General features: G+C 32.9%; 45 non-coding genes across 45 annotated transcripts; all 45 read right to left on the bottom strand.

Annotated features, from left to right (window-relative positions):
• Positions 1-18,623: 18,623 nt before the first annotated feature.
• TRNAL-UAG (transfer RNA leucine (anticodon UAG)) lies at positions 18,624-18,703 on the bottom strand. Its single transcript has one exon. It is a non-coding gene; the product is annotated as a tRNA-Leu (tRNA).
• A 3,228-nt stretch (positions 18,704-21,931) lies between these two features.
• Positions 21,932-22,011, bottom strand: TRNAL-UAG (transfer RNA leucine (anticodon UAG)). Its single transcript has one exon. It is a non-coding gene; the product is annotated as a tRNA-Leu (tRNA).
• Positions 22,012-23,199: 1,188 nt separating this feature from the next.
• TRNAL-UAG (transfer RNA leucine (anticodon UAG)) lies at positions 23,200-23,279 on the bottom strand. The gene has a single exon. It is a non-coding gene; the product is annotated as a tRNA-Leu (tRNA).
• A 1,188-nt stretch (positions 23,280-24,467) lies between these two features.
• Positions 24,468-24,547, bottom strand: TRNAL-UAG (transfer RNA leucine (anticodon UAG)). The gene has a single exon. It is a non-coding gene; the product is annotated as a tRNA-Leu (tRNA).
• A 1,882-nt stretch (positions 24,548-26,429) lies between these two features.
• TRNAL-UAG (transfer RNA leucine (anticodon UAG)) lies at positions 26,430-26,509 on the bottom strand. Its single transcript has one exon. It is a non-coding gene; the product is annotated as a tRNA-Leu (tRNA).
• Positions 26,510-27,248: 739 nt separating this feature from the next.
• Positions 27,249-27,328, bottom strand: TRNAL-UAG (transfer RNA leucine (anticodon UAG)). The gene has a single exon. It is a non-coding gene; the product is annotated as a tRNA-Leu (tRNA).
• A 1,323-nt stretch (positions 27,329-28,651) lies between these two features.
• On the bottom strand, positions 28,652-28,730 carry TRNAL-UAG (transfer RNA leucine (anticodon UAG)). Its single transcript has one exon. It is a non-coding gene; the product is annotated as a tRNA-Leu (tRNA).
• Positions 28,731-30,055: 1,325 nt separating this feature from the next.
• On the bottom strand, positions 30,056-30,135 carry TRNAL-UAG (transfer RNA leucine (anticodon UAG)). The gene has a single exon. It is a non-coding gene; the product is annotated as a tRNA-Leu (tRNA).
• A 1,326-nt stretch (positions 30,136-31,461) lies between these two features.
• Positions 31,462-31,541, bottom strand: TRNAL-UAG (transfer RNA leucine (anticodon UAG)). Its single transcript has one exon. It is a non-coding gene; the product is annotated as a tRNA-Leu (tRNA).
• A 1,326-nt stretch (positions 31,542-32,867) lies between these two features.
• Positions 32,868-32,947, bottom strand: TRNAL-UAG (transfer RNA leucine (anticodon UAG)). The gene has a single exon. It is a non-coding gene; the product is annotated as a tRNA-Leu (tRNA).
• A 1,326-nt stretch (positions 32,948-34,273) lies between these two features.
• Positions 34,274-34,353, bottom strand: TRNAL-UAG (transfer RNA leucine (anticodon UAG)). Its single transcript has one exon. It is a non-coding gene; the product is annotated as a tRNA-Leu (tRNA).
• Positions 34,354-36,981: 2,628 nt separating this feature from the next.
• On the bottom strand, positions 36,982-37,061 carry TRNAL-UAG (transfer RNA leucine (anticodon UAG)). Its single transcript has one exon. It is a non-coding gene; the product is annotated as a tRNA-Leu (tRNA).
• A 1,326-nt stretch (positions 37,062-38,387) lies between these two features.
• TRNAL-UAG (transfer RNA leucine (anticodon UAG)) lies at positions 38,388-38,467 on the bottom strand. The gene has a single exon. It is a non-coding gene; the product is annotated as a tRNA-Leu (tRNA).
• A 1,312-nt stretch (positions 38,468-39,779) lies between these two features.
• On the bottom strand, positions 39,780-39,859 carry TRNAL-UAG (transfer RNA leucine (anticodon UAG)). Its single transcript has one exon. It is a non-coding gene; the product is annotated as a tRNA-Leu (tRNA).
• Positions 39,860-42,445: 2,586 nt separating this feature from the next.
• TRNAL-UAG (transfer RNA leucine (anticodon UAG)) lies at positions 42,446-42,525 on the bottom strand. Its single transcript has one exon. It is a non-coding gene; the product is annotated as a tRNA-Leu (tRNA).
• A 2,629-nt stretch (positions 42,526-45,154) lies between these two features.
• Positions 45,155-45,234, bottom strand: TRNAL-UAG (transfer RNA leucine (anticodon UAG)). Its single transcript has one exon. It is a non-coding gene; the product is annotated as a tRNA-Leu (tRNA).
• A 1,326-nt stretch (positions 45,235-46,560) lies between these two features.
• TRNAL-UAG (transfer RNA leucine (anticodon UAG)) lies at positions 46,561-46,640 on the bottom strand. Its single transcript has one exon. It is a non-coding gene; the product is annotated as a tRNA-Leu (tRNA).
• A 1,303-nt stretch (positions 46,641-47,943) lies between these two features.
• Positions 47,944-48,023, bottom strand: TRNAL-UAG (transfer RNA leucine (anticodon UAG)). Its single transcript has one exon. It is a non-coding gene; the product is annotated as a tRNA-Leu (tRNA).
• A 1,326-nt stretch (positions 48,024-49,349) lies between these two features.
• TRNAL-UAG (transfer RNA leucine (anticodon UAG)) lies at positions 49,350-49,429 on the bottom strand. The gene has a single exon. It is a non-coding gene; the product is annotated as a tRNA-Leu (tRNA).
• Positions 49,430-50,755: 1,326 nt separating this feature from the next.
• Positions 50,756-50,835, bottom strand: TRNAL-UAG (transfer RNA leucine (anticodon UAG)). The gene has a single exon. It is a non-coding gene; the product is annotated as a tRNA-Leu (tRNA).
• A 1,326-nt stretch (positions 50,836-52,161) lies between these two features.
• TRNAL-UAG (transfer RNA leucine (anticodon UAG)) lies at positions 52,162-52,241 on the bottom strand. Its single transcript has one exon. It is a non-coding gene; the product is annotated as a tRNA-Leu (tRNA).
• Positions 52,242-53,908: 1,667 nt separating this feature from the next.
• TRNAL-UAG (transfer RNA leucine (anticodon UAG)) lies at positions 53,909-53,988 on the bottom strand. Its single transcript has one exon. It is a non-coding gene; the product is annotated as a tRNA-Leu (tRNA).
• Positions 53,989-55,314: 1,326 nt separating this feature from the next.
• Positions 55,315-55,394, bottom strand: TRNAL-UAG (transfer RNA leucine (anticodon UAG)). The gene has a single exon. It is a non-coding gene; the product is annotated as a tRNA-Leu (tRNA).
• Positions 55,395-56,777: 1,383 nt separating this feature from the next.
• TRNAL-UAG (transfer RNA leucine (anticodon UAG)) lies at positions 56,778-56,857 on the bottom strand. The gene has a single exon. It is a non-coding gene; the product is annotated as a tRNA-Leu (tRNA).
• A 755-nt stretch (positions 56,858-57,612) lies between these two features.
• Positions 57,613-57,692, bottom strand: TRNAL-UAG (transfer RNA leucine (anticodon UAG)). The gene has a single exon. It is a non-coding gene; the product is annotated as a tRNA-Leu (tRNA).
• A 1,326-nt stretch (positions 57,693-59,018) lies between these two features.
• On the bottom strand, positions 59,019-59,098 carry TRNAL-UAG (transfer RNA leucine (anticodon UAG)). Its single transcript has one exon. It is a non-coding gene; the product is annotated as a tRNA-Leu (tRNA).
• Positions 59,099-60,424: 1,326 nt separating this feature from the next.
• On the bottom strand, positions 60,425-60,504 carry TRNAL-UAG (transfer RNA leucine (anticodon UAG)). The gene has a single exon. It is a non-coding gene; the product is annotated as a tRNA-Leu (tRNA).
• A 1,324-nt stretch (positions 60,505-61,828) lies between these two features.
• On the bottom strand, positions 61,829-61,908 carry TRNAL-UAG (transfer RNA leucine (anticodon UAG)). The gene has a single exon. It is a non-coding gene; the product is annotated as a tRNA-Leu (tRNA).
• A 1,324-nt stretch (positions 61,909-63,232) lies between these two features.
• On the bottom strand, positions 63,233-63,312 carry TRNAL-UAG (transfer RNA leucine (anticodon UAG)). Its single transcript has one exon. It is a non-coding gene; the product is annotated as a tRNA-Leu (tRNA).
• Positions 63,313-64,638: 1,326 nt separating this feature from the next.
• On the bottom strand, positions 64,639-64,718 carry TRNAL-UAG (transfer RNA leucine (anticodon UAG)). Its single transcript has one exon. It is a non-coding gene; the product is annotated as a tRNA-Leu (tRNA).
• Positions 64,719-66,040: 1,322 nt separating this feature from the next.
• On the bottom strand, positions 66,041-66,120 carry TRNAL-UAG (transfer RNA leucine (anticodon UAG)). Its single transcript has one exon. It is a non-coding gene; the product is annotated as a tRNA-Leu (tRNA).
• Positions 66,121-67,814: 1,694 nt separating this feature from the next.
• TRNAL-UAG (transfer RNA leucine (anticodon UAG)) lies at positions 67,815-67,894 on the bottom strand. The gene has a single exon. It is a non-coding gene; the product is annotated as a tRNA-Leu (tRNA).
• Positions 67,895-69,220: 1,326 nt separating this feature from the next.
• Positions 69,221-69,300, bottom strand: TRNAL-UAG (transfer RNA leucine (anticodon UAG)). Its single transcript has one exon. It is a non-coding gene; the product is annotated as a tRNA-Leu (tRNA).
• A 1,382-nt stretch (positions 69,301-70,682) lies between these two features.
• On the bottom strand, positions 70,683-70,762 carry TRNAL-UAG (transfer RNA leucine (anticodon UAG)). Its single transcript has one exon. It is a non-coding gene; the product is annotated as a tRNA-Leu (tRNA).
• Positions 70,763-72,088: 1,326 nt separating this feature from the next.
• TRNAL-UAG (transfer RNA leucine (anticodon UAG)) lies at positions 72,089-72,168 on the bottom strand. The gene has a single exon. It is a non-coding gene; the product is annotated as a tRNA-Leu (tRNA).
• A 1,322-nt stretch (positions 72,169-73,490) lies between these two features.
• On the bottom strand, positions 73,491-73,570 carry TRNAL-UAG (transfer RNA leucine (anticodon UAG)). Its single transcript has one exon. It is a non-coding gene; the product is annotated as a tRNA-Leu (tRNA).
• Positions 73,571-74,885: 1,315 nt separating this feature from the next.
• On the bottom strand, positions 74,886-74,965 carry TRNAL-UAG (transfer RNA leucine (anticodon UAG)). The gene has a single exon. It is a non-coding gene; the product is annotated as a tRNA-Leu (tRNA).
• A 4,907-nt stretch (positions 74,966-79,872) lies between these two features.
• On the bottom strand, positions 79,873-79,952 carry TRNAL-UAG (transfer RNA leucine (anticodon UAG)). Its single transcript has one exon. It is a non-coding gene; the product is annotated as a tRNA-Leu (tRNA).
• A 1,558-nt stretch (positions 79,953-81,510) lies between these two features.
• TRNAL-UAG (transfer RNA leucine (anticodon UAG)) lies at positions 81,511-81,590 on the bottom strand. The gene has a single exon. It is a non-coding gene; the product is annotated as a tRNA-Leu (tRNA).
• Positions 81,591-82,731: 1,141 nt separating this feature from the next.
• Positions 82,732-82,811, bottom strand: TRNAL-UAG (transfer RNA leucine (anticodon UAG)). The gene has a single exon. It is a non-coding gene; the product is annotated as a tRNA-Leu (tRNA).
• A 1,692-nt stretch (positions 82,812-84,503) lies between these two features.
• TRNAL-UAG (transfer RNA leucine (anticodon UAG)) lies at positions 84,504-84,583 on the bottom strand. The gene has a single exon. It is a non-coding gene; the product is annotated as a tRNA-Leu (tRNA).
• Positions 84,584-91,590: 7,007 nt separating this feature from the next.
• Positions 91,591-91,670, bottom strand: TRNAL-UAG (transfer RNA leucine (anticodon UAG)). The gene has a single exon. It is a non-coding gene; the product is annotated as a tRNA-Leu (tRNA).
• Positions 91,671-124,515: 32,845 nt separating this feature from the next.
• On the bottom strand, positions 124,516-124,595 carry TRNAL-UAG (transfer RNA leucine (anticodon UAG)). The gene has a single exon. It is a non-coding gene; the product is annotated as a tRNA-Leu (tRNA).
• Positions 124,596-140,875: 16,280 nt separating this feature from the next.
• Positions 140,876-140,955, bottom strand: TRNAL-UAG (transfer RNA leucine (anticodon UAG)). Its single transcript has one exon. It is a non-coding gene; the product is annotated as a tRNA-Leu (tRNA).
• Positions 140,956-142,613: 1,658 nt separating this feature from the next.
• Positions 142,614-142,693, bottom strand: TRNAL-UAG (transfer RNA leucine (anticodon UAG)). Its single transcript has one exon. It is a non-coding gene; the product is annotated as a tRNA-Leu (tRNA).
• Positions 142,694-144,179: the final 1,486 nt, after the last annotated feature.

The raw sequence follows: 144,179 nt of genomic DNA on the forward strand, positions 1-144,179 counted from the left end.
ATTCGTACCTCCCTTGTATAATTCAATATTATGTTTCTTGATGCCCGAGTGTACTTAGTATTAACAAATAAGCTCAATATCGCAAATTCATTTATTTCAGCATGATAATGCATTTTAAAATCATACTTAATTAAGGAGTATGTAGATATTACTCATGCATATGTAGAATGAGAAAAATCCTTCCAAGCCGCTCATGTCCATCCACATGACTCATTGAATACCTAGTTAACTGACTTTATAATCGTCTTATGACAAACAATGTTTGACGCTACTAAAATGATTAACTCCTCAATGAGCTTTTGTATGGAGTTAATGGTTTCCAGTCAAATGGTAGCATACACCACTGTGATTATAAAAATAACTTATGAGACTTACATAACAAACTATGTAGTATTCTTATCGCGGGTCATTCCAATATAAATATTACTTATAACATTCTCTATGCATTGGCGTTGCTATATTCGATTCTAAGACTTACATATAGATACTTTTAGAGTGATATCTTTATATTTAATGATGTGTCACATTTAAGTCACACTTAATGTTCCATGAAACCAATTAAATACTATAAAAAACTAATTACTTTGAAAATAAACATAATAAAAATGTATTTTTATTATAAATAATCAACTTGATACAAGTCTTAAATACATTAATCATAAATATGTTGGCATATGAGTCTTACACCAATAGGTTATGGATAAATTTGGACTAATCTCACGCCTTATAGAAATTTGGTGGAATAACTTATTTACCTCACTAACACAAGACTATCTAGACATTTCATACACAGTCCAACAACTCAGTCAATTCCGGAACCAACCAACAACTGCTAACTTGGAAGTAGTTTTGAGAATCAAGACTTTTTATTATTATGATTGGGCCATTAGCTAAGATATAAGGAAGTCCATCACTGATTTTTGAAAATTTTTAGACAACTCCTTCATTTTTTAGAAGTCCAAGCAACAAACGTGTGTGAAAATCATCTTATGAGATCGAGTACCAGGACGGTAATGACCACAACTAAGAGTGTTCATAGTTAATTATGTCAAATTTTGAATTGAATCGAATTATTATAGCATAAGAAGGATTAAAAAAAAACAAATTGAACCGGTATAGTTTTATAAAATCATATCGACCGAAATAAATTGTTTGGGGAATCAAATTTTTATTTATAACTAAAGTGAATCATTATTAAGAAAATTTTCCCAACCTAGTCTATTTAAAACAGTAAATCAAACAGTTAAGTCATACATTTTTAGGTAAATTTTGGGTGAACTGATAATTTGGAACGAAATGACAGAACCAAGCAAAAGTTGACAGCTAGGGGATTTGAACCCACGCCCTTCCGGACCAAAGCCTAAATCTGGCACCTTAGACCACTCGGCCAAACTGTCTCAATGCTGTAATATTTTATTATGTTTTAACACGTATAGAATACTCACGCTATGCTAGCTTCCCGTGGGCCGTATTTTCCTAATCAACATTAGTGTATCGTAACAATGTACCACAAAATCATAAATGTATCTTATTAATTTATTTTATCTCTCGTTTATTTATCCTTATGTGTGCGACCTTTTACGTTCTCGTAACATTGACAATAATGTTAAATAATTTACTTAATATTATAAATAGAGAGAGGGTGTCTAGCCAGACATCATTGCTTTCCAATTAATGATAATTTCATGTGATCTCATATAACCTTTATATGATAATGATCATATGTATAATTATTCTTTTGCCCTTATATGTATACCTAACACAAGACATAATTCGTACCTCTCTTGTATAATTCAATATTATGTTTCTTGATGCCCGAGTGTACTTAGTATTAACAAATAAGCTCAATATCGCATATTCATTTATTTCAGCATGATAATGCATTTTAAAATCATACTTAATTAAGGAGTATGTAGATATTACTCATGCATATGTAGAATGAGAAAAATCCTTCCAAGCCGCTCATGTCCATCCACATGACTCATTGAATACCTAGTTAACTGACTTTATAATCGTCTTATGACAAACAATGTTTGACGCTACTAAAATGATTAACTCCTCAATGAGCTTTTGTATGGAGTTAATGGTTTCCAGTCAAATGGTAGCATACACCACTGTGATTATAAAAATAACTTATGAGACTTACATAACAAACTATGTAGTATTCTTATCGCGGGTCATTCCAATATAAATATTACTTATAACATTCTCTATGCATTGGCGTTGCTATATTCGATTCTAAGACTTACATATAGATACTTTTAGAGTGATATCTTTATATTTAATGATGTGTCACATTTAAGTCACACTTAATGTTCCATGAAACCAATTAAATACTATAAAAAACTAATTACTTTGAAAATAAACATAATAAAAATGTATTTTTGTTATAAATAATCAACTTGATACAAGTCTTAAATACATTAATCATAAATATGTTGGCATATGAGTCTTACACCAATAGGTTATGGATAAATTTGGACTAATCTCACGCCTTATAGAAATTTGGTGGAATAACTTATTTACCTCACTAACACAAGACTATCTAGACATTTCATACACAGTCCAACAACTCAGTCAATTCCGGAACCAACCAACAACTGCTAACTTGGAAGTAGTTTTGAGAATCAAGACTTTTTATATTTATGATTGGGCCATTAGCTAAGATATAAGGAAGTCCATCACTGATTTTTGAATATTTTTAGACAACTCCTTCATTTTTTAGAAGTCCAAGCAACAAACGTGTGTGAAAATCATCTTATGAGATCGAGTACCAGGACGGTAATGACCACAACTAAGAGTGTTCATAGTTAATTATGTCAAATTTTGAATTGAATCGAATTATTATAGCATAAGAAGGATTAAAAAAAAACAAATTGAACCGGTATAGTTTTATAAAATCATATCGACCGAAATAAATTGTTTGGTGAATCAAATTTTTATTTATAACTAAAGTGAATCAATATTAAGAAAATTTTCCCAACCTAGTCTATTTAAAACAGTAAATCAAACAGTTAAGTCATACATTTTTAGGTAAATTTTGGGTGAACTGATAATTTGGAACGAAATGACAGAAACAAGCAAAAGTTGACAGCTAGGGGATTTGAACCCACGCCCTTTCGGACCAAGGCCTAAATCTGGCACCTTAGACCACTCGGCCGAACTGTCTCAATGTTGTAATATTTTATTATGTTTTAACACGTATAGAATACTCACGCTATGCTAGCTTCCCGTGGGCCGTATTTTCCTAATCAACATTAGTGTATCGTAACAATGTACCACAAAATCATAAATGTATCTTATTAATTTATTTTATCTCTCGTTTATTTATCCTTATGTGTGCGACCTTTTACGTTCTCGTAACATTGACAATAATGTTAAATAATTTACTTAATATTATAAATAGAGAGAGGGTGTCTAGCCAGACATCATTGCTTTCCAATTAATGATAATTTCATGTGATCTCATATAACCTTTATATGATAATGATCATATGTATAATTATTCTTTTGCCCTTATATGTATACCTAACACAAGACATAATTCGTACCTCTCTTGTATAATTCAATATTATGTTTCTTGATGCCCGAGTGTACTTAGTATTAACAAATAAGCTCAATATCGCATATTCATTTATTTCAGCATGATAATGCATTTTAAAATCATACTTAATTAAGGAGTATGTAGATATTACTCATGCATATGTAGAATGAGAAAAATCCTTCCAAGCCGCTCATGTCCATCCACATGACTCATTGAATACCTAGTTAACTGACTTTATAATCGTCTTATGACAAACAATGTTTGACGCTACTAAAATGATTAACTCCTCAATGAGCTTTTGTATGGAGTTAATGGTTTCCAGTCAAATGGTAGCATACACCACTGTGATTATAAAAATAACTTATGAGACTTACATAACAAACTATGTAGTATTTTTATCGCGGGTCATTCCAATATAAATATTACTTATAACATTCTCTATGCATTGGCGTTGCTATATTCGATTCTAAGACTTACATATAGATACTTTTAGAGTGATATCTTTATATTAATGATGTGTCACATTTAAGTCACACTTAATGTTCCATGAAACCAATTAAATACTATAAAAAACTAATTACTTTGAAAATAAACATAATAAAAATGTATTTTTATTATAAATAATCAACTTGATACAAGTCTTAAATACATTAATCATAAATATGTTGGCATATGAGTCTTACACCAATAGGTTATGGATAAATTTGGACTAATCTCACGCCTTATAGAAATTGGTGGAATAACTTATTTACCTCACTAACACAAGACTATCTAGACATTTCATACACAGTCCAACAACTCAGTCAATTCCGGAACCAACCAACAACTGCTAACTTGGAAGTAGTTTTGAGAATCAAGACTTTTTATATTTATGATTGGGCCATTAGCTAAGATATAAGGAAGTCCATCACTGATTTTGAATATTTTAGACAACTCCTTCATTTTTTAGAAGTCCAAGCAACAAACGTGTGTGAAAATCATCTTATGAGATCGAGTACCAGAACGGTAATGACCACAACTAAGAGTGTTCATAGTTAATTATGTCAAATTTTGAATTGAATCGAATTATTATAGCATAAGAAGGATTCAAAAAAAAACAAATTGAACCGGTATAGTTTTATAAAATCATATCGACCGAAATAAATTGTTTGGTGAATCAAATTTTTATTTATAACTAAAGTGAATCAATATTAAGAAAATTTTCCCAACCTAGTCTATTTAAAACAGTAAATCAAACAGTTAAGTCATACATTTTTAGGTAAATTTTGGGTGAACTGATAATTTGGAACGAAATGACAGAAACAAGCAAAAGTTGACAGCTAGGGGATTTGAACCCACGCCCTTTCGGACCAAGGCCTAAATCTGGCACCTTAGACCACTCGGCCGAACTGTCTCAATGTTGTAATATTTTATTATGTTTTAACACGTATAGAATACTCACGCTATGCTAGCTTCCCGTGGGCCGTATTTTCCTAATCAACATTAGTGTATCGTAACAATGTACCACAAAATCATAAATGTATCTTATTAATTTATTTTATCTCTCGTTTATTTATCCTTATGTGTGCGACCTTTTACGTTCTCGTAACATTGACAATAATGTTAAATAATTTACTTAATATTATAAATAGAGAGAGGGTGTCTAGCCAGACATCATTGCTTTCCAATTAATGATAATTTCATGTGATCTCATATAACCTTTATATGATAATGATCATATGTATAATTATTCTTTTGCCCTTATATGTATACCTAACACAAGACATAATTCGTACCTCTCTTGTATAATTCAATATTATGTTTCTTGATGCCCGAGTGTACTTAGTATTAACAAATAAGCTCAATATCGCATATTCATTTATTTCAGCATGATAATGCATTTTAAAATCATACTTAATTAAGGAGTATGTAGATATTACTCATGCATATGTAGAATGAGAAAAATCCTTCCAAGCCGCTCATGTCCATCCACATGACTCATTGAATACCTAGTTAACTGACTTTATAATCGTCTTATGACAAACAATGTTTGACGCTACTAAAATGATTAACTCCTCAATGAGCTTTTGTATGGAGTTAATGGTTTCCAGTCAAATGGTAGCATACACCACTGTGATTATAAAAATAACTTATGAGACTTACATAACAAACTATGTAGTATTCTTATCGCGGGTCATTCCAATATAAATATTACTTATAACATTCTCTATGCATTGGCGTTGCTATATTCGATTCTAAGACTTACATATAGATACTTTTAGAGTGATATCTTTATATTTAATGATGTGTCACATTTAAGTCACACTTAATGTTCCATGAAACCAATTAAATACTATAAAAAACTAATTACTTTGAAAATAAACATAATAAAAATGTATTTTTATTATAAATAATCAACTTGATACAAGTCTTAAATACATTAATCATAAATATGTTGGCATATGAGTCTTACACCAATAGGTTATGGATAAATTTGGACTAATCTCACGCCTTATAGAAATTTGGTGGAATAACTTATTTACCTCACTAACACAAGACTATCTAGACATTTCATACACAGTCCAACAACTCAGTCAATTCCGGAACCAACCAACAACTGCTAACTTGGAAGTAGTTTTGAGAATCAAGACTTTTTATATTTATGATTGGGCCATTAGCTAAGATATAAGGAAGTCCATCACTGATTTTTGAATATTTTTAGACAACTCCTTCATTTTTTAGAAGTCCAAGCAACAAACGTGTGTGAAAATCATCTTATGAGATCGAGTACCAGGACGGTAATGACCACAACTAAGAGTGTTCATAGTTAATTATGTCAAATTTTGAATTGAATCGAATTATTATAGCATAAGAAGGATTCAAAAAAAAACAAATTGAACCGGTATAGTTTTATAAAATCATATCGACCGAAATAAATTGTTTGGTGAATCAAATTTTATTTATAACTAAAGTGAATCAATATTAAGAAAATTTCCCAACCTAGTCTATTTAAAACAGTAAATCAAACAGTTAAGTCATACATTTTTAGGTAAATTTTGGGTGAACTGATAATTTGGAACGAAATGACAGAAACAAGCAAAAGTTGACAGCTAGGGGATTTGAACCCACGCCCTTTCGGACCAAGGCCTAAATCTGGCACCTTAGACCACTCGGCCGAACTGTCTCAATGTTGTAATATTTTATTATGTTTTAACACGTATAGAATACTCACGCTATGCTAGCTTCCCGTGGGCCGTATTTTCCTAATCAACATTAGTGTATCGTAACAATGTACCACAAAATCATAAATGTATCTTATTAATTTATTTTATCTCTCGTTTATTTATCCTTATGTGTGCGACCTTTTACGTTCTCGTAACATTGACAATAATGTTAAATAATTTACTTAATATTATAAATAGAGAGAGGGTGTCTAGCCAGACATCATTGCTTTCCAATTAATGATAATTTCATGTGATCTCATATAACCTTTATATGATAATGATCATATGTATAATTATTCTTTTGCCCTTATATGTATACCTAACACAAGACATAATTCGTACCTCTCTTGTATAATTCAATATTATGTTTCTTGATGCCCGAGTGTACTTAGTATTAACAAATAAGCTCAATATCGCATATTCATTTATTTCAGCATGATAATGCATTTTAAAATCATACTTAATTAAGGAGTATGTAGATATTACTCATGCATATGTAGAATGAGAAAAATCCTTCCAAGCCGCTCATGTCCATCCACATGACTCATTGAATACCTAGTTAACTGACTTTATAATCGTCTTATGACAAACAATGTTTGACGCTACTAAAATGATTAACTCCTCAATGAGCTTTTGTATGGAGTTAATGGTTTCCAGTCAAATGGTAGCATACACCACTGTGATTATAAAAATAACTTATGAGACTTACATAACAAACTATGTAGTATTCTTATCGCGGGTCATTCCAATATAAATATTACTTATAACATTCTCTATGCATTGGCGTTGCTATATTCGATTCTAAGACTTACATATAGATACTTTTAGAGTGATATCTTTATATTTAATGATGTGTCACATTTAAGTCACACTTAATGTTCCATGAAACCAATTAAATACTATAAAAAACTAATTACTTTGAAAATAAACATAATAAAAATGTATTTTTGTTATAAATAATCAACTTGATACAAGTCTTAAATACATTAATCATAAATATGTTGGCATATGAGTCTTACACCAATAGGTTATGGATAAATTTGGACTAATCTCACGCCTTATAGAAATTTGGTGGAATAACTTATTTACCTCACTAACAAAAGACTATCTAGACATTTCATACACAGTCCAACAACTCAGTCAATTCCGGAACCAACCAACAACTGCTAACTTGGAAGTAGTTTTGAGAATCAAGACTTTTTATATTTATGATTGGGCCATTAGCTAAGATATAAGGAAGTCCATCACTGATTTTTGAATATTTTTAGACAACTCCTTCATTTTTTAGAAGTCCAAGCAACAAACGTGTGTGAAAATCATCTTATGAGATCGAGTACCAGGACGGTAATGACCACAACTAAGAGTGTTCATAGTTAATTATGTCAAATTTTGAATTGAATCGAATTATTATAGCATAAGAAGGATTCAAAAAAAACAAATTGAACCGGTATAGTTTTATAAAATCATATCGACCGAAATAAATTGTTTGGTGAATCAAATTTTTATTTATAACTAAAGTGAATCAATATTAAGAAAATTTTCCCAACCTAGTCTATTTAAAACAGTAAATCAAACAGTTAAGTCATACATTTTTAGGTAAATTTTGGGTGAACTGATAATTTGGAACGAAATGACAGAAACAAGCAAAAGTTGACAGCTAGGGGATTTGAACCCACGCCCTTTCGGACCAAGGCCTAAATCTGGCACCTTAGACCACTCGGCCAAACTGTCTCAATGTTGTAATATTTTACTATGTTTTAACACGTATAGAATACTCACGCTATGCTAGCTTCCCGTGGGCCGTATTTTCCTAATCAACATTAGTGTATCGTAACAATGTACCACAAAATCATAAATGTATCTTATTAATTTATTTTATCTCTCGTTTATTTATCCTTATGTGTGCGACCTTTTACGTTCTCGTAACATTGACAATAATGTTAAATAATTTACTTAATATTATAAATAGAGAGAGGGTGTCTAGCCAGACATCATTGCTTTCCAATTAATGATAATTTCATGTGATCTCATATAACCTTTATATGATAATGATCATATGTATAATTATTCTTTTGCCCTTATATGTATACCTAACCCAAGACATAATTCGTACCTCTCTTGTATAATTCAATATTATGTTTCTTGATGCCCGAGTGTACTTAGTATTAACAAATAAGCTCAATATCGCATATTCATTTATTTCAGCATGATAATGCATTTTAAAATCATACTTAATTAAGGAGTATGTAGATATTACTCATGCATATGTAGAATGAGAAAAATCCTTCCAAGCCGCTCATGTCCATCCACATGACTCATTGAATACCTAGTTAACTGACTTTATAATCGTCTTATGACAAACAATGTTTGACGCTACTAAAATGATTAACTCCTCAATGAGCTTTTGTATGGAGTTAATGGTTTCCAGTCAAATGGTAGCATACACCACTGTGATTATAAAAATAACTTATGAGACTTACATAACAAACTATGTAGTATTCTTATCGCGGGTCATTCCAATATAAATATTACTTATAACATTCTCTATGCATTGGCGTTGCTATATTCGATTCTAAGACTTACATATAGATACTTTTAGAGTGATATCTTTATATTTAATGATGTGTCACATTTAAGTCACACTTAATGTTCCATGAAACCAATTAAATACTATAAAAAACTAATTACTTTGAAAATAAACATAATAAAAATGTATTTTTGTTATAAATAATCAACTTGATACAAGTCTTAAATACATTAATCATAAATATGTTGGCATATGAGTCTTACACCAATAGGTTATGGATAAATTTGGACTAATCTCACGCCTTATAGAAATTTGGTGGAATAACTTATTTACCTCACTAACACAAGACTATCTAGACATTTCATACACAGTCCAACAACTCAGTCAATTCCGGAACCAACCAACAACTGCTAACTTGGAAGTAGTTTTGAGAATCAAGACTTTTTATATTTATGATTGGGCCATTAGCTAAGATATAAGGAAGTCCATCACTGATTTTTGAATATTTTTAGACAACTCCTTCATTTTTTAGAAGTCCAAGCAACAAACGTGTGTGAAAATCATCTTATGAGATCGAGTACCAGGACGGTAATGACCACAACTAAGAGTGTTCATAGTTAATTATGTCAAATTTTGAATTGAATCGAATTATTATAGCATAAGAAGGATTCAAAAAAAACAAATTGAACCGGTATAGTTTTATAAAATCATATCGACCGAAATAAATTGTTTGGTGAATCAAATTTTTATTTATAACTAAAGTGAATCAATATTAAGAAAATTTTCCCAACCTAGTCTATTTAAAACAGTAAATCAAACAGTTAAGTCATACATTTTTAGGTAAATTTTGGGTGAACTGATAATTTGGAACGAAATGACAGAAACAAGCAAAAGTTGACAGCTAGGGGATTTGAACCCACGCCCTTTCGGACCAAGGCCTAAATCTGGCACCTTAGACCACTCGGCCAAACTGTCTCAATGTTGTAATATTTTACTATGTTTTAACACGTATAGAATACTCACGCTATGCTAGCTTCCCGTGGGCCGTATTTTCCTAATCAACATTAGTGTATCGTAACAATGTACCACAAAATCATAAATGTATCTTATTAATTTATTTTATCTCTCGTTTATTTATCCTTATGTGTGCGACCTTTTACGTTCTCGTAACATTGACAATAATGTTAAATAATTTACTTAATATTATAAATAGAGAGAGGGTGTCTAGCCAGACATCATTGCTTTCCAATTAATGATAATTTCATGTGATCTCATATAACCTTTATATGATAATGATCATATGTATAATTATTCTTTTGCCCTTATATGTATACCTAACACAAGACATAATTCGTACCTCTCTTGTATAATTCAATATTATGTTTCTTGATGCCCGAGTGTACTTAGTATTAACAAATAAGCTCAATATCGCATATTCATTTATTTCAGCATGATAATGCATTTTAAATCATACTTAATTAAGGAGTATGTAGATATTACTCATGCATATGTAGAATGAGAAAAATCCTTCCAAGCCGCTCATGTCCATCCACATGACTCATTGAATACCTAGTTAACTGACTTTATAATCGTCTTATGACAAACAATGTTTGACGCTACTAAAATGATTAACTCCTCAATGAGCTTTTGTATGGAGTTAATGGTTTCCAGTCAAATGGTAGCATACACCACTGTGATTATAAAAATAACTTATGAGACTTACATAACAAACTATGTAGTATTCTTATCGCGGGTCATTCCAATATAAATATTACTTATAACATTCTCTATGCATTGGCGTTGCTATATTCGATTCTAAGACTTACATATAGATACTTTTAGAGTGATATCTTTATATTTAATGATGTGTCACATTTAAGTCACACTTAATGTTCCATGAAACCAATTAAATACTATAAAAAACTAATTACTTTGAAAATAAACATAATAAAAATGTATTTTTATTATAAATAATCAACTTGATACAAGTCTTAAATACATTAATCATAAATATGTTGGCATATGAGTCTTACACCAATAGGTTATGGATAAATTTGGACTAATCTCACGCCTTATAGAAATTTGGTGGAATAACTTATTTACCTCACTAACACAAGACTATCTAGACATTTCATACACAGTCCAACAACTCAGTCAATTCCGGAACCAACCAACAACTGCTAACTTGGAAGTAGTTTTGAGAATCAAGACTTTTTATATTTATGATTGGGCCATTAGCTAAGATATAAGGAAGTCCATCACTGATTTTTGAATATTTTTAGACAACTCCTTCATTTTTTAGAAGTCCAAGCAACAACGTGTGTGAAAATCATCTTATGAGATCGAGTACCAGGACGGTAATGACCACAACTAAGAGTGTTCATAGTTAATTATGTCAAATTTTGAATTGAATCGAATTATTATAGCATAAGAAGGATTCAAAAAAAACAAATTGAACCGGTATAGTTTTATAAAATCATATCGACCGAAATAAATTGTTTGGTGAATCAAATTTTTATTTATAACTAAAGTGAATCAATATTAAGAAAATTTTCCCAACCTAGTCTATTTAAAACAGTAAATCAAACAGTTAAGTCATACATTTTTAGGTAAATTTTGGGTGAACTGATAATTTGGAACGAAATGACAGAAACAAGCAAAAGTTGACAGCTAGGGGATTTGAACCCACGCCCTTTCGGACCAAGGCCTAAATCTGGCACCTTAGACCACTCGGCCAAACTGTCTCAATGTTGTAATATTTTACTATGTTTTAACACGTATAGAATACTCACGCTATGCTAGCTTCCCGTGGGCCGTATTTTCCTAATCAACATTAGTGTATCGTAACAATGTACCACAAAATCATAAATGTATCTTATTAATTTATTTATCTCTCGTTTATTTATCCTTATGTGTGCGACCTTTTACGTTCTCGTAACATTGACAATAATGTTAAATAATTTACTTAATATTATAAATAGAGAGAGGGTGTCTAGCCAGACATCATTGCTTTCCAATTAATGATAATTTCATGTGATCTCATATAACCTTTATATGATAATGATCATATGTATAATATTCTTTTGCCCTTATATGTATACCTAACACAAGACATAATTCGTACCTCTCTTGTATAATTCAATATTATGTTTCTTGATGCCCGAGTGTACTTAGTATTAACAAATAAGCTCAATATCGCATATTCATTTATTTCAGCATGATAATGCATTTTAAAATCATACTTAATTAAGGAGTATGTAGATATTACTCATGCATATGTAGAATGAGAAAAATCCTTCCAAGCCGCTCATGTCCATCCACATGACTCATTGAATACCTAGTTAACTGACTTTATAATCGTCTTATGACAAACAATGTTTGACGCTACTAAAATGATTAACTCCTCAATGAGCTTTTGTATGGAGTTAATGGTTTCCAGTCAAATGGTAGCATACACCACTGTGATTATAAAAATAACTTATGAGACTTACATAACAAACTATGTAGTATTCTTATCGCGGGTCATTCCAATATAAATATTACTTATAACATTCTCTATGCATTGGCGTTGCTATATTCGATTCTAAGACTTACATATAGATACTTTTAGAGTGATATCTTTATATTTAATGATGTGTCACATTTAAGTCACACTTAATGTTCCATGAAACCAATTAAATACTATAAAAAACTAATTACTTTGAAAATAAACATAATAAAAATGTATTTTTGTTATAAATAATCAACTTGATACAAGTCTTAAATACATTAATCATAAATATGTTGGCATATGAGTCTTACACCAATAGGTTATGGATAAATTTGGACTAATCTCACGCCTTATAGAAATTTGGTGGAATAACTTATTTACCTCACTAACACAAGACTATCTAGACATTTCATACACAGTCCAACAACTCAGTCAATTCCGGAACCAACCAACAACTGCTAACTTGGAAGTAGTTTTGAGAATCAAGACTTTTTATATTTATGATTGGGCCATTAGCTAAGATATAAGGAAGTCCATCACTGATTTTTGAATATTTTTAGACAACTCCTTCATTTTTTAGAAGTCCAAGCAACAAACGTGTGTGAAAATCATCTTATGAGAACGAGTACCAGGACGGTAATGACCACAACTAAGAGTGTTCATAGTTAATTATGTCAAATTTTGAATTGAATCGAATTATTATAGCATAAGAAGGATTCAAAAAAAAACAAATTGAACCGGTATAGTTTTATAAAATCATATCGACCGAAATAAATTGTTTGGTGAATCAAATTTTTATTTATAACTAAAGTGAATCAATATTAAGAAAATTTTCCCAACCTAGTCTATTTAAAATAGTAAATCAAACAGTTAAGTCATACATTTTTAGGTAAATTTTGGGTGAACTGATAATTTGGAACGAAATGACAGAAACAAGCAAAAGTTGACAGCTAGGGGATTTGAACCCACGCCCTTTCAGACCAAGGCCTAAATCTGGCACCTTAGACCACTTGGCCAAACTGTTTCAATGTTGTAATATTTTATTATGTTTTAATACGTATAGAATACTCACGCTATGCTAGCTTCCCGTGGGCCGTATTTTCCTAATCAACATTAGTGTATCGTAACAATGTACCACAGAATCATAAATGTATCTTATTAATTTATTTTATCTCTCGTTTATTTATCCTTATGTGTGCGACCTTTTACGTTCTCGTAACATTGACAATAATGTTAAATAATTTACTTAATATTATAAATAGAGAGAGGGTGTCTAGCCAGACATCATTGCTTTCCAATTAATGATAATTTCATGTGATCTCATATAACCTTTATATGATAATGATCATATGTATAATTATTCTTTTGCCCTTATATGTATACCTAACACAAGACATAATTCGTACCTCTCTTGTATAATTCAATATTATGTTTCTTGATGCCCGAGTGTACTTAGTATTAACAAATAAGCTCAATATCGCATATTCATTTATTTCAGCATGATAATGCATTTTAAAATCATACTTAATTAAGGAGTATGTAGATATTACTCATGCATATGTAGAATGAGAAAAATCCTTCCAAGCCGCTCATGTCCATCCACATGACTCATTGAATACCTAGTTAACTGACTTTTTAATCGTCTTATGACAAACAATGTTTGACGCTACTAAAATGATTAACTCCTCAATGAGCTTTTGTATGGAGTTAATGGTTTCCAGTCAAATGGTAGCATACACCACTGTGATTATAAAAATAACTTATGAGACTTACATAACAAACTATGTAGTATTCTTATCGCGGGTCATTCCAATATAAATATTACTTATAACATTCTCTATGCATTGGCGTTGCTATATTCGATTCTAAGACTTACATATAGATACTTTTAGAGTGATATCTTTATATTTAATGATGTCTCACATTTAAGTCACACTTAATGTTCCATGAAACCCATTAAATACTATAAAAAACTAATTACTTTGAAAATAAACATATTAAAAATGTATTTTTATTATAAATAATCAACTTGATACAAGTCTTAAATACATTAATCATAAATATGTTGGCATATGAGTCTTACCACAATAGTTTATGGATAAATTTGGACTAATCTCACACCTTATAGAAATTTGGTGGAATAACTTATTTACCTCACTAACACAAGACTATCTAGACCTTTCATACACAGTCCAACAACTCAGTCAATTCCCGAACCAACCAACTGAAGGAGAATTGCGGTCCAAAACGCAGCGGAAATTAAAATTTTCTCCTTTAGAGATCCTTACGAATGGTCATGATCAGTGATAGAATATTTACCTCTTGTGACGACTGGAACCTTTGGTGCAGATCTCTTGTGACGATCAAAACCTTTGATGCAGATCCACGGAGCGATCACGAACGTTGAACGATGACAACGTCTCTACTCAGTCCACACGAACGGATTCCTTCAATCTCAGTGCTAGCTGGTACGAGTGAAGACTTTGAGTGAGAGAGAGAGAGTGAGAAAACGAAAATAATGCAACCGCAATCAATGCTTCTTCACAAGAGTTCTATTTATAGAACCACTTGTGTGGGCTTCAAGCTAAAAGCCCACTTAAGTGTATTTTGGCCCATATCTTATAATATGCCCAAAATCACTTAAGCCCATGGTACCTTACCATATTTCGTATTCTACTCAAGTACACCGTACCTTACGATGTTCTATAATTCACTTAAGGGCACCGTACCTTACGGTATTCCTTAGTTGCTCTATCTCTCATCAATCCGTCCTTTGTGTGTGACCCTGTAGGTTTTCGTGACGTTGGCAATTATATTAAATGACGCATTTAACATAATAAACAGTGAGCGGTATCTAGCAACACATCACTGCTACCCAAGACACGAAAATGTCATGTGATCTGACAAAACCTTCTGTGATAATAATTATGTGTATAATTACCCTTTTGCCCTTATGTCTATATTGAACACAAGGTATAGACCGTGTCACCCTTGTCCAGTTCAATATTGGGCCCATAGACATTTATCCTGTTACGCAGGATGGGCAAATTCCATCTAGGACACTCATGTCCCTCAGCATGCTTTGTGAAGTACCCATCAACTGTCTTTATGGTTATCAAGTTACGGACAACGTTGGATCAGCAATAAAGCACTCGACTCTACATCTAGGATCCATAATGGTTTCAGGTCGAAGAGTGGTATACACTATTATCACCATGAGAATAACTTATGACACTTTGCATAACTTTCTATATAGTATTCTCATAGCGGGTCAATCCGGTATAAATATTACTCCTAATATTCATACCTATGTTTAAGACTTGATAACTCTTTATCCATGATCCATGAGATGTGATCATCAGTCTACAAACATAATAGTCTTAATGCTTTAATGTTATCCCACTTCACACTAAAGCTCGACTTCGGATACTTTAAGAATAGTGTCCTTATGTTTAATGTGTTCTCATGATTAAGTCACACTTAATACATTAAACAGACTATCTATTCTAGGGACTTTATTAATCAACCATAATAAAGAAAATGCCTTTTATTATTAATAAATAATTCGATACAAGTACCAAAAAGTATTAATCATAAATATGTTGGCATATGAGTCTTACACCAATAGTTTATGGATAAATTTGGACTAATCTCACACCTTATAGAAATTTGGTGGAATAACTTATTTACCTCACTAACACAAGACTATCTAGACCTTTCATACACAGTCCAACAACTCAGTCAATTCCCGAACCAACCAACAACTACTAACTTGGAAGTAGTTGTGAGAATCAAGACTTTGTGCATTTATGATTGAGCCATTAGCTAAGATATAAGGAAGTCCATCACTGATTATTGAATATTTTTAGACTACTCCTTCATTTTTTATAAGTCCAAGCAACAAACGTGTGTGAAAATCATCTTATGAGATCGAGAACCAGGACGGTAATAGCCACAACTAAGATTGTTCATAGTTAATCATGTCAAAATTTTGAATTGAATCGAATTATTATAGCATAAGAAGGATTCAAAAGAAACAAATTGAACCGGTATAGTTTTATAAAATCATATCGACCCAAATAAATGGTTTGGTGAACCATTTATTTAAATTTTGGGTGAACTGATAATTTGGAACGAAATGACAGAAACAAGCAAAAGTTGACAGCTGTGGGATTTGAACCCACACCCTTTCGGATAAGAGCCTAAATCTGGCGCCTTAGACCACTCGGCCAAAGTGTCTCAATGTTGAAAGATTTTGTTAAATTTAAACACGTGTACAATACTCACCCTATGCTAGCTTCCCGTGGGCAGTATTTTCCTAATTAACATTAGTGTATCGTAACAATGTACCAAAAAATCATAAATGTATCTTATTAATTTATTTTATCTCTCGTTTATTTATCCTTATGTGTGCGACCTTTTACGTTCTCGTAACATTGACAATAATGTTAAATAATTTACTTAATATTATAAATAGAGAGAGGGTGTCTAGCCAGACATCATTGCTTTCCAATTAACGATAATTTCATGTGATCTCATATAACCTTTATATGATAATGATCATATGTATAACTATTCTTTTTCCCCATTATATGTATACCTAACACAAGACATAATTCGTACCTCTCCTGTATAATTCAATATTATGTTTCTTGATGCCCGAGTGTACTTAGTATTAACAAATAAGCTCAATATCGCATATTCATTTATTTCAGCATGATAATGCATTTTAAAATCATAATTAATTAAGGATTATGTAGATATTACTCATGCATATGTAGAATGAGAAAAATCCTTCCAGGCCGCTCATGTCCATCCACATGACTCATTGAATACCTAGTTAACTGACTTTATAATCGTCTTATGACAAACAATGTTTGACGCTACTAAAATGATTAACTCCTCAATGACCTTTTGTATGGAGTTAATGGTTTCCAGTCAAATGGTAGCATACACCACTGTGATTATAAAAATAACTTATGAGACTTACATAACAAACTATGTAGTATTCTTATCGCGGGTCATTCCAATATAAATATTACTTATAACATTCTCTATGCATTGGGGTTGCTATATTCGATTGTAAGACTTACATACAGATACTTTTAGAGTGATATCTTTATATTTAATGATGTCTCACATTTAAGTCACACTTAATGTTCCATGAAACCAATTAAATACTATAAAAAACTAATTACTTTGAAAATAAACATAATAAAAATGTATTTTTATTATAAATAATCAACTTGATACAAGTCTTAAATACATTAATCATAAATATGTTGGCATATGAGTCTTACACCAATAGTTTATGGATAAATTTGGACTAATCTCACACCTTATAGAAATTTGGTAGAATAACTTATTTACCTCACTAACACAAGACTATCTAGACCTTTCATACACAGTCCAACAACTCAGTCAATTCCGGAACCAACCAACAACTGCTAACTTGGAAGTAGTTTTGAGAATCAAGACTTTTTATATTTATGATTGGGCCATTAGCTAAGATATAAGGAAGTCCATCACTGATTATTGAATGTTTTTAGACAACTCCTTCATTTTTTCTAAGTCCAAGCAACAAACGTGTGTGAAAATCATCTTATGAGATCGAGAACCAGGACGGTAATGACCACAACTAAGATTGTTCATAGTTAATTATGTCAAAATTTTGAATTGAATCGAATTATTATAGCATAAGAAGGATTCAAAAGAAACAAATTGAACCGGTATAGTTTTATAAAATCATATCGACTCAAATAAATGGTTTGGTGAACCAAATTTTTATTTATAACTAAAGTGAATCAATATTAAGAAAACTTTCCCAACCTAGTCTATTTAATACAGTAAATCAAACAGTTAACAGCTGTGGGATTTGAACCCACGCCCTTTCGGACCAGAGCCTAAATCTGGCGCCTTAGACCACTCGGCCAAACTGTCTCAATGTTGAAAGATTTTGTTAAATTTAAACACGTGTACAATACTCACCCTATGCTAGCTTCCCGTGGGCAGTATTTTCCTAATTAACATTAGTGTATCGTAACAATGTACCAAAAAATCATAAACGTATCTTATTAATTTATTTTATCTCTCGTTTATTTATCCTTATCTGTGCGACCTTTTACGTTCTCGTAACATTGACAATAATGTTAAATAATTTACTTAATATTATAAATAGAGAGAGGGTGTCTAGCCAGACATCATTGCTTTCCAATTAACGATAATTTTATGTGATCTCATATAACCTTTATATGATAATGATCATATGTATAATTATTCTTTTGCCCTTAAATGTATACCTAACACAAGACATAATTCGTACCTCCCTTGTATAATTCAATATTATGTTTCTTGATGCCCGAGTGTACTTAGTATTAACAAATAAGCTCAATATCGCATATTCATTTATTTCAGCATGATAATGCATTTTAAAATCATACTTAATTAAGGATTATGTAGATATTACTCATGCATATGTAGAATGAGAAAAATCCTTCCAGGCCGCTCATGTCCATCCACATGACTCTTTGAATACCTAGTTAACTGACTTTATAATCGTCTTATGACAAACAATGTTTGACGCTACTAAAATGATTAACTCCTCAATGACCTTTTGTATGGAGTTAATGGTTTCCAGTCAAATGGTAGCATACACCACTGTGATTATAAAAATAACTTATGAGACTTACATAACAAACTATGTAGTATTCTTATCGCGGGTCATTCCAATATAAATATTACTTATAACATTCTCTATGCATTGGCGTTGCTATATTCGATTGTAAGACTTACATATAGATACTTTTAGAGTGATATCTTTATATTTAATGATGTCTCACATTTAAGTCACACTTAATGTTCCATGAAACGAGTTAAATACTATAAAAAACTAATTACTTTGAAAATAAACATAATAAAAATGTATTTTTATTATAAATAATCAACTTGATACAAGTCTTAAATACATTAATCATAAATATGTTGGCATATGAGTCTTACACCAATAGTTTATGGATAAATTTGGACTAATCTCACACCTTATAGAAATTTGGTGGAATAACTTATTTACCTCACTAACACAAGACTATCTAGACCTTTCATACACAGTCCAACAACTCAGTCAATTCACGAACCAACCAACAACTACTAACTTGGAAGTAGTTCTGAGAATCAAGACTTTGTGCATTTATGATTGAGCCATTAGCTAAGATATAAGGAAGTCCATCACTGATTATTGAATATTTTTAGACAACTCCTTCATTTTTTATAAGTCCAAGCAACAAACGTGTGTGAAAAGCATCTTATGATTCAAAATTTTGAATTGAATCGAATTATTATAGCATAAGAAGGATTCAAAAGAAACAAATTGAACCGGTATAGTTTTATAAAATCATATCGACCCAAATAAATGGTTTGGTGAACCAAATATTTATTCGGACCAGAGCCTAAATCTGGCACCTTAGACCACTCGGCCAAACTGTCTCAATGTTGAAAGATTTTGTTAAATTTAAACACGTGTACAATACTCACCTTATGCTAGCTTCCCGTGGGCAGTATTTTCCTAATTAACATTAGTGTATCGTAAAAATGTACCAAAAAATCATAAACGTATCTTATTAATTTATTTTATCTCTCGTTTATTTATCCTTATGTGTGCGACCTTTTACGTTCTCGTAACATTGACAATAATGTTAAATAATTTACTTAATATTATAAATAGAGAGAGGGTGTCTAGCCAGACATCATTGCTTTCCAATTAACGATAATTTTATGTGATCTCATATAACCTTTATATGATAATGATCATATGTATAATTATTCTTTTGCCCTTAAATGTATACCTAACACAAGACATAATTCGTACCTCCCTTGTATAATTCAATATTATGTTTCTTGATGCCCGAGTGTACTTAGTATTAACAAATAAGCTCAATATCGCATATTCATTTATTTCAGCATGATAATGCATTTTAAAATCATACTTAATTAAGGATTATGTAGATATTACTCATGCATATGTAGAATGAGAAAAATCCTTCCAGGCCGCTCATGTCCATCCACATGACTCTTTGAATACCTAGTTAACTGACTTTATAATCGTCTTATGACAAACAATGTTTGACGCTACTAAAATGATTAACTCCTCAATGACCTTTTGTATGGAGTTAATGGTTTCCAGTCAAATGGTAGCATACACCACTGTGATTATAAAAATAACTTATGAGACTTACATAACAAACTATGTAGTATTCTTATCGCGGGTCATTCCAATATAAATATTACTTATAACATTCTCTATGCATTGGCGTTGCTATATTCGATTGTAAGACTTACATACAGATACTTTTAGAGTGATATCTTTATATTTAATGATGTCTCACATTAAGTCACACTTAATGTTCCATGAAACCAATTAAATACTATAAAAAACTAATTACTTTGAAAATAAACATAATAAAATGTATTTTATTATAAATAATCAACTTGATACAAGTCTTAAATACATTAATCATAAATATGTTGGCATATGAGTCTTACACCAATAGTTTATGGATAAATTTGGACTAATCTCACACCTTATAGAAATTTGGTGGAATAACTTATTTACCTCACTAACACAAGACTATCTAGACCTTTCATACACAGTCCAACAACTCAGTCAATTCCCGAACCAACCAACAACTACTAACTTGGAAGTAGTTCTGAGAATCAAGACTTTGTGTATTTATGATTGAGCCATTAGCTAAGATATAAAGAAGTCCATCACTGATTATTGAATATTTTTAGACAACTCCTTCATTTTTTATAAGTCCAAGCAACAAACAACAAACGTGTGTGAAAATCATCTTATGAGATCGAGAACCAAGACGGTAATGACCACAACTAAGATTGTTCATAGTTAATCATGTCAAAATTTTGAATTGAATCGAATTATTATAGCATAAGAAGGATTCAAAAGAAACAAATTGAAGCGGTATAGTTTTATAAAATCATATCGACCCAAATAAATGGTTTGGTGAACCAAATTTTTATTTATAACTAAAGTGAATCAATATTAAGAAAACTTTCCCAACCTAGTCTATTTAATACAGTAAATCAAACAGTTAAGTTATTTAAATTTTGGGTGAACTGATAATTTGGAACGAAATGACAGAAACAAGCAAAAGTTGACAGCTGTGGGATTTGAACCCACGCCCTTTTGGACCAGATCCTAAATCTGGCGCCTTAGACCACTCGGCCAAACTGTCTCAATGTTGAAAGATTTTGTTAAATTTAAACACGTGTACAATACTCACCCTGTGCTAGCTTCCCGTGGGCAGTATTTTCCTAATTAACATTAGTGTATCGTAACAATGTACCAAAAAATCATAAATGTATCTTATTAATTTATTTTATCTCTCGTTTATTTATCCTTATGTGTGCGACCTTTTACGTTCTCGTAACATTGACAATAATGTTAAATAATTTACTTAATATTATAAATAGAGAGATGGTGTCTAGCCAGACATCATTGCTTTCCAATTAACGATAATGTCATGTGATCTCATATAACCTTTATATGATAATGATCATATGTATAATTATTCTTTTGCCCTTATATGTATACCTAACACAAGACATAATTCGTACCTCCCTTGTATAATTCAATATTATGTTTCTTGATGCCCGAGTGTACTTAGTATTAACAAATAAGCTCAATATCGCATATTCATTTATTTAAGCATGATAATGCATTTTAAAATCATACTTAATTAAGGAGTATGTAGATATTACTCATGCATATGTAGAATGAGAAAAATCCTTCCAGGCCGCTCATGTCCATCCACATGACTCATTGAATACCTAGTTAACTGACTTTATAATCGTCTTATGACAAACAATGTTTGACGCTACTAAAATGATTAACTCCTCAATGACCTTTTGTATGGAGATAATGGTTTCCAGTCAAATGGTAGCATACACCACTGTGATTATAAAAATAACTTATGAGACTTACATAACAAACTATGTAGTATTCTTATCGCGGGTCATTCCAATATAAATATTACTTATAACATTCTCTATGCATTGGCGTTGCTATATTCGATTGTAAGACTTACATATAGATACTTTTAGAGTGATATCTTTATATTTAATGATGTCTCACATTTAAGTCACACTTAATGTTCCATGAAACCAATTAAATACTATAAAAAACTAATTACTTTATAAGTCCAAGCAACAAACGTGTGTGAAAGTCATCTTATGAGATCGAGAACCAGGACGGTAATGACCACAACTAAGATTGTTCATAGTTAATTATGTCAAAATTTTGAATTGAATCGAATTGTTTTCTCCCAACCTAGTCTATTTAATACAGTAAATCAAACAGTTAAGTTATTTAAATTTTGGGTGAACTGATAATTTGGAACGAAATGACAGAAACAAGCAAAAGTTGACAGCTGTGGGATTTGAACCCACGCCCTTTCGGACCAGAGCCTAAATCTGGCGCCTTAGACCACTCGGCCAAACTGTCTCAATGTTGAAAGATTTTGTTAAATTTAAACACGTGTACAATACTCACCCTATGCTAGCTTCCCGTGGGCAGTATTTTCCTAATTAACATTAGTGTATCGTAACAATGTACCAAAAAATCATAAATGTATCTTATTAATTTATTTTATCTCTCGTTTATTTATCCTTATGTGTGCGACCTTTTACGTTCTCGTAACATTGACAATAATGTTAAATAATTTACTTAATATTATAAATAGAGAGAGGGTGTCTAGCCAGACATCATTGCTTTCCAATTAACGATAATTTCATGTGATCTCATATAACCTTTATATGATAATGATCATATGTATAATTATTCTTTTGCCCTTATATGTATACCTAACACAAGACATAATTCGTACCTCCCTTGTATAATTCAATATTATGTTTCTTGATGCCCGAGTGTACTTAGTATTAACAAATAAGCTCAATATCGCATATTCATTTATTTAAGCATGATAATGCATTTTAAAATCATACTTAATTAAGGAGTATGTAGATATTACTCATGCATATGTAGAATGAGAAAAATCCTTCCAGGCCGCTCATGTCCATCCACATGACTCATTGAATACCTAGTTAACTGACTTTATAATCGTCTTATGACAAACAATGTTTGACGCTACTAAAATGATTAACTCCTCAATGACCTTTTGTATGGAGATAATGGTTTCCAGTCAAATGGTAGCATACACCACTGTGATTATAAAAATAACTTATGAGACTTACATAACAAACTATGTAGTATTCTTATCGCGGGTCATTCCAATATAAATATTACTTATAACATTCTCTATGCATTGGCGTTGCTATATTCGATTGTAAGACTTACATATAGATACTTTTAGAGTGATATCTTTATATTTAATGATGTCTCACATTTAAGTCACACTTAATGTTCCATGAAACCAATTAAATACTATAAAAAACTAATTACTTTATAAGTCCAAGCAACAAACGTGTGTGAAAGTCATCTTATGAGATCGAGAACCAGGACGGTAATGACCACAACTAAGATTGTTCATAGTTAATTATGTCAAAATTTTGAATTGAATCGAATTGTTTTCTCCCAACCTAGTCTATTTAATACAGTAAATCAAACAGTTAAGTTATTTAAATTTTGGGTGAACTGATAATTTGGAACAAAATGACAGAAACAAGCAAAAGTTAACAGCTGTGGGATTTGAACCCACGCCCTTTCGGACCAGAGCCTAAATCTGGCGCCTTAGACCACTCGGCCAAACTGTCTCAATGTTGAAAGATTTTGTTAAATTTAAACACGTGTACAATACTCACCCTATGCTAGCTTCCCGTGGGCAGTATTTTCCTAATTAACATTAGTGTATCGTAACAATGTACCAAAAAATCATAAATGTATCTTATTAATTTATTTTATCTCTCGTTTATTTATCCTTATGTGTGCGACCTTTTACGTTCTCGTAACATTGACAATAATGTTAAATAATTTACTTAATATTATAAATAGAGAGAGGGTGTCTAGCCAGACATCATTGCTTTCCAATTAACGATAATTTCATGTGATCTCATATAACCTTTATATGATAATGATCATATGTATAATTATTCTTTTGCCCTTATATGTATACCTAACACAAGACATAATTCGTACCTCCCTTGTATAATTCAATATTATGTTTCTTGATGCCCGAGTGTACTTAGTATTAACAAATAAGCTCAATATCGCATATTCATTTATTTAAGCATGATAATGCATTTTAAAATCATACTTAATTAAGGAGTATGTAGATATTACTCATGCATATGTAGAATGAGAAAAATCCTTCCAGGCCGCTCATGTCCATCCACATGACTCATTGAATACCTAGTTAACTGACTTTATAATCGTCTTATGACAAAGAATGTTTGACGCTACTAAAATGATTAACTCCTCAATGACCTTTTGTATGGAGTTAATGGTTTCCAGTCAAATGGTAGCATACACCACTGTGATTATAAAAATAACTTATGAGACTTACATAACAAACTATGTAGTATTCTTATCGCGGGTCATTCCAATATAAATATTACTTATAACATTCTCTATGCATTGGCGTTGCTATATTCGATTGTAAGACTTACATATAGATACTTTTAGAGTGATATCTTTATATTTAATGATGTCTCACATTTAAGTCACACTTAATGTTCCATGAAACCAATTAAATACTATAAAAAACTAATTACTTTATAAGTCCAAGCAACAAACGTGTGTGAAAGTCATCTTATGAGATCGAGAACCAGGACGGTAATGACCACAACTAAGATTGTTCATAGTTAATTATGTCAAAATTTTGAATTGAATCGAATTATTATAGCATAAGAAGGATTCAAAAGAAACAAATTGAACCGGTATAGTTTTATAAAATCATATCGACCCAAATAAATGGTTTGGTGAACCAAATTTTTATTTATAACTAAAGTGAATCAATATTAAGAAAACTTTCCCATGCTGAGCTTGCCGTTAAAGAGTAAGATGCTGATTATATAGCTGCTCTGATTCCTTCACCGAGAATGAGAAGGAAGTCTTTTATTACGAACAAGTGCTAAAGAAGGGGGGTGGGATCTCTCCTAAAAGAAAGAATTGACCTCGAGCCTGTCCTACTTATTCTTCTTTTCCCGTTCCTGACCCTCGGATCAGTTGGCAAATCGAATCCCACGGGTACTTTACTAAAAAAAGGATCCGACTTGATAAGGCTTCTCGAACCAGACCAGAATCTTTGAAGCTCTATGGGAAGACTTACTCTAGGTACACAGAAAGACCAAGCAAGCTAAGCCAATCTCACGTCGAAACAGGGAAATTATAGCCCTTGAAAGCAGCCCACTTCGGAGTCTCTCACAGGAGAAGGACTGACCTTTTCTCTCATTCCTATCGAGAAGACTAAGTCAGGGCGAGCTCTTACTTAGAGAGAGTTAGTTGGGTAGGGTCACTCTAAGATCAAGAAATCCTGAGTCACGAGAGAGATTCTCCACACGAACGACCCGTCAGGTTATAACTTACATTGGTGAATCGGACTTTAATACAGTAAATCAAACAGTTAAGTCATACATTTTTATTTAAATTTTGGGTGAACTGATAATTTGGAACGAAATGACAGAAACAAGCAAAAGTTGACAGCTGTGGGATTTGAACCAACGCCCTTTCGGACCAGAGCCTAAATCTGGCGCCTTAGACCACTCGGCCAAATTGTCTCAATGTTGAAAGATTTTGTTAGATTTAAACACGTGTACAATACTCACCCTATGCTAGCTTCCCGTGGGCAGTATTTTCCTAATTAACATTAGTGTATCGTAACAATGTACCAAAAAATCATAAATATATCTTATTAATTTATTTTATCTCTCGTTTATTTATCCTTATGTGTGCGACCTTTTACATTCTCGTAACATTGACAAAAATGTTAAATAATTTACTTAATATTATAAATAGAGAGAGGGTGTCTAGCCAAACATCATTGCTTTCCAATTAACGATAATTTCATGTGATCTCATATAACCTTTATATGATAATGATCATATGTATAATTATTCTTTTGCCCTTATATGTATACCTAACACAAGACATAATTCGTACCTCCCTTGTATAATTCAATATTATGTTTCTTGATGCCCGAGTGTACTTAGTATTAACAAATAAGCTCAATATCGCATATTCATTTATTTCAGCATGATAATGCATTTTAAAATCATACTTAATTAAGGATTATATAGATATTACTCATGCATATGTAGAATGAGAAAAACCCTTCCAGGCCGCTCATGTCCATCCACATGACTCATTGAATACCTAGTTAACTGACTTTATAATCGTCTTATGACAAACAATGTTTGACGCTACTAAAATGATTAACTCCTCAATGACCTTTTGTATGGAGTTAATGGTTTCTAGTCAAATGGTAGCATACACCACTGTGATTATAAAAATAAAAGTTGACAGTTGTGGGATTTGAACCCACGCCCTTTCGGACCAGAGCCTAAATCTGGCGCCTTAGACCACTCGGCCAAACTGTCTCAATGTTGAAAGGTTTTGTTGAATTTAAACACGTGTACAATACTCACCCTATGCTAGCTTCCCGGGCAGTATTTTCCTAATTAACATTAGTGTATCGTAACAATGTACCAAAAAATCATAAATGTATCTTATTAATTTATTTTATCTCTCGTTTATTTATCCTTATGTGTGCGACCTTTTACGTTCTCGTAACATTGACAATAATGTTAAATAATTTACTTAATATTATAAATAGAGAGAGGGTGTCTAGCCAGACATCATTGCTTTCCAATTAACGATAATTTCTTGTGATCTCATATAACCTTTATATGATAATGATCATATGTATAATTATTCTTTTGCCCTTATATGTATACCTAACACAAGACATAATTCGTACCTCCCTTGTATAATTCAATATTATGTTTCTTGATGCCCGAGTGTACTTAGTATTAACAAATAAGCTCAATATCGCATATTCATTTATTTCAGCATGATAATGCATTTTAAAATCATACTTAATTAAGGAGTATGTAGATATTACTCATGCATATGTAGAATGAGAAAAATCCTTCCAGGCCGCTCATGTCCATCCACATGACGCATTGAATACCTAGTTAACTGACTTTATAATCGTCTTATGACAAACAATGTTTGACGCTACTAAAATGATTAACTCCTCAATGACCTTTTGTATGGAGTTAATGGTTTCCAGTCAAATGGTAGCATACACCACTGTGATTATAAAAATAACTTATGAGACTTACATAACAAACTATGTAGTATTCTTATCGCGGGTCATTCCAATATAAATATTACTTATAACATTCTCTATGCATTGGCGTTGCTATATTCGATTGTAAGACTTACATATAGATACTTTTAGAGTGATATCTTTATATTTAATGATGTCTCACATTTAAGTCACACTTAATGTTCCATGAAACCAATTAAATACTATAAAAAACTAATTACTTTATAAGTGCAAGCAACAAACGTGTGTGAAAGTCATCTTATGAGATCGAGAACCAGGACGGTAATGACCACAACTAAGATTGTTCATAGTTAATTATGTCAAAATTTTGAATTGAATCGAATTATTATAGCATAAGAAGGATTCAAAAGAAACAAATTGAACCGGTATAGTTTTATAAAATCATATCGACCCAAATAAATGGTTTGGTGAACCAAATTTTATTTAGAACTAAAGTGAATCAATATTAAGAAAACTTTCCCAACCTAGTCTATTTAATACAGTAAATCAAACAGTTAAGTCATACATTTTTATTTAAATTTTGGGTGAACTGATAATTTGGAACGAAATGACAGAAACAAGCAAAAGTTGACAGCTGTGGGATTTGAACCCACGCCCTTTCGACCAGAGCCTAAATCTGGCGCCTTAGACCACTCGGCCAAACTGTCTCAATGTTGAAAGACTTTGTTAAATTTAAACACGTGTACAATACTCACCCTATGCTAGCTTCCCGTGGGCAGTATTTTCCTAATTAACATTAGTGTATCGTAACAATGTACCAAAAAATCATAAATGTATCTTATTAATTTATTTTATCTCTCGTTTATTTATCCTTATGTGTGCGACCTTTTACGTTCTCGTAACATTGACAAAATGTTAAATAATTTACTTAATATTATAAATAGAGAGAGGGTGTCTAGCCAGACATCATTGCTTTCCAATTAACGATAATTTCATGTGATCTCATATAACCTTTATATGATAATGATCATATGTATAATTATTCTTTTGCCCTGATATGTATACCTAACACAAGACATAATTCGTACCTCCCTTGTATAATTCAATATTATGTTTCTTGATGCCCGAGTGTACTTAGTATTAACAAATAAGCTCAATATCGCATATTCATTTATTTCAGCATGATAATGCATTTTAAAATCATACTTAATTAAGGATTATGTAGATATTACTCATGCATATGTAGAATGAGAAAAATCCTTCCAGGCCGCTCATGTCCATCCACATGACTCATTGAATACCTAGTTAACTGACTTTATAATCGTCTTATGACAAACAATGTTTGACGCTACTAAAATGATTAACTCCTCAATGACCTTTTGTATGGAGTTAATGGTTTCCAGTCAAATGGTAGCATACACCACTGTGATTATAAAAATAACTTATGAGACTTACATAACAAACTATGTAGTATTCTTATCGCGGGTCATTCCAATATAAATATTACTTATAACATTCTCTATGCATTGGCGTTGCTATATTCGATTGTAAGACTTACATATAGATACTTTTAGAGTGATATCTTTATATTTAATGATGTCTCACATTTAAGTCACACTTAATGTTCCATGAAACCAATTAAATACTATAAAAAACTAATTACTTTATAAGTGCAAGCAACAAACGTGTGTGAAAGTCATCTTATGAGATCGAGAACCAGGACGGTAATGACCACAACTAAGATTGTTCATAGTTAATTATGTCAAAATTTTGAATTGAATCGAATTATTATAGCATAAGAAGGATTCAAAAGAAACAAATTGAACCGGTATAGTTTTATAAAATCATATCGACCCAAATAAATGGTTTGGTGAACCAAATTTTTATTTAGAACTAAAGTGAATCAATATTAAGAAAACTTTCCCAACCTAGTCTATTTAATACAGTAAATCAAACAGTTAAGTCATACATTTTTATTTAAATTTTGGGTGAACAGATAATTTGGAACGAAATGACAGAAACAAGCAAAAGTTGACAGCTGTGGGATTTGAACCCACGCCCTTTCGGACCAGAGCCTAAATCTGGCGCCTTAGACCACTCGGCCAAACTATCTCAATGTTGAAAGACTTTGTTAAATTTAAACACGTGTACAATACTCACCCTATGCTAGCTTCCCGTGGGCAGTATTTTCCTAATTAACATTAGTGTATCGTAACAATGTACCAAAAAATCATAAATGTATCTTATTAATTTATTTTATCTCTCGTTTATTTATCCTTATGTGTGCGACCTTTTACGTTCTCGTAACATTGACAAAAATGTTAAATAATTTACTTAATATTATAAATAGAGAGAGGGTGTCTAGCCAGACATCATTGCTTTCCAATTAACGATAATTTCATGTGATCTCATATAACCTTTATATGATAATGATCATATGTATAATTATTCTTTTGCCCTTATATGTATACCTAACACAAGACATAATTCGTACCTCCCTTGTATAATTCAATATTATGTTTCTTGATGCCCGAGTGTACTTAGTATTAACAAATAAGCTCAATATCGCATATTCATTTATTTCAGCATGATAATGCATTTTAAAATCATACTTAATTAAGGAGTATGTAGATATTACTCATGCATATGTAGAATGAGAAAAATCCTTCCAGGCCGCTCATGTCCATCCACATGACTCATTGAATACCTAGTTAACTGACTTTATAATCGTCTTATGACAAACAATGTTTGACGCTACTAAAATGATTAACTCCTCAATGACCTTTTGTATGGAGTTAATGGTTTCCAGTCAAATGGTAGCATACACCACTGTGATTATAAAAATAACTTATGAGACTTACATAACAAACTATGTAGTATTCTTATCGCGGGTCATTCCAATATAAATATTACTTATAACATTCTCTATGCATTGGCGTTGCTATATTCGATTGTAAGACTTACATATAGATACTTTTAGAGTGATATCTTTATATTTAATGATGTCTCACATTTAAGTCACACTTAATGTTCCATGAAACCAATTAAATACTATAAAAAACTAATTACTTTATAAGTCCAAGCAACAAACGTGTGTGAAAGTCATCTTATGAGATCGAGAACCAGGACGGTAATGACCTTAACTAAGATTGTTCATAGTTAATCATGTCAAAATTTTGAATTGAATCGAATTATTATAGCATAAGAAGGATTCAAAAGAAACAAATTGAACCGGTATAGTTTTATAAAATCATATCGACCCAAATAAATGGTTTGGTGAACCAAATTTTTATTTATAACTAAAGTGAATCAATATTAAGAAAATTTTCCCAACCTAGTCTATTTAATACAGTAAATCAAACAGTTAAGTCATACATTTTTATTTAAATTTTGGGTGAACTGATAATTTGGAACGAAATGACAGAAACAAGCAAAAGTTGACAGCTGTGGGATTTGAACCCACGCCCTTTCGGACCAGAGCCTAAATCTGGCGCCTTAGACCACTCGGCCAAACTGTCTCAATGTTGAAAGATTTTGTTAAAATTAAACACGTGTACAATACTCACCCTATGCTAGCTTCCCGTGGGCAGTATTTTCCTAATTAACATTAGTGTATCGTAACAATGTACCAAAAAATCATAAATGTATCTTATTAATTTATTTTATCTCTCGTTTATTTATCCTTATGTGTGCGACCTTTTACGTTCTCGTAACATTGACAATAATGTTAAATAATTTACTTAATATTATAAATAGAGAGAGGGTGTCTAGCCAGACATCATTGCTTTCCAATTAACGATAATTTCATGTGATCTCATATAACCTTTATATGATAATGATCATATGTATAATTATTCTTTTGCCCTTATATGTATACCTAACACAAGACATAATTCGTACCTCCCTTGTATAATTCAATATTATGTTTCTTGATGCCCGAGTGTACTTAGTATTAACAAATAAGCTCAATATCGCATATTCATTTATTTCAGCATGATAATGCATTTTAAAATCATACTTAATTAAGGAGTATGTAGATATTACTCATGCATATGTAGAATGAGAAAAATCCTTCCAGGCCGCTCATGTCCATCCACATGACGCATTGAATACCTAGTTAACTGACTTTATAATCGTCTTATGACAAACAATGTTTGACGCTACTAAAATGATTAACTCCTCAATGACCTTTTGTATGGAGTTAATGGTTTCCAGTCAAATGGTAGCATACACCACTGTGATTATAAAAATAACTTATGAGACTTACATAACAAACTATGTAGTATTCTTATCGCGGGTCATTCCAATATAAATATTACTTATAACATTCTCTATGCATTGGCGTTGCTATATTCGATTGTAAGACTTACATATAGATACTTTTAGAGTGATATCTTTATATTTAATGATGTCTCACATTTAAGTCACACTTAATGTTCCATGAAACCAATTAAATACTATAAAAAACTAATTACTTTATAAGTCCAAGCAACAAACGTGTGTGAAAGTCATCTTATGAGATCGAGAACCAGGACGGTAATGACCACAACTAAGATTGTTCATAGTTAATCATGTCAAAATTTTGAATTGAATCGAATTATTATAGCATAAGAAGGATTCAAAAGAAACAAATTGAACCGGTATAGTTTTATAAAATCATATCGACCCAAATAAATGGTTTGGTGAACCAAATTTTTATTTATAACTAAAGTGAATCAATATTAAGAAAATTTTCCCAACCTAGTCTATTTAATACAGTAAATCAAACAGTTAAGTCATACATTTTTATTTAAATTTTGGGTGAACTGATAATTTGGAACGAAATGACAGAAACAAGCAAAAGTTGACAGCTGTGGGATTTGAACCCACGCCCTTTCGGACCAGAGCCTAAATCTGGCGCCTTAGACCACTCGGCCAAACTGTCTCAATGTTGAAAGATTTTGTTAAAATTAAACACGTGTACAATACTCACCCTATGCTAGCTTCCCGTGGGCAGTATTTTCCTAATTAACATTAGTGTATCGTAACAATGTACCAAAAAATCATAAATGTATCTTATTAATTTATTTTATCTCTCGTTTATTTATCCTTATGTGTGCGACCTTTTACGTTCTCGTAACATTGACAATAATGTTAAATAATTTACTTAATATTATAAATAGAGAGAGGGTGTCTAGCCAGACATCATTGCTTTCCAATTAACGATAATTTCATGTGATCTCATATAACCTTTATATGATAATGATCATATGTATAATTATTCTTTTGCCCTTATATGTATACCTAACACAAGACATAATTCGTACCTCCCTTGTATAATTCAATATTATGTTTCTTGATGCCCGAGTGTACTTAGTATTAACAAATAAGCTCAATATCGCATATTCATTTATTTCAGCATGATAATGCATTTTAAAATCATACTTAATTAAGGAGTATGTAGATATTACTCATGCATATGTAGAATGAGAAAAATCCTTCCAGGCCGCTCATGTCCATCCACATGACGCATTGAATACCTAGTTAACTGACTTTATAATCGTCTTATGACAAACAATGTTTGACGCTACTAAAATGATTAACTCCTCAATGACCTTTTGTATGGAGTTAATGGTTTCCAGTCAAATGGTAGCATACACCACTGTGATTATAAAAATAACTTATGAGACTTACATAACAAACTATGTAGTATTCTTATCGCGGGTCATTCCAATATAAATATTACTTATAACATTCTCTATGCATTGGCGTTGCTATATTCGATTGTAAGACTTACATATAGATACTTTTAGAGTGATATCTTTATATTTAATGATGTCTCACATTTAAGTCACACTTAATGTTCCATGAAACCAATTAAATACTATAAAAAACTAATTACTTTATAAGTCCAAGCAACAAACGTGTGTGAAAGTCATCTTATGAGATCGAGAACCAGGACGGTAATGACCACAACTAAGATTGTTCATAGTTAATTATGTCAAAATTTTGAATTGAATCGAATTATTATAGCATAAGAAGGATTCAAAAGAAACAAATTGAACCGGTATAGTTTTATAAAATCATATCGACCCAAATAAATGGTTTGGTGAACCAAATTTTTATTTATAACTAAAGTGAATCAATATTAAGAAAACTTTCCCAACCTAGTCTATTTAATACAGTAAATCAAACAGTTAAGTCATACATTTTTATTTAAATTTTGGGTGAACTGATAATTTGGAACGAAATGACAGAAACAAGCAAAAGTTGACAGCTGTGGGATTTGAACCCACGCCCTTTCGGACCAGAGCCTAAATCTGGCGCCTTAGACCACTCGGCCAAACTGTCTCAATGTTGAAAGATTTTGTTAAATTTAAACACGTGTACAATACTCACCCTATGCTAGCTTCCCGTGGGCAGTATTTTCCTAATTAACATTAGTGTATCGTAACAATGTACCAAAAAATCATAAATGTATCTTATTAATTTATTTTATCTCTCGTTTATTTATCCTTATGTGTGCGACCTTTTACGTTCTCGTAACATTGACAAAAATGTTAAATAATTTACTTAATATTATAAATAGAGAGAGGGTGTCTAGCCAGACATCATTGCTTTCCAATTAACGATAATTTCATGTGATCTCATATAACCTTTATATGATAATGATCATATGTATAATTATTCTTTTGCCCTTATATGTATACCTAACACAAGACATAATTCGTACCTCCCTTGTATAATTCAATATTATGTTTCTTGATGCCCGAGTGTACTTAGTATTAACAAATAAGCTCAATATCGCATATTCATTTATTTCAGCATGATAATGCATTTTAAAATCATACTTAATTAAGGAGTATGTAGATATTACTCATGCATATGTAGAATGAGAAAAATCCTTCCAGGCCGCTCATGTCCATCCACATGACGCATTGAATACCTAGTTAACTGACTTTATAATCGTCTTATGACAAACAATGTTTGACGCTACTAAAATGATTAACTCCTCAATGACCTTTTGTATGGAGTTAATGGTTTCCAGTCAAATGGTAGCATACACCACTGTGATTATAAAAATAACTTATGAGACTTACATAACAAACTATGTAGTATTCTTATCGCGGGTCATTCCAATATAAATATTACTTATAACATTCTCTATGCATTGGCGTTGCTATATTCGATTGTAAGACTTACATATAGATACTTTTAGAGTGATATCTTTATATTTAATGATGTCTCACATTTAAGTCACACTTAATGTTCCATGAAACCAATTAAATACTATAAAAAACTAATTACTTTATAAGTCCAAGCAACAAACGTGTGTGAAAGTCATCTTATGAGATCGAGAACCAGGACGGTAATGACCACAACTAAGATTGTTCATAGTTAATCATGTCAAAATTTTGAATTGAATCGAATTATTATAGCATAAGAAGGATTCAAAAGAAACAAATTGAACCGGTATAGTTTTATAAAATCATATCGACCCAAATAAATGGTTTGGTGAACCAAATTTTTATTTATAACTAAAGTGAATCAATATTAAGAAAATTTTCCCAACCTAGTCTATTTAATACAGTAACCCACGCCCTTTCGGACCAGAGCCTAAATCTGGCGCCTTAGACCACTCGGCCAAACTGTCTCAATGTTGAAAGATTTTGTTAAATTAAACACGTGTACAATACTCACCCTATGCTAGCTTCCCGTGGGCAGTATTTTCCTAATTAACATTAGTGTATCGTAACAATGTACCAAAAAATCATAAATGTATCTTATTAATTTATTTTATCTCTCGTTTATTTATCCTTATGTGTGCGACCTTTTACGTTCTCGTAACATTGACAATAATGTTAAATAATTTACTTAATATTATAAATAGAGAGAGGGTGTCTAGCCAGACATCATTGCTTTCCAATTAACGATAATTTCATGTGATCTCATATAACCTTTATATGATAATGATCATATGTATAATTATTCTTTTGCCCTTATATGTATACCTAACACAAGACATAATTCGTACCTCCCTTGTATAATTCAATATTATGTTTCTTGATGCCCGAGTGTACTTAGTATTAACAAATAAGCTCAATATCGCATATTCATTTATTTCAGCATGATAATGCATTTTAAAATCATACTTAATTAAGGAGTATGTAGATATTACTCATGCATATGTAGAATGAGAAAAATCCTTCCAGGCCGCTCATGTCCATCCACATGACGCATTGAATACCTAGTTAACTGACTTTATAATCGTCTTATGACAAACAATGTTTGACGCTACTAAAATGATTAACTCCTCAATGACCTTTTGTATGGAGTTAATGGTTTCCAGTCAAATGGTAGCATACACCACTGTGATTATAAAAATAACTTATGAGACTTACATAACAAACTATGTAGTATTCTTATCGCGGGTCATTCCAATATAAATATTACTTATAACATTCTCTATGCATTGGCGTTGCTATATTCGATTGTAAGACTTACATATAGATACTTTTAGAGTGATATCTTTATATTTAATGATGTCTCACATTTAAGTCACACTTAATGTTCCATGAAACCAATTAAATACTATAAAAAACTAATTACTTTATAAGTCCAAGCAACAAACGTGTGTGAAAGTCATCTTATGAGATCGAGAACCAGGACGGTAATGACCACAACTAAGATTGTTCATAGTTAATTATGTCAAAATTTTGAATTGAATCGAATTATTATAGCATAAGAAGGATTCAAAAGAAACAAATTGAACCGGTATAGTTTTATAAAATCATATCGACCCAAATAAATGGTTTGGTGAACCAAATTTTTATTTATAACTAAAGTGAATCAATATTAAGAAAACTTTCCCAACCTAGTCTATTTAATACAGTAAATCAAACAGTTAAGTCATACATTTTTATTTAAATTTTGGGTGAACTGATAATTTGGAACGAAATGACAGAAACAAGCAAAAGTTGACAGCTGTGGGATTTGAACCCACGCCCTTTCGGACCAGAGCCTAAATCTGGCGCCTTAGACCACTCGGCCAAACTGTCTCAATGTTGAAAGATTTTGTTAAATTTAAACACGTGTACAATACTCACCCTATGCTAGCTTCCCGTGGGCAGTATTTTCCTAATTAACATTAGTGTATCGTAACAATGTACCAAAAAATCATAAATGTATCTTATTAATTTATTTTATCTCTCGTTTATTTATCCTTATGTGTGCGACCTTTTACGTTCTCGTAACATTGACAATAATGTTAAATAATTTACTTAATATTATAAATAGAGAGAGGGTGTCTAGCCAGACATCATTGCTTTCCAATTAACGATAATTTCATGTGATCTCATATAACCTTTATATGATAATGATCATATGTATAATTATTCTTTTGCCCTTATATGTATACCTAACACAAGACATAATTCGTACCTCCCTTGTATAATTCAATATTATGTTTCTTGATGCCCGAGTGTACTTAGTATTAACAAATAAGCTCAATATCGCATATTCATTTATTTCAGCATGATAATGCATTTTAAAATCATACTTAATTAAGGAGTATGTAGATATTACTCATGCATATGTAGAATGAGAAAAATCCTTCCAGGCCGCTCATGTCCATCCACATGACGCATTGAATACCTAGTTAACTGACTTTATAATCGTCTTATGACAAACAATGTTTGACGCTACTAAAATGATTAACTCCTCAATGACCTTTTGTATGGAGTTAATGGTTTCCAGTCAAATGGTAGCATACACCACTGTGATTATAAAAATAACTTATGAGACTTACATAACAAACTATGTAGTATTCTTATCGCGGGTCATTCCAATATAAATATTACTTATAACATTCTCTATGCATTGGCGTTGCTATATTCGATTGTAAGACTTACATATAGATACTTTTAGAGTGATATCTTTATATTTAATGATGTCTCACATTTAAGTCACACTTAATGTTCCATGAAACCAATTAAATACTATAAAAAACTAATTACTTTATAAGTCCAAGCAACAAACGTGTGTGAAAGTCATCTTATGAGATCGAGAACCAGGACGGTAATGACCACAACTAAGATTGTTCATAGTTAATCATGTCAAAATTTTGAATTGAATCGAATTATTATAGCATAAGAAGGATTCAAAAGAAACAAATTGAACCGGTATAGTTTTATAAAATCATATCGACCCAAATAAATGGTTTGGTGAACCAAATTTTTATTTATAACTAAAGTGAATCAATATTAAGAAAACTTTCCCAACCTAGTCTATTTAATACAGTAAATCAAACAGTTAAGTCATACATTTTTATTTAAATTTTGGGTGAACTGATAATTTGGAACGAAATGACAGAAACAAGCAAAAGTTGACAGCTGTGGGATTTGAACCCACGCCCTTTCGGACCAGAGCCTAAATCTGGCGCCTTAGACCACTCGGCCAAACTGTCTCAATGTTGAAAGATTTTGTTAAATTTAAACACGTGTACAATACTCACCCTATGCTAGCTTCCCGTGGGCAGTATTTTCCTAATTAACATTAGTGTATCGTAACAATGTACCAAAAAATCATAAATGTATCTTATTAATTTATTTTATCTCTCGTTTATTTATCCTTATGTGTGCGACCTTTTACGTTCTCGTAACATTGACAATAATGTTAAATAATTTACTTAATATTATAAATAGAGAGAGGGTGTCTAGCCAGACATCATTGCTTTCCAATTAACGATAATTTCATGTGATCTCATATAACCTTTATATGATAATGATCATATGTATAATTATTCTTTTGCCCTTATATGTATACCTAACACAAGACATAATTCGTACCTCCCTTGTATAATTCAATATTATGTTTCTTGATGCCCGAGTGTACTTAGTATTAACAAATAAGCTCAATATCGCATATTCATTTATTTCAGCATGATAATGCATTTTAAAATCATACTTAATTAAGGAGTATGTAGATATTACTCATGCATATGTAGAATGAGAAAAATCCTTCCAGGCCGCTCATGTCCATCCACATGACGCATTGAATACCTAGTTAACTGACTTTATAATCGTCTTATGACAAACAATGTTTGACGCTACTAAAATGATTAACTCCTCAATGACCTTTTGTATGGAGTTAATGGTTTCCAGTCAAATGGTAGCATACACCACTGTGATTATAAAAATAACTTATGAGACTTACATAACAAACTATGTAGTATTCTTATCGCGGGTCATTCCAATATAAATATTACTTATAACATTCTCTATGCATTGGCGTTGCTATATTCGATTGTAAGACTTACATATAGATACTTTTAGAGTGATATCTTTATATTTAATGATGTCTCACATTTAAGTCACACTTAATGTTCCATGAAACCAATTAAATACTATAAAAAACTAATTACTTTATAAGTCCAAGCAACAAACGTGTGTGAAAGTCATCTTATGAGATCGAGAACCAGGACGGTAATGACCACAACTAAGATTGTTCATAGTTAATTATGTCAAAATTTTGAATTGAATCGAATTATTATAGCATAAGAAGGATTCAAAAGAAACAAATTGAACCGGTATAGTTTTATAAAATCATATCGACCCAAATAAATGGTTTGGTGAACCAAATTTTTATTTATAACTAAAGTGAATCAATATTAAGAAAACTTTCCCAACCTAGTCTATTTAATACAGTAAATCAAACAGTTAAGTCATACATTGGGTGAACTGATAATTTGGAACGAAATGACAGAAACAAGCAAAAGTTGACAGCTGTGGGATTTGAACCCACGCCCTTTCGGACCAGAGCCTAAATCTGGCGCCTTAGACCACTCGGCCAAACTGTCTCAATGTTGAAAGATTTTGTTAAATTTAAACACGTGTACAATACTCACCCTATGCTAGCTTCCCGTGGGCAGTATTTTCCTAATTAACATTAGTGTATCGTAACAATGTACCAAAAAATCATAAATGTATCTTATTAATTTATTTTATCTCTCGTTTATTTATCCTTATGTGTGCGACCTTTTACGTTCTCGTAACATTGACAATAATGTTAAATAATTTACTTAATATTATAAATAGAGAGAGGGTGTCTAGCCAGACATCATTGCTTTCCAATTAACGATAATTTCATGTGATCTCATATAACCTTTATATGATAATGATCATATGTATAATTATTCTTTTGCCCTTATATGTATACCTAACACAAGACATAATTCGTACCTCCCTTGTATAATTCAATATTATGTTTCTTGATGCCCGAGTGTACTTAGTATTAACAAATAAGCTCAATATCGCATATTCATTTATTTCAGCATGATAATGCATTTTAAAATCATACTTAATTAAGGAGTATGTAGATATTACTCATGCATATGTAGAATGAGAAAAATCCTTCCAGGCCGCTCATGTCCATCCACATGACGCATTGAATACCTAGTTAACTGACTTTATAATCGTCTTATGACAAACAATGTTTGACGCTACTAAAATGATTAACTCCTCAATGACCTTTTGTATGGAGTTAATGGTTTCCAGTCAAATGGTAGCATACACCACTGTGATTATAAAAATAACTTATGAGACTTACATAACAAACTATGTAGTATTCTTATCGCGGGTCATTCCAATATAAATATTACTTATAACATTCTCTATGCATTGGCGTTGCTATATTCGATTGTAAGACTTACATATAGATACTTTTAGAGTGATATCTTTATATTTAATGATGTCTCACATTTAAGTCACACTTAATGTTCCATGAAACCAATTAAATACTATAAAAAACTAATTACTTTATAAGTCCAAGCAACAAACGTGTGTGAAAGTCATCTTATGAGATCGAGAACCAGGACGGTAATGACCACAACTAAGATTGTTCATAGTTAATTATGTCAAAATTTTGAATTGAATCGAATTATTATAGCATAAGAAGGATTCAAAAGAAACAAATTGAACCGGTATAGTTTTATAAAATCATATCGACCCAAATAAATGGTTTGGTGAACCAAATTTTTATTTATAACTAAAGTGAATCAATATTAAGAAAACTTTCCCAACCTAGTCTATTTAATACAGTAACCCACGCCCTTTCGGACCAGAGCCTAAATCTGGCGCCTTAGACCACTCGGCCAAACTGTCTCAATGTTGAAAGATTTTGTTAAATTTAAACACGTGTACAATACTCACCCTATGCTAGCTTCCCGTGGGCAGTATTTTCCTAATTAACATTAGTGTATCGTAACAATGTACCAAAAAATCATAAATGTATCTTATTAATTTATTTTATCTCTCGTTTATTTATCCTTATGTGTGCGACCTTTTACGTTCTCGTAACATTGACAATAATGTTAAATAATTTACTTAATATTATAAATAGAGAGAGGGTGTCTAGCCAGACATCATTGCTTTCCAATTAACGATAATTTCATGTGATCTCATATAACCTTTATATGATAATGATCATATGTATAATTATTCTTTTGCCCTTATATGTATACCTAACACAAGACATAATTCGTACCTCCCTTGTATAATTCAATATTATGTTTCTTGATGCCCGAGTGTACTTAGTATTAACAAATAAGCTCAATATCGCATATTCATTTATTTCAGCATGATAATGCATTTTAAAATCATACTTAATTAAGGAGTATGTAGATATTACTCATGCATATGTAGAATGAGAAAAATCCTTCCAGGCCGCTCATGTCCATCCACATGACGCATTGAATACCTAGTTAACTGACTTTATAATCGTCTTATGACAAACAATGTTTGACGCTACTAAAATGATTAACTCCTCAATGACCTTTTGTATGGAGTTAATGGTTTCCAGTCAAATGGTAGCATACACCACTGTGATTATAAAAATAACTTATGAGACTTACATAACAAACTATGTAGTATTCTTATCGCGGGTCATTCCAATATAAATATTACTTATAACATTCTCTATGCATTGGCGTTGCTATATTCGATTGTAAGACTTACATATAGATACTTTTAGAGTGATATCTTTATATTTAATGATGTCTCACATTTAAGTCACACTTAATGTTCCATGAAACCAATTAAATACTATAAAAAACTAATTACTTTATAAGTCCAAGCAACAAACGTGTGTGAAAGTCATCTTATGAGATCGAGAACCAGGACGGTAATGACCACAACTAAGATTGTTCATAGTTAATCATGTCAAAATTTTGAATTGAATCGAATTATTATAGCATAAGAAGGATTCAAAAGAAACAAATTGAACCGGTATAGTTTTATAAAATCATATCGACCCAAATAAATGGTTTGGTGAACCAAATTTTTATTTATAACTAAAGTGAATCAATATTAAGAAAACTTTCCCAACCTAGTCTATTTAATACAGTAAATCCAGTTAAGTCATACGGGTGAACTTTCGGACCAAAAGTTGACAGCTGTGGGATTTGAACCCACGCCCTTTCGGACCAGAGCCTAAATCTGGCGCCTTAGACCACTCGGCCAAACTGTCTCAATGTTGAAAGATTTTGTTAAAATTAAACACGTGTACAATACTCACCCTATGCTAGCTTCCCGTGGGCAGTATTTTCCTAATTAACATTAGTGTATCGTAACAATGTACCAAAAAATCATAAATGTATCTTATTAATTTATTTTATCTCTCGTTTATTTATCCTTATGTGTGCGACCTTTTACGTTCTCGTAACATTGACAATAATGTTAAATAATTTACTTAATATTATAAATAGAGAGAGGGTGTCTAGCCAGACATCATTGCTTTCCAATTAACGATAATTTCATGTGATCTCATATAACCTTTATATGATAATGATCATATGTATAATTATTCTTTTGCCCTTATATGTATACCTAACACAAGACATAATTCGTACCTCCCTTGTATAATTCAATATTATGTTTCTTGATGCCCGAGTGTACTTAGTATTAACAAATAAGCTCAATATCGCATATTCATTTATTTCAGCATGATAATGCATTTTAAAATCATACTTAATTAAGGAGTATGTAGATATTACTCATGCATATGTAGAATGAGAAAAATCCTTCCAGGCCGCTCATGTCCATCCACATGACGCATTGAATACCTAGTTAACTGACTTTATAATCGTCTTATGACAAACAATGTTTGACGCTACTAAAATGATTAACCCCTCAATGACCTTTTGTATGGAGTTAATGGTTTCCAGTCAAATGGTAGCATTCACCACTGTGATTATAAAAATAACTTATAAGACTTACATAACAAACTATGTAGTATTCTTATCGCGGGTCATTCCAATATAAATATTACTTATAACATTCTCTATGCATTGGCGTTGCTATATTCAATTGTAAGACTTACATATAGATACTTTTAGAGTGATATCTTTATATTTAATGATGTCTCACATTTAAGTCACACTTAATGTTCCATGAAACCAATTAAATACTATAAAAAACTAATTACTTTATAAGTCCAAGCAACAAACGTGTGTGAAAGTCATCTTATGAGATCGAGAACCAGGACGGTAATGACCACAACTAAGATTGTTCATAGTTAATTATGTCAAAATTTTGAATTGAATCGAATTATTATAGCATAAGAAGGATTCAAAAGAAACAAATTGAACCGGTATAGTTTTATAAAATCATATCGACCCAAATAAATGGTTTGGTGAACCAAATTTTTATTTATAACTAAAGTGAATCAATATTAAGAAAACTTTCCCAACCTAGTCTATTTAATACAGTAACCCACGCCCTTTCGGACCAGAGCCTAAATCTGGCGCCTTAGACCACTCGGCCAAACTGTCTCAATGCTGAAAGATTTTGTTAAAATTAAACACGTGTACAATACTCACCCTATGCTAGCTTCCCGTGGGCAGTATTTTCCTAATTAACATTAGTGTATCGTAACAATGTACCAAAAAATCATAAATGTATCTTATTAATTTATTTTATCTCTCGTTTATTTATCCTTATGTGTGCGACCTTTTACGTTCTCGTAACATTGACAATAATGTTAAATAATTTACTTAATATTATAAATAGAGAGAGGGTGTCTAGCCAGACATCATTGCTTTCCAATTAACGATAATTTCATGTGATCTCATATAACCTTTATATGATAATGATCATATGTATAATTATTCTTTTGCCCTTATATGTATACCTAACACAAGACATAATTCGTACCTCCCTTGTATAATTCAATATTATGTTTCTTGATGCCCGAGTGTACTTAGTATTAACAAATAAGCTCAATATCGCATATTCATTTATTTAAGCATGATAATGCATTTTAAAATCATACTTAATTAAGGAGTATGTAGATATTACTCATGCATATGTAGAATGAGAAAAATCCTTCCAGGCCGCTCATGTCCATCCACATGACGCATTGAATACCTAGTTAACTGACTTTATAATCGTCTTATGACAAACAATGTTTGACGCTACTAAAATGATTAACTCCTCAATGACCTTTTGTATGGAGTTAATGGTTTCCAGTCAAATGGTAGCATACACCACTGTGATTATAAAAATAACTTATGAGACTTACATAACAAACTATGTAGTATTCTTATCGCGGGTCATTCCAATATAAATATTACTTATAACATTCTCTATGCATTGGCGTTGCTATATTCGATTGTAAGACTTACATATAGATACTTTTAGAGTGATATCTTTATATTTAATGATGTCTCACATTTAAGTCACACTTAATGTTCCATGAAACCAATTAAATACTATAAAAAACTAATTACTTTATAAGTCCAAGCAACAAACGTGTGTGAAAGTCATCTTATGAGATCGAGAACCAGGACGGTAATGACCACAACTAAGATTGTTCATAGTTAATCATGTCAAAATTTTGAATTGAATCGAATTATTATAGCATAAGAAGGATTCAAAAGAAACAAATTGAACCGGTATAGTTTTATAAAATCATATCGACCCAAATAAATGGTTTGGTGAACCAAATTTTTATTTATAACTAAAGTGAATCAATATTAAGAAAATTTTCCCAACCTAGTCTATTTAATACAGTAAATCAAACAGTTAAGTCATACATTTTTATTTAAATTTTGGGTGAACTGATAATTTGGAACGAAATGACAGAAACAAGCAAAAGTTGACAGCTGTGGGATTTGAACCCACGCCCTTTCGGACCAGAGCCTAAATCTGGCGCCTTAGACCACTCGGCCAAACTGTCTCAATGTTGAAAGATTTTGTTAAAATTAAACACGTGTACAATACTCACCCTATGCTAGCTTCCCGTGGGCAGTATTTTCCTAATTAACATTAGTGTATCGTAACAATGTACCAAAAAATCATAAATGTATCTTATTAATTTATTTTATCTCTCGTTTATTTATCCTTATGTGTGCGACCTTTTACGTTCTCGTAACATTGACAATAATGTTAAATAATTTACTTAATATTATAAATAGAGAGAGGGTGTCTAGCCAGACATCATTGCTTTCCAATTAACGATAATTTCATGTGATCTCATATAACCTTTATATGATAATGATCATATGTATAATTATTCTTTTGCCCTTATATGTATACCTAACACAAGACATAATTCGTACCTCCCTTGTATAATTCAATATTATGTTTCTTGATGCCCGAGTGTACTTAGTATTAACAAATAAGCTCAATATCGCATATTCATTTATTTAAGCATGATAATGCATTTTAAAATCATACTTAATTAAGGAGTATGTAGATATTACTCATGCATATGTAGAATGAGAAAAATCCTTCCAGGCCGCTCATGTCCATCCACATGACGCATTGAATACCTAGTTAACTGACTTTATAATCGTCTTATGACAAACAATGTTTGACGCTACTAAAATGATTAACTCCTCAATGACCTTTTGTATGGAGTTAATGGTTTCCAGTCAAATGGTAGCATACACCACTGTGATTATAAAAATAACTTATGAGACTTACATAACAAACTATGTAGTATTCTTATCGCGGGTCATTCCAATATAAATATTACTTATAACATTCTCTATGCATTGGCGTTGCTATATTCGATTGTAAGACTTACATATAGATACTTTTAGAGTGATATCTTTATATTTAATGATGTCTCACATTTAAGTCACACTTAATGTTCCATGAAACCAATTAAATACTATAAAAAACTAATTACTTTATAAGTCCAAGCAACAAACGTGTGTGAAAGTCATCTTATGAGATCGAGAACCAGGACGGTAATGACCACAACTAAGATTGTTCATAGTTAATCATGTCAAAATTTTGAATTGAATCGAATTATTATAGCATAAGAAGGATTCAAAAGAAACAAATTGAACCGGTATAGTTTTATAAAATCATATCGACCCAAATAAATGGTTTGGTGAACCAAATTTTTATTTATAACTAAAGTGAATCAATATTAAGAAAACTTTCCCAACCTAGTCTATTTAATACAGTAAATCAAACAGTTAAGTCATACATTTTTATTTAAATTTTGGGTGAACTGATAATTTGGAACGAAATGACAGAAACAAGCAAAAGTTGACAGCTGTGGGATTTGAACCCACGCCCTTTCGGACCAGAGCCTAAATCTGGCGCCTTAGACCACTCGGCCAAACTGTCTCAATGTTGAAAGATTTTGTTAAATTTAAACACGTGTACAATACTCACCCTATGCTAGCTTCCCGTGGGCAGTATTTTCCTAATTAACATTAGTGTATCGTAACAATGTACCAAAAAATCATAAATGTATCTTATTAATTTATTTTATCTCTCGTTTATTTATCCTTATGTGTGCGACCTTTTACGTTCTCGTAACATTGACAATAATGTTAAATAATTTACTTAATATTATAAATAGAGAGAGGGTGTCTAGCCAGACATCATTGCTTTCCAATTAACGATAATTTCATGTGATCTCATATAACCTTTATATGATAATGATCATATGTATAATTATTCTTTTGCCCTTATATGTATACCTAACACAAGACATAATTCGTACCTCCCTTGTATAATTCAATATTATGTTTCTTGATGCCCGAGTGTACTTAGTATTAACAAATAAGCTCAATATCGCATATTCATTTATTTAAGCATGATAATGCATTTTAAAATCATACTTAATTAAGGAGTATGTAGATATTACTCATGCATATGTAGAATGAGAAAAATCCTTCCAGGCCGCTCATGTCCATCCACATGACGCATTGAATACCTAGTTAACTGACTTTATAATCGTCTTATGACAAACAATGTTTGACGCTACTAAAATGATTAACTCCTCAATGACCTTTTGTATGGAGTTAATGGTTTCCAGTCAAATGGTAGCATACACCACTGTGATTATAAAAATAACTTATGAGACTTACATAACAAACTATGTAGTATTCTTATCGCGGGTCATTCCAATATAAATATTACTTATAACATTCTCTATGCATTGGCGTTGCTATATTCGATTGTAAGACTTACATATAGATACTTTTAGAGTGATATCTTTATATTTAATGATGTCTCACATTTAAGTCACACTTAATGTTCCATGAAACCAATTAAATACTATAAAAAACTAATTACTTTATAAGTCCAAGCAACAAACGTGTGTGAAAGTCATCTTATGAGATCGAGAACCAGGACGGTAATGACCACAACTAAGATTGTTCATAGTTAATTATGTCAAAATTTTGAATTGAATCGAATTATTATAGCATAAGAAGGATTCAAAAGAAACAAATTGAACCGGTATAGTTTTATAAAATCATATCGACCCAAATAAATGGTTTGGTGAACCAAATTTTTATTTATAACTAAAGTGAATCAATATTAAGAAAACTTTCCCAACCTAGTCTATTTAATACAGTAAATCAAACAGTTAAGTCATACACTGATAATTTGGAACGAAATGACAGAAACAAGCAAAAGTTGACAGCTGTGGGATTTGAACCCACGCCCTTTCGGACCAGAGCCTAAATCTGGCGCCTTAGACCACTCGGCCAAACTGTCTCAATGTTGAAAGATTTTGTTAAATTTAAACACGTGTACAATACTCACCCTATGCTAGCTTCCCGTGGGCAGTATTTTCCTAATTAACATTAGTGTATCGTAACAATGTACCAAAAAATCATAAATGTATCTTATTGATTTATTTTATCTCTCGTTTATTTATCCTTATGTGTGCGACCTTTTACGTTCTCGTAACATTGACAATAATGTTAAATAATTTACTTAATATTATAAATAGAGAGAGGGTGTCTAGCCAGACATCATTGCTTTCCAATTAACGATAATTTCATGTGATCTCATATAACCTTTATATGATAATGATCATATGTATAATTATTCTTTTGCCCTTATATGTATACCTAACACAAGACATAATTCGTACCTCCCTTGTATAATTCAATATTATGTTTCTTGATGCCCGAGTGTACTTAGTATTAACAAATAAGCTCAATATCGCATATTCATTTATTTAAGCATGATAATGCATTTTAAAATCATACTTAATTAAGGAGTATGTAGATATTACTCATGCATATGTAGAATGAGAAAAATCCTTCCAGGCCGCTCATGTCCATCCACATGACGCATTGAATACCTAGTTAACTGACTTTATAATCGTCTTATGACAAACAATGTTTGACGCTACTAAAATGATTAACTCCTCAATGACCTTTTGTATGGAGTTAATGGTTTCCAGTCAAATGGTAGCATACACCACTGTGATTATAAAAATAACTTATGAGACTTACATAACAAACTATGTAGTATTCTTATCGCGGGTCATTCCAATATAAATATTACTTATAACATTCTCTATGCATTGGCGTTGCTATATTCGATTGTAAGACTTACATATAGATACTTTTAGAGTGATATCTTTATATTTAATGATGTCTCACATTTAAGTCACACTTAATGTTCCATGAAACCAATTAAATACTATAAAAAACTAATTACTTTATAAGTCCAAGCAACAAACGTGTGTGAAAGTCATCTTATGAGATCGAGAACCAGGACGGTAATGACCACAACTAAGATTGTTCATAGTTAATCATGTCAAAATTTTGAATTGAATCGAATTATTATAGCATAAGAAGGATTCAAAAGAAACAAATTGAACCGGTATAGTTTTATAAAATCATATCGACCCAAATAAATGGTTTGGTGAACCAAATTTTTATTTATAACTAAAGTGAATCAATATTAAGAAAATTTTCCTAACCTAGTCTATTTAATACAGTAAATCAAACAGTTAAGTCATACATTTTTATTTAAATTTTGGGTGAACTGATAATTTGGAACGAAATGACAGAAACAAGCAAAAGTTGACAGCTGTGGGATTTGAACCCACGCCCTTTCGGACCAGAGCCTAAATCTGGCGCCTTAGACCACTCGGCCAAACTGTCTCAATGTTGAAAGATTTTGTTAAATTTAAACACGTGTACAATACTCACCCTATGCTAGCTTCCCGTGGGCAGTATTTTCCTAATTAACATTAGTGTATCGTAACAATGTACCAAAAAATCATAAATGTATCTTATTAATTTATTTTATCTCTCGTTTATTTATCCTTATGTGTGCGACCTTTTACGTTCTCGTAACATTGACAATAATGTTAAATAATTTACTTAATATTATAAATAGAGAGAGGGTGTCTAGCCAGACATCATTGCTTTCCAATTAACGATAATTTCATGTGATCTCATATAACCTTTATATGATAATGATCATATGTATAATTATTCTTTTGCCCTTATATGTATACCTAACACAAGACATAATTCGTACCTCCCTTGTATAATTCAATATTATGTTTCTTGATGCCCGAGTGTACTTAGTATTAACAAATAAGCTCAATATCGCATATTCATTTATTTCAGCATGATAATGCATTTTAAAATCATACTTAATTAAGGAGTATGTAGATATTACTCATGCATATGTAGAATGAGAAAAATCCTTCCAGGCCGCTCATGTCCATCCACATGACTCATTGAATACCTAGTTAACTGACTTTATAATCGTCTTATGACAAACAATGTTTGACGCTACTAAAATGATTAACTCCTCAATGACCTTTTGTATGGAGTTAATGGTTTCCAGTCAAATGGTAGCATACACCACTGTGATTATAAAAATAACTTATGAGACTTACATAACAAACTATGTAGTATTCTTATCGCGGGTCATTCCAATATAAATATTACTTATAACATTCTCTATGCATTGGCGTTGCTATATTCGATTGTAAGACTTACATATAGATACTTTTAGAGTGATATCTTTATATTTAATGATGTCTCACATTTAAGTCACACTTAATGTTCCATGAAACCAATTAAATACTATAAAAAACTAATTACTTTATAAGTCCAAGCAACAAACGTGTGTGAAAGTCATCTTATGAGATCGAGAACCAGGACGGTAATGACCACAACTAAGATTGTTCATAGTTAATTATGTCAAAATTTTGAATTGAATCGAATTATTATAGCATAAGAAGGATTCAAAAGAAACAAATTGAACCGGTATAGTTTTATAAAATCATATCGACCCAAATAAATGGTTTGGTGAACCAAATTTTTATTTATAACTAAAGTGAATCAATATTAAGAAAACTTTCCCAACCTAGTCTATTTAATACAGTAAATCAAACAGTTAAGTCATACATTTTTATTTAAATTTTGGGTGAACTGATAATTTGGAACGAAATGACAGAAACAAGCAAAAGTTGACAGCTGTGGGATTTGAACCCACGCCCTTTCGGACCAGAGCCTAAATCTGGCGCCTTAGACCACTCGGCCAAACTGTCTCAATGTTGAAAGATTTTGTTAAATTTAAACACGTGTACAATACTCACCCTATGCTAGCTTCCCGTGGGCAGTATTTTCCTAATTAACATTAGTGTATCGTAACAATGTACCAAAAAATCATAAATGTATCTTATTAATTTATTTTATCTCTCGTTTATTTATCCTTATGTGTGCGACCTTTTACGTTCTCGTAACATTGACAAAAATGTTAAATAATTTACTTAATATTATAAATAGAGAGAGGGTGTCTAGCCAGACATCATTGCTTTCCAATTAACGATAATTTCATGTGATCTCATATAACCTTTATATGATAATGATCATATGTATAATTATTCTTTTGCCCTTATATGTATACCTAACACAAGACATAATTCGTACCTCCCTTGTATAATTCAATATTATGTTTCTTGATGCCCGAGTGTACTTAGTATTAACAAATAAGCTCAATATCGCATATTCATTTATTTCAGCATGATAATGCATTTTAAAATCATACTTAATTAAGGAGTATGTAGATATTACTCATGCATATGTAGAATGAGAAAAATCCTTCCAGGCCGCTCATGTCCATCCACATGACTCATTGAATACCTAGTTAACTGACTTTATAATCGTCTTATGACAAACAATGTTTGACGCTACTAAAATGATTAACTCCTCAATGACCTTTTGTATGGAGTTAATGGTTTCCAGTCAAATGGTAGCATACACCACTGTGATTATAAAAATAACTTATGAGACTTACATAACAAACTATGTAGTATTCTTATCGCGGGTCATTCCAATATAAATATTACTTATAACATTCTCTATGCATTGGCGTTGCTATATTCGATTGTAAGACTTACATATAGATACTTTTAGAGTGATATCTTTATATTTAATGATGTCTCACATTTAAGTCACACTTAATGTTCCATGAAACCAATTAAATACTATAAAAAACTAATTACTTTATAAGTCCAAGCAACAAACGTGTGTGAAAGTCATCTTATGAGATCGAGAACCAGGACGGTAATGACCACAACTAAGATTGTTCATTGTTAATCATGTCAAAATTTTGAATTGAATCGAATTATTATAACATAAGAAGGATTCAAAAGAAACAAATTGAACCGGTATAGTTTTATAAAATCATATCGACCCAAATAAATGGTTTGGTGAACCAAATTTTTATTTATAACTAAAGTGAATCAATATTAAGAAAATTTTCCTAACCTAGTCTATTTAATACAGTAAATCAAACAGTTAAGTCATACATTTTTATTTAAATTTTGGGTGAACTGATAATTTGGAACGAAATGACAGAAACAAGCAAAAGTTGACAGCTGTGGGATTTGAACCCACGCCCTTTCGGACCAGAGCCTAAATCTGGCGCCTTAGACCACTCGGCCAAACTGTCTCAATGTTGAAAGATTTTGTTAAATTTAAACACGTGTACAATACTCACCCTATGCTAGCTTCCCGTGGGCAGTATTTTCCTAATTAACATTAGTGTATCGTAACAATGTACCAAAAAATCATAAATGTATCTTATTAATTTATTTTATCTCTCGTTTATTTATCCTTATGTGTGCGACCTTTTACGTTCTCGTAACATTGACAATAATGTTAAATAATTTACTTAATATTATAAATAGAGAGAGGGTGTCTAGCCAGACATCATTGCTTTCCAATTAACGATAATTTCATGTGATCTCATATAACCTTTATATGATAATGATCATATGTATAATTATTCTTTTGCCCTTATATGTATACCTAACACAAGACATAATTCGTACCTCTCCTGTATAATTCAATATTATGTTTCTTGATGCCCGAGTGTACTTAGTATTAACAAATAAGCTCAATATCGCATATTGATTTATTTAAGCATGATAATGCATTTTAAAATCATACTTAATTAAGGATTATGTAGATATTACTCATGCATATGTAGAATGAGAAAAATCCTTCCAGGCCGCTCATGTCCATCCACATGACTCATTGAATACCTAGTTAACTGACTTTATAATCGTCTTATGACAAACAATGTTTGACGCTACTAAAATGATTAACTCCTCAATGACCTTTTGTATGGAGTTAATGGTTTCCAGTCAATTGGTAGCATACACCACTGTGATTATAAAGATAACTTATGAGACTTACATAACAAACTATGTAGTATTCTTATCGCGGGTCATTCCAATATAAATATTACTTATAACATTCTCTATGCATTGGCGTTGCTATATTCGATTGTAAGACTTACATATAGATACTTTTAGAGTGGTATCTTTATATTTAATGATGTCTCACATTTAAGTCACACTTAATGTTCCATGAAACTAATTAAATACTATAAAAAACTAATTACTTTGAAAATAAACATAATAAAAATGTATTTTTATTATAAATAATCAACTTGATACAAGTCTTAAATACATTAATCATAAATATGTTGGCATATGAGTCTTACACCAATAGTTTATGGATAAATTTGGACTAATCTCACACCTTATAGAAATTTGGTGGAATAACTTATTTACCTCACTAACACAAGACTATCTAGACCTTTCATACACAGTCCAACAACTCAGTCAATTCCCGAACAACCTAACAACTACTAACTTGGAAGTAGTTCTGAGAATCAAGACTTTGTGCATTTATGATTGAGCCATTAGCTAAGATATAAGGAAGTCCATCACTGATTATTGAATATTTTTAGACAACTCCTTCATTTTTTATAAGTCTAGGCAACAAACGTGTGTGAAAATCATCTTATGAGATCGAGAACCAGGACGGTAATGACCACAACTAAGATTGTTCATAGTTAATTATGTCAAAATTTTGAATTGAATCGAATTATTATAGCATAAGAAGGATTCAAAAGAAACAAATTGAACCGGTATAGTTTTATAAAATCATATCGACCCAAATAAATGGTTTTGTGAACCAAATTTTTATTTATAACTAAAGTGAATCAATATTAAGAAAACTTTCCCAACCTAGTCTATTTAATACAGTAAATCAAACAGTTTGGGTGAACTGATAATTTGGAACGAAATGACAGAAACAAGCAAAAGTTGACAGCTATGGGATTTGAACCCACGCCCTTTCGGACCAGAGCCTAAATCTGGCGCCTTAGACCACTCGGCCAAACTGTCTCAATGTTGAAAGATTTTGTTAAATTTAAACACGTGTACAATACTCACCCTATGCTAGCTTCCCGTGGGCAGTATTTTCCTAATTAACATTAGTGTATCGTAACAATGTACCAAAAAATTATAAATGTATCTTATTAATTTATTTTATCTCTCGTTTATTTATCGTTATGTGTGCGACCTTTTACGTTCTCGTAACATTGACAAAAATGTTAAATAATTTACTTAATATTATAAATAGAGAGAGGGTGTCTAGCCAGACATCATTGCTTTCCAATTAACGATAATTTCATGTGATCTCATATAACCTTTATATGATAATGATCATATGTATAATTATTCTTTTGCCCTTATATGTATACCTAACACAAGACATAATTCGTACCTCCCTTGTATAATTCAATATTATGTTTCTTGATGCCCGAGTGTACTTAGTATTAACAAATAAGCTCAATATCGCATATTCATTTATTTCAGCATGATAATGCATTTTAAAATCATACTTAATTAAGGATTATGTAGATATTACTCATGCATATGTAGAATGAGAAAAATCCTTCCAGGCCGCTCATGTCCATCCACATGACTCATTGAATACCTAGTTAACTGACTTTATAATCGTCTTATGACAAACAATGTTTGACGCTACTAAAATGATTAACTCCTCAATGACCTTTTGTATGGAGTTAATGGTTTCCAGTCAAATGGTAGCATACACCACTGTGATTATAAAAATAACTTATGAGACTTACATAACAAACTATGTAGTATTCTTATCGCGGGTCATTCCAATATAAATATTACTTATAACATTCTCTATGCATTGGCGTTGCTATATTCGATTGTAAGACTTACATATAGATACTTTTAGAGTGATATCTTTATATTTAATGATGTCTCACATTTAAGTCACACCTAATGTTCCATGAAACCAATTAAATACTATAAAAAACTAATTACTTTATAAGTCCAAGCAACAAACGTGTGTGAAAGTCATCTTATGAGATCGAGAACCAGGACGGTAATGACCACAACTAAGATTGTTCATTGTTAATCATGTCAAAATTTTGAATTGAATCGAATTATTATAACATAAGAAGGATTCAAAAGAAACAAATTGAACCGGTATAGTTTTATAAAATCATATCGACCCAAATAAATGGTTTGGTGAACCAAATTTTTATTTATAACTAAAGTGAATCAATATTAAGAAAATTTTCCTAACCTAGTCTATTTAATACAGTAAATCAAACAGTTAAGTCATACATTTTTATTTAAATTTTGGGTGAACTGATAATTTGGAACGAAATGACAGAAACAAGCAAAAGTTGACAGCTGTGGGATTTGAACCCACGCCCTTTCGGACCAGAGCCTAAATCTGGCGCCTTAGACCACTCGGCCAAACTGTCTCAATGTTGAAAGATTTTGTTAAATTTAAACACGTGTACAATACTCACCCTATGCTAGCTTCCCGTGGGCAGTATTTTCCTAATTAACATTAGTGTATCGTAACAATGTACCAAAAAATCATAAATGTATCTTATTAATTTATTTTATCTCTCGTTTATTTATCCTTATGTGTGCGACCTTTTACGTTCTCGTAACATTGACAAAAATGTTAAATAATTTACTTAATATTATAAATAGAGAGAGGGTGTCTAGCCAGACATCATTGCTTTCCAATTAACGATAATTTCATGTGATCTCATATAACCTTTATATGATAATGATCATATGTATAATTATTCTTTTGCCCTTATATGTATACCTAACACAAGACATAATTCGTACCTCCCTTGTATAATTCAATATCATGTTTCTTGATGCCCGAGTGTACTTAGTATTAACAAATAAGCTCAATATCGCATATTCATTTATTTCAGCATGATAATGCATTTTAAAATCATACTTAATTAAGGATTATGTAGATATTACTCATGCATATGTAGAATGAGAAAAATCCTTCCAGGCCGCTCATGTCCATCCACATGACGCATTGAATACCTAGTTAACTGACTTTATAATCGTCTTATGACAAACAATGTTTGACGCTACTAAAATGATTAACTCCTCAATGACCTTTTGTATGGAGTTAATGGTTTCCAGTCAAATGGTAGCATACACCACTGTGATTAAAAAATAACTTATGAGACTTACATAACAAACTATGTAGTATTCTTATCGCGGGTCATTCCAATATAAATATTACTTATAACATTCTCTATGCATTGGCGTTGCTATATTCGATTGTAAGACTTACATATAGATACTTTTAGAGTGATATCTTTATATTTAATGATGTCTCACATTTAAGTCACACTTAATGTTCCATGAAACCAATTAAATACTATAAAAAACTAATTACTTTATAAGTCCAAGCAACAAACGTGTGTGAAAGTCATCTTATGAGATCGAGAACCAGGACGGTAATGACCACAACTAAGATTGTTCATAGTTAATTATGTCAAAATTTTGAATTGAATCGAATTATTATAGCATAAGAAGGATTCAAAAGAAACAAATTGAACCGGTATAGTTTTATAAAATCATATCGACCCAAATAAATGGTTTGGTGAACCAAATTTTTATTTATAACTAAAGTGAATCAATATTAAGAAAACTTTCCCAACCTAGTCTATTTAATACAGTAAATCAAACAGTTAAGTCATACATTTTTATTTAAATTTTGGGTGAACTGATAATTTGGAACGAAATGACAGAAACAAGCAAAAGTTGACAGCTGTGGGATTTGAACCCACGCCCGAAACGAAATGACAGAAACAAGCAAAAGTTGACAGCTGTGGGATTTGAACCCACGCCCTTTCGGACTAGAGCCTAAATCTGGCGCCTTAGACCACTCGGCCAAACTGTCTCAATGTTGAAAGATTTTGTTAAATTTAAACACGTGTACAATACTCACCCTATGCTAGCTTCCCGTGGGCAGTATTTTCCTAATTAACATTAGTGTATCGTAACAATGTACCAAAAAATCATAAATGTATCTTATTAATTTATTTTATCTCTCGTTTATTTATCCTTATGTGTGCGACCTTTTACGTTCTCGTAACATTGACAATAATGTTAAATAATTTACTTAATATTATAAATAGAGAGAGGGTGTCTAGCCAGACATCATTGCTTTCCAATTAACGATAATTTCATGTGATCTCATATAACCTTTATATGATAATGATCATATGTATAATTATTCTTTTGCCCTTATATGTATACCTAACACAAGACATAATTCGTACCTCCCTTGTATAATTCAATATTATGTTTCTTGATGCCCGAGTGTACTTAGTATTAACAAATAAGCTCAATATCGCATATTCATTTATTTAAGCATGATAATGCATTTTAAAATCATACTTAATTAAGGAGTATGTAGATATTACTCATGCATATGTAGAATGAGAAAAATCCTTCCAGGCCGCTCATGTCCATCCACATGACGCATTGAATACCTAGTTAACTGACTTTATAATCGTCTTATGACAAACAATGTTTGACGCTACTAAAATGATTAACTCCTCAATGACCTTTTGTATGGAGTTAATGGTTTCCAGTCAAATGGTAGCATACACCACTGTGATTATAAAAATAACTTATGAGACTTACATAAGTTGACAGCTGTGGGATTTGAACCCACGCCCTTTCGGACTAGAGCCTAAATCTGGCGCCTTAGACCACTCGGCCAAACTGTCTCAATGTTGAAAGATTTTGTTAAATTTAAACACGTGTACAATACTCACCCTATGCTAGCTTCCCGTGGGCAGTATTTTCCTAATTAACATTAGTGTATCGTAACAATGTACCAAAAAATCATAAATGTATCTTATTAATTTATTTTATCTCTCGTTTATTTATCCTTATGTGTGCGACCTTTTACGTTCTCGTAACATTGACAATAATGTTAAATAATTTACTTAATATTATAAATAGAGAGAGGGTGTCTAGCCAGACATCATTGCTTTCCAATTAACGATAATTTCATGTGATCTCATATAACCTTTATATGATAATGATCATATGTATAATTATTCTTTTGCCCTTATATGTATACCTAACACAAGACATAATTCGTACCTCCCTTGTATAATTCAATATTATGTTTCTTGATGCCCGAGTGTACTTAGTATTAACAAATAAGCTCAATATCGCATATTCATTTATTTAAGCATGATAATGCATTTTAAAATCATACTTAATTAAGGAGTATGTAGATATTACTCATGCATATGTAGAATGAGAAAAATCCTTCCAGGCCGCTCATGTCCATCCACATGACGCATTGAATACCTAGTTAACCGACTTTATAATCGTCTTATGACAAACAATGTTTGACGCTACTAAAATGATTAACTCCTCAATGACCTTTTGTATGGAGTTAATGGTTTCCAGTCAAATGGTAGCATACACCACTGTGATTATAAAAATAACTTATGAGACTTACATAACAAACTATGTAGTATTCTTATCGCGGGTCATTCCAATATAAATATTACTTATAACATTCTCTATGCATTGGCGTTGCTATATTCGATTGTAAGACTTACATATAGATACTTTTAGAGTGATATCTTTATATTTAATGATGTCTCACATTTAAGTCACACTTAATGTTCCATGAAACCAATTAAATACTATAAAAAACTAATTACTTTATAAGTCCAAGCAACAAACGTGTGTGAAAGTCATCTTATGAGATCGAGAACCAGGACGGTAATGACCACAACTAAGATTGTTCATAGTTAATTATGTCAAAATTTTGAATTGAATCGAATTATTATAGCATAAGAAGGATTCAAAAGAAACAAATTGAACCGGTATAGTTTTATAAAATCATATCGACCCAAATAAATGGTTTGGTGAACCAAATTTTTATTTATAACTAAAGTGAATCAATATTAAGAAAACTTTCCCAACCTAGTCTATTTAATACAGTAAATCAAACAGTTAAGTCATACATTTTTATTTAAATTTTGGGTGAACTGATAATTTGGAACGAAATGACAGAAACAAGCAAAAGTTGACAGCTGTGGGATTTGAACCCACGCCCTTTCGGACCAGAGCCTAAATCTGGCGCCTTAGACCACTCGGCCAAACTGTCTCAATGTTGAAAGATTTTGTTAAATTTAAACACGTGTACAATACTCACCCTATGCTAGCTTCCCGTGGGCAGTATTTTCCTAATTAACATTAGTGTATCGTAACAATGTACCAAAAAATCATAAATGTATCTTATTAATTTATTTTATCTCTCGTTTATTTATCCTTATGTGTGCGACCTTTTACGTTCTCGTAACATTGACAATAATGTTAAATAATTTACTTAATATTATAAATAGAGAGAGGGTGTCTAGCCAGACATCATTGCTTTCCAATTAACGATAATTTCATGTGATCTCATATAACCTTTATATGATAATGATCATATGTATAATTATTCTTTTGCCCTTATATGTATACCTAACACAAGACATAATTCGTACCTCCCTTGTATAATTCAATATTATGTTTCTTGATGCCCGAGTGTACTTAGTATTAACAAATAAGCTCAATATCGCATATTCATTTATTTAAGCATGATAATGCATTTTAAAATCATACTTAATTAAGGAGTATGTAGATATTACTCATGCATATGTAGAATGAGAAAAATCCTTCCAGGCCGCTCATGTCCATCCACATGACGCATTGAATACCTAGTTAACTGACTTTATAATCGTCTTATGACAAACAATGTTTGACGCTACTAAAATGATTAACTCCTCAATGACCTTTTGTATGGAGTTAATGGTTTCCAGTCAAATGGTAGCATACACCACTGTGATTATAAAAATAACTTATGAGACTTACATAACAAACTATGTAGTATTCTTATCGCGGGTCATTCCAATATAAATATTACTTATAACATTCTCTATGCATTGGCGTTGCTATATTCGATTGTAAGACTTACATATAGATACTTTTAGAGTGATATCTTTATATTTAATGATGTCTCACATTTAAGTCACACTTAATGTTCCATGAAACCAATTAAATACTATAAAAAACTAATTACTTTATAAGTCCAAGCAACAAACGTGTGTGAAAGTCATCTTATGAGATCGAGAACCAGGACGGTAATGACCACAACTAAGATTGTTCATAGTTAATTATGTCAAAATTTTGAATTGAATCGAATTATTATAGCATAAGAAGGATTCAAAAGAAACAAATTGAACCGGTATAGTTTTATAAAATCATATCGACCCAAATAAATGGTTTGGTGAACCAAATTTTTATTTATAACTAAAGTGAATCAATATTAAGAAAACTTTCCCAACCTAGTCTATTTAATACAGTAAATCAAACAGTTAAGTCATACATTTTTATTTAAATTTTGGGTGAACTGATAATTTGGAACGAAATGACAGAAACAAGCAAAAGTTGACAGCTGTGGGATTTGAACCCACGCCCTTTCGGACCAGAGCCTAAATCTGGCGCCTTAGACCACTCGGCCAAACTGTCTCAATTTGAAAGATTTTGTTAAATTAAACACGTGTACAATACTCACCCTATGCTAGCTTCCCGTGGGCAGTATTTTCCTAATTAACATTAGTGTATCGTAACAATGTACCAAAAAATCATAAATGTATCTTATTAATTTATTTTATCTCTCGTTTATTTATCCTTATGTGTGCGACCTTTTACGTTCTCGTAACATTGACAATAATGTTAAATAATTTACTTAATATTATAAATAGAGAGAGGGTGTCTAGCCAGACATCATTGCTTTCCAATTAACGATAATTTCATGTGATCTCATATAACCTTTATATGATAATGATCATATGTATAATTATTCTTTTGCCCTTATATGTATACCTAACACAAGACATAATTCGTACCTCCCTTGTATAATTCAATATTATGTTTCTTGATGCCCGAGTGTACTTAGTATTAACAAATAAGCTCAATATCGCATATTCATTTATTTAAGCATGATAATGCATTTTAAAATCATACTTAATTAAGGAGTATGTAGATATTACTCATGCATATGTAGAATGAGAAAAATCCTTCCAGGCCGCTCATGTCCATCCACATGACGCATTGAATACCTAGTTAACTGACTTTATAATCGTCTTATGACAAACAATGTTTGACGCTACTAAAATGATTAACTCCTCAATGACCTTTTGTATGGAGTTAATGGTTTCCAGTCAAATGGTAGCATACACCACTGTGATTATAAAAATAACTTATGAGACTTACATAACAAACTATGTAGTATTCTTATCGCGGGTCATTCCAATATAAATATTACTTATAACATTCTCTATGCATTGGCGTTGCTATATTCGATTGTAAGACTTACATATAGATACTTTTAGAGTGATATCTTTATATTTAATGATGTCTCACATTTAAGTCACACTTAATGTTCCATGAAACCAATTAAATACTATAAAAAACTAATTACTTTATAAGTCCAAGCAACAAACGTGTGTGAAAGTCATCTTATGAGATCGAGAACCAGGACGGTAATGACCACAACTAAGATTGTTCATAGTTAATTATGTCAAAATTTTGAATTGAATCGAATTATTATAGCATAAGAAGGATTCAAAAGAAACAAATTGAACCGGTATAGTTTTATAAAATCATATCGACCCAAATAAATGGTTTGGTGAACCAAATTTTTATTTATAACTAAAGTGAATCAATATTAAGAAAACTTTCCCAACCTAGTCTATTTAATACAGTAAATCAAACAGTTAAGTCATACATTTTTATTTAAATTTTGGGTGAACTGATAATTTGGAACGAAATGACAGAAACAAGCAAAAGTTGACAGCTGTGGGATTTGAACCCACGCCCTTTCGGACCAGAGCCTAAATCTGGCGCCTTAGACCACTCGGCCAAACTGTCTCAATGTTGAAAGATTTTGTTAAATTTAAACACGTGTACAATACTCACCCTATGCTAGCTTCCCGTGGGCAGTATTTTCCTAATTAACATTAGTGTATCGTAACAATGTACCAAAAAATCATAAATGTATCTTATTAATTTATTTTATCTCTCGTTTATTTATCCTTATGTGTGCGACCTTTTACGTTCTCGTAACATTGACAATAATGTTAAATAATTTACTTAATATTATAAATAGAGAAGGGTGTCTAGCCAGACATCATTGCTTTCCAATTAACGATAATTTCATGTGATCTCATATAACCTTTATATGATAATGATCATATGTATAATTATTCTTTTGCCCTTAATGTATACCTAACACAAGACATAATTCGTACCTCCCTTGTATAATTCAATATTATGTTTCTTGATGCCCGAGTGTACTTAGTATTAACAAATAAGCTCAATATCGCATATTCATTTATTTCAGCATGATAATGCATTTTAAAATCATACTTAATTAAGGAGTATGTAGATATTACTCATGCATATGTAGAATGAGAAAAATCCTTCCAGGCCGCTCATGTCCATCCACATGACTCATTGAATACCTAGTTAACTGACTTTATAATCGTCTTATGACAAACAATGTTTGACGCTACTAAAATGATTAACTCCTCAATGACCTTTTGTATGGAGTTAATGGTTTCCAGTCAAATGGTAGCATACACCACTGTGATTATAAAAATAACTTATGAGACTTACATAACAAACTATGTAGTATTCTTATCGCGGGTCATTCCAATATAAATATTACTTATAACATTCTCTATGCATTGGCGTTGCTATATTCGATTGTAAGACTTACATATAGATACTTTTAGAGTGATATCTTTATATTTAATGATGTCTCACATTTAAGTCACACTTAATGTTCCATGAAACCAATTAAATACTATAAAAAACTAATTACTTTATAAGTCCAAGCAACAAATGTGTGTGAAAGTCATCTTATGAGATCGAGAACCAGGACGGTAATGACCACAACTAAGATTGTTCATAGTTAATTATGTCAAAATTTTGAATTGAATCGAATTATTATAGCATAAGAAGGATTCAAAAGAAACAAATTGAACCGGTATAGTTTTATAAAATCATATCGACCCAAATAAATGGTTTGGTGAACCAAATTTTTATTTATAACTAAAGTGAATCAATATTAAGAAAACTTTCCCAACCTATTCTATTTAATACAGTAAATCAAACAGTTAAGTCATACATTTTTATTTAAATTTTGGGTGAACTGATAATTTGGAACGAAATGACAGAAACAAGCAAAAGTTGACAGCTGTGGGATTTGAACCCACGCCCTTTCGGACCAGAGCCTAAATCTGGCGCCTTAGACCACTCGGCCAAACTGTCTCAATGTTGAAAGATTTTGTTAAATTTAAACACGTGTACAATACTCACCCTATGCTAGCTTCCCGTGGGCAGTATTTTCCTAATTAACATTAGTGTATCGTAACAATGTACCAAAAAATCATAAATGTATCTTATTAATTTATTTTATCTCTCGTTTATTTATCCTTATGTGTGCGACCTTTTACGTTCTCGTAACATTGACAAAAATGTTAAATAATTTACTTAATATTATAAATAGAGAGAGGGTGTCTAGCCAGACATCATTGCTTTCCAATTAACGATAATTTCATGTGATCTCATATAACCTTTATATGATAATGATCATATGTATAATTATTCTTTTGCCCTTATATGTATACCTAACACAAGACATAATTCGTACCTCCCTTGTATAATTCAATATTATGTTTCTTGATGCCCGAGTGTACTTAGTATTAACAAATAAGCTCAATATCGCATATTCATTTATTTCAGCATGATAATGCATTTTAAAATCATACTTAATTAAGGATTATGTAGATATTACTCATGCATATGTAGAATGAGAAAAATCCTTCCAGGCCGCTCATGTCCATCCACATGACTCATTGAATACCTAGTTAACTGACTTTATAATCGTCTTATGACAAACAATGTTTGACGCTACTAAAATGATTAACTCCTCAATGACCTTTTGTATGGAGTTAATGGTTTCCAGTCAAATGGTAGCATACACCACTGTGATTATAAAAATAACTTATGAGACTTACATAACAAACTATGTAGTATTCTTATCGCGGGTCATTCCAATATAAATATTACTTATAACATTCTCTATGCATTGGCGTTGCTATATTCGATTGTAAGACTTACATATAGATACTTTTAGAGTGATATCTTTATATTTAATGATGTCTCACATTTAAGTCACACTTAATGTTCCATGAAACCAATTAAATACTATAAAAAACTAATTACTTTATAAGTCCAAGCAACAAACGTGTGTGAAAGTCATCTTATGAGATCGAGAACCAGGACGGTAATGACCACAACTAAGATTGTTCATTGTTAATCATGTCAAAATTTTGAATTGAATCGAATTATTATAACATAAGAAGGATTCAAAAGAAACAAATTGAACCGGTATAGTTTTATAAAATCATATCGACCCAAATAAATGGTTTGGTGAACCAAATTTTTATTTATAACTAAAGTGAATCAATATTAAGAAAATTTTCCTAACCTAGTCTATTTAATACAGTAAATCAAACAGTTAAGTCATACATTTTTATTTAAATTTTGGGTGAACTGATAATTTGGAACGAAATGACAGAAACAAGCAAAAGTTGACAGCTGTGGGATTTGAACCCACGCCCTTTCGGACCAGAGCCTAAATCTGGCGCCTTAGACCACTCGGCCAAACTGTCTCAATGTTGAAAGATTTTGTTAAATTTAAACACGTGTACAATACTCACCCTATGCTAGCTTCCCGTGGGCAGTATTTTCCTAATTAACATTAGTGTATCGTAACAATGTACCAAAAAATCATAAATGTATCTTATTAATTTATTTTATCTCTCGTTTATTTATCCTTATGTGTGCGACCTTTTACGTTCTCGTAACATTGACAATAATGTTAAATAATTTACTTAATATTATAAATAGAGAGAGGGTGTCTAGCCAGACATCATTGCTTTCCAATTAACGATAATTTCATGTGATCTCATATAACCTTTATATGATAATGATCATATGTATAATTATTCTTTTGCCCTTAAATGTATACCTAACACAAGACATAATTCGTACCTCCCTTGTATAATTCAATATGATGTTTCTTGATGCCCGAGTGTACTTAGTATTAACAAATAAGCTCAATATCGCATATTCATTTATTTCAGCATGATAATGCATTTTAAAATCATATTTAAGGAGTATGTAGATATTACTCATGCATATGTAGAATGAGAAAAATCCTTCCAGGCCGCTCATGTCCATCCACATGACTCATTGAATACCTAGTTAACTGACTTTATAATCGTCTTATGACAAACAATGTTTGACGCTACTAAAATGATTAACTCCTCAATGACCTTTTGTATGGAGTTAATGGTTTCCAGTCAAATGGTAGCATACACCACTGTGATTATAAAAATAACTTATGAGACTTACATAACAAACTATGTAGTATTCTTATCGCGGGTCATTCCAATATAAATATTACTTATAACATTCTCTATGCATTGGCGTTGCTATATTCGATTGTAAGACTTACATATAGATACTTTTAGAGTGATATCTTTATATTTAATGATGTCTCACATTTAAGTCACACTTAATGTTCCATGAAACCAATTAAATACTATAAAAAACTAATTACTTTATAAGTCCAAGCAACAAACGTGTGTGAAAGTCATCTTATGAGATCGAGAACCAGGACGGTAATGACCACAACTAAGATTGTTCATTGTTAATCATGTCAAAATTTTGAATTGAATCGAATTATTATAACATAAGAAGGATTCAAAAGAAACAAATTGAACCGGTATAGTTTTATAAAATCATATCGACCCAAATAAATGGTTTGGTGAACCAAATTTTTATTTATAACTAAAGTGAATCAATATTAAGAAAATTTTCCTAACCTAGTCTATTTAATACAGTAAATCAAACAGTTAAGTCATACATTTTTATTTAAATTTTGGGTGAACTGATAATTTGGAACGAAATGACAGAAACAAGCAAAAGTTGACAGCTGTGGGATTTGAACCCACGCCCTTTCGGACCAGAGCCTAAATCTGGCGCCTTAGACCACTCGGCCAAACTGTCTCAATGTTGAAAGATTTTGTTAAATTTAAACACGTGTACAATACTCACCCTATGCTAGCTTCCCGTGGGCAGTATTTTCCTAATTAACATTAGTGTATCGTAACAATGTACCAAAAAATCATAAATGTATCTTATTAATTTATTTTATCTCTCGTTTATTTATCCTTATGTGTGCGACCTTTTACGTTCTCGTAACATTGACAATAATGTTAAATAATTTACTTAATATTATAAATAGAGAGAGGGTGTCTAGCCAGACATCATTGCTTTCCAATTAACGATAATTTCATGTGATCTCATATAACCTTTATATGATAATGATCATATGTATAATTATTCTTTTTCCCCATTATATGTATACCTAACACAAGACATAATTCGTACCTCTCCTGTATAATTCAATATTATGTTTCTTGATGCCCGAGTGTACTTAGTATTAACAAATAAGCTCAATATCGCATATTCATTTATTTCAGCATGATAATGCATTTTAAAATCATACTTAATTAAGGATTATGTAGATATTACTCATGCATATGTAGAATGAGAAAAATCCTTCCAGGCCGCTCATGTCCATCCACATGACTCATTGAATACCTAGTTAACTGACTTTATAATCGTCTTATGACAAACAATGTTTGACGCTACTAAAATGATTAACTCCTCAATGACCTTTTGTATGGAGTTAATGGTTTCCAGTCAATTGGTAGCATACACCACTGTGATTATAAAAATAACTTATGAGACTTACATACCAAACTATGTAGTATTCTTATCGCGGGTCATTCCAATATAAATATTACTTATAACATTCTCTATGCATTGGCGTTGCTATATTCGATTGTAAGACTTACATATAGATACTTTTAGAGTGGTATCTTTATATTTAATGATGTCTCACATTTAAGTCACACTTAATGTTCCATGAAACTAATTAAATACTATAAAAAACTAATTACTTTGAAAATAAACATAATAAAAATGTATTTTTATTATAAATAATCAACTTGATACAAGTCTTAAATACATTAATCATAAATATGTTGGCATATGAGTCTTACACCAATAGTTTATGGATAAATTTGGACTAATCTCACACCTTATAGAAATTTGGTGGAATAACTTATTTACCTCACTAACACAAGACTATCTAGACCTTTCATACACAGTCCAACAACTCAGTCAATTCCCGAACAACCTAACAACTACTAACTTGGAAGTAGTTCTGAGAATCAAGACTTTGTGCATTTATGATTGAGCCATTAGCTAAGATATAAGGAAGTCCATCACTGATTATTGAATATTTTTAGACAACTCCTTCATTTTTTATAAGTCTAGGCAACAAACGTGTGTGAAAATCATCTTATGAGATCGAGAACCAGGACGGTAATGACCACAACTAAGATTGTTCATAGTTAATTATGTCAAAATTTTGAATTGAATCGAATTATTATAGCATAAGAAGGATTCAAAAGAAACAAATTGAACCGGTATAGTTTTATAAAATCATATCGACCCAAATAAATGGTTTTGTGAACCAAATTTTTATTTATAACTAAAGTGAATCAATATTAAGAAAACTTTCCCAACCTAGTCTATTTAATACAGTAAATCAAACAGTTAAGTCATACATTTTTATTTAAATTTTGGGTGAACTGATAATTTGGAACGAAATGACAGAAACAAGCAAAAGTTGACAGCTATGGGATTTGAACCCACGCCCTTTCGGACCAGAGCCTAAATCTGGCGCCTTAGACCACTCGACCAAACTGTCTCAATGTTGAAAGATTTTGTTAAATTTAAACACGTGTACAATACTCACCCTATGCTAGCTTCCCGTGGGCAGTATTTTCCTAATTAACATTAGTGTATCGTAACAATGTACCAAAAAATTATAAATGTATCTTATTAATTTATTTTATCTCTCGTTTATTTATCGTTATGTGTGCGACCTTTTACGTTCTCGTAACATTGACAAAAATGTTAAATAATTTACTTAATATTATAAATAGAGAGAGGGTGTCTAGCCAGACATCATTGCTTTCCAATTAACGATAATTTCATGTGATCTCATATAACCTTTATATGATAATGATCATATGTATAATTATTCTTTTGCCCTTATATGTATACCTAACACAAGACATAATTCGTACCTCCCTTGTATAATTCAATATTATGTTTCTTGATGCCCGAGTGTACTTAGTATTAACAAATAAGCTCAATATCGCATATTCATTTATTTCAGCATGATAATGCATTTTAAAATCATACTTAATTAAGGATTATGTAGATATTACTCATGCATATGTAGAATGAGAAAAATCCTTCCAGGCCGCTCATGTCCATCCACATGACTCATTGAATACCTAGTTAACTGACTTTATAATCGTCTTATGACAAACAATGTTTGACGCTACTAAAATGATTAACTCCTCAATGACCTTTTGTATGGAGTTAATGGTTTCCAGTCAAATGGTAGCATACACCACTGTGATTATAAAAATAACTTATGAGACTTACATAACAAACTATGTAGTATTCTTATCGCGGGTCATTCCAATATAAATATTACTTATAACATTCTCTATGCATTGGCGTTGCTATATTCGATTGTAAGACTTACATATAGATACTTTTAGAGTGATATCTTTATATTTAATGATGTCTCACATTTAAGTCACACCTAATGTTCCATGAAACCAATTAAATACTATAAAAAACTAATTACTTTATAAGTCCAAGCAACAAACGTGTGTGAAAGTCATCTTATGAGATCGAGAACCAGGACGGTAATGACCACAACTAAGATTGTTCATTGTTAATCATGTCAAAATTTTGAATTGAATCGAATTATTATAACATAAGAAGGATTCAAAAGAAACAAATTGAACCGGTATAGTTTTATAAAATCATATCGACCCAAATAAATGGTTTGGTGAACCAAATTTTTATTTATAACTAAAGTGAATCAATATTAAGAAAATTTTCCTAACCTAGTCTATTTAATACAGTAAATCAAACAGTTAAGTCATACATTTTTATTTAAATTTTGGGTGAACTGATAATTTGGAACGAAATGACAGAAACAAGCAAAAGTTGACAGCTGTGGGATTTGAACCCACGCCCTTTCGGACCAGAGCCTAAATCTGGCGCCTTAGACCACTCGGCCAAACTGTCTCAATGTTGAAAGATTTTGTTAAATTTAAACACGTGTACAATACTCACCCTATGCTAGCTTCCCGTGGGCAGTATTTTCCTAATTAACATTAATGTATCGTAACAATGTACCAAAAAATCATAAATGTATCTTATTAATTTATTTTATCTCTCGTTTATTTATCCTTATGTGTGCGACCTTTTACGTTCTCGTAACATTGACAAAAATGTTAAATAATTTACTTAATATTATAAATAGAGAGAGGGTGTCTAGCCAGACATCATTGCTTTCCAATTAACGATAATTTCATGTGATCTCATATAACCTTTATATGATAATGATCATATGTATAATTATTCTTTTGCCCTTATATGTATACCTAACACAAGACATAATTCGTACCTCCCTTGTATAATTCAATATCATGTTTCTTGATGCCCGAGTGTACTTAGTATTAACAAATAAGCTCAATATCGCATATTCATTTATTTCAGCATGATAATGCATTTTAAAATCATACTTAATTAAGGATTATGTAGATATTACTCATGCATATGTAGAATGAGAAAAATCCTTCCAGGCCGCTCATGTCCATCCACATGACGCATTGAATACCTAGTTAACTGACTTTATAATCGTCTTATGACAAACAATGTTTGACGCTACTAAAATGATTAACTCCTCAATGACCTTTTGTATGGAGTTAATGGTTTCCAGTCAAATGGTAGCATACACCACTGTGATTAAAAAATAACTTATGAGACTTACATAACAAACTATGTAGTATTCTTATCGCGGGTCATTCCAATATAAATATTACTTATAACATTCTCTATGCATTGGCGTTGCTATATTCGATTGTAAGACTTACATATAGATACTTTTAGAGTGATATCTTTATATTTAATGATGTCTCACATTTAAGTCACACTTAATGTTCCATGAAACCAATTAAATACTATAAAAAACTAATTACTTTATAAGTCCAAGCAACAAACGTGTGTGAAAGTCATCTTATGAGATCGAGAACCAGGACGGTAATGACCACAACTAAGATTGTTCATAGTTAATTATGTCAAAATTTTGAATTGAATCGAATTATTATAGCATAAGAAGGATTCAAAAGAAACAAATTGAACCGGTATAGTTTTATAAAATCATATCGACCCAAATAAATGGTTTGGTGAACCAAATTTTTATTTATAACTAAAGTGAATCAATATTAAGAAAACTTTCCCAACCTAGTCTATTTAATACAGTAAATCAAACAGTTAAGTCATACATTTTTATTTAAATTTTGGTGAACTGATAATTTGGAACGAAATGACAGAAACAAGCAAAAGTTGACAGCTGTGGGATTTGAACCCACGCCCGAAACGAAATGACAGAAACAAGCAAAAGTTGACAGCTGTGGGATTTGAACCCACGCCCTTTCGGACCAGAGCCTAAATCTGGCGCCTTAGACCACTCGGCCAAACTGTCTCAATGTTGAAAGAATTTGTTAAATTTAAACACGTGTACAATACTCACCCTATGCTAGCTTCCCGTGGGCAGTATTTTCCTAATTAACATTAGTGTATCGTAACAATGTACCAAAAAATCATAAATGTATCTTATTAATTTATTTTATCTCTCGTTTATTTATCCTTATGTGTGCGACCTTTTAAGTTCTCGTAATATTGACAATAATGTTAAATAATTTACATAATATTATAAATAGAGAAAGGGTGTCTAGCCAGACATCATTGCTTTCCAATTAACGATAATTTCATGTGATCTCATATAACCTTTATATGATAATGATCATATGTATAATTATTCTTTTGCCCTTAAATGTATACCTAACACAAGACATAATTCGTACCTCCCTTGTATAATTCAATATTATGTTTCTTGATGCCCGAGTGTACTTAGTATTAACAAATAAGCTCAATATCGCATATTCATTTATTTCAGCATGATAATGCATTTTAAAATCATACTTAATTAAGGAGTATGTAGATATTACTCATGCATATGTAGAATGAGAAAAATCCTTCCAGGCCGCTCATGTCCATCCACATGACTCATTGAATACCTAGTTAACTGACTTTATAATCGTCTTATGACAAACAATGTTTGACGCTACTAAAATGATTAACTCCTCAATGACCTTTTGTATGGAGTTAATGGTTTCCAGTCAAATGGTAGCATACACCACTGTGATTATAAAAATAACTTATGAGACTTACATAACAAACTATGTAGTATTCTTATCGCGGGTCATTGCAATATAAATATTACTTATAACATTCTCTATGCATTGGCGTTGCTATATTCGATTTTAAGACTTACATATAGATACTTTTAGAGTGATATCTTTATATTTAATGATGTCTCACATTTAAGTCGCACTTAATGTTCCATGAAACCAATTAAATACTATAAAAAACTAATTACTTTATAAGTCCAAGCAACAAACGTGTGTGAAAGTCATCTTATGAGATCGAGAACCAGGACGGTAATGACCACAACTAAGATTGTTCATAGTTAATTATGTCAAAATTTTGAATTGAATCGAATTATTATAGCATAAGAAGGATTCAAAAGAAACAAATTGAACCGGTATAGTTTTATAAAATCATATCGACCCAAATAAATGGTTTGGTGAACCAAATTTTTATTTATAACTAAAGTGAATCAATATTAAGAAAACTTTCCCAACCTATTCTATTTAATACAGTAAATCAAACAGTTAAGTCATACATTTTTATTTAAATTTTGGGTGAATTGATAATTTGGAACGAAATGACAGAAACAAGCAAAAGTTGACAGCTGTGGGATTTGAACCCACGCCCTTTCGGACCAGAGCCTAAATCTGGCGCCTTAGACCACTCGGCCAAACTGTCTCAATGTTGAAATATTTTGTTAAATTTAAACACGTGTACAATACTCACCCTATGCTAGCTTCCCGTGGGCAGTATTTTCCTAATTAACATTAGTGTATCGTAACAATGTACCAAAAAATCATAAATGTATCTTATTCATTTATTTTATCTCTCGTTTATCTATCCTTATGTGTGCGACCTTTTACGTTCTCTTAACATTGACAAAAATGTTAAATAATTTAATATTATAAATAGAGAGAGGGTGTCTAGCCAGACATCATTGCTTTCCAATTAACGACAATTTCATGTGATCTCATATAACCTTTATATGATAATGATCATATGTATAATTATTCTTTTGCCCTTATATGTATACCTAACACAAGACATAATTCGTACCTCCCTTGTATAATTCAATATTATGTTTCTTGATGCCCGAGTGTACTTAGTATTAACAAATAAGCTCAATATCGCATATTCATTTATTTCAGCATGATAATGCATTTTAAAATCATACTTAATTAAGGATTATGTAGATATTACTCATGCATATGTAGAATGAGAAAAATCCTTCCAGGCCGCTCATGTCCATCCACATGACTCATTGAATACCTAGTTAACTGACTTTATAATCGTCTTATGACAAACAATGTTTGACGCTACTAAAATGATTAACTCCTCAATGACCTTTTGTATGGAGTTAATGGTTTCCAGTCAAATGGTAGCATACACCACTGTGATTATAAAAATAACTTATGAGACTTACATAACAAACTATGTAGTATTCTTATCGCGGGTCATTCCAATATAAATATTACTTATAACATTCTCTATGCATTGGCGTTGCTATATTCGATTGTAAGACTTACATATAGATACTTTTAGAGTGATATCTTTATATTTAATGATGTCTCACATTTAAGTCACACTTAATGTTCCATGAAACCAATTAAATACTATAAAAAACTAATTACTTTATAAGTCCAAGCAACAAACGTGTGTGAAAGTCATCTTATGAGATCGAGAACTAGGACGGTAATGACCACAACTAAGATTGTTCATTGTTAATCATGTCAAAATTTTGAATTGAATCGAATTATTATAACATAAGAAGGATTCAAAAGAAACAAATTGAACCGGTATAGTTTTATAAAATCATATCGACCCAAATAAATGGTTTGGTGAACCAAATTTTTATTTATAACTAAAGTGAATCAATATTAAGAAAACTTTCCTAACCTAGTCTATTTAATACAGTAAATCAAACAGTTAAGTCATACATTTTTATTTAAATTTTGGGTGAACTGATAATTTGGAACGAAATGACAGAAACAAGCAAAAGTTGACAGCTGTGGGATTTGAACCCACGCCCATTCGGACCAGAGCCTAAATCTGGCGCCTTAGACCACTCGGCCAAACTGTCTCAATGTTGAAAGATTTTGTTAAATTTAAACACGTGTACAATACTCACCCTATGCTAGCTTCCCGTGGGCAGTATTTTCCTAATTAACATTAGTGTATCGTAACAATGTACCAAAAAATCATAAATGTATCTTATTAATTTATTTTATCTCTCGTTTATTTATCCTTATGTGTGCGACCTTTTACGTTCTCGTAACATTGACAAAAATGTTAAATAATTTACTTAATATTATAAATAGAGAGAGGGTGTCTAGCCAGACATCATTGCTTTCCAATTAACGATAATTTCATGTGATCTCATATAACCTTTATATGATAATGATCATATGTATAATTATTCTTTTGCCCTTATATGTATACCTAACACAAGACATAATTCGTACCTCCCTTGTATAATTCAATATTATGTTTCTTGATGCCCGAGTGTACTTAGTATTAACAAATAAGCTCAATATCGCATATTCATTTATTTCAGCATGATAATGCATTTTAAAATCATACTTAATTAAGGATTATGTAGATATTACTCATGCATATGTAGAATGAGAAAAATCCTTCCAGGCCGCTCATGTCCATCCACATGACTCATTGAATACCTAGTTAACTGACTTTATAATCGTCTTATGACAAACAATGTTTGACGCTACTAAAATGATTAACTCCTCAATGACCTTTTGTATGGAGTTAATGGTTTCCAGTCAAATGGTAGCATACACCACTGTGATTATAAAAATAACTTATGAGACTTACATAACAAACTATGTAGTATTCTTATCGCGGGTCATTCCAATATAAATATTACTTATAACATTCTCTATGCATTGGCGTTGCTATATTCGATTGTAAGACTTACATATAGATACTTTTAGAGTGATATCTTTATATTTAATGATGTCTCACATTTAAGTCACACTTAATGTTCCATGAAACCAATTAAATACTATAAAAAACTAATTACTTTATAAGTCCAAGCAACAAACGTGTGTGAAAGTCATCTTATGAGATCGAGAACCAGGACGGTAATGACCACAACTAAGATTGTTCATAGTTAATTATGTCAAAATTTTGAATAGAATCGAATTATTATAGCATAAGAAGGATTCAAAAGAAACAAATTGAACCGGTATAGTTTTATAAAATCATATCGACCCAAATAAATGGTTTGGTGAACCAAATTTTTATTTATAACTAAAGTGAATTAATATTAAGAAAACTTTCCCAACCTATTCTATTTAATACAGTAAATCAAACACATTTTTATTTAAATTTTGGGTGAACTGATAATTTGGAACGAAATGACAGAAACAAGCAAAAGTTGACAGCTATGGGATTTGAACCCACGCCCTTTCGGACCAGAGCCTAAATCTGGCGCCTTAGACCACTCGGCCAAACTGTCTCAATGTTGAAAGATTTTCTTAAATTTAAACACGTGTACAATACTCACCCTATGCTAGCTTCCCGTGGGCAGTATTTTCCTAATTAACATTAGTGTATCGTAACAATGTACCAAAAAATCATAAATGTATCTTATTAATTTATTTTATCTCTCGTTTATTTATCCTTATGTGTGCGACCTTTTACGTTCTCGTAACATTGACAAAAATGTTAAATAATTTACTTAATATTATAAATAGAGAGAGGGTGTCTAGCCAGACATCATTGCTTTCCAATTAACGATAATTTCATGTGTACTCATATAACCTTTATATGATAATGATCATATGTATAATTATTCTTTTGCCCTTATATGTATACCTAACACAAGACATAATTCGTACCTCCCTTGTATAATTCAATATTATGTTTCTTGATGCCCGAGTGTACTTAGTATTAACAAATAAGCTCAATATCGCATATTCATTTATTTCAGCATGATAATGCATTTTAAAATCATACTTAATTAAGGATTATGTAGATATTACTCATGCATATGTAGAATGAGAAAAATCCTTCCAGGCCGCTCATGTCCATCCACATGACTCATTGAATACCTAGTTAACTGACTTTATAATCGTCTTATGACAAACAATGTTTGACGCTACTAAAATGATTAACTCCTCAATGACCTTTTGTATGGAATTAATGGTTTCCAGTCAAATGGTAGCATACACCACTGTGATTATAAAAATAACTTATGAGACTTACATAACAAACTATGTAGTATTCTTATCGCGGGTCATTCCAATATAAATATTACTTATAACATTCTCTATACATTGACGTTGCTATATTCGATTGTAAGACTTACATATAGATACTTTTAGAGTGATATCTTTATATTTAATGATGTCTCACATTTAAGTCACACTTAATGTTCCATGAAACCAATTAAATATTATAAAAAACTAATTACTTTATAAGTCCAAGCAACAAACGTGTGTGAAAGTCATCTTATGAGATCGAGAGCCAGGACGGTAATGACCACAACTAAGATTGTTCATAGTTAATTATGTCAAAATTTTGAATTGAATCGAATTATTATAGCATAAGAAGGATTCAAAAGAAACAAATTGAACCGGTATAGTTTTATAAAATCATATCGACCCAAATAAATGGTTTGGTGAACCAAATTTTTATTTATAACTAAAGTGAATCAATATTAAGAAAACTTTCCCAACCTAGTCTATTTAATACAGTAAATCAAACAGTTAAGTCATACATTTTTATTTAAATTTTGGGTGAACTGATAATTTGGAACGAAAGGACAGAAACAAGCAAAAGTTGACAGCTGTGGGATTTGTACCCATGCCCTTTCGGACCAGCGCCTAAATCTGGCGCCTTAGACCACTCGGCCAAACTGTCTCAATGTTGAAAGATTTTGTTAAATTTAAACACGTGTACAATACTCACCCTATGCTAGCTTCCCGTGGGCAGTATTTTCCTAATTAACATTAGTGTATCGTAACAATGTACCAAAAAATCATAAATGTATCTTATTAATTTATTTTATCTCTCGTTTATTTATCCTTATGTGTGCGACCTTTTACTTTCTCGTAACATTGACAATAATGTTAAATAATTTACTTAATATTATAAATAGAGAGAGGGTGTCTAGCCAGACACCATTGCTTTCCAATTAACGATAATTTCATGTGATCTCATATAACCTTTATATGATAATGATCATATGTATAATTATTCTTTTGCCCTTATATGTTTACCTAACACAAGACATAATTCGTACCTCCCTTGTATAATTCAATATTTTGTTTCTTGATGCCCGAGTGTACTTAGTATTAACAAATAAGCTCAATATCGCATATTCATTTATTTCAGCATGATAATGCATTTTAAAATCATACTTAATTAAGGAGTATGTAGATATTACTCATGCATATGTAGAATGAGAAAAATCCTTCCAGGCCGCTCATGTCCATCCACATGACTCATTGAATACCTAGTTAAATGACTTTATAATCGTCTTATGACAAACAATGTTTGACGCTACTAAAATGATTAACTCCTCAATGACCTTTTGTATGGAGTTAATGGTTTCCAGTCAAATGGTAGCATACACCACTGTGATTATAAAAATAACTTATGAGACTTACATAACAAACTATGTAGTATTCTTATCGCGGGTCATTCCAATATAAATATTACTTATAACATTCTCTATGCATTGGCGTTGCTATATTCGATTGTAAGACTTACATATAGATACTTTTAGAGTGATATCTCTCACATTTAAGTCACACTTAATGTTCCATGAAACCAATTAAATACTATAAAAAACTAATTACTTTGAAAATAAACATAATAAAAATGTATTTTTATTATAAATAATCAACTTGATACAAGTCTTAAATACATTAATCATAAATATGTGGGCATATGAGTCTTACACCAATAGTTTATGGATAAATTTGGACTAATCTCACACCTTATAGAAATTTGGTGGAATAACTTATTTACCTCACTAACACAAGACTATCTAGACCTTTCATACACAGTCCAACAACTCAGTCAATTCCCGAACCAACCAACAACTACTAACTTGGAAGTAGTTCTGAGAATCAAGACTTTGTGCATTTATGATTGAGCCATTAGCTAAGATATAAGGAAGTCCATCACTGATTATTGAATATTTTTAGACAACTCCTTCATTTTTTATAAGTCCAAGCAACAAACGTGTTTGAAAATCATCTTATGAGATCGAGAACCAGGACGGTAATGACCACAACTAAGATTGTTCATAGTTAATTATGGCAAAATTTTGAATTGAATCGAATTATTATAGCATAAGAAGGATTCAAAAGAAACAAATTGAACCGGTATAGTTTTATAAAATCATATCGACCCAAATAAATGGTTTGGTGAACCAAATTTTTATTTATAACTAAAGTGAATCAATATTAAGAAAACTTTCCCAACCTAGTCTATTTAATACAGTAAATCAAACAGTTAAGTCATACATCTCAATGTTATAATAATTCGGACCAGAGCCTAAATCTGGCGCCTTAGACCACTCGGCCAAACTGTCTCAATGTTGAAAGATTTTGTTAAATTTAAACACGTGTACAATACTCACCCTATGCTAGCTTCTCGTGGGCAGTATTTTCCTAATTAACATTAGTGTATCGTAACAATGTACCAAAAAATCATAAATGTATCTTATTAATTTATTTTATCTCTCGTTTATTTATCCTTATGTGTGCGACCTTTTACGTTCTCGTAACATTGACAAAAATGTTAAATAATTTACTTAATATTATAAATAGAGAGAGGGTGTCTAGCCAGACATCATTGCTTTCCAATTAACGATAATTTCATGTGATCTCATATAACCTTTATATGATAATGATCATATGTATAATTATTCTTTTGCCCTTATATGTATACCTAACACAAGACATAATTTGTACCTCCCTTGTATAATTCAATATTATGTTTCTTGATGCCCGAGTGTACTTAGTATTAACAAATAAGCTCAATATCGCATATTCATTTATTTCAGCATGATAATGCATTTTAAAATAATACTTAATTAAGGAGTATGTAGATATTACTCATGCATATGTAGAATGAGAAAAATCCTTCCAGGCCGCTCATGTCCATCCACATGACTCATTGAATACCTAGTTAACTGACTTTATAATCGTCTTATGACAAATAATGTTTGACGCTACTAAAATGATTAACTCCTCAATGACCTTTTGTATGGAGTTAATGGTTTCCAGTCAAATGGTAGCATACACCACTGTGATTATAAAAATAACTTATGAGACTTACATAACAAACTATGTAGTATTCTTATCGCGGGTCATTCCAATATAAATATTACTTATAACATTCTCTATGCATTGGCGTTGCTATATTCGATTGTAAGACTTACATATAGATACTTTTAGAGTGATATCTTTATATTTAATTATGTCTCACATTTAAGTCACACTTAATGTTCCATGAAACCAATTAAATACTATAAAAAACTAATTACTTTATAAGTCCAAGCAACAAACGTGTGTGAAAGTCATCTTATGAGATCGAGAACCAGGACGGTAATGACCACAACTAAGATTGTTCATAGTTAATTATGTCAAAATTTTGAATTGAATCGAATTATTATAGCATAAGAAGGATTCAAAAGAAACAAATTGAACCGATATAGTTTTATAAAATCATATCGACCCAAATAAATGGTTTGGTGAACCAAATTTTTGTTTATAACTAAAGTGAATCAATATTAAGAAAACTTTCCCATGCTGAGCTTGCCGTTAAAGAGTAAGATGCTGATTATATAGCTGCTCTGATTCCTTCACCGAGAACGAGAAGGAAGTCTTTTATTACGCACAAGTGCTAAAGAAGGGGGGTGGGATCTCTCCTAAAAGAAAGAATTGACCTCGAGCCTGTCCTACTTATTCTTCTTTTCCCGTTCCTGACCCTCGGATCAGTTGGCAAATCGAATCCCACGGGTACTTTACAAAAAAAAGGATCCGACTTTATAAGGCTTCTCGAACCAGACCAGAATCTTTGAAGCTCTATGGGAAGACTTACTCTAGGTACACAGAAAGACCAAGCAAGCTAAGCCAATCTCACGTCGAAACAGGGAAATTATAGCCCTTGAAAGCAGCCCACTTCGGAGTCTCTCACAGGAGAAGGACTGACCTTTTCTCTCATTCCTATCGAGAAGACTAAGTCAGGGCGAGCTCTTACTTAGAGAGAGTTAGTTGGGTAGGGTCACTCTAAGATCAAGAAATCCTGGACTTTAATACAGTAAATCAAACAGTTAAGTCATACATTTTTATTTAAATTTTGGGTGAACTGATAATTTGGAACGAAATGACAGAAACAAGCAAAAGTTGACAGCTGTGGGATTTGAACCCACGCCCTTTCGGACCAGAGCCTAAATCTGGCGCCTTAGACCACTCGGCCAAACTGTCTCAATGTTGAAAGATTTTGTTAAATTTAAACACGTGTACAATACTCACCCTATGCTAGCTTCCCGTGGGCAGTATTTTCCTAATTAACATTAGTGTATCGTAACAATGTACCAAAAAATCATAAATATATCTTATTAATTTATTTTATCTCTCGTTTATTTATCCTTATGTGTGCGACCTTTTACATTCTCGTAACATTGACAAAAATGTTAAATAATTTACTTAATATTATAAATAGAGAGAGGGTGTCTAGCCAAACATCATTGCTTTCCAATTAACGATAATTTCATGTGATCTCATATAACCTTTATATGATAATGATCATATGTATAATTATTCTTTTGCCCTTATATGTATACCTAACACAAGACATAATTCGTACCTCCCTTGTATAATTCAATATTATGTTTCTTGATGCCCGAGTGTACTTAGTATTAACAAATAAGCTCAATATCGCATATTCATTTATTTCAGCATGATAATGCATTTTAAAATCATACTTAATTAAGGATTATGTAGATATTACTCATGCATATGTAGAATGAGAAAAACCCTTCCAGGCCGCTCATGTCCATCCACATGACTCATTGAATACCTAGTTAACTGACTTTATAATCGTCTTATGACAAACAATGTTTGACGCTACTAAAATGATTAACTCCTCAATGACCTTTTGTATGGAGTTAATGGTTTCTAGTCAAATGGTAGCATACACCACTGTGATTATAAAAATAAAAGTTGATAGCTGTGGGATTTGAACCCATGCCCTTTCGGACCAGAGCCTAAATCTGGCACCTTAGACCACTCGGCCAAACTGTCTCAATGTTGAAAGGTTTTGTTAAATTTAAACACGTGTACAATACTCACCCTATGCTAGCTTCCCGTGGGCAGTATTTTCCTAATTAACATTAGTGTATCGTAACAATGTACCAAAAAATCATAAATGTATCTTATTAATTTATTTTATCTCTCGTTTATTTATCCTTATGTGTTCGACCTTTTACGTTCTCGTAACATTGACAATAATGTTAAATAATTTACTTAATATTATAAATAGAGAGAGGGTGTCTAGCCAGACATCATTGCTTTCCAATTAACGATAATTTCATGTGATCTCATATAACCTTTATATGATAATGATCATATGTATAATTATTCTTTTGCCCTTATATGTATACCTAACACAAGACATAATTCGTACCTCCCTTGTATAATTCAATATTATGTTTCTTGATGCCCGAGTGTACTTAGTATTAACAAATAAGCTCAATATCGCATATTCATTTATTTCAGCATGATAATGCATTTTAAAATCATACTTAATTAAGGATTATGTAGATATTACTCATGCATATGTAGAATGAGAAAAACCCTTCCAGGCCGCTCATGTCCATCCACATGACTCATTGAATACCTAGTTAACTGACTTTATAATCGTCTTATGACAAACAATGTTTGACGCTACTAAAATGATTAACTCCTCAATGACCTTTTGTATGGAGTTAATGGTTTCTAGTCAAATGGTAGCATACACCACTGTGATTATAAAAATAAAAGTTGATAGCTGTGGGATTTGAACCCACGCCCTTTCGGACCAGAGCCTAAATCTGGCGCCTTAGACCACTCGGCCAAACTGTCTCAATGTTGAAAGGTTTTGTTAAATTTAAACACGTGTACAATACTCACCCTATGCTAGCTTCCCGTGGGCAGTATTTTCCTAATTAACATTAGTGTATCGTAACAATGTACCAAAAAATCATAAATGTATCTTATTAATTTATTTTATCTCTCGTTTATTTATCCTTATGTGTTCGACCTTTTACGTTCTCGTAACATTGACAATAATGTTAAATAATTTACTTAATATTATAAATAGAGAGAGGGTGTCTAGCCAGACATCATTGCTTTCCAATTAACGATAATTTCATGTGATCTCATATAACCTTTATATGATAATGATCATATGTATAATTATTCTTTTGCCCTTATATGTATACCTAACACAAGACATAATTCGTACCTCCCTTGTATAATTCAATATTATGTTTCTTGATGCCCGAGTGTACTTAGTATTAACAAATAAGCTCAATATCGCATATTCATTTATTTCAGCATGATAATGCATTTTAAAATCATACTTAATTAAGGATTATGTAGATATTACTCATGCATATGTAGAATGAGAAAAACCCTTCCAGGCCGCTCATGTCCATCCACATGACTCATTGAATACCTAGTTAACTGACTTTATAATCGTCTTATGACAAACAATGTTTGACGCTACTAAAATGATTAACTCCTCAATGACCTTTTGTATGGAGTTAATGGTTTCTAGTCAAATGGTAGCATACACCACTGTGATTATATGTATAATTATTCTTTTGCCCTTATATGTATACCTAACACAAGACATAATTCGTACCTCCCTTGTATAATTCAATATTATGTTTCTTGATGCCCGAGTGTACTTAGTATTAACAAATAAGCTCAATATCGCATATTCATTTATTTCAGCATGATAATGCATTTTAAAATCATACTTAATTAAGGATTATGTAGATATTACTCATGCATATGTAGAATGAGAAAAACCCTTCCAGGCCGCTCATGTCCATCCACATGACTCATTGAATACCTAGTTAACTGACTTTATAATCGTCTTATGACAAACAATGTTTGACGCTACTAAAATGATTAACTCCTCAATGACCTTTTGTATGGAGTTAATGGTTTCTAGTCAAATGGTAGCATACACCACTGTGATTATAAAAATAAAAGTTGATAGCTGTGGGATTTGAACCCACGCCCTTTCGGACCAGAGCCTAAATCTGGCGCCTTAGACCACTCGGCCAAACTGTCTCAATGTTGAAAGGTTTTGTTAAATTTAAACACGTGTACAATACTCACCCTATGCTAGCTTCCCGTGGGCAGTATTTTCCTAATTAACATTAGTGTATCGTAACAATGTACCAAAAAATCATAAATGTATCTTATTAATTTATTTTATCTCTCGTTTATTTATCCTTATGTGTGCGACCTTTTACGTTCTCGTAACATTGACAATAATGTTAAATAATTTACTTAATATTATAAATAGAGAGAGGGTGTCTAGCCAGACATCATTGCTTTCCAATTAACGGTAATTTCATGTGATCTCATATAACCTTTATATGATAATGATCATATGTATAATTATTCTTTTGCCCTTATATGTATACCTAACACAAGACATAATTCGTACCTCTCCTGTATAATTCAATATTATGTTTCTTGATGCCCGAGTGTACTTAGTATTAACAAATAAGCTCAATATCGCATATTCATTTATTTCAGCATGATAATGCATTTTAAAATCATACTTAATTAAGGAGTATGTAGATATTACTCATGCATATGTAGAATGAGAAAAATCCTTCCAGGCCGCTCATGTCCATCCACATGACTCATTGAATACCTAGTTAACTGACTTTATAATCGTCTTATGACAAACAATGTTTGACGCTACTAAAATGATTAACTCCTCAATGACCTTTTGTATGGAGTTAATGGTTTCCAGTCAAATGGTAGCATACACCACTGTGATTATAAAAATAACTTATGAGACTTACATAACAAACTATGTAGTATTCTTATCGCGGGTCATTCCAATATAAATATTACTTATAACATTCTCTATGCATTGGCGTTGCTATATTCGATTGTAAGACTTACATATAGATACTTTTAGAGTGATATCTTTATATTTAATGATGTCTCACATTTAAGTCACACTTAATGTTCCATGAAACCAATTAAATACTATAAAAAACTAATTACTTTGAAAACAAACATAATAAAAATGTATTTTTATTATAAATAATCAACTTGATACAAGTCTTAAATACATTAATCATAAATATGTTGGCATATGAGTCTTACACCAATAGTTTATGGATAAATTTGGACTAATCTCACACCTTATAGAAATTTGGTGGAATAACTTATTTACCTCACTAACACAAGACTATCTAGACCTTTCATACACAGTCCAACAACTCAGTCAATTCCCGAACCAACCAACAACTACTAACTTGGAAATAGTTCTGAGAATCAAGACTTTGTGCATTTATGACTGAGCCATTAGCTAAGATATAAGGAAGTCCATCACTGATTATTGAATATTTTTAGACAACTCCTTCATTTTTTATAAGTCCAAGCAACAAACGTGTGTGAAAATCATCGTATGAGATCGAGAACCAGGACGGTAATGACCACAACTAAGATTGTTCATAGTTAATCATGTCAAAATTTTGAATTGAATCGAATTATTATAGCATAAGAAGGATTCAAAAGAAACAAATTGAACCTGTATAGTTTTATAAAATCATATCGACCCAAATAAATGGTTTGGTGAACCAAATTTTTATTTATAACTAAAGTGAATCAATATTAAGAAAATATTCCCAACCTAGTCTATTTAATACAGTAAATCAAACAGTTAAGTCATACATTTTTATGTAAATTTTGGGTGAACTGATAATTTGGAACAAAATGACAGAAACAAGCAAAAGTTGACAGCTGTGGGACTTGAACCCACGCCCTTTCGGACCAGAGCCTAAATCTGGCGCCTTAGACCACTCCGCCAAACTGTCTCAATGTTGAAAGGTTTTGTTAAATTTAAACACGTGTACAATACTCACCCTATGCTAGCTTCCCGTGGGCAGTATTTTCCTAATTAACATTAGTGTATCGTAACAATGTACCACAAAATCATAAATGTATCTTATTAATTTATTTTATCTCTCGCTTATTTATCCTTATGTGTGCGACCTTTTACGTTCTGGTAACATTGACAATAATGTTAAATAATTTACTTAATATTATAAATAGAGAGAGGGTGTCTAGCCAGACATCATTGCTTTCCAATTAACGATAATTTCATGTGATCTCATATAACCTTTATATGATAATGATCATATGTATAATTATTCTTTTGCCCTTATATGTATACCTAACACAAGACATAATTCGTACCTCTCCTGTATAATTCAATATTATGTTTCTTGATGCCCGAGTGTACTTAGTATTAACAAATAAGCTCAATATCGCATATTCATTTATTTCAGCATGATAATGCATTTTAAAATCATACTTAATTAAGGAGTATGTAGATATTACTCATGCATATGTAGAATGAGAAAAATCCTTCCAGGCCGCTCATGTCCATCCACATGACTCATTGAATACCTAGTTAACTGACTTTATAATCGTCTTATGACAAACAATGTTTGACGCTACTAAAATGATTAACTCCTCAATGACCTTTTGTATGGAGTTAATGGTTTCCAGTCAAATGGTAGCATACACCACTGTGATTATAAAAATAACTTATGAGACTTACATAACTAACTATGTAGTATTCTTATCGCGGGTCATTCCAATATAAATATTACTTATAACATTCTCTATGCATTGGCGTTGCTATATTCGATTGTAAGACTTACATATAGATACTTTTAGAGTGATATCTTTATATTTAATGATGTCTCACATTTAAGTCACACTTAATGTTCCATGAAACCAATTAAATACTATAAAAAACTAATTACTTTGAAAATAAACATAATAAAAATGTATTTTTATTATAAATAATCAACTTGATACAAGTCTTAAATACATTAATCATAAATATGTTGGCATATGAGTCTTACACCAATAGTTTATGGATAAATTTGGACTAATCTCACACCTTATAGAAATTTTGTGGAATAACTTATTTATCTCACTAACACAAGAATATCTAGACCTTTCATACACAGTCCAACAACTCAGTCAATTCCCGAACCAACCAACAACTACTAACTTGGAAATAGTTCTGAGAATCAAGACTTTGTGCATTTATGATTGAGCCATTAGCTAAGATATAAGGAAGTCCATCACTGATTATTGAATATTTTTAGACAACTCCTTCATTTTTTATAAGTCCAAGCAACAAACGTGTGTGAAAATCATCGTATGAGATCGAGAACCAGGACGGTAATGACCACAACTAAGATTGTTCATAGTTAATCATGTCAAAATTTTGAATTGAATCGAATTATTATAGCATAAGAAGGATTCAAAAGAAACAAATTGAACCTGTATAGTTTTATAAAATCATATCGACCCAAATAAATGGTTTGGTGAACCAAATTTTTATTTATAACTAAAGTGAATCAATATTAAGAAAATTTTCCCAACCTAGTCTATTTAATACAGTAAATCAAACAGTTAAGTCATACATTTTTATGTAAATTTTGGGTGAACTGATAATTTGGAACAAAATGACAGAAACAAGCAAAAGTTGACAGCTGTGGGACTTCAACCCACGCCCTTTCGGACCAGAGCCTAAATCTGGCGCCTTAGACCACTCCGCGAAACTGTCTCAATGTTGAAAGGTTTTGTTAAATTTAAACACGTGTACAATACTCACCCTATGCTAGCTTCCCGTGGGCATTATTTTCCTAATTAACATTAGTGTATCGTAACAATGTACCACAAAATCATAAATGTATCTTATTAATTTATTTTATCTCTCGTTTATTTATCCTTATGTGTGCGACCTTTTACGTTCTGGTAACATTGACAATAATGTTAAATAATTTACTTAATATTATAAATAGAGAGAGGGTGTCTAGCCAGACATCATTGCTTTCCAATTAACGATAATTTCATGTGATCTCATATAACCTTTATATGATAATGATCATATGTATAATTATTCTTTTGCCCTTATATGTATACCTAACACAAGACATAATTCGTACCTCTCCTGTATAATTCAATATTATGTTTCTTGATGCCCGAGTGTACTTAGTATTAACAAATAAGCTCAATATCGCATATTCATTTATTTCAGCATGATAATGCATTTTAAAATCATACTTAATTAAGGAGTATGTAGATATTACTCATGCATATGTAGAATGAGAAAAATCCTTCCAGGCCGCTCATGTCCATCCACATGACTCATTGAATACCTAGTTAACTGACTTTATAATCGTCTTATGACAAACAATGTTTGACGCTACTAAAATGATTAACTCCTCAATGACCTTTTGTATGGAGTTAATGGTTTCCAGTCAAATGGTAGCATACACCACTGTGATTATAAAAATAACTTATGAGACTTACATAACTAACTATGTAGTATTCTTATCGCGGGTCATTCCAATATAAATATTACTTATAACATTCTCTATGCATTGGCGTTGCTATATTCGATTGTAAGACTTACATATAGATACTTTTAGAGTGATATCTTTATATTTAATGATGTCTCACATTTAAGTCACACTTAATGTTCCATGAAACCAATTAAATACTATAAAAAACTAATTACTTTGAAAATAAACATAATAAAAATGTATTTTTATTATAAATAATCAACTTGATACAAGTCTTAAATACATTAATCATAAATATGTTGGCATATGAGTCTTACACCAATAGTTTATGGATAAATTTGGACTAATCTCACACCTTATAGAAATTTGGTGGAATAACTTATTTATCTCACTAACACAAGAATATCTAGACCTTTCATACACAGTCCAACAACTCAGTCAATTCCCGAACCAACCAACAACTACTAACTTGGAAATAGTTCTGAGAATCAAGACTTTGTGCATTTATGATTGAGCCATTAGCTAAGATATAAGGAAGTCCATCACTGATTATTGAATATTTTTAGACAACTCCTTCATTTTTTATAAGTCCAAGCAACAAACGTGTGTGAAAATCATCGTATGAGATCGAGAACCAGGACGGTAATGACCACAACTAAGATTGTTCATAGTTAATCATGTCAAAATTTTGAATTGAATCGAATTATTATAGCATAAGAAGGATTCAAAAGAAACAAATTGAACCTGTATAGTTTTATAAAATCATATCGACCCAAATAAATGGTTTGGTGAACCAAATTTTTATTTATAACTAAAGTGAATCAATATTAAGAAAATTTTCCCAACCTAGTCTATTTAATACAGTAAATCAAACAGTTAAGTCATACATTTTTATGTAAATTTTGGGTGAACTGATAATTTGGAACAAAATGACAGAAACAAGCAAAAGTTGACAGCTGTGGGACTTCAACCCACGCCCTTTCGGACCAGAGCCTAAATCTGGCGCCTTAGACCACTCCGCGAAACTGTCTCAATGTTGAAAGGTTTTGTTAAATTTAAACACGTGTACAATACTCACCCTATGCTAGCTTCCCGTGGGCATTATTTTCCTAATTAACATTAGTGTATCGTAACAATGTACCACAAAATCATAAATGTATCTTATTAATTTATTTTATCTCTCGTTTATTTATCCTTATGTGTGCGACCTTTTACGTTCTGGTAACATTGACAATAATGTTAAATAATTTACTTAATATTATAAATAGAGAGAGGGTGTCTAGCCAGACATCATTGCTTTCCAATTAACGATAATTTCATGTGATCTCATATAACCTTTATATGATAATGATCATATGTATAATTATTATTTTGCCCTTATATGTATACCTAACACAAGACATAATTCGTACCTCTCCTGTATAATTCAATATTATGTTTCTTGATGCCCGAGTGTACTTAGTATTAACAAATAAGCTCAATATCGCATATTCATTTATTTCAGCATGATAATGCATTTTAAAATCATACTTAATTAAGGAGTATGTAGATATTACTCATGCATATGTAGAATGAGAAAAATCCTTCCAGGCCGCTCATGTCCATCCACATGACTCATTGAATACCTAGTTAACTGACTTTATAATCGTCTTATGACAAACAATGTTTGACGCTACTAAAATGATTAACTCCTCAATGACCTTTTGTATGGAGTTAATGGTTTCCAGTCAAATGGTAGCATACACCACTGTGATTATAAAAATATTTTATGAGACTTACATAACAAACTATGTAGTATTCTTATCGCGGGTCATTCCAATATAAATATTACTTATAACATTCTCTATGCATTGGCGTTGCTATATTCGATTGTAAGACTTACATATAGATACTTTTAGAGTGATATCTTTATATTTAATGATGTCTCACATTTAAGTCACACTTAATGTTCCATGAAACCAATTAAATACTATAAAAAACTAATTACTTTGAAAATAAACATAATAAAAATGTATTTTTATTATAAATAATCAACTTGATACAAGTCTTAAATACATTAATCATAAATATGTTGCCATATGAGTCTTACACCAATAGTTTATGGATAAAATTGGACTAATCTCACACCTTATAGAAATTTGGTGGAATAACTTATTTACCTCACTAACACAAGACTATCTAGACCTTTCATACACAGTCCAACAACTCAGTCAATTCCCGAACCAACCAACAACTACTAACTTGGAAATAGTTCTGAGAATCAAGACTTTGTGCATTTATGATTGAGCCATTAGCTAAGATATAAGGAAATCCATCACTGATTATTGAATATTTTTAGACAACTCCTTCATTTTTTATAAGTCCAAGCAACAAACGTGTGTGAAAATCATCTTATGAGATCGAGAACCAAGACGGTAATGACCACAACTAAGATTATTCATAGTTAATCATGTCAAAATTTTGAATTGAATCGAATTATTATAGCATAAGAAGGATTCAAAAGAAACAAATTGAACCGGTATAGTTTTATAAAATCATATCGACCGAAATAAATGGTTTGGTGAACCAAATTTTTATTTATAACTAAAGTGAATCAATATTAAGAAAATTTTCCCAACCTAGTCTATTTAATACAGTAAATCAAACAGTTAAGTCATACATTTTTATGTAAATTTTGGGTGAACTGATAATTTGGAACTAAATGACAGAAACAAGCAAAAGTTGACAGTTGTTGGATTTGAACCCACGCCCTTTCGGACCAGAGCCTAAATCTGGCGCCTTAGACAACTCGGCCAGACTGTCTCAATGTTGAGAGGTTTTATTAAATTTAAACACGTGTACAATACTCACCCTATGCTAGCTTCCCGTGGGCAGTATTTTCCTAATTAACATTAGTGTATCGTAACAATGTACCACAAAATCATAAATGTATTTTATTAATTTATTTTATCTCTCGTTTATTTATCCTTTTGTGTGCGACCTTTTACGTTCTCGTAACATTGACAATAATGTTAAATAATTTACTTAATATTATAAATAGAGAGAGGGTGTCTAGCCAGACATCATTGCTTTCCAATTAACGATAATTTCATGAGATCTCATATAACCTTTATATGATAATGATCATATGTATAATTATTCTTTTGCCCTTATATGTATACCTAACACAAGACATAATTCGTACCTCTCCTGTATAATTCAATATTATGTTTCTTGATGCCCGAGTGTACTTAGTATTAACAAATAAGCTCAATATCGCATATTCATTTATTTCAGCATGATAATGCATTTTAAAATCATACATAATTAAGGAGTATGTAGATATTACTCATGCATATGTAGAATGAGAAAAATCCTTCCAGGCCGCTCATGTCCATCCACATGACTCATTGAATACCTAGTTAACTGACTTTATAATCGTCTTATGACAAACAATGTTTGACGCTACTAAAATGATTAACTCCTCAATGACCTTTTGTATGGAGTTAATGGTTTCCAGTCAAATGGTAGCATACACCACTGTGATTATAAAAATAACTTATGAGACTTACATAACAAACTATGTAGTATTCTTATCGCGGGTCATTCCAATATAAATATTACTTATAACATTCTCTATGCATTGGCGTTGCTATATTCGATTGTAAGACTTACATATAGATACTTTTAGAGTGATATCTTTATGTTTAATGATGTCTCACATTTAAGTCACACTTAATGTTCCATGAAACCAATTAAATACTATAAAAAACTAATTACTTTGAAAATAAACATAATAAAAATGTATTTTTATTATAAATAATCAACTTGATACAAGTCTTAAATACATTAATCATAAATATGTTGGCATATGAGTCTTACACCAATAGTTTATGGATAAATTTGGACTAATCTCACACCTTATAGAAATTTGGTGGAATAACTTATTTACCTCACAAACACAAAACTATCTAGACCTTTCATACACAGTCCAACAACTCAGTCAATTCCCGAACCAACCAACAACTACTAACTTGGAAATAGTTCTAAGAATCAAGACTTTGTGCATTTATATTGAGCCATTAACTAAGATATAAGGAAGTCCATCACTGATTATTGAATATTTTTAAACAACTCCTTCATTTTTTATAAGTCCAAGCAACAAACGTGTGTGAAAATCATCTTATGAGATCGAGAACCAGGACGGTAATGACCACAACTAAGATTGTTCATAGTTAATCATGTCAAAATTTTGAATTGAATCGAATTATTATAGCATAAGAAGGATTCAAAAGAAACAAATTGAACCGGTTTAGTTTTATAAAATCATATCGACCCAAATAAATGGTTTGGTGAACCAAATTTTTATTTATAACTAAAGTGAATCAATATTAAGAAAATTTTCACAACCTAGTCTATTTAATACAGTAAATCAAACAGTTAAGTCATACATTTTTATGTAAATTTTGGGTGAACTGATAATTTGGAACGAAATGACAGAAACAAGCAAAAGTTGACTGCTGTGGGATTTGAACCCACGCCCTTTCGGACCAGAGCCTAAATCTGGCGCCTTAGACCACTCGGCCAAACTGTCTCAATGTTGAAAGGTTTTGTTAAATTTAAACACGTGTACAATACTCACCCTATGCTAGCTTCCCATGGGCAGTATTTTCCTAATTAACATTAGTGTATCGTAACAATGTACCACAAAATCGTAAATGTATCTTATTAATTTATTTTATCTCTCGTTTATTTATCCTTATGTGTGCGACCTTTTACATTCTCGTAACATTGACAATAATGTTAAATAATTTACTTAATATTATAAATAGAGAGAGGGTGTCTAGCCAGACATCATTGCTTTCCAATTAACGATAATTTCATGTGATCTCATATAACCTTTATATGATAATGATCATATGTATAATTATTCTTTTGCCCTTATATGTATACCTAACACAAGACATAATTCGTACCTCCCCTGTATAATTCAATATTATGTTTCTTGATGCCCGAGTGTACTTAGTATTAACAAATAAGCTCAATATCGCATATTCATTTATTTCAGCATGATAATGCATTTTAAAATCATACTTAATTAAGGAGTATGTAGATATTACTCATGCATATGTAGAATGAGAAAAATCCTCCTAGGCCGCTCATGTCCATCCACATGACTCATTGAATACCTAGTTAACTGACTTTCTAATCGTCTTATGACAAACAATGTTTGACGCTACTAAAATGATTAACTCCTCAATGACCTTTTGTATGGAGTTAATGGTTTCCAGTCAAATGGTAGCATACACCACTGTGATTATAAAAATAACTTATGAGACTTACATAACAAACTATGTAGTATTCTTATCGCGGGTCATTCCAATATAAATATTACTTATAACATTCTCTATGCATTGGCGTTGCTATACTCGATTGTAAGTGTCATACCCCAAAATTTACCCGTTAATATTACAAGGCATTTTTTAAGGCACTGACCTTAAAGGAACAAAAGCCCAGCTCACAACAGACCCAATCCAGAAAAAGGCCCAAACTAGCCTGCTCGCTAGGCGAGCAACTCCTTCGCCTAGCGAAGCTTGCGATATATCAGAATTTTCGGGCTTCATTCTGAGCCCATTAGGTCACCACAATCACTATAAATACCGACACTTCAGTCACGAAAAGGGACAGACGAAGACGGACAAGAACCCTGGCATAGAAACCCTAGAGACTAACTCAGAGAATTCCGAGTAAAGAAACCCTGAGGGCCGCTCATCCGCACCGAAGTTACCTCCGCCCTACTCCATCCGATACCAAGAGTGGTCAGTCCCTTCAACATCGCAGCTCAGTTGCAAACAGGTTTGCGCATCACTACTGTTTTATGCTTTTAATCGGTAATCTCTACATGCAAAAGGCATCATGATTAAATTTTCGGATATGTAATTTGATTTCACATGTGAATTTAAGTATGCCTGAATATCCTGAATGTTTGTCCATGCTATTCCTGTAATTAACTTCCATAAAGTTCAGGGTTCCGGAGATAATGCTGCTATCAAACTCAAAACCCGTAGCCGCTCGCTAGCACATCGCTAAGCGAGCTTGTAGCGAGCACTCGCTAAGCCTTCGCTAGGCGAAGCAGGAGCGAACGGGACAGTGGCTGTTTTGTTTCTTTTCTATTCTGCCTTATGTTTATCCAATCAAGATTTATTATAATTCTGCATTATTTGGCCTGACCTTATGACTGTTGTGTTTATTTTGTGGTGCAATTTTCAATTGTACTTTATCTCGATGCTCTAACCCGTGTGCTGAATTGTGTAAAGGACTACATATTCCCGAGGAAACGGCCGGCTAGGTATTCCACTTTATGTGTGGGATACCCTTGTGAAGATTCACCTTACATCACTTAACTGATTTTAATGTATTAATTTTAATGTGGAGACCCACCCTAAATTACCTAGCTGATTTTAATGTATTGATTTCATCGATTTTAAGGTGGACCTAATTACTTAATCGATTACGGCTATCTAATTAATTGTAAAACTTTGCCTTTAAATATGCGATCTTGGACCTCTCTTTGTTACCCTACGATATTACGGTATTATGGTCATGTCCCGCGAATGTGGGGATGCACTTAGCAAAGACCCTTCGGTTAAATCATCATAGTCCCTCGAATGTTGCCTTTGTCCCTCGATGACCCTTCAGTATAGCCTACGGTTAAATGATGATCGTCCCTTCGAATGCTAAGGTATCCTTACAAATGTTGCCTTTAATGACCAATCAATGACCAATCGATGACCCTACGATGACCCTTTTACATCCAAAGGATAAAACTACTTACTTCTCAATAGTAAGGACAGTTTTACCCTCATAAGGATAGGAAATACCCATAAAGACCTTGGGTAGGTATAACTCCTAAATGCTTGCTCACAACTTAAACTACTTTTCACACCTCACACTTTTCAAAACCTCCATTGGAAAATCACCACTTGGCATACATTCGTACTAGAATCATTGTCAAGTTATATTTTTCTAAACAACTTTCAAAATCAAACGAGATAAATACTTTGTATACATTCGTACAAGAATCATTACAAAGTTAAACTCTCTTTTCAAAACATTTTCTAAACAGCTCTCACACACTTTTTCAGACAAGAAAAACATAAGTGATCAAGCAATTAAGAGCCCATGGATAACCATGGATACAAAGGGTGCTAACACCTTCCCTTTGTATAATGTACCTCCCGAACCCAAAATCTAAATTAAGGTCTTTCCTGTTCTTTTCCACCTTTCCTTATTGGATAAAAGAAAAGTCGGTGGCGACTCTTGCTAACCGCGACATTTGCTTTCCAAAGCAAAAACACATAAAGTCAGTTCACCGTATGACAGAACTGGCGACTCTGCTGGGGAGTTAAAAAGAGAGGTTACCTTAAAAACAAGATCACTTATTCAAATTGTTTGATTTACTTTTAAGGGATGGCTTGGGTATTTTATGCTTGAGTGAAAGATCCTACACCCGGATCTAGTGTACCTTAGGTAAGTAGCAATAGATCATCGCGACTATCCGGCGTATACTGGAATGGTTAAAATGATGGCTACGGTTAACGTGACACTTTGGATGTCCTGATGTTCCTCATGTTTACTTGAGGAAAAATTTGGCTCCCGTGTGGTGTCATCACAACGTTAACCAGACCTTTAGAACCCTAATTGACTCATCCTAGCCATTAGGAAGTAGTGAGATAACTGACTTCGGTTCCGACTGGGGTTGGTTGAGACTCGATACTACACTCTCTGAGATTGGACTTTAGGGAAGCTTTGGTCAACCGCTTGGTGTTGCACTGAAGCGGACTTAAGGAAAGGTCAATGATTTGAGATCCTTCTAGAACCCGGTTACTATTCTAGGACAGGTTGAACCAACCAAACTTCAGTGGGGAGGGTACTTACCTATGGAACTCATGCAAGCCTTAAAACCTAAGAATGATTGTTGTGTGACTTGTTTGTGCTTGTTATTTATTTAACATCATACCATCATAACATCATGACATCATAACATTGTACTAACCATCTCAAGGACTTAGGGATTTGGCTTTGCTCTGTTAAACAGGTTATGGCTTCCAGGAAGACCATCCGGATCAATTTTGTAGCAATCTCTCCTCAACTCAAGAATTTAGTGGCAGAACTGCCCGATCATGCTCAGTTCATCAAGAAACATGGTTCTCTCCTCAATTTAGTTACTACCGGTTTCAAAGAAGATATGATGAGAGTTCTATTCCAGTTCTTCGATCCTAAACATCATTGCTTCACCTTCCCAGATTATCAGTTGGTACCCACATTAGAAGAATTCTCCAGGCTGCTTGGGATACCTATCCTTGACCAAACACCTTTCAGTGGTTTGGAGAAGATTCTGAAGTCTGAAGAGGTCGCCGCAGCTTTACACATGACAAAGTCCGATATTGAAACCAATTGGGTAACAAGAAGTGGAGTTAAGGGTTTACTTGCCAAATTTCTGATAAATAAGGCCCGAGAATTCTTAAAAGTTATGGATGTCCATGCTTTCGAAGATGTCCTAGCATTGCTAATCTATGGTTTGGTGCTATTTCCTAACCCGGATCAATTCATAGACATGAATGCTATTAAGATATTTCTCACTCATAACCCTGTGCCTACCTTGCTTGGAGACATTTTGCATTCCCTTCACACCCGTACTATGAAAAGGCAAGGGACTCTCATGTGCTGCATACCTTTATTATCTAGGTGGTTTATTTCGCACCTTCCTCAATCAGTCTTGAAGAATGAGCAAAATCTGAAATGGTCTCAAAGGATAATGTCGCTCTCCCATTCAGACATCCGTTGGTGTCCTCATCTCAAAGAAAATGTTATCATCATTGACCGTTGTGGAGAATTCTCTAATGTACCACTCCTAGGGATAAGAGGAGGTATTACTTATAACCCAGCTTTAGCCCTACGTCAGTTTGGTTATGCTCGAAGAGATGGTCCACATGAAGTAATCCTTCAAGACACTGTGTTTGACTATGACAACGACTCTCAAGGTCTCTGTCAAAGGTTTGTACGAGCTTGGGGCATGGTGAAAAGAAGTACTTTAGGATAGAAAAACTCTATTCCTATGGAACCTTATCTCAGGTGGGTACGCGCCAGAGCTCGTGAACTTGTCATGCCATACCTTGCAGTCGGACCGCTGATTGTTGAACCAGAGGTTGAAGGAGGTACTCCTCAGATCATTCCTTATCCAGATATGCCTACCGAGGTTGAAGAATTAAAGAGATCCTGGATCCAGTTGAGAGAGGAAAGGGATACTTTTGAGACTCAGTTTGTTGCAGAAAGGAAGAAAGTGTTAGAACTTACCAGCCAGCTTAATGAGGAACGAAGACTCAATGCATATCTTCGCCCAAAAAGAAGCCGTCCCTGGGAGACTTGAGCTTTCATTGTATTTTTATTATTTCTTGTAATGAACAATGATTAAAGAAATTATTAATAAAAGTTTCTCTCTTTTTGGTGGTTTACGCAAAGTTAAATTCCAAAAGTCCTTGGAAACATTTCATACATTGCATAGCATGACGTAACATTGCATAACAGGTATTCTAAAGGATCAATATTCTCACGGTCTTCCTATTAAACAGAAAAATGGCCCTCGAACAAACTGTCAAAGATCTCCAGGCTCAGAATGCTCAATTCCAGGAGATGATGCTGAGCTTATCCAAGGGGTAGGAAGAATTGAAGGCTCTCTTGCTCGAGAAGAAGAGAGACCCGAAACCTGTGAGTTACATTAACCTGGGAATGAGGCGTAAAGGACAGGCTGCAGGAGTCAAGATTAGACTTCCGAAAGATCAAGAAGAGGAGACAAAAAATGATTCAGGAGAGGAGGATGTTGATCTCTTCAACTCCGAGGACGACGATGAAGATTATGAGAATGAACAGTACTCTCCAAGAGATGGCAAGTACAAGTTGCTGGAAGAACGTATGCTAGCTATGGAGGGTCAGAAGGCGCCCGGTCTGGATTTCGAAAGCTTGGGACTGGTCTCTGATGTGGTCATTCCTCGCAAATTCAAGATCCCCACTTTCACTAAGTATGATGGTGCATCTTGTCCTCAGATGCATCTGAGAGCTTATGTGAGAAAGATTCAGCCGTATACCACTGATAGGAAGCTATGGATCCATTTCTTCCAAGAGAGTCTGTCTGGCACACAGTTGGAGTGGTATTATCAGCTCGAGAGCTCTAACATCCACACCTGGACTGATTTAGCGACGACATTCTACAAGCATTACCAGTATAATTCTGAATTGGCGCCTACTCGGCTACAGTTGCAGAATATGACTATGGGCTCTAAAGAAAGCTTCAAAGAATATGCCCAAAATGGAGAGATTTGGCTGGAAGAGTCAAACCCCCTATGACTGATCGTGAATTAGTAGACATGTTCATGGGTACACTGACTGGCCCATTCTACAGCCATCTACTGGGAAGTTCTTCATCGGGTTTCACTGAACTTATATTGACAGGTGAACGTGTGGAGAGCGGCATTCGAAGTGGAAAGATACAGGCGACTACCTCTGCAAGCACCAAAAGGTCCTACCAGGGGAGGAACGAATCAAATGATGTGTACGGTCAAAAGGGTCGTAACAAGAAAAATCGTGACCATACCATTGGAGCAGTTACGATTGCAGCGCCGCCATCTCAAAACTTCCAGCACAGACAAGACAGGCCAAGAAGGCAGTTTACCAGGATCAATATGACTTTAGCACAGGCATTGCAGGGTATGCTAAAAGCAAATTTGATTACCCTCAAAGATCCTCCTACGAATCCCAACACTACTTCTCCTCGTTATAATCCCAATGCCAGGTGTGCGTATCACTCCGATAGCCCCGGGCATGATACAAACGATTGTTGGTCATTGAAGAATATAATCCAGGATATGATCGACACTGGGGAAATTGAATTCGAGCCTCTGGAGACTCCTAATGTCATCACTGCACCTATGCCTAATCATGACAAGGCTGTTAATGTTGTGGATGACAACTCTCATATTTCTAATGTAGCTGACTTAGCATCCCCTCTCCTGGCCGTCAAGAAGAAGTTGTTGCAAGCTGGTTTATTTCCAGGTTGTGCTGAAAATTGCGATATCTATATATCCCGACCCAATGATTGCTTGAAGTTGAGAATTGGTATTCAACGGCTGATGGACGATCATACAATTCTCTTCGAAAAGGTTCCTAAGGTGGAAGACCCTATTGAAGAAATATCTGTGATTGCTAGGTCCAAAGTTCCAGTGAAGATTACCGCTCCTAGAGTACCTGTGAAGATTACTGTTGAACCCAAGGTAGCTCCCCTGATCATTACTGCACCTGGCCCAGTACCATATTCCTCAAGCAAAGCCATTCCGTGGAATTATGGAGGTGATGTTTACATCCATGGTGTAAAGCAAGATGATAATTCTGCTAACTCTGATGATGTTGACATTGTTGGGACTAGTAGAATTACTCGAAGCGGAAGGATCTTTTCTCCAGAGATCTCACCTCCAGTCCCCGAAGACTGGGGAAAGGAACCAGTCAACCCTTCTCAGTCAGAGATACCGGTCGAAGTTACTACTGAAGATGTGGCCAAACAAGAAATGGAAGAAGTGCTGAAAATCATCCGCAAGAGTGATTTTGATGTGGTAGAACAGTTGGGGCATACCCCGTCTAAGATCTCGATGTTATCCTTGTTGTTATCTTCTGAATCTCATGCCAATGCCTTGATAAAATTCTTGAAGACTGCTCATGTACCTCAGGAGACCTCCGTCGATCAGTTCGAAAACTATGTTGCTAACCTGACTGTTGACAATGGCCTAGGTTTTTCCAATGCTGACCTGACCCCAGCAGGGAAGAATCACAATAAAGCTCTGCATATCTCCATTGAGTGTAAGGGGATCACCTTGTCTCATGTATTGATCGATAATGGCTCTTCTTTGAATGTGCTACCGAAAGCCGTGCTCGATAAACTTGTCTGCAAAAGCATTGAACTGAAGCCTAGCGACATTGTGGTGCGTGCTTACGATGGTGCGAAGAGTGTTGTCCGTGGTGAAGTGGTTCTCCCTATCAAGATAGGACCTCAAGTCTTCGACACTACCTTTCATTTAATGAACATTCGTCCTGCCTATTCCTGCTTGCTGGGACGCCCTTGGATTCACGGGGCAAGTGCTGTAGCTTCGTCTCTCCATCAAAAGCTGAGATATCCAATAGGGGGTAAGATCGTCACTGTGTGTGGGGAAGAAGAGTATATCGTCAGTATTGTGCATACCTTCAGATACGTTGAGATGGATGGTGAATTCTTCGAGACTCCTTCTCAGTCATTTGAAGTAATTCCTCCGACTAATCCTGTCCTTAAGCCAACTTCCTGTGCGCCCAAGGTTATTCGTGCTCCTCCTACTATGATTTCTCTGAAAGATGCTCAAGCTGTGGTTGAAGATGGTGGTCGTACTGGCTGGGGTCAACTGATCAATGTACCGTACAAGTTTGACAGATTTGGCCTAGGGTTTAGCTCTAAGAAGGTAGTCAAGGATCAGATTAATGCTGTAGAAGATGCTGATAGCGATTGCGACTTGGATAGCTGGATTTTCCCAACAATTAGTGACGGACTCAATAATTGGAAAGCTGAAGACACTATCCCGATTTCCTTTAGTCAGGAGTAATTGTTATTGTCTATTTTAATGTTGCAAATTTTTAATGGAACTTCTTAAAGCATTGTGTCCATGCCCGGGGCACAATAGCTAATTTGTTAAGGGTTTTGTCATTTTCATAAGCATATTCACATTCAATAAATCAATGGACCTTTTGCATTCAAATTATGCGCTCTTTATCTTTCCTGTCGTCTTTCAAACAAGCTATGCTTTCTTACACACACTCACGTAACAAATTGCAGATCCGTATCCACTCTGGATCCTATTGATAATAATTCCGCTACTGTTCATTATGACTTTGAAAATCCGATCTACCAAGCCGAGGATGGAAGTGAGGAAGATTGTGAAGTACCTGGAGAGCTTGCCAGACTGTTACTGCAAGAAGAAAGGACTATACAGCCGCATGAAGAGCTAATCGAAATTGTAAATCTGGGTACTGAAGTAGACAAGAAAGAAGTCAAAATAGGAGCAGGTTTGGAAAACAGTGTCAAAGAAAGATTGATTCAAATGTTACATGACTACGTAGAGATTTTCGCTTGGTCTTATGAAGACATGCCCGGATTGGATACTGATATAGTAGTGCATCGTTTGCCAATGAAGGAAGATTGTCGTCCTGTTAAGCAAAAAGTTCGCCGCATGCGTCCTGATATGTCTGAGAAAATCAAAGCCGAAGTTATGAAACAATTTAACGCCGGTTTCCTAGCCGTTACTTCTTATCCTCAATGGGTTGCTAATGTGGTACCGGTACCGAAGAAGGATGGCAAGGTGCGAATGTGTGTAGATTACAGAGATTTGAATAAGGCGAGTCCCAAGGATGACTTTCCACTTCCGCACATTGATGTTCTGGTAGACAATACCGCTCAACACAAAGTATTCTCCTTCATGGATGGATTCTCAGGTTATAATCAGATTAAGATGGCACCTGAAGACATGGAGAAAACTACGTTTGTGACGCAATGGGGCACTTTCTGTTACAAAGTAATGCCATTCGGTTTAAAGAACACCGGGGCAACGTACTAGCGTGCTATGGTGGTTTTGTTCCATGATATGATCCATCATGAAATAGAGGTATATGTGGACGACATGATAGCCAGATCTCATACTGAAGAAGAACATCTCGATCATTTGTACAAATTGTTTGAGAGGTTGAAGAAATACAAGCTGAGATTGAACCCGAACAAATGCACCTTTGGAGTAAGATCCGGTAAACTCTTGGGCTTTATTGTCAGTGGTAGAGGAATTGAGGTTGACCCGGCCAAGGTGAGAGCTATTCAAGAAATGCCAGTTCCCCGTACAGATAAAGAAGTCAGAGGTTTCTTGGGACGTTTGAATTACATTGCCCAGTTTATCTCCCATTTGACCGCTACCTGCAAACTCATTTTCAAACTACTGAGGAAATATCAAGAGATGATATGGAATGATGAATGCCAAGAAGCTTTTGATAAAATCAAGAAGTATCTCCAGGAACCTCCCATTCTGATACCACCAGTGGACGGAAGACCTCTAATCATGTATTTGACCGTATTAGAAAGTTCAATGGGGTGCGTGTTGGGGCAACATGACGAGTCTGGTCGAAAAGAGAACGCTATATACTACCTTAGCAAAAAGTTTACCGACTGTGAAACAAGATACTCACTGCTCGAGAAAACTTGTTGTGCTTTGGCTTGGGCTGCTCGCCGACTAAGACAGTATATGTTGAATCATACCACTTTGTTGATTTCTAAGATGGATCCTATCAAATACATATTTGAGAAACCTGCCCTCTCCGGAAGAATAGCACGATGGCAGATGATTTTAACAGAGTACGATGTCCAGTATACTACCCAGAAAGCAATCAAAGGAAGCGTGCTAGCTGATCATTTGGCTCATCAAGCGGTGGACGATTACCAATCTATGAATTTTGAGTTCCCAGATGAGGATGTCATGCTTGTTACTGATTATGGACCGGGTGAAGGACCCGAACTGGGATCCCGATGGACTATGGTTTTTGATGGATCTTCTAATGCATTGGGCAATGGTGTTGGTGTTGTAATCATTTCCCCCAAGGGTGGCCATACTCCTTTCACTGCTAGACTATGTTTTGATTGTACCAATAATATGGCTGAGTATGAAGCGTGTATTTTGGGACTCAGAGCTGCTATAGACCTGCGAATCAAGTTTTTGAGCGTGTACGGAGACTCAGCATTAGTAATCAGTCAGATCAAAGGAGAATGGGATACTAAACATCCGAATCTCATCCCTTATCGAGAGCGGGTGTTGACGTTAATCCCATACTTTGAAGAAATTACATTCGAACATATTCCACGAGAGGAGAATCAGTTGGCAGACGCCTTGGCCACCATGTCATCTATGTTCAGAGTCAGATGGGACAATGAAGCTCCCAGGATCGCTATTGAACAACTAGATGAAACAACATATTGTTATGAACTTAACGCTGCTGAAGTAGAAGAGAAACCTTGGTTCCACGAAGTAAAAAGATATTTAGAAGATCAGGAATACCCTGAAGGGGCATCCATCAATGACAGAAAGTTCCTGAGGAAGTTCTCCGCTAAATTCTTTTTGAGTAATGGAGTGTTATACAAACGTAATCATGATTCGACTCTGCTTCGCTGTGTGGATAAAAAGGAAGCAGAAAAGATTATGGAAGACATGCATGACGACATTTTTGGGACTCATTCTAGTGGACATACAATGGCCAAGAAGATTCTGAGAGCAGGGTATTATTGGTCTACCATGGAAGCTGATTGCCACCATCACTCCAGAACCTGTCACAAGTGCCAGATCTATGCGGACAAAGTACATGTGCCTCCTGCTCCATTGAATGTGTTGACAGCACCTTGGCCCTTTGCAATGTGGGGCATTGATATGATTGGAGAGATTAAGCCTACTGCTTCTAACGGACATCGCTTCATTCTTGTTGCTATTGATTACTTTACAAAGTGGGTAGAGGCAGCCTCATTTGCTTCTGTTACCAAGAATGTGGTGGCACGATTCATCAAGAATAATCTTATTTGCCGATATGGCGTCCCTGAAAGAATTATCACTGACAATGGCACTAATTTGAACAACAAGATGATTACTGAACTCTGCACGCAGTTCAAGATAAAACACCATAACTCTTCTCCATACCGGCCAAAGATGAATGGCGATGTGGAAGCTGCTAATAAGAATATTAAGAAGATTATACAAAAAATGACAGTAACGTACAAAGACTGGCATGAGATGTTACCATTTGCTCTTCATGGGTATCGCACTTCAGTACGCACTTCGACAGGGGCAACTCCTTTCTCTTTAGTCTACGGAATGGAAGCCGTCTTACCGGTGGAAGTTCAGATTCCCTCTCTAAGGATCATGAAAGAGGCGGGTTTAGACGAGGATGAATGGATTCAAACTCGGCTCGATCAGATAAATTTGATTGATGAGAAGAGACTTGCGGCTGTTTGTCATGGGCAGATATATCAGAAGCGCATGACCCAGGCATTTAATAAGAAAGTCAAGAGACAGGTGTATCAAATTGGTGACTTGGTAATCAAGCGTATCGTTCTACCACAAGGTGATCCCAGAGGCAAATGGACTCCCACATACGAAGGGCCATTTATGGTTAAGAAGGTATTCTCTGGTGGAGCCATGATACTTGCTATGATGGATGGTGAAGACTTCCCACATCCCGTGAACGCAGACATAGTTAAAAAATACTCCGCATAAAAGAGACCCGCTAGGTCGACGTATCTAGGCAAAAGTAAGGGCATCCCGACGAACCAAAAGGGTTTGGGCAAAAATTAGGGATAAACATATAAAAATGTACACCCGGCAAGTCGAAAACCTGAAAAGGCGGCTTGGGCAAAAAAGGGTATCCTGGTGGACTGAAAACCTAAAAGGCGGTCTAGGCAAAAATTAGGGATTAAAGCGTATGACTATGTCCCGTTCTCGGTCAGCTTCACCCAAGTCAAAGGGAATGAACAAGCCAATCACTTCTATCCGACAGCAGGAGATGAGACGCTTGAAGACATAATGACAGTAGCAGAATTAAAATCGATAGGACTTTTCCTTCATAGCTTTTTCTTTACGTTCTCGACAATTTCCTCTTACTAGGATTTCTGTCTCTTTGTACACAAATTATCTGTTTATAGGCCCTCTTTCAAACTCAATACAATTTTATTTCCAAAAGATGCTTTTGTTTTACTTTTTCTATTTTGTTTGCGTAAACGTCCATTGATTTAATTTGAATTAATATGTGCATTTGAATATGATCGATGTTTGTCAAAAATACATGCATAAAACGGAAATAGCAATTACAAAAGACTTCAGGATCGAGGAGAAGGTCTAGCCATGCGTTCCAATGAATCCGGTTGCTAATTCTATTCCCCAGCATAAACTAGCTATTTCCCAGAAGAGGTTGGCATCACCAGACAGATTGGTCATCTCTTCCATCCCCAGCCGGGCTCTGTTGAGTGTTTCCACCATCAGACAGAAATCAAGTATCCCCAGCCAAGAAAGGGTCATCAATACAAGTATCTCCAACCAGAAGATGGGGATTTATCTTCCCCGGGAAGTCGTCAGGAAAAACTGTTCAGACGCATAATTCATTCATTACATCATTTCACAGCACACGCATGCATACATTGTTCGCATTTATTTTCATAAGCATAAAACATCTCATGCATCATGACATAGCATGAAGCTAACTTTATTTTTCAGGTCAATTATCCTCCTGATACAGTCAAAACAAAGGTCCATTCAGAAGGACATCTTTATCAATTACAATCAAGATTCAACTACATCTCTCAGATACAATCCACTCCGGCAAACACTCTGATATCCGCCCAATGGTGGCGTCTTTAAGCCCACCCCAGATATTCATTGCAAATACAACATATACAAATACTATCAGATATAGCCTAGCGTACGGTTCATTCTGATTCAGCTCGACATATGACTCCTTCAACTCAGATACGATCTAGCGTACGATCCATTCTAACCTTCAACTACTCCAATACGGTCTAATGTACGACCCAGTTGGACCTTCAAATCCTCAGATGCTGCCCAGCGTACGGTACATTCCGGGGTGTAGTCTAGCGTATGACTATTTTCTTCTTCAGATACAGCCTAACACACGACTCATTCTGCAACTCCAATACGGTCTGACATACGGCCCATTTGGATCTCCAACTCAGATACGACCTAGCGTACGATCCATTCTGATTCTACCTTCGGCAGATACAGCCTAACGAACCGCTCATTCCGCAACTTAGATACGATCTAGCGTACGATCCAGTCTGATCTTTCCTCCCCAGCGAAGTCATCCGCCTAATGAACAACTCACTCTGGTATTCAGATACGGTCTAGCGTATGATCCATTCTGATCCCTTATCCCCAGCAGCGTATAACACACTATGACTCCCCAGCGAAGTCGACAGCATAATGGAGGACTCACTATACGGTCTAGCGTATGACCCATTATGACACCCATGCCTTCAGATATCGTCTAATGTACGACGCACTTTGAAGCTCTCATCATCAAACTTCCTGGATGGCATCTTTAAGCCCACCTCTCGATTAACAAGTGCAAAATTCTGGGGCATTCTAGTGTTCAATAATCTTCCACCTCCAGATCACGAATGGCATACACACCGTTCTAATTCTCTCGGTTCAAGAATATTGAACAGGGGCAGCTGTCATACCCCAAAATTTACCCGTTAATATTACAAGGCATTTTTCAAGGCACTGACCTTAAAGGAACAAAAGCCCAGCTCACAACAGACCCAATCCAGAAAAAGGCCCAAACTAGCCTGCTCGCTAGGCGAGCAACTCCTTCGCCTAGCGAAGCTTGCGATATATCAGAATTTTCGGGCTTCATTCTGAGCCCATTAGGTCACCACAATCACTATAAATACCGACACTTCAGTCACGAAAAGGGACAGACGAAGACGGACAAGAACCCTGGCATAGAAACCCTAGAGACTAACTCAGAGAATTCCGAGTAAAGAAACCCTGAGGGCCGCTCATCCGCACCGAAGTTACCTCCGCCCTACTCCATCCGATACCAAGAGTGGTCAGTCCCTTCAACATCGCAGCTCAGTTGCAAACAGGTTTGCGCATCACTACTGTTTTATGCTTTTAATCGGTAATCTCTACATGCATAAGGCATCATGATTAAATTTTCGGATATGTAATTTGATTTCACATGTGAATTTAAGTATGCCTGAATATCCTGAATGTTTGTCCATGCTATTCCTGTAATTAACTGCCATAAAGTTCAGGGTTCCGGAGATAATGCTGCTATCAAACTCAAAACCCGTAGCCGCTCGCTAGCACATCGCTAAGCGAGCCTGTAGCGAGCACTCGCTAAGCCTTCGCTAGGCGAAGCAGGAGCGAACGAGACAGTGGCTGTTTTGTTTCTTTTCTGTTCTTCCTTATGTTTATCCAATCAAGATTTATTATAATTCTGCATTATTTGGCCTGACCTTATGACTGTTGTGTTTATTTTGTGGTGCAATTTTCAATTGTACTTTATCTCGATGCTCTAACCCGTGTGCTGAATTGTGTAAAGGCTTACATATTCCCGAGGAAACGGCCGGCTAGGTATTCCACTTTATGTGTGGGATACCCTTGTGAAGATTCACCTTACATCACTTAACTGATTTTAATGTATTAATTTTAATGTGGAGACCCACCCTAAATTACCTAGCTGATTTTAATGTATTGATTTCATCGATTTTAAGGTGGACCTAATTACTTAATCGATTACGGCTATCTAATTAATTGTAAAACTTTGCCTTTAAATATGCGATCTTGGACCTCTCTTTGTTACCCTACGATATTACGGTATTATGGTCATGTCCCGCGAATGTGGGGATGCACTTTGTAACACCCCAAATAAAGTAAAAGAATTATTTAATTAAGTTAATAATATATTTAATAATTTAATTAAATAAATTGAATTATTGGATTATTATTATTATTTTGGAATAATAATTATAATTGGAAAATATATAAGTGGAATAAGAGAAAAGGTTTTCATTTTTGGAAAAGGTTTTTACGTGAAAACTGAGAAGCTGCAGAGAAGAGGAAAAGGGCAAAGAGCTGTAGAGCAAAGGTTGGAGAACGGAAAAGCTTGAAGCTCGAAGAGTTGCCGGATTGTTAAGGTAAGGGGGGTTTATCGTCGTTTAATGGGTATTATCGATTAACATGTAATGGGTAGTGATAAGCCGTCGATTGACCCTAATTGGGATTTAGAATGTTGAGAAATTATGTTGAATAAGTTGTATTAAAGCTGAAATTGAATTTGTGTTTGAGTGTATTGTGAATTTCTGAGCGTATAGCTTTTTACGGAAGTTGAATCGGAGGTCCGGAAGTCCTCCAACGGCGGAAAATGCGGAAACTCTGCATTCTGCCTTGTGTTAGCGCAGGAACTGCTGTTTCGCCTGCGTTAACCGGTTAACCCAGGGTGTTAACCGGTTAACACTGTTATAAATTGTGAAAAATGTTGAGTTTTGCCTGCGTTAACCGGTTAACCTATAGCGTTAACCGGTTAACACTGTTGCGTTTTGCCTGGAAGTGTAATTTTCCTGCGTTAACCGGTTAACCTATAGCGTTAACCGGTTAACACTGTTGCAGTATGTAAAAATGGTTGATTTTTATGATGTAAGTGTAATTGGTGATTGGCCTATTGTATCCAATTGTGATAAATAAATTCGTGGAGTCTATGTTGCGAAATGTTGATGCAAATATGTTGATAAGTTGTTTTTGTGGAAAATATTAAGTTGTAGGCTGATGAGCCAAAGTTGAATATAAGTTGTTTTGTTGAAAATGCTAGTTGTAGGCTGATGAGCCAAAGTTGATTTTTAAGTTGTTGTTGCTGAAAAAGCTGTTATGTTGTCGTTGTTATTATGTTGTTGAACTTTCAAGTCGTACATGCCATATACATTCATATGCATTAAGTCGGGGCTTTTGCTCACACCACGTTGGCCTGGATTGGCAAAAATTATGGGGCTTTTGCTCACACCACGTTGGCCTGGATTGGCAAAAATTTTAAGTTGAAAGTTGAAGGCTTATGCCTTGATGCCCACTAAACTGGCAATGATTTTAAGTTGGGAGTTTTACTCCAAATGGTACCACATGCATGAAGAGTCGAGTCTCATTTGAGTTGCATTTACGTTGTGCTTGAATATGATGTTGAGTTGAATATGCTGCTACCGAATGCATGATATGATGTGGGTGATTAACGTGTAAAGTTACTTAACATAACATGATGATTTATAATATTTGTTATATCGATTGAGGAACTCACCCTTACAGTTATATTTTTCAGGTAACGAGCAGTGAGTTGAGTAGAAGCTAGTGCTTGAAGTCTAGAGTGGTTTTAGTGGGTCATGCTCTGATAGATGTAACATCGGGACGGGATGTTTTATTTGTTGAATAAATGTTAATTTTAAGATATTACAGATGTTGAATGTTTCTATCCGCTGCGAATTTTTAAAGAAGTGTTTATGTTGGATTAAATAATGAGCATGACTGATTTTTACGGTGAATTATGTGAAGTATTATGTGACACCCTTGGTGCATGATTACTCTGATATTGATTTATATGCTGTTGTTTTAATTAAATATTTGGGGTATTTAGAAGGGTGTTACATTAGTGGTATCAGAGCAGGTCGGTCTGTCCGGCCAGTTGTCGTGTCGTACTGTCTAACAATTGTGTAATTGTTATTAATCTAACGTTAAGTTGTGTTGTATTGATAAGTTGAGATGGCTGGAAGGAATGACGCTGCAATGGCTGCCGCAATGCAAGCAATGGCACAAGCGGTGCAGAACTTGCCAAATGCTGGTGGTGATGCTGGGTCACGTAGCTTGGCGACTTTTCAGAGAGAGAATCCGCCGGTGTTTAAAGGGAAGCATGATCCAGATGCAGCCTTGGGATGGTTGAAAGAGATTGAGAGAATCTTCCGTGTTATGGATTGCACTCCAGCTCAGAAGGTTCGGTATGGTACTCACATGCTAGCAGTCGAAGCTGATGACTGGTGGCTAGAGACTCACGAGAGGTTGACCGTGGCAGGTGAAGACATTACTTGGGATGTATTCCGTAGGGAATTTCTAAGGAAGTATTATCCGGAAGATGTCCGTGGTAAGAAGGAAATTGAATTCCTTGAGCTGAAGCAAGGAAACATGTCTGTCACTGATTATGCTGCGAAATTTGTGGAGTTGTCCAAATTTTATCCTCATTACACTGGTGGTGGTGCTGAATTTTCGAAGTGCATCAAGTTTGAGAACGGATTGCGCTCTGAAATTAAGAAGGCTGTTGGGTATCAGAAGATACGCATTTTTACTGATTTGGTTGATAGCTGCAGGATATTTGAAGAAGACAATAATGCTCATTACAAGATTGTCAGTGACCGCAGAGGCAAGCAACATCAAAACCGTGGCAAGCCGTATGATGTTCCAGCTGGAAAAGGGAGACAAAGAGCTGCTCCGGCTCAGAGAGCTAGTGGGGGAGGTGCTCCTACGGGTATAGTTTGCTTCAAGTGTGGTCAGGCTGGTCATAAGAGTAATGTATGCACTGCTGAAGTAAAGAGGTGTTTTCGCTGTGGTAAGATTGGCCATGCAATAGCTGATTGCAAGCACAAGGAAGTGATTTGTTTTAATTGCGGAGAAGAAGGGCATATTGGAAGTCAGTGTCAGAAGCCGAAGAAAGGGAATCAGTCAGGAGGCAAGGTCTTTGCTTTATCGGGTTCTGAGACTTCTGCAGATGATCGTTTGATCCGAGGTACGTGTTATATTAATGGCTTCTCTTGTAGCTATTATTGACACAGGTGCGACTCATTCCTTTATATCTTTGGATTGTGCTGTGAAACTTAAGTTAGAGATATCTGAGATGTTTGGTAGTATGGTAATTGATACTCCTGCGAAGGGTTCAGTGACTACTACTTCGGTTTGTTTAAATTGTCCTTTGAGTATTTTTGGTAGAGACTTTGGGATGGACCTAGTGTGTCTTCCACTAGTGCAGATTGATGTTATTCTGGGTATGAACTGGTTGGTGTTTAACCGAGTTTCTATCAATTGTTTTAATAAGACTGTGATCTTTCCTGAGATTGAGGAGGGAAAGAGTTTGTTTCTATCAGCGAGACAAGTGGATGAGGAAGTAGCTGATGGGGCAGAGTTGTTTATGCTGTTAGCGACTTTGGAGGCTAAAGATAAACTGATGATTTGCGATCTAGCTGTGGTGTGTGATTTTCCTGATGTGTTTCCGGAAGAAGTGAATGAATTGCCGCCAGAGCGTGAAGTGGAGTTCTCTGTTGACTTGGTACCTGGTACTAGGCCGATATCGATGGCTCCGTACCGTATGTCTGCTGTTGAGTTAACTGAATTGAAGAGTCAGTTGGAAGATCTATTGGATAAGAAATTTATTCGTCCGAGTGTGTCACCGTGGGGTGCACCAGTGCTATTGGTTAAGAAGAAAGAAGGTACTATGAGGTTGTGTGTGGACTACAGGCAACTGAATAAAGTGACGATCAAGAATCGGTATCCTTTGCCGAGGATTGATGATTTGATGGATCAGTTGGTTGGTGCAAGTGTGTTCAGTAAAATAGATTTGAGATCTGGGTATCATCAGATCCGTGTGAAAACAGAGGATATTCAGAAGACTGCTTTCAGAACAAGGTATGGACATTATGAGTATTCTGTAATGCCTTTTGGTGTGACTAATGCACCTGGAGTATTTATGGAGTATATGAATAGGATTTTCCATCCGTACCTAGACAAGTTTGTTGTGGTGTTTATTGATGATATTTTGGTGTATTCGAAATCTGAAGAAGAGCATGCTGAACATTTGAGAGTGGTTTTAGAAATTCTACGAGAAAAGAAGTTATTTGCTAAATTGTCCAAGTGCGAATTTTGGTTAGGAGAGGTAAGTTTTCTTGGTCATGTGATTTCAAGAGGTGGTGTGGCTGTTGATCCTTCTAAGATAGAAGCGGTATCTAAGTGGGAAGCTCCGAAGTCTGTTGCTGAGATTCGAAGTTTTCTTGGTTTGGCTGGTTATTATAGGAAGTTCATTGAGGGATTTTCTAAGTTGGCGTTACCGTTGACGATGTTGACTAGAAAGGGGCAAGCGTTTGTTTGGGACTCAAAATGTGAAGGAGGTTTCCAAGAGCTAAAGAGAAGGTTGACTACTGCTCCTATTCTGATATTACCGAGTTCGTCGGAATCATTTGAAGTTTATTGAGATGCTTCATTGTTGGGTTTGGGTGGCGTGTTGATGCAGAATAAGCAGGTTATAGCTTATGCTTCAAGACAGCTGAGGGTTCATGAGAGGAACTATCCGACGCACGATTTAGAGTTGGCAGTTGTGGTGTTTGTTCTGAAGTTATGGAGACATTACTTGTACGGGTCAAGATTTGAGGTTTTTAGTGACCACAAAAGTTTAAAGTATTTGTTTGATCAGAAAGAGCTGAATATGAGGCAGAGAAGATGGTTAGAGTTTCTGAAGGATTATGACTTTGGGTTGAATTACCATCCGGGTAAAGCAAACGTAGTGGCTGATGCATTGAGTCGGAAATCATTACATATGTCTATGTTAATGGTTAAGGAATTGGATTTAATTGAACAGTTTAGAGACTTGAGTTTGGTGTGTGAGAGTACTCACAATAGTGTTAAATTGGGAATGTTGAAGTTGACGAGTGGTATTCTGGATGAGATCAGAGAGGGTCAGAAATCTGATATGCTTATGGTTGACAGGTTGACTCTGGTGAATCAAAGTCAAGGTGGCGAATTCAGAGTTGATGAGAATGGTATTTTGAAGTTTGGTAATCGGGTGTGTATTCCGGATGTTATCGAACTTAAGAAGAGTATTCTTGAAGAAGGACATCGTAGTGGCCTGAGTATTCATCCTGGAGCTACGAAGATGTATCATGATTTGAAGAAGTTATTTTGGTGGCCGGGAATGAAAAGAGAAATTGCGAGTTTTGTCTATTCTTGTTTGACTTGTCAGAAGTCAAAGATTGAGCATCAGAAGCCGTCTGGGCTAATGCAACCGTTGGCTATTCCAGAGTGGAAGTGGGATAGTATCAGTATGGATTTTGTTTCTGGGTTACCGAGGACAATTAAGAATTTTGAAGCTATTTGGGTGATTGTTGACAGATTGACAAAGTCGGCTCATTTCATTCCGATCAGAATGGACTATCCGTTAGAGAAATTAGCTGAGTTGTATATTGAGAAAATTGTAAGTTTGCATGGTATTCCGTCGAGTATTGTTTCGGACAGAGATCCTAGATTTACATCGAAATTCTGGGAAGGTTTGCAGAGAGCTTTGGGAACTAAGCTGAGATTGAGTTCTGCATATCATCCGCAGACTGACGGTCAGACTGAGAGGACGATTCAGTCATTAGAAGATCTTTTGAGAGCTTGTGTTTTGGAAAAAGGAGGTGGTTGGGATTGTTATTTACCGTTGATTGAGTTTACCTACAACAATAGTTTTCATTCGAGCATTGGTATGGCGCCGTTTGAAGCTTTGTATGGTAGGAGATGTCGGACACCGTTATGTTGGTGTGAGTCCGGTGAGAGTGCTGTGGTCGGACCGGAAATTGTTCAAAAGACTACAGAAAAGATTAAGATGATTCAGGAGAAGATGAGGATGGCTCAGAGTCGTCAGAAGAGTTATCATGACAAGAGGAGGAAGTCACTTGAGTTTCAAGAGGGAGATCATGTGTTTCTTCGTGTTACTCCGATAACAGGTGTTGGTCGGGCTTTGAAGTCGAAGAAGTTGACACCTCGATTTATTGGTCCTTATCAGATTTTAGAGAGGATAGGAGAGGTAGCCTATCGTGTCGCTTTACCGCCGTCACTTGCGAATTTGCATGAGGTTTTTCATGTGTCTCAGTTGAGGAGGTACATTCATGATCCGTCGCATGTAGTCCAAGTGGATGATGTACAGGTGAGAGATAACCTGACTGTTGAAACATCGCCTATGAGGATCGAGGATCGAGAGTTGAAGCAGTTGCGGGGTAAAGAGATTGCCTTAGTGAAGGTAGCTTGGGGAGGACCAGCAGGTGGCAATGTGACTTGGGAACTGGAGAGTCAGATGAAGGAGTCCTATCCAGAGTTATTTGCTTGAGGTATGTTTTCGAGGACGAAAACTCTTTTAGTGGGGGAGAGTTGTAACACCCCAAATAAAGTAAAAGAATTATTTAATTAAGTTAATAATATATTTAATAATTTAATTAAATAAATTGAATTATTGGATTATTATTATTATTTTGGAATAATAATTATAATTGGAAAATATATAAGTGGAATAAGAGAAAAGGTTTTCATTTTTGGAAAAGGTTTTTACGTGAAAACTGAGAAGCTGCAGAGAAGAGGAAAAGGGCAAAGAGCTGTAGAGCAAAGGTTGGAGAACGGAAAAGCTTGAAGCTCGAAGAGTTGCCGGATTGTTAAGGTAAGGGGGGTTTATCGTCGTTTAATGGGTATTATCGATTAACATGTAATGGGTAGTGATAAGCCGTCGATTGACCCTAATTGGGATTTAGAATGTTGAGAAATTATGTTGAATAAGTTGTATTAAAGCTGAAATTGAATTTGTGTTTGAGTGTATTGTGAATTTCTGAGCGTATAGCTTTTTACGGAAGTTGAATCGGAGGTCCGGAAGTCCTCCAACGGCGGAAAATGCGGAAACTCTGCATTCTGCCTTGTGTTAGCGCAGGAACTGCTGTTTCGCCTGCGTTAACCGGTTAACCCAGGGTGTTAACCGGTTAACACTGTTATAAATTGTGAAAAATGTTGAGTTTTGCCTGCGTTAACCGGTTAACCTATAGCGTTAACCGGTTAACACTGTTGCGTTTTGCCTGGAAGTGTAATTTTCCTGCGTTAACCGGTTAACCTATAGCGTTAACCGGTTAACACTGTTGCAGTATGTAAAAATGGTTGATTTTTATGATGTAAGTGTAATTGGTGATTGGCCTATTGTATCCAATTGTGATAAATAAATTCGTGGAGTCTATGTTGCGAAATGTTGATGCAAATATGTTGATAAGTTGTTTTTGTGGAAAATATTAAGTTGTAGGCTGATGAGCCAAAGTTGAATATAAGTTGTTTTGTTGAAAATGCTAGTTGTAGGCTGATGAGCCAAAGTTGATTTTTAAGTTGTTGTTGCTGAAAAAGCTGTTATGTTGTCGTTGTTATTATGTTGTTGAACTTTCAAGTCGTACATGCCATATACATTCATATGCATTAAGTCGGGGCTTTTGCTCACACCACGTTGGCCTGGATTGGCAAAAATTATGGGGCTTTTGCTCACACCACGTTGGCCTGGATTGGCAAAAATTTTAAGTTGAAAGTTGAAGGCTTATGCCTTGATGCCCACTAAACTGGCAATGATTTTAAGTTGGGAGTTTTACTCCAAATGGTACCACATGCATGAAGAGTCGAGTCTCATTTGAGTTGCATTTACGTTGTGCTTGAATATGATGTTGAGTTGAATATGCTGCTACCGAATGCATGATATGATGTGGGTGATTAACGTGTAAAGTTACTTAACATAACATGATGATTTATAATATTTGTTATATCGATTGAGGAACTCACCCTTACAGTTATATTTTTCAGGTAACGAGCAGTGAGTTGAGTAGAAGCTAGTGCTTGAAGTCTAGAGTGGTTTTAGTGGGTCATGCTCTGATAGATGTAACATCGGGACGGGATGTTTTATTTGTTGAATAAATGTTAATTTTAAGATATTACAGATGTTGAATGTTTCTATCCGCTGCGAATTTTTAAAGAAGTGTTTATGTTGGATTAAATAATGAGCATGACTGATTTTTACGGTGAATTATGTGAAGTATTATGTGACACCCTTGGTGCATGATTACTCTGATATTGATTTATATGCTGTTGTTTTAATTAAATATTTGGGGTATTTAGAAGGGTGTTACACACTTAGCAAAGATCCTTCGGTTAAATCATCATAGTCCCTCGAATGTTGCCTTTGTCCCTCGATGACCCTTCAGTATAGCCTACGGTTAAATGATGATCGTCCCTTCGAATGCTAAGGTATCCTTACAAATGTTGCCTTTAATGACCAATCAATGACCAATCGATGACCCTACGATGACCCTTTTACATCCAAAGGATAAAACTACTTACTTCTCAATAGTAAGGACAGTTTTACCCTCATAAGGATAGGAAATACCCATAAAGACCTTGGGTAGGTATAACTCCTAAATGCTTGCTCACAACTTAAACTACTTTTCACACCTCACACTTTTCAAAACCTCCATTGGAAAATCACCACTTGGCATACATTCGTACTAGAATCATTGTCAAGTTATATTTTTCTAAACAACTTTCAAAATCAAACGAGATAAATACTTTGTATACATTCGTACAAGAATCATTACAAAGTTAAACTCTCTTTTCAAAACATTTTCTAAACAGCTCTCACACACTTTTTCAGACAAGAAAAACATAAGTGATCAAGCAATTAAGAGCCCATGGATAACCATGGATACAAAGGGTGCTAACACCTTCCCTTTGTATAATGTACCTCCCGAACCCAAAATCTAAATTAAGGTCTTTCCTGTTCTTTTCCACCTTTCCTTATTGGATAAAAGAAAAGTCGGTGGCGACTCTTGCTAACCGCGACATTTGCTTTCCAAAGCAAAAACACATAAAGTCAGTTCACCGTATGACAGAACTGGCGACTCTGCTGGGGAGTTAAAAAGAGAGGTTACCTTAAAAACAAGATCACTTATTCAAATTGTTTGATTTACTTTTAAGGGATGGCTTGGGTATTTTATGCTTGAGTGAAAGATCCTACACCCGGATCTAGTGTACCTTAGGTAAGTAGCAATAGATCATCGCGACTATCCGGCGTATACTGGAATGGTTAAAATGATGGCTACGGTTAACGTGACACTTTGGATGTCCTGATGTTCCTCATGTTTACTTGAGGAAAAATTTGGCTCCCGTGTGGTGTCATCACAACGTTAACCAGACCTTTAGAACCCTAATTGACTCATCCTAGCCATTAGGAAGTAGTGAGATAACTGACTTCGGTTCCGACTGGGGTTGGTTGAGACTCGATACTACACTCTCTGAGATTGGACTTTAGGGAAGCTTTGGTCAACCGCTTGGTGTTGCACTGAAGCGGACTTAAGGAAAGGTCAATGATTTGAGATCCTTCTAGAACCCGGTTACTATTCTAGGACAGGTTGAACCAACCAAACTTCAGTGGGGAGGGTACTTACCTATGGAACTCATGCAAGCCTTAAAACCTAAGAATGATTGTTGTATGACTTGTTTGTGCTTGTTATTTATTTAACATCATACCATCATAACATCATGACATCATAACATTGTACTAACCATCTCAAGGACTTAGGGATTTGGCTTTGCTCTGTTAAACAGGTTATGGCTTCCAGGAAGACCATCCGGATCAATTTTGTAGCAATCTCTCCTCAACTCAAGAATTTAGTGGCAGAACTGCCCGATCATGCTCAGTTCATCAAGAAACATGGTTCTCTCCTCAATTTAGTTACTACCGGTTTCAAAGAAGATATGATGAGAGTTCTATTCCAGTTCTTCGATCCTAAACATCATTGCTTCACCTTCCCAGATTATCAGTTGGTACCCACATTAGAAGAATTCTCCAGGCTGCTTGGGATACCTATCCTTGACCAAACACCTTTCAGTGGTTTGGAGAAGATTCTGAAGTCTGAAGAGGTCGCCGCAGCTTTACACATGACAAAGTCCGATATTGAAACCAATTGGGTAACAAGAAGTGGAGTTAAGGGTTTACTTGCCAAATTTCTGATAAATAAGGCCCGAGAATTCTTAAAAGTTATGGATGTCCATGCTTTCGAAGATGTCCTAGCATTGCTAATCTATGGTTTGGTGCTATTTCCTAACCCGGATCAATTCATAGACATGAATGCTATTAAGATATTTCTCACTCATAACCCTGTGCCTACCTTGCTTGGAGACATTTTGCATTCCCTTCACACCCGTACTATGAAAAGGCAAGGGACTCTCATGTGTTGCATACCTTTATTATCTAGGTGGTTTATTTCGCACCTTCCTCAATCAGTCTTGAAGAATGAGCAAAATCTGAAATGGTCTCAAAGGATAATGTCGCTCTCCCATTCAGACATCCGTTGGTGTCCTCATCTCAAAGAAAATGTTATCATCATTGACCGTTGTGGAGAATTCTCTAATGTACCACTCCTAGGGATAAGAGGAGGTATTACTTATAACCCAGCTTTAGCCCTACGTCAGTTTGGTTATGCTCGAAGAGATGGTCCGCATGAAGTAATCCTTCAAGACACTGTGTTTGACTATGACAACGACTCTCAAGGTCTCTGTCAAAGGTTTGTACGAGCTTGGGGCATGGTGAAAAGAAGTACTTTAGGATAGAAAAACTCTATTCCTATGGAACCTTATCTCAGGTGGGTACGCGCCAGAGCTCGTGAACTTGTCATGCCATACCTTGCAGTCGGACCGCTGATTGTTGAACCAGAGGTTGAAGGAGGTACTCCTCAGATCATTCCTTATCCAGATATGCCTACCGAGGTTGAAGAATTAAAGAGATCCTGGATCAGGTTGAGAGAGGAAAGGGATACTTTTGAGACTCAGTTCGTTGCAGAAAGGAAGAAAGTGTTAGAACTTACCAGCCAGCTTAATGAGGAACGAAGACTCAATGCATATCTTCGCCCAAAAAGAAGCCGTCCCTGGGAGACTTGAGCTTTCATTTTTATGATAAACAATGTTTGACGCTACTAAAATGATTAACTCCTCAATGACCTTTTGTATGGAGTTAATGGTTTCCAGTCAAATGGTAGCATACACCACTGTGATGATAAAAATAACTTATGAGACTTACATAACAAACTATGTAGTATTCTTATCGCGGGTCATTCCAATATAAATATTACTTATAACATTCTCTATGCATTGGCGTTGCAATATTCGATTGTAAGACTTACATATAGATACTTTTAGAGTGATATCTTTATGTTTAATGATGTCTCACATTTAAGTCACACTTAATGTTCCATGAAACCAATTAAATACTATAAAAAACTAATTACTTTGAAAATAAACATAATAAAAATGTATTTTTATTATAAATAATCAACTTGATACAAGTCTTAAATACATTAATCATAAATATGTTGGCATATAGTCTGACACCAATAGTTTATGGATAAATTTGGACTAATCTCACACCTTATAGAAATTTGGTGGAATAACTTATTTACCTCACTAACACAAGACTATCTAGACCTTTCATACACAGTCCAACAACTCAGTCAATTCCCGAACCAACCAACAACTACTAACTTGGAAGTAGTTCTGAGAATCAAGACTTTGTGCATTTATGATTGAGCCATTAGCTAAGATATAAGGAAGTCCATCATTGATTATTGAATATTTTTAGACAACTCCTTCATTTTTTATAAGTCCAAGCAACAAACGTGTGTGAAAATCATCTTATGAGATCGAGAACCAGGACGGTAATGACCACAACTAAGATTGTTCATAGTTAATCATGTCAAAATTTTGAATTGAATCGAATTATTATAGCATAAGAAGGATTCAAAAGAAACAAATTGAACCGGTATAGTTTTATAAAATCATATCGACCCAAATAAATGGTTTGGTGAACCAAATTTTTATTTATAACTAAAGTGAATCAAAATTAAGAAAATTTTCCCAACCTAGTCTATTTAATACAGTAAATCAAACAGTTAAGTCATACATTTTTATTTAAATTTTGGGTGCACTGATAATTTGGAACGAAATGACAACGAAATGACAGAAACAAGCAAAAGTTGACAGCCGTGGGATTTGAATCCACGCCCTTTCGGACCAGAGCCTAATTCTGGCGCCTTAAACCACTCGGCCAAACTGTCTCAATGTTGAAAGATTTTGTTAAATTTAAACACGTGTACAATACTCACCCTATGCTAGCTTCCCGTGGGCAGTATTTTCCTAATTAACATTAGTGTATCGTAACAATATACCAAAAAATCATAAATGTATCTTATTAATTTGTTTTATCTCTCGTTTATTTATCCTTATGTGTGCGACCTTTTACGTTCTCGTAACATTGACAATAATGTTAAATAATTTACTTAATATTATAAATAGAGAGAGGGTGTCTAGCCAGACATCATTGCTTTCCAATTAACGATAATTTCATGTGATCTCATATAACCTTTATATGATAATGATCATATGTATAATTATTCTTTTGCCCTTATATGTATACCTAACACAAGACATAATTCGTACCTCTCCTGTATAATTCAATATTATGTTTCTTGATGCCCGAGTGTACTTAGTATTAACAAATAAGCTCAATATCGCATATTCATTTATTTCAGCATGATAATGCATTTTAAAATCATACTTAATTAAGGAGTATGTAGATATTACTCATGCATATGTAGAATGAGAAAAATCCTTCCAGGCCGCTCATGTCCATCCACATGTCTCATTGAATACCTAGTTAACTGACTTTATAATCGTCTTATGACAAACAATGTTTGACGCTACTAAAATGATTAACTCCTCAATGACCTTTTGTATGGAGTTAATGGTTTCCAGTCAAATGGTAGCATACACCACTGTGATTATAAAAATAACTTATGAGACTTACATAACAAACTATGTAGTATTCTTATCGCGGGTCATTCCAATATAAATATTACTTATAACATTCTCTATGCATTGGCGTTGCTATATTCGATTGTAAGACTTACATATAGATACTTTTAGAGTGATATCTTTATGTTTAATGATGTCTCACATTTAAGTCACACTTAATGTTCCATGAAACCAATTAAATAATATAAAAAACTAATTACTTTGAAAATAAACATAATAAAATTGTATTTTTATTATAAATAATCAACTTGATACAAGTCTTAAATACATTAATCATAAATATGTTGGCATATAGTCTTACACCAATAGTTTATGGATAAATTTGGACTAATCTCACACCTTATAGAAATTTGGTGGAATAACTTATTTACCTCACTAACACAAGACTATCTAGACCTTTCATACACAGTCCAACAACTCAGTCAATTCCCGAACCAACCAACAACTACTAACTTGGAAGTAGTTCTGAGAATCAAGACTTTGTGCATTTACGATTGAGCCATTAGCTAAGATATAAGGAAGTCCATCACTGATTATTGAATATTTTTGGACAACTCCTTCATTTTTTATAAGTCCAAGCAACAAACGTGTGTGAAAATCATCTTATGAGATCGAGAACCAGGATGGTAATGACCACAACTAAGATTGTTCATAGTTAATCATGTCAAAATTTTGAATTGAATCGAATTATTATAGCATAAGAAGGATTCAAAAGAAACAAATTGAACCGATATAGTTTTATAAAATCATATCGACCCAAATAAATGGTTTGGTGAACCAAATTTTTATTTATAACTAAAGTGAATCAATATTAAGAAAATTTCCCCAACCTAGTCTATTTAATACAGTAAATCAAACAGTTAAGTCATACATTTTTATGTAAATATTGGGTGAACTGATAATTTGGAACTAAATGACAGAAACAAGCAAAATTTGACAGCCGTGGGATTTCAACCCACGCCCTTTCGGACCAGAGCCTAAATCTGGCACCTTAGACCACTCGGCCAAACTGTCTCAATGTTGAAAGGTTTTGTTAAATTTAAACACGTGTACAATACTCACCCTATGTTAGCTTCCCGTGGGCAGTATTTTCCTAATTAACATTAGTGTATCGTAACAATGTACCACAAAATCATAAATGTATCTTATTGATTTATTTTATCTCTCGTTTATTTATCCTTATGTGTGCGACCTTTTACGTTCTCGTAACATTGACAATAATGTTAAATAATTTACTTAATATTATAAATAGAGAGAGGGTGTCTAGCCAGACATCATTGCTTTCCAATTAACGATAATTTCATGTGATCTCATATAACCTTTATATGATAATGATCATATGTATAATTATTCTTTTGCCCTTATATGTATACCTAACACAAGACATAATTTGTACCTCTCCTGTATAATTCAATATTATGTTTGTTGATGCCCGAGTGTACTTAGTATTAACAAATAAGCTCAATATCGCATATTCATTTATTTCAGCATGATAATGCATTTTAAAATCATACTTAATTATGGAGTATGTAGATATTACTCATGCACATGTAGAATGAGAAAAATCCTTCCAGGCCGCTCATGTCCATCCACATGACTCATTGAATACCTAGTTAACTGACTTTATAATCGTCTTATGATAAACAATGTTTGACGCTACTAAAATGATTAACTCCTCAATGACCTTTTGTATGGAGTTAATGGTTTCCAGTCAAATGGTAGCATACACCACTGTGATGATAAAAATAACTTATGAGACTTACATAACAAACTATGTAGTATTCTTATCGCGGGTCATTCCAATATAAATATTACTTATAACATTTTCTATGCATTGGCGGTGCTATATTCGATTGTAAGACTTACATATAGATACTTTTAGAGTGATATCTTTATATTTAATGATGTCTCACATTTAAGTCACACTTAATGTTCCATGAAACCAATTAAATACTATAAAAAACTAATTACTTTGAAAATAAACATAATAAAAATGTATTTTTATTATAAATAATCAACTTGATACAAGTCTTAAATACATTAATCATAAATATGTTGGCATATGAGTCTTACACCAATAGTTTATGGATAAATTTGGACTAATCTCACACCTTATAGAAATTTGGTGGAATAACTTATTTACCTCACTAACACAAGACTATCTAGACCTTTCATACACAGTCCAACAACTCAGTCAATTCCCGAACCAACCAACAACTACTAACTTGGAAATAGTTCTGAGAATCAAGACTTTGTGCATTTATGACTGAGCCATTAGCTAAGATATAACAAAGTCCATAACTGATTATTGAATATTTTTAGACAACTCCTTCATTTTTTATAAGTCCAAGCAACAAACGTGTGTGAAAATCATCTTATGATGATAAAAATAACTTATGAGACTTACATAACAAACTATGTAGTATTCTTATCGCGGGTCATTCCAATATAAATATTACTTATAACATTTTCTATGCAATGGCGGTGCTATATTCGATTGTAAGACTTACATATAGATACTTTTAGAGTGATATCTTTATATTTAATGATGTCTCACATTTAAGTCACACTTAATCTTCCATGAAACCAATTAAATACTATAAAAAACTAATTACTTTGAAAATAAACATAATAAAAATGTATTTTTATTATAAATAATGAACCTGATACAAGTCTTAAATACATTAATCATAAATATGTTGGCATATGAGTCTTACACCAATAGTTTATGGATAAATTTGGACTAATCTCACACCTTATAGAAATTTGGTGGAATAACTTATTTACCTCACTAACACAAGACTATCTAGACCTTTCATACACAGTCCAACAACTCAGTCAATTCCCGAACCAACCAACAACTACTAACTTGGAAATAGTTCTGAGAATCAAGACTTTGTGCATTTATGACTGAGCCATTAGCTAAGATATAAGGAAGTCCATCACTGATTATTGAATATTTTTAGACAACTCCTTCATTTTTTATAAGTCCAAGCAACAAACGTGTGTGAAAATCATCTTATGAGATCGAGAACCAGGACGGTAATGACCGCAACTAAGATTGTTCATAGTTAATCATGTCAAAATTTTGAATTGAATCGAATTATTATAGCATAAGAAGGATTCAAAAGAAACAAATTGAACCGATATAGTTTTATAAAATCATATCGACCCAAATAAATGGTTTGGTGAACCAAATTTTTATTTATAACTAAAGTGAATCAATATTAAGAAAATTTCCCCAACCTAGTCTATTTAATACAGTAAATCAAACATTTAAGTCATACATTTTTATGTAAATTTTGGGTGAACTGATAATTTGGAACTAAATGACAGAAACAAGCAGAAGTTGACAGCTGTTGGATTTGAACCCACGCCCTTTCGGACCAGAGGCTAAATCTAGAGCCTTAGACCACTCGGCCAAACTGTCTCAATGTTGAAAGGTTTTGTTAAATTTAAACACGTGTACAATACTCACCCTATGCTAGCTTCCCGTGGGCAGTATTTTCCTAATTAACATTAGTGTATCGTAACAATGTACCACAAAATCATAAATGTATCTTATTAATTTATTTTATCTCTCGTTTATTTATCCTTATGTGTGCGACCTTTTACGTTCTCGTAACATTGACAATAATGTTAAATAATTTACTTATATTATAAATAGAGAGAGGGTGTCTAGCCAGACATCATTGCTTTCCAATTAACGATAATTTCATGTGATCTCATATAACCTTTATATGATAATGATCATATGTATAATTATTCTTTTGCCCTTATATGTATACCTAACACAAGACATAATTCGTACCTCTCCTGTATAATTCAATATTATGTTTCTTGATGCCCGAGTGTACTTAGTATTAACCAATAACCTCAATATCGCATATTCAATTATTTCAGCATGATAATGCATTTTAAAATCATATTTAATTAAGGAGTATGTAGATATTACTCATGCATATGTAGAATGAGAAAAATCCTTCCAGGCCGCTCATGTCCATCCACATGACTCATTGAATACCTAGTTAACTGACTTTATAATCGTCTTATGACAAACAATGTTTGACGCTACTAAAATGATTAACTCCTCAATGACCTTTTGTATGGAGTTAATGGTTTCCAGTCAAATGGTAGCATATACCACTGTGATGATAAAAATAACTTATGAGACTTACATAACAAACTATGTAGTATTCTTATCGCGGGTCATTCCAATATAAATATTACTTATAACATTTCCTATGCATTGGCGGTGCTATATTCGATTGTAAGACTTACATATAGATACTTTTAGAGTGATATCTTTATATTTAATGATGTCTCACATTTAAGTCACACTTAATGTTCCATGAAACCAATTAAATACTATAAAAAACTAATTACTTTGAAAATAAACATAATAAAAATGTATTTTTATTATAAATAATGAACTTGATACAAGTCTTAAATACATTAATCATAAATATGTTGGCATATGAGTCTTACACCAATAGTTTATGGATAAATTTGGACTAATCTCACACCTTATAGAAATTTGGTGGAATAACTTATTTACCTCACTAACACAAGACTATTTAGACCTTTCATACACAGTCCAACAACTCAGTCAATTCCCGAACCAACCAACAACTACTAACTTGGAAATAGTTCTGAGAATCAAGACTTTGTGCATTTATGACTGAGCCATTAGCTAAGATATAAGGAAGTCCATCACTGATTATTGAATATTTTTAGACAACTCCTTCATTTTTTATAAGTCCAAGCAACAAACGTGTGTGAAAATCATCTTATGAGATCGAGAACCAGGACGGTAATGACCACAACTAAGATTGTTCATAGTTAATCATGTCAAAATTTTGAATTGAATCGAATTATTATAGCATAAGAAGGATTCAAAAGAAACAAATTGAACCGGTATAGTTTTATAAAATCATATCGACCCAAATAAATGGTTTGGTGAACCAAATTTTTATATATAACTAAAGTGAATCAATATTAAGAAAACTTTCCCAACCTAGTCTATTTAATACAGTAAATCAAACAGTTAGGTCATACATTTTTATGTAAATTTTGGTTGAACTGATAATTTGGAACGAAATGACAGAAACAAGCAAAAGTTGACAGCTGTAGGATTTGAACCCACGCCCTTTCGGACCAGAGCCTAAATCTGGCGCCTTAGACCACTCGGCCAAATTGTCTCAATGTTGAAAGATTTTGTTAAATTTAAACACGTGTACAATACTCACCCTATGCTAGCTTCCCGTGGGCAGTATTTTCCTAATTAACATTAGTGTATCGTACTAATGTACCGAAAAATCATAAATGTATCTTATTAATTTATTTTATCTCTCGTTTATTTATCCTTATGTGTGCGACCTTTTACGTTCTCGTAACATTGACAATAATGTTAAATAATTTACTTAATATTATAAATTGAGAGAGGGTGTCTAGCCAGACATCATTGCTTTCCAATTAACGATAATTTCATCTGATCTCATATAACCTTTATATGATAATAATCATATGTATAATTATTCTTTTGCCCTTATATGTATACCTAACACAAGACATAATTCGTACCTCTCCTGTATAATTCAATATTATGTTTGTTGATGCCCGAGTGTACTTAGTATTAACAAATAAGCTCAATATCGCATATTCATTTATTTCAGCATGATAATGCATTTTAAAATCATACTTAATTCAGGAGTATGTAGATATTACTCATGCATATGTAGAATGAGAAAAATCCTTCCAGGCCGCTCATGTCCATCCACATGACTCATTGAATACCTAGTTAATTGACTTTATAATCGTCTTATGACAAACAATGTTTGACGCTACTAAAATGATTAACTCCTCAATGACCTTTTGTATGGAGTTAATGGTTTCCAGTCAAATGGTAGCATACACCACTGTGATTATAAAAATAACTTATGAGACTTACATAACAAACTATGTAGTATTCTTATCGCGGGTCATTCCAATATAAATATTACTTATAACATTCTCTATGCATTGGCGTTGCTATATTCGATTGTAAGACTTACATATAGATACTTTTAGAGTGATATCTTTATATTTAATGATGTCTCACATTTAAGTCACACTTAATGTTCCATGAAACCAATTAAATACTATAAAAAACTAATTACTTTGAAAATAAACATAATAAAAATGTATTTTTATTATAAATAATCAACTTGATACAAGTCTTAAATATATTAATCATAAATATGTTGGCATATGAGTCTTACACCAATAGTTTATGGATAAATTTGGACTAATCTCACACCTTATAGAAATTTGGTGGAATAACTTATTTACCTCACTAACACAAGACTATCTAGACCTTTCATACACAGTCCAACAACTCAGTCAATTCCCGAACCAACCAACAACTACTAACTTGGAAGTAGTTCTGAGAATCAAGTCTTTGTGCATTTATGATTGAGCCATTAGCTAAGATATAAGGAAGTCCACCACTGATTATTGAATATTTTTAGACAACTCCTTCATTTTTTATAAGTCCAAGCAACAAACGTGTGTGAAAATCATCTTATGAGATCGAGAACCAGGACGGTAATGACCACAACTAAGATTGTTCATAGTTAATCATGTCAAAATTTTGAATTGAATCGAATTATTATAGCATAAGAAGGATTCAAAAGAAACAAATTGAACCGGTATAGTTTTATAAAATCATATCGACCCAAATAAATGGTTTGGTGAACCAAATTTTTATTTATAACTAAAGTGAATCAATATTAAGAAAATTTTCCCAACCTAGTCTATTTAATACAGTAAATCAAACAGTTAGGTCATACATTTTTATGTAAATTTTGGGTGAACTGATAATTTGGAACGAAATGACAACGAAATGACAGAAACAAGCAAAAGTTGACAGCCGTGGGATTTGAATCCACGCCCTTTCGGACCAGAGCCTAAATCTGGCGCCTTAAACCACTCGGCCAAACTATCTCAATGTTGAAAGATTTTGTTAAATTTAAACATGTGTACAATACTCACCCTATGCTAGCTTCCCGTGGGCAGTATTTTCCTAATTAACATTAGTGTATCGTAACAATATACCAAAAAATCATAAATGTATCTTATTAATTTATTTTATCTCTCGTTTATTTATCCTTATGTGTGCGACCTTTTACGTTCTCGTAACATTGACAATAATGTTAAATAATTTACTTAATATTATAAATAGAGAGAGGGTGTCTAGCCAGACATCATTGCTTTCCAATTAACGATAATTTCATGTGATCTCATATAACCTTTATATGATAATGATCATATGTATAATTATTCTTTTGCCTTTATATGTATACCTAACACAAGACATAATTCGTACCTCCCTTGTATAATTCAATATTATGTTTCTTGATGCCCGAGTGTACTTAGTATTAACAAATAAGCTCAATATCGCATATCCATTTATTTCAGCATGATAATGCATTTTAAAATCATACTTAATTAAGGAGTATGTAGATATTACTCATGCATATGTAGAATGAGAAAAATCCTTCCAGGCCGCTCATGTCCATCCACATGACTCATTGAATACCTAGTTAACTGACTTTATAATCGTCTTATGACAAACAATGTTTGACGCTACTAAAATGATTAACTCCTCAATGACCTTTTGTATGGAGTTAATGGTTTCCAGTCAAATGGTAGCATACACCACTGTGATTATAAAAATAACTTATGAGACTTACATAACAAACTATGTAGTATTCTTATCGCGGGTCATTCCAATATAAATATTACTTATAACATTCTCTATGCATTGGCGTTGCTATATTCGATTGTAAGACTTACATATAGATACTTTTAGAGTGATATCTTTATATTTAATGATGTCTCACATTTAACTCACACTTAATGTTCCATGAAACCAATTAAATACTATAAAAAACTAATTACTTTGAAAATAAACATAATAAAAATGTATTTTTATTATAAATAATCAACTTGATACAAGTCTTAAATATATTAATCATAAATATGTTGGCATATGAGTCTTACACCAATAGTTTATGGATAAATTTGGACTAATCTCACACCTTATAGAAATTTGGTGGAATAACTTATTTACCTCACTAACACAAGACTATCTAGACCTTTCATACACAGTCCAACAACTCTGTCAATTCCCGAACCAACCAACAACTACTAACTTGGAAGTAGTTCTGAGAATCAAGTCTTTGTGCATTTATGATTGAGCCATTAGCTAAGATATAAGGAAGTCCACCACTGATTATTGAATATTTTTAGACAACTCCTTCATTTTTATAAGTCCAAGCAACAAACGTGTGTGAAAATCATCTTATGAGATCGAGAACCAGGACGGTAATGACCACAACTAAGATTGTTCATAGTTAATCATGTCAAAATTTTGAATTGAATCGAATTATTATAGCATAAGAAGGATTCAAAAGAAACAAATTGAACCGGTATAGTTTTATAAAATCATATCGACCCAAATAAATGGTTTGGTGAACCAAATTTTTATTTATAACTAAAGTGAATCAATATTAAGAAAATTTTCCCAACCTAGTCTATTTAATACAGTAAATCAAACAGTTAGGTCATACATTTTTATGTAAATTTTGGGTGAACTGATAATTTGGAACGAAATGACAACGAAATGACAGAAACAAGCAAAAGTTGACAGCCGTGGGATTTGAATCCACGCCCTTTCGGACCAGAGCCTAAATCTGGCGCCTTAAACCACTCGGCCAAACTATCTCAATGTTGAAAGATTTTGTTAAATTTAAACATGTGTACAATACTCACCCTATGCTAGCTTCCCGTGGGCAGTATTTTCCTAATTAACATTAGTGTATCGTAACAATATACCAAAAAATCATAAATGTATCTTATTAATTTATTTTATCTCTCGTTTATTTATCCTTATGTGTGCGACCTTTTACGTTCTCGTAACATTGACAATAATGTTAAATAATTTACTTAATATTATAAATAGAGAGAGGGTGTCTAGCCAGACATCATTGCTTTCCAATTAACGATAATTTCATGTGATCTCATATAACCTTTATATGATAATGATCATATGTATAATTATTCTTTTGCCCTTATATGTATACCTAACACAAGACATAATTCGTACCTCTCCTGTATAATTCAATATTATGTTTCTTGATGCCCGAGTGTACTTAGTATTAACAAATAAGCTCAATATCGCATATTCATTTATTTCAGCATGATAATGCATTTTAAAATCATACTTAATTAAGGAGTATGTAGATATTACTCATGCATATGTAGAATGAGAAAAATCCTTCCAGGCCGCTCATGTCCATCCACATGACTCATTGAATACCTAGTTAACTGACTTTATAATCGTCTTATGACAAACAATGTTTGACGCTACTAAAATGATTAACTCCTCAATGACCTTTTGTATGGAGTTAATGGTTTCCAGTCAAATGGTAGCATACACCACTGTGATTATAAAAATAACTTATGAGACTTACATAACAAACTATGTAGTATTCTTATCGCGGGTCATTCCAATATAAATATTACTTATAACATTCTCTATGCATTGGCGTTGCTATATTCGATTGTAAGACTTACATATAGATACTTTTAGAGTGATATCTTTATGTTTAATGATGTCTCACATTTAAGTCACACTTAATGTTCCATGAAACCAATTAAATACTATAAAAAACTAATTACTTTGAAAATAAACATAATAAAATTGTATTTTTATTATAAATAATCAACTTGATACAAGTCTTAAATACATTAATCATAAATATGTTGGCATATAGTCTTACACCAATAGTTTATGGATAAATTTGGACTAATCTCACACCTTATAGAAATTTGGTGGAATAACTTATTTACCTCACTAACACAAGACTATCTAGACCTTTCATACACAGTCCAACAACTCAGTCAATTCCCGAACCAACCAACAACTACTAACTTGGAAGTAGTTCTGAGAATCAAGACTTTGTGCATTTACGATTGAGCCATTAGCTAAGATATAAGGAAGTCCATCACTGATTATTGAATATTTTTAGACAACTCCTTCATTTTTTATAAGTCCAAGCAACAAACGTGTGTGAAAATCATCTTATGAGATCGAGAACCAGGACGGTAATGACCACAACTAAGATTGTTCATAGTTAATCATGTCAAAATTTTGAATTGAATCGAATTATTATAGCATAAGAAGGATTCAAAAGAAACAAATTGAACTAATATAGTTTTATAAAATCATATCGACCCAAATAAATGGTTTGGTGAACCAAATTTTTATTTATAACTAAAGTGAATAAATATTAAGAAAATTTCCCCAACCTAGTCTATTTAATACAGTAAATCAAACAGTTAAGTCATACATTTTTATGTAAATATTGGGTGAACTGATAATTTGGAACTAAATGACAGAAACAAGCAAAATTTGACAGCCGTGGGATTTCAACCCACGCCCTTTCGGACCAGAGCCTAAATCTGGCACCTTAGACCACTCGGCCAAACTGTCTCAATGTTGAAAGGTTTTGTTAAATTTAAACACGTGTACAATACTCACCCTATGTTAGCTTCCCGTGGGCAGTATTTTCCTAATTAACATTAGTGTATCGTAACAATGTACCACAAAATCATAAATGTATCTTATTGATTTATTTTATCTCTCGTTTATTTATCCTTATGTGTGCGACCTTTTACGTTCTCGTAACATTGACAATAATGTTAAATAATTTACTTAATATTATAAATAGAGAGAGGGTGTCTAGCCAGACATCATTGCTTTCCAATTAACGATAATTTCATGTGATCTCATATAACCTTTATATGATAATGATCATATGTATAATTATTCTTTTGCCCTTATATGTATACCTAACACAAGACATAATTCGTACCTCTCCTGTATAATTCAATATTATGTTTGTTGATGCCCGAGTGTACTTAGTATTAACAAATAAGCTCAATATCGCATATTCATTTATTTCAGCATGATAATGCATTTTAAAATCATACTTAATTATGGAGTATGTAGATATTACTCATGCACATGTAGAATGAGAAAAATCCTTCCAGGCCGCTCATGTCCATCCACATGACTCATTGAATACCTAATTAACTGACTTTATAATCGTCTTATGATAAACAATGTTTGACGCTACTAAAATGATTAACTCCTCAATGACCTTTTGTATGGAGTTAATGGTTTCCAGTCAAATGGTAGCATACACCACTGTGATGATAAAAATAACTTATGAGACTTACATAACAAATTATGTAGTATTCTTATCGCGGGTCATTCCAATATAAATATTACTTATAACATTTTCTATGCATTGGCGGTGCTATATTCGATTGTAAGACTAACATATGGATACTTTTAGAGTGATATCTTTATATTTAATGATGTCTCACATTTAAGTCACACTTAATGTTCCATGAAACCAATTAAATACTATAAAAAACTAATTACTTTGAAAATAAACATAATAAAAATGTATTTTTATTATAAATAATGAACTTGATACAAGTCTTAAATACATTAATCATAAATATGTTGGCATATGAGTCTTACACCAATAGTTTATGGATAAATTTGGACTAATCTCACACCTTATAGAAATTTGGTGGAATAACTTATTTACCTCACTAACACAAGACTATCTAGACCTTTCATACACAGTCCAACAACTCAGTCAATTCCCGAACCAACCAACAACTACTAACTTGGAAATAGTTCTGAGAATCAAGACTTTGTGCATTTATGACTGAGCCATTAGCTAAGATATAAGGAAGTCCATCACTGATTATTGAATATTTTTAGACAACTCCTTCATTTTTTATAAGTCCAAGCAACAAACGTGTGTGAAAATCATCTTATGATGATAAAAATAACTTATGAGACTTACATAACAAACTATGTAGTATTCTTATCGCGGGTCATTCCAATATAAATATTACTTATAACATTTTCTATGCATTGGCGGTGCTATATTCGATTGTAAGACTTACATATAGATACTTTTAGAGTGATATCTTTATATTTAATGATGTCTCACATTTAAGTCACACTTAATGTTCCATGAAACCAATTAAATACTATAAAAAACTAATTACTTTGAAAATAAACATAATAAAAATGTATTTTTATTATAAATAATGAACTTGATACAAGTCTTAAATACATTAATCATAAATATGTTGGCATATGAGTCTTACACCAATAGTTTATGGATAAATTTGGACTAATCTCACACCTTATAGAAATTTGGTGGAATAACTTATTTACCTCACTAACACAAGACTATTTAGACCTTTCATACACAGTCCAACAACTCAGTCAATTCCCGAACCAACCAACAACTACTAACTTGGAAGTAGTTCTGAGAATCAAGACTTTGTGCATTTACGATTGAGCCATTAGCTAAGATATAAGGAAGTCCATCGCTGATTATTGAATATTTTTAGACAACTCCTTCATTTTTTATAAGTCCAAGCAACAAACGTGTGTGAAAATCATCTTATGAGATCGAGAACCAGGACGGTAATGACCACAACTAAGATTGTTCATAGTTAATCATGTCAAAATTTTGAATTGAATCGAATTATTATAGCATAAGAAGGATTCAAAAGAAACAAATTGAACCGATATAGTTTTATAAAATCATATCGACCCAAATAAATGGTTTGGTGAACCAAATTTTTATTTATAACTAAAGTGAATCAATATTAAGAAAATTTCCCCAACCTAGTCTATTTAATACAGTAAATCAAACAGTTAAGTCATACATTTTTATGTAAATATTGGGTGAACTGATAATTTGGAACTAAATGACAGAAACAAGCAAAATTTGACAGCCGTGGGATTTCAACCCACGCCCTTTCGGACCAGAGCCTAAATCTGGCACCTTAGACCACTCGGCCAAACTGTCTCAATGTTGAAAGGTTTTGTTAAATTTAAACACGTGTACAATACTCACCCTATGTTAGCTTCCCGTGGGCAGTATTTTCCTAATTAACATTAGTGTATCGTAACAATGTACCACAAAATCATAAATGTATCTTATTGATTTATTTTATCTCTCGTTTATTTATCCTTATGTGTGCGACCTTTTACGTTCTCGTAACATTGACAATAATGTTAAATAATTTACTTAATATTATAAATAGAGAGAGGGTGTCTAGCCAGACATCATTGCTTTCCAATTAACGATAATTTCATGTGATCTCATATAACCTTTATATGATAATGATCATATGTATAATTATTCTTTTGCCCTTATATGTATACCTAACACAAGACATAATTCGTACCTCTCCTGTATAATTCAATATTATGTTTGTTGATGCCCGAGTGTACTTAGTATTAACAAATAAGCTCAATATCGCATATTCATTTATTTCAGCATGATAATGCATTTTAAAATCATACTTAATTATGGAGTATGTAGATATTACTCATGCACATGTAGAATGAGAAAAATCCTTCCAGGCCGCTCATGTCCATCCACATGACTCATTGAATACCTAATTAACTGACTTTATAATCGTCTTATGATAAACAATGTTTGACGCTACTAAAATGATTAACTCCTCAATGACCTTTTGTATGGAGTTAATGGTTTCCAGTCAAATGGTAGCATACACCACTGTGATGATAAAAATAACTTATGAGACTTACATAACAAATTATGTAGTATTCTTATCGCGGATCATTCCAATATAAATATTACTTATAACATTTTCTATGCATTGGCGGTGCTATATTCGATTGTAAGACTAACATATGGATACTTTTAGAGTGATATCTTTATATTTAATGATGTCTCACATTTAAGTCACACTTAATGTTCCATGAAACCAATTAAATACTATAAAAAACTAATTACTTTGAAAATAAACATAATAAAAATGTATTTTTATTATAAATAATGAACTTGATACAAGTCTTAAATACATTAATCATAAATATGTTGGCATATGAGTCTTACACCAATAGTTTATGGATAAATTTGGACTAATCTCACACCTTATAGAAATTTGGTGGAATAACTTATTTACCTCACTAACACAAGACTATCTAGACCTTTCATACACAGTCCAACAACTCAGTCAATTCCCGAACCAACCAACAACTACTAACTTGGAAATAGTTCTGAGAATCAAGACTTTGTGCATTTATGACTGAGCCATTAGCTAAGATATAAGGAAGTCCATCACTGATTATTGAATATTTTTAGACAACTCCTTCATTTTTTATAAGTCCAAGCAACAAACGTGTGTGAAAATCATCTTATGATGATAAAAATAACTTATGAGACTTTCATAACAAACTATGTAGTATTCTTATCGCGGGTCATTCCAATATAAATATTACTTATAACATTTTCTATGCATTGGCGGTGCTATATTCGATTGTAAGACTTACATATAGATACTTTTAGAGTGATATCTTTATATTTAATGATGTCTCACATTTAAGTCATTCTTAATGTTCCATGAAACCAATTAAATACTATAAAAAACTAATTACTTTGAAAATAAACATAATAAAAATGTATTTTTATTATAAATAATGAACTTGATACAAGTCTTAAATACATTAATCATAAATATGTTGGCATATGAGTCTTACACCAATAGTTTATGGATAAATTTGGACTAATCTCACACCTTATAGAAATTTGGTGGAATAACTTATTTACCTCACTAACACAAGACTATCTAGACCTTTCATACACAGTCCAACAACTCAGTCAATTCCCGAACCAACCAACAACTACTAACTTGGAAGTAGTTCTGAGAATCAAGACTTTGTGCATTTATGATTGAGCCATTAGCTAAGATATAAGGAAGTCCATCATTGATTATTGAATATTTTTAGACAACTCCTTCATTTTTTATAAGTCCAAGCAACAAACGTGTGTGAAAATCATCTTATGAGATCGAGAACCAGGACGGTAATGACCACAACTAAGATTGTTCATAGTTAATCATGTCAAAATTTTGAATTGAATCGAATTATTATAGCATAAGAAGGATTCAAAAGAAACAAATTGAACCGATATAGTTTTATAAAATCATATCGACCCAAATAAATGGTTTGGTGAACCAAATTTTTATTTATAACTAAAGTGAATCAATATTAAGAAAATTTCCGGACCCACATCCTTTCGGACCAGAGCCTAAATCTGGCGCCTTAGACCACTCGGCCAAACTGTCTCAATGTTGAAAGGTTTTGTTAAATTTAAGCACGTGTACAATACTCACCCTATGCTAGCTTCCCGTGGGCAGTATTTTCCTAATTAACATTAGTGTAGCGTAACAATGTACCACAAAATCATAAATGTATCTTATTAATTTATTTTATCTCTCGTTTATTTATCCTTATGTGTGCGACCTTTTACGTTCTCGTAACATTGACAATAATGTTAAATAATTTACTTAATATTATAAATAGAGAGAGGGTGTCTAGCCAGACATCATTGCTTTCCAATTAACGATAATTTCATGTGATCTCATATAACCTTTATATGATAATGATCATATGTATAATTATTCTTTTGCCCTTATATGTATACCTAACACAAGACATAATTCGTACCTCTCCTGTATAATTCAATATTATGTTTGTTGATGCCCGAGTGTACTTAGTATTAACAAATAAGCTCAATATCGCATATTCATTTATTTCAGCATGATAATGCATTTTAAAATCATACTTAATTATGGAGTATGTAGATATTACTCATGCACATGTAGAATGAGAAAAATCCTTCCAGGCCGCTCATGTCCATCCACATGACTCATTGAATACCTAATTAACTGACTTTATAATCGTCTTATGATAAACAATGTTTGACGCTACTAAAATGATTAACTCCTCAATGACCTTTTGTATGGAGTTAATGGTTTCCAGTCAAATGGTAGCATACACCACTGTGATGATAAAAATAACTTATGAGACTTACATAACAAATTATGTAGTATTCTTATCGCGGGTCATTCCAATATAAATATTACTTATAACATTTTCTATGCATTGGCGGTGCTATATTCGATTGTAAGACTAACATATGGATACTTTTAGAGTGATATCTTTATATTTAATGATGTCTCACATTTAAGTCACACTTAATGTTCCATGAAACCAATTAAATACTATAAAAAACTAATTACTTTGAAAATAAACATAATAAAAATGTATTTTTATTATAAATAATGAACTTGATACAAGTCTTAAATACATTAATCATAAATATGTTGGCATATGAGTCTTACACCAATAGTTTATGGATAAATTTGGACTAATCTCACACCTTATAGAAATTTGGTGGAATAACTTATTTACCTCACTAACACAAGACTATCTAGACCTTTCATACACAGTCCAACAACTCAGTCAATTCCCGAACCAACCAACAACTACTAACTTGGAAATAGTTCTGAGAATCAAGACTTTGTGCATTTATGACTGAGCCATTAGCTAAGATATAAGGAAGTCCATCACTGATTATTGAATATTTTTAGACAACTCCTTCATTTTTTATAAGTCCAAGCAACAAACGTGTGTGAAAATCATCTTATGATGATAAAAATAACTTATGAGACTTTCATAACAAACTATGTAGTATTCTTATCGCGGGTCATTCCAATATAAATATTACTTATAACATTTTCTATGCATTGGCGGTGCTATATTCGATTGTAAGACTTACATATAGATACTTTTAGAGTGATATCTTTATATTTAATGATGTCTCACATTTAAGTCATTCTTAATGTTCCATGAAACCAATTAAATACTATAAAAAACTAATTACTTTGAAAATAAACATAATAAAAATGTATTTTTATTATAAATAATGAACTTGATACAAGTCTTAAATACATTAATCATAAATATGTTGGCATATGAGTCTTACACCAATAGTTTATGGATAAATTTGGACTAATCTCACACCTTATAGAAATTTGGTGGAATAACTTATTTACCTCACTAACACAAGACTATCTAGACCTTTCATACACAGTCCAACAACTCAGTCAATTCCCGAACCAACCAACAACTACTAACTTGGAAGTAGTTCTGAGAATCAATACTTTGTGCATTTACGATTGAGCCATTAGCTAAGATATAAGGAAGTCCATCACTGATTATTGAATATTTTTAGACAACTCCTTCATTTTTTATAAGTCCAAGCAACAAACGTGTGTGAAAATCATCTTATGAGATCGAGAACCAGGACGGTAATGACCACAACTAAGATTGTTCATAGTTAATCATGTCAAAATTTTGAATTGAATCGAATTATTATAGCATAAGAAGGATTCAAAAGAAACAAATTGAACCGATATAGTTTTATAAAATCATATCGACCCAAATAAATGGTTTGGTGAACCAAATTTTTATTTATAACTAAAGTGAATCAATATTAAGAAAATTTCCGGACCCACATCCTTTCGGACCAGAGCCTAAATCTGGCGCCTTAGACCACTCGGCCAAACTGTCTCAATGTTGAAAGGTTTTGTTAAATTTAAGCACGTGTACAATACTCACCCTATGCTAGCTTCCCGTGGGCAGTATTTTCCTAATTAACATTAGTGTAGCGTAACAATGTACCACAAAATCATAAATGTATCTTATTAATTTATTTTATCTCTCGTTTATTTATCCTTATGTGTGCGACCTTTTACGTTCTCGTAACATTGACAATAATGTTAAATAATTTACTTAATATTATAAATAGAGAGAGGGTGTCTAGCCAGACATCATTGCTTTCCAATTAACGATAATTTCATGTGATCTCATATAACCTTTATATGATAATGATCATATGTATAATTATTCTTTTGCCCTTATATGTATACCTAACACAAGACATAATTCGTACCTCTCCTGTATAATTCAATATTATGTTTGTTGATGCCCGAGTGTACTTAGTATTAACAAATAAGCTCAATATCGCATATTCATTTATTTCAGCATGATAATGCATTTTAAAATCATACTTAATTATGGAGTATGTAGATATTACTCATGCACATGTAGAATGAGAAAAATCCTTCCAGGCCGCTCATGTCCATCCACATGACTCATTGAATACCTAATTAACTGACTTTATAATCGTCTTATGATAAACAATGTTTGACGCTACTAAAATGATTAACTCCTCAATGACCTTTTGTATGGAGTTAATGGTTTCCAGTCAAATGGTAGCATACACCACTGTGATGATAAAAATAACTTATGAGACTTACATAACAAATTATGTAGTATTCTTATCGCGGGTCATTCCAATATAAATATTACTTATAACATTTTCTATGCATTGGCGGTGCTATATTCGATTGTAAGACTAACATATGGATACTTTTAGAGTGATATCTTTATATTTAATGATGTCTCACATTTAAGTCACACTTAATGTTCCATGAAACCAATTAAATACTATAAAAAACTAATTACTTTGAAAATAAACATAATAAAAATGTATTTTTATTATAAATAATGAACTTGATACAAGTCTTAAATACATTAATCATAAATATGTTGGCATATGAGTCTTACACCAATAGTTTATGGATAAATTTGGACTAATCTCACACCTTATAGAAATTTGGTGGAATAACTTATTTACCTCACTAACACAAGACTATCTAGACCTTTCATACACAGTCCAACAACTCAGTCAATTCCCGAACCAACCAACAACTACTAACTTGGAAATAGTTCTGAGAATCAAGACTTTGTGCATTTATGACTGAGCCATTAGCTAAGATATAAGGAAGTCCATCACTGATTATTGAATATTTTTAGACAACTCCTTCATTTTTTATAAGTCCAAGCAACAAACGTGTGTGAAAATCATCTTATGATGATAAAAATAACTTATGAGACTTTCATAACAAACTATGTAGTATTCTTATCGCGGGTCATTCCAATATAAATATTACTTATAACATTTTCTATGCATTGGCGGTGCTATATTCGATTGTAAGACTTACATATAGATACTTTTAGAGTGATATCTTTATATTTAATGATGTCTCACATTTAAGTCATTCTTAATGTTCCATGAAACCAATTAAATACTATAAAAAACTAATTACTTTGAAAATAAACATAATAAAAATGTATTTTTATTATAAATAATGAACTTGATACAAGTCTTAAATACATTAATCATAAATATGTTGGCATATGAGTCTTACACCAATAGTTTATGGATAAATTTGGACTAATCTCACACCTTATAGAAATTTGGTGGAATAACTTATTTACCTCACTAACACAAGACTATCTAGACCTTTCATACACAGTCCAACAACTCAGTCAATTCCCGAACCAACCAACAACTACTAACTTGGAAGTAGTTCTGAGAATCAATACTTTGTGCATTTACGATTGAGCCATTAGCTAAGATATAAGGAAGTCCATCACTGATTATTGAATATTTTTAGACAACTCCTTCATTTTTTATAAGTCCAAGCAACAAACGTGTGTGAAAATCATCTTATGAGATCGAGAACCAGGACGGTAATGACCACAACTAAGATTGTTCATAGTTAATCATGTCAAAATTTTGAATTGAATCGAATTATTATAGCATAAGAAGGATTCAAAAGAAACAAATTGAACCGATATAGTTTTATAAAATCATATCGACCCAAATAAATGGTTTGGTGAACCAAATTTTTATTTATAACTAAAGTGAATCAATATTAAGAAAATTTCCGGACCCACATCCTTTCGGACCAGAGCCTAAATCTGGCGCCTTAGACCACTCGGCCAAACTGTCTCAATGTTGAAAGGTTTTGTTAAATTTAAGCACGTGTACAATACTCACCCTATGCTAGCTTCCCGTGGGCAGTATTTTCCTAATTAACATTAGTGTAGCGTAACAATGTACCACAAAATCATAAATGTATCTTATTAATTTATTTTATCTCTCGTTTATTTATCCTTATGTGTGCGACCTTTTACGTTCTCGTAACATTGACAATAATGTTAAATAATTTACTTAATATTATAAATAGAGAGAGGGTGTCTAGCCAGACATCATTGCTTTCCAATTAACGATAATTTCATGTGATCTCATATAACCTTTATATGATAATGATCATATGTATATTTATTCTTTTGCCTTTATATGTATACCTAACACAAGACATAATTCGTACCTCCCTTGTATAATTCAATATTATGTTTCTTGATGCCCGAGTGTACTTAGTATTAACAAATAAGCTCAATATCGCATATTCATTTATTTCAGCATGATAATGCATTTTAAAATCATACTTAATTAAGGAGTATGTAGATATTACTCATGCATATGTAGAATGAGAAAAATCCTTCCAGGCCGCTCATGTCCATCCACGTGACTCATTGAATACCTAGTTAACTGACTTTATAATCGTCTTATGACAAACAATGTTTGACGCTACTAAAATGATTAACTCCTCAATGGCCTTTTGTATGGAGTTAATGGTTTCCAGTCAAATGGTAGCATACACCACTGTGATTATAAAAATAACTTATGAGACTTACATAACAAACTATGTAGTATTCTTATCGCGGGTCATTCCAATATAAATATTACTTATAACATTCTCTATGCATTGGCGTTGCTATATTCGATTGTAAGACTTACATATAGATACTTTTAGAGTGATATCTTTATGTTTAATGATGTCTCACATTTAAGTCACACTTAATGTTCCATGAAACCAATTAAATACTATAAAAAACTAATTACTTTGAAAATAAACATAATAAAAATGTATTTTTATTATAAATAATCAACTTGATACAAGTCTTAAATACATTAATCATAAATATGGTGGCATATGAGTCTTACACCAATAGTTTATGGATAAATTTGGACTAATCTCACACCTTATAGAAATTTGGTGGAATAACTTATTTACCTCACTAACACAAGACTATCTAGACCTTTCATACACAGTCCAACAACTCAGTCAATTCCCGAACCAACCAACAACTACTAACTTGGAAGTAGTTCTGAGAATCAAGTCTTTGTGCATTTATGATTGAGCCATTAGCTAAGATATAAGGAAGTCCATCACTGATTATTGAATATTTTTAGACAACTCCTTCATTTTTTATAAGTCCAAGCAACAAATGTGTGTGAAAATCATCTTATGAGATCGAGAACCAGGACGGTAATGACCACAACTAAGATTGTTCATAGTTAATCATGTCAAAATTTTGAATTGAATCGAATTATTATAGCATAAGAAGGATTCAAAAGAAACAAATTGAACCGGTATAGTTTTATAAAATCATATCGACCCAAATAAATGGTTTGGTGAACCAAATTTTTATTTATAACTAAAGTGAATCAATATTAAGAAAATTTTCCCAACCTAATACATTTTTATGTAAATTTTGGGTGAACTGATAATTTGGAACGAAATGACAAAAACAAGCAAAATTTGACAGCTGTGGGATTTGAACCAACGCCCTTTCAGACCAGAGCCTAAATCTAGCGCCTTAGACCACTCGGCCAAGCTGTCTCAATGTTGAAAGGTTTTGTTAAATTTAAGCACGTGTACAATACTCACCCTATGCTAGCTTCCCGTGGGCAGTATTTTCCTAATTAACATTAGTGTAGCGTAACAATGTACCACAAAATCATAAATGTATCTTATTAATTTATTTTATCTCTCGTTTATTTATCCTTATGTGTGCGACCTTTTACGTTCCCGTAACATTGACAATAATGTTAAATAATTTACTTAATATTATAAATAGAGAGAGTGTGTCTAGCCAGACATCATTGCTTTCCAATTAACGATAATTTCATGTGATCTCATATAACCTTTATATGATAATGATCATATGTATAATTATTCTTTTGCCTTTATATGTATACCTAACACAAGACATAATTCGTGCCTCCCTTGTATAATTCAATATTATGTTTCTTGATGCCCGAGTGTACTTAGTATTAACAAATAAGCTCAATATCGCATATTCATTTATTTTAGCATGATAATGCATTTTAAAATCATACTTAATTAAGGAGTATGTAGATATTACTCATGCATATGTAGAATGAGAAAAATACTTCCAGGCCGCTCATGTCCATCCACATGACTCATTGAATACCTAGTTAACTGACTTTATAATCGTCTTATGACAAACAATGTTTGACGCTACTAAAATGATTAACTCCTCAATGACCTTTTGTATGGAGTTAATGGTTTCCAGTCAAATGGTAGCATACACCACTGTGATTATAAAAATAACTTATGAGACTTACATAACAAACTATGTAGTATTCTTATCGCGGGTCATTCCAATATAAATATTACTTATAACATTCTCTATGCATTGGCGTTGCTATATTCGATTGTAAGACTTACATATAGATACTTTTAGAGTGATATCTTTATGTTTAATGATGTCTCACATTTAAGTCACACTTAATGTTCCATGAAACCAATTAAATACTATAAAAAACTAATTACTTTGAAAATAAACATAATAAAAATGTATTTTTATTATAAATAATCAACTTGATACAAGTCTTAAATACATTAATCATAAATATGTTGGCATATGAGTCTTACACCAATAGTTTATGGATAAATTTGGACTAATCTCACACCTTATAGAAATTTGGTGGAATAACTTATTTACCTCACTAACACAAGACTATCTAGACCTTTCATACACAGTCCAACAACTCAGTCAATTCCCGAACCAACCAACAACTACTAACTTGGAAGTAGTTCTGAGAATCAAGTCTTTGTGCATTTATGATTGAGCCATTAGCTAAGATATAAGGAAGTCCATCACTGATTATTGAATATTTTTAGACAACTCCTTCATTTTTTATAAGTCCAAGCAACAAATGTGTGTGAAAATCATCTTATGAGATCGAGAACCAGGACGGTAATGACCACAACTAAGATTGTTCATAGTTAATCATGTCAAAATTTTGAATTGAATCGAATTATTATAGCATAAGAAGGATTCAAAAGAAACAAATTGAACCGGTATAGTTTTATAAAATCATATCGACCCAAATAAATGGTTTGGTGAACCAAATTTTTATTTATAACTAAAGTGAATCAATATTAAGAAAATTTTACCAACCTAATACATTTTTATGTAAATTTTGGGTGAACTGATAATTTGGAACGAAATGACAAAAACAAGCAAAATTTGACAGCTGTGGGATTTGAACCAACGCCCTTTCGGACCAGAGCCTAAATCTAGCGCCTTAGACCACTCGGCCAAGCTGTCTCAATGTTGAAAGGTTTTGTTAAATTTAAGCACGTGTACAATACTCACCCTATGCTAGCTTCCCGTGGGCAGTATTTTCCTAATTAACATTAGTGTAGCGTAACAATGTACCACAAAATCATAAATGTATCTTATTAATTTATTTTATCTCTCGTTTATTTATCCTTATGTGTGCGACCTTTTACGTTCCCGTAACATTGACAATAATGTTAAATAATTTACTTAATATTATAAATAGAGAGAGTGTGTCTAGCCAGACATCATTGCTTTCCAATTAACGATAATTTCATGTGATCTCATATAACCTTTATATGATAATGATCATATGTATAATTATTCTTTTGCCTTTATATGTATACCTAACACAAGACATAATTCGTGCCTCCCTTGTATAATTCAATATTATGTTTCTTGATGCCCGAGTGTACTTAGTATTAACAAATAAGCTCAATATCGCATATTCATTTATTTTAGCATGATAATGCATTTTAAAATCATACTTAATTAAGGAGTATGTAGATATTACTCATGCATATGTAGAATGAGAAAAATACTTCCAGGCCGCTCATGTCCATCCACATGACTCATTGAATACCTAGTTAACTGACTTTATAATCGTCTTATGACAAACAATGTTTGACGCTACTAAAATGATTAACTCCTCAATGACCTTTTGTATGGAGTTAATGGTTTCCAGTCAAATGGTAGCATACACCACTGTGATTATAAAAATAACTTATGAGACTTACATAACAAACTATGTAGTATTCTTATCGCGGGTCATTCCAATATAAATATTACTTATAACATTCTCTATGCATTGGCGTTGCTATATTCGATTGTAAGACTTACATATAGATACTTTTAGAGTGATATCTTTATGTTTAATGATGTCTCACATTTAAGTCACACTTAATGTTCCATGAAACCAATTAAATACTATAAAAAACTAATTACTTTGAAAATAAACATAATAAAAATGTATTTTTATTATAAATAATCAACTTGATACAAGTCTTAAATACATTAATCATAAATATGTTGGCATATGAGTCTTACACCAATAGTTTATGGATAAATTTGGACTAATCTCACACCTTATAGAAATTTGGTGGAATAACTTATTTACCTCACTAACACAAGACTATCTAGACCTTTCATACACAGTCCAACAACTCAGTCAATTCCCGAACCAACCAACAACTACTAACTTGGAAGTAGTTCTGAGAATCAAGTCTTTGTGCATTTATGATTGAGCCATTAGCTAAGATATAAGGAAGTCCATCACTGATTATTGAATATTTTTAGACAACTCCTTCATTTTTTATAAGTCCAAGCAACAAATGTGTGTGAAAATCATCTTATGAGATCGAGAACCAGGACGGTAATGACCACAACTAAGATTGTTCATAGTTAATCATGTCAAAATTTTGAATTGAATCGAATTATTATAGCATAAGAAGGATTCAAAAGAAACAAATTGAAC

Source organism: Lathyrus oleraceus, chromosome 3, assembly GCF_024323335.1.
Source record: "Lathyrus oleraceus cultivar Zhongwan6 chromosome 3, CAAS_Psat_ZW6_1.0, whole genome shotgun sequence".
NCBI lineage: Eukaryota > Viridiplantae > Streptophyta > Magnoliopsida > Fabales > Fabaceae > Lathyrus > Lathyrus oleraceus.